The sequence below is a fragment of the Epinephelus fuscoguttatus genome, linkage group LG23 (genome assembly GCF_011397635.1).
Source record: "Epinephelus fuscoguttatus linkage group LG23, E.fuscoguttatus.final_Chr_v1".
Lineage (NCBI taxonomy): Eukaryota > Metazoa > Chordata > Actinopteri > Perciformes > Serranidae > Epinephelus > Epinephelus fuscoguttatus.
The window spans coordinates 5,288,007-5,407,553 of NC_064774.1; the positions used below are offsets into that span (position 1 = coordinate 5,288,007).

The window sequence follows — 119,547 nt, forward strand, 5'->3', positions numbered from 1 at the left end:
GCTTTTAGATATGTTGCCTTATTGGTAATTTTGTTGGAGGTGTCCTCCACGGGGACAAAATTTCAAAAATTTTTAGGAACCCATAATAAAAAAACTATATATATATATATATATATATATATATATATATGTATATATATATATATATATATATATATGTATATTGCCCCACTTGCCTGGCGTTTTTCAGACATATCAGATTCAAATTATATTCAAACATAATTTCCAGTAGCTGCCGTACATGAAGGGAGAGAGGAAACCCAGGGAGGAAATTAAGAAATGTAAATCCTGGTCTCACTCCGAAGTCTTTGAAAGCTGGTACTTGGGCAGTGACTTGTGGCATCAGAAACCAATGAAAAAAAGGCGTCCTTTAATGTCGGCATGATACACGACTGGTTCCCGTTACAGTTTAACAGCACCTGGCGGTATCAGGGGGAAACACGGTGGGACAAGGACAAAAGTTAAGGCAGCTAAAGTCCGAATGAGGCGGGCAATGGCTCCAACAACCACAGACTTTCACCCAGGGGGTAGTGTTCACTTCCTGTAAGCTTGTAAAGCCAAACCTTGTTCTTTTGTCCAAACCAAACCACGTGCTTTTGTTGTTGGAGGAAAAAACATCAATTGACCTATGGCTAAGCCCCGCCCCAAACACGATGAGCCAGTCACAGTGCGTATATTGTCACTTTGCTGGAAAGAAATATAAAGTTATCTTTAACATCTCTAGCTAACGTTAGCTAAAGTTAGCCTAACGTTAGCTCCTAGCTGCGTTGTTCATCATGTCACCTTGTTTGCTGGGAGTTCATTAGCCTATTTTGTTCTAGTTTTGTACTTTGGTGATGGTACATCATTGTTAGCTGTTGTCCAAAGGGCTCTAGTTAAGCTAACGTTAACTTCTGGAGCTTAGCTTCATTAACTTATCTGTAATGGCAGAGATAACAAAGGTTGGCAAACGTTATGCTGAATGATTCAGTGTAAATACTGTAGCACCAAACTAACGGAGAGACACTCTTGGTAAAGATGGTAAAAAGGCCGTTATCCTTTTCTCATATTCTGAGCCAAAAACCTTAACTTCAGTGGCACTTTAACTTGTTGTCTTTGATGGTGACGGCAACCAGATGCGGTTCACAAGCGTACACTGTGACCTGTAAATTTTGGCTTGTAATTTAAGCTTTTCATCGACCTTCTCAACAATAAAATGATGAATATATCCCTCCAATGCGTAGTTTAGGCCCTTTTGGTTACTTCTCAATGACATCTGATCGTTATGTCCCCAAAAATCATCAGTTGCCTCCTGTGAAATGCCGTGTACTGTGACACCTGCCATAGCGCCGGGCACTGAATGTTGATAGTTTGTCCAGGTAAATGGAGGGGGCGTGGCTTAGCCATAGGTCAGTTTGTGGGGCTGCACTAACGTAGTGCTTTTATTTTGAAAGAGACTGTATCAAACTGCACATTTCCTGTGAAAACAGAAGTGTATTTTGAAAACAGACAATGCATGTAACAGGCTGAAGTTGACACGGCGTCCCAGAACGTCAACAACCAACACACCCAGGGTACCTTGGACGTCATATGTGGACGTGGAAAGTCCATGACCAAACGTGGACATGTGACGAGGTCACAGTGAGGATGAGTTGAAACGTACGTGACGGTAAACAAAGCACTGTCACACATCGACACATGTTGGAGCTATGTTACATCGACAGCTACAGAAAATAAATCTGCCGTTACGTTACGTTACGTTACGTTACGTGCAAGCTGATCCACGGAGGATTACTGTTTTCCGGGAACCCTGGTGTTCAGGTGCTGAAACAAACATGTCTGAACAGTTCTGGATTGAACCGTGACCTCTGACCCACAGAGTCACTAATGTTGAACTAATTATTTGTAATCTTGTTTTTCACTGAAATAAAGTTTTATATTTTATTACACACTTGTCACTATTATTAAAGATAAACAAGGACATCTTTTTTTCTACACTGACTCTGATTTCTAAGTCTGACTAAAATGTGACTGAACAAAAGCTCAGAGCAAATGTTTTTAGTCACAGCTGTGACTGAACGATCGTTAGTGTCACACTGTGCACTCTGATGAATCATGTGAACAACAACAACAACAACAATAGTAATAATTAGAATCAAAAACACGGTAAACAAGCAGCTCCTTCTTCCTTTTACATAACGCCTGCCCTCAATCTCCTCCCGTTTCCATGGAGACAGCATCCCAGCAGCTGAACAGCGATGTGAGCGTGCAGGGATGTCAAATGTGGGACAGAGATATGTAGTAATGTGTGTGTGTGTGATCGGTGTCTCTGCAGCGCTGCAGGAACCCGCCACGACAGACCGTCAGTGAGACGCAGGACAGGAGAAGACATCAGTGTCTCTGCAACATGTCCCCCAGTATCATCTGCGTCTCATGCATTTGTGTCTGAGTGTGAGATGATGACATAAAACCATCAGGTGTCAGATCTGCAGCGGCATCATTATGTATGACAGCTAACAGTCCTCTGTCATTGTGCAAAATCTGACGCCATCTTTATGTAACTTCATGTAAACATGAACTCTGACAGGTGAGAGACAGAGACAGGTGACAGACAGAGACAGGTGTGTGAGACAAACTGCTGCAGCAGGAATGTGCAGGATGTTGCAGCTGATCATAAACTGAGGACAGATTTTGGGGCATACTGAACTCCGGGTGAAACACATAGTGATGGATGCGTCAGTAACGGCCGCTGAGGAGGTCTCGCGGTGTCCCTCCGTCCTCTGCTGCAGGAGCCCTCCTGGTTGTGTAAGCTCCGTGTTGCCGCAGTGAAGGAAACCCCTCTCTCCCCTCGTGTCGACGTCGCTCTGCCGCCTGTCCTTTTATGGCATGGGGATACCCGCCGTCACGGCCGGATGCAGCCCATGTTTGGGCAGCTACGAAGCGCGCGGCGGGGGGAATCCCTCGCGCCGGTGCCGACCAATAAGGCCGGGACGGGAGTTACCTAGGAGACGGAGAGTATAAAACGGGCGGTGAGCGGAGGGAGCCCAGCATCTCCAGCATCACCGAGCGGACTAACGGAACACACACACCGACAGCTCCGGATTATTAACGGGATCTTTAGCACACCGGCAGGGAATCCCCGACACCGGCAGATTGATCCACCTGACAGCCCGGTGAAGCTCTGCAGCGGGTTTCTATCTCTGCACTCACACACAGACTCAGTCACTATGCTGCTGGAGCGCGAGGACAGCTTCATGTCGGAGTTTGAGGACGCGTGCAGCGCCTGGGTGGACAGTGTGGGCTCGAGCCCCAGCGACGGGGCCGACTCTGACGTGGGATCACCTTTCTGCCAAGGTGTGTGTTCATAAACCAGCCGGAGTGTGTGTGTGTGTGTGTGTGTGTGTGTGTGTGTGTGTGTGTGTGTGTGTGTGAGATATTTATTTATTCATGTGTGACAGTGTGTTTGATGAAGACCTTCAGATCAGCTGTAAAACAATCAGCTGATGTTAAATAAACAGAGCTGGAGCTTCGTGTTGCAGCTGCAGATTCACATCATTGATTTGCAGTGTGTGTGTGTGTGTGTGTGTGTGTGTAGGCTGCTCAGCTGCCCACTGAGGAGATATTATGCAATGACAATAACACCCCCTCCTCTCCTTGTTCTCTCCTCAGTCTTCTCTCCGGGCACTGACGCCTCTGACTCAGATTTCTTCTCCGACTTCAGCGACTGCTCCTCGGACACGCTCTCTCCCTCCCTCGGCTACACCGGCAGCTTCTTCACCGAGCCGGAGGCAGCACCGGCGGCAGCGGGGCTGAGCAGCACCGCGGACGCGATCCTCAACATGATCACAGAGATCGTCGGGATCTGCACCGAGATGGAGCAGCAGGGCGACGCCGGCTCTGTGCACGAGTCCGGCGCATCATCTGCGGCGCCCTCCCCGGCCGCAGCCGCCCCCTCGCCCCCGCTCTTCGCTCCTTCTCCACCTCCATGCGTGGCGCCCATCTCCGAGCTGAGCATCCCCCCCCAGCCCCCCGCCTCGGGTTCACACCCTGTGATGGTCAAGAGCGAGTTTGTGAGCTCCAGCTGCAGCAGCGGGTGTGGACAATCTTCAGTGGCCGGGAATGATGCTCTGTTCCCGGCTAGCGCGGACTCTCTCCTCCCGCTGTCTGCGCTGGAGCAACAGGTGGATGTGGCCGAATTCATCGACTCTCTGCTGAGCTCCGAGGCCGGCCAGGGTGAGCTGAAGGCCGGCTGTGAGGTGAAGCAGGAGCCGCTGGGGCTGGAGGACTGGCTGAAAAGCCTGGCGGCTGCACCGGTTGCCGGGGGAGATTCCGGCAGCTACGTCATCAGCAGGCCGGTAGTGAAGACGGAGCTCGCGCAGAGCGGGAGCAACCTCCACTTCTCGCCCTCCCCCCTCCCCTCCACCCTGGACGCTCAGCTGCTCTCCTCGCTCCTGCAGGGCGCGTTCCCGATAGTCAACATCAGCAACGTGCACGCGCCTGGAGCTCCCAAGCTGTCACGCGGGGGCAGGAGAGCTCCCGCCAAGAACGGCCTGAAAGTGAAACCCTTCCCTTGCTCCGTGCAGGGGTGCGAGCGCCGCTTCTCGCGCTCGGACGAGCTCAACAGGCACGTGCGCATCCACACGGGACAGAAGCCCTTCCAGTGCACCATCTGCGCGCGCAGCTTCAGCCGCAGCGACCACCTGACCACGCACACGCGCACGCACACGGGGGAAAAGCCCTTCTCGTGCGACGTGTGCGGCAAGCGCTTCGCGCGCAGCGATGAGAGGAAGAGGCACGGGCGCGTGCACGTCAAGCAGCAGCTGCGCGCGCAGATGATGGCCGCCTACTCTCTGGCCCTGAACGCGCCTGGCGTGTAAAGCAGCAGCGCGAGCTCCCGATCATTTGGCCGGTGAGGCTGCTGCGGAAGCTTCAGGATTTTAACCGTCAACCGGAAACCGTCAGAGACGTTTCCATGTGACGTCACTGAAGGCGATTTTAGCTGAAGCCTGGAGGACTGAGGTGTTTAAGGTGTTCAGAGGACTCCAGGCTGCTGTCATGGCGCATGCGTGAGGTTAGAGTCCACTGCAGGAGGATGAGGATGAGGAGGAGGAGGAGAGGAAGGTGACTGTGGACACTGACCGTGGACCAGCCGTTTCCCTCCTCACCATCACGCTGCTGTTTGTTAGAAGCGTGTGGCTCGTGACCGTGGACTGAGGCGCGTGGGAGGACTTTAAAGGAGCAGTCCGTCTGTTTCCACTTCTTCTGCCTGTAACATATTTTTGATCTTCTGCATGAGGACGTGACGACGCTGAATGTTGACGTCAGAATGTGGTGGTTGTTTTTTATGTCTTTCTATATGACGTCACGTCACGAGGAGCTCTATGTTTGTATGACATCTCTATTTTTCTAAGCTGTCCGTCTACCTCTCTGTGGCGCCATGTTACAATCACACCTGTGTGCTCCGAGGCCACGTGTCATGATGATGTCACTTTTATACACGAGACGATTGTAAACTTTATTTATAATCTTCATCCTGATAATCATCATCCTCATCATCACAGCACAGGTGGAGCTGCACCGGTGCATTGTGGGATACGTGACTGTGCAGGTTAATGTTCCCTCGTTCTGCATGGAGGCTGCTGCTGCTGTCAATAAACAAACAAACAAACAAACAAACAAACAACAACAATGAGTCCTATCTGATTCCTCTGCTTCATCATGACAATACTCTTCATCACTCTGGGCATCACCTTCATCATCATCAATATAACCTTCCTCCTCAACGTCAACACCATCATCATCATCATCATCATCATCACAGTTTTCCTCTTCATCTTAACTATGAGCGTCATCTTCATCATGGAGCATCTTCATCACTACAAGTGTCTTAATTATTACCCGTACAAGCCTCATCTTCATCACTATAATCTTCATCCTCACTGTAAACGGCATCGTCGATGTCAAAGTACTGTCCGTCTGCATCATGAGCATCTTCATCTTCATCACTATAATCTTATCCTCACAGTTTTCCTCTTCATCTGAACTATGAGCGTCATCTTCATCATGGAGAGAAGTATCTTCATCATCATCATCATCTTCATCATTATCATCACTATGAATGTCTTTATTTTGACCACTACAAGCCTCCTCATCATCATCCTCATCTTCATTAATAAGACCCCATCATCATCACTATAACCTTCCTCACCATAAACAGCATCATCATCATCATCACTCTTTTCCTCTTCATCTGAAATATGAGCATCATCTTCATCATGGAGAGAAGTATCTTCATCATCATCACTATGAGTGTCTTTATTCCGACCACTACAAGCCTCCTCATCATCCTCATCTTCATCAGTAAGACCCCATCATCATCACTATAACCTTCCTCACCATAAACAGCATCATCATCAAGACTCTTTCTATCTGCATCATCACTGTGAAAATCTTCATCTTAACAGCATCATCATCATCACTATTTTCCTCTTCATCTGAACTATGAGCATCATCTTCATCATGAAGAGAAGTGTCTTCATCATCATCACTATGAGTGTCTTTATTCCGACCACTACAAGCCTCATCATCATCATCATCTTCATCAATAAGACCCCATCATCATCATCACTATAACCTTCCTCTTCAGCGTAAACACCATCATCATCATCATCAAGTACAGGACACTTTCCATCTTCATCTTCATCGCTATAATCTTACCAGCCTCATCATCATCACTATGAGCGTCTTTATTCCGACCACTACAAGCCTCATCATCATCCTCATCTTCATCAATAAGACCCCATCATCATCACTATAACCTTCCTCTTCACCATAAACATCTTCATCATCATCATCAGACTCTTTCTTTCATCATCCTCACTGTTTTCCTTTTCATCTCTACTGTGAACATCATCTTCATCTTCATAATCATCATCACTGTGAGTGTCTTTATTCCAACCACTACAAGCCTCCTCATCATCCTCATCTTCGTCGATGAGACCCCATCCTCCTCCTCATCATCGTCACAGATTTCTGTGCACTTCCGGCTCCATTCATCAACAGGCTGCTGTTGCCAGGCAACAGATGTTCCCATCAGCTCCGTCAGTTTAACAGCTAGTCCAGCTCCGTGAACTGTGAAGGTCGTGTTGCCATGGCAACAGCAGCCCCAGAGTTATTTTTCATGGCGAAGATGTACGAGCGCCCGTGAGTCATTTTCAAACATCCGCACCGATCACACTGAACATCAATAATCTATAGATTGATTATTGATTTGATCAAACAGCTGATCAGTTTGTCAGACAGGAAGTAGGGACTGAGCTGGGGACTACTTTCACCGGCGGATTAATACACATTGTGAGTGTGTGTGTGTCAGCAGGACGGTGTGTAAGATCGACTACAGTGTGTTGGTGGTGATGAAGGAACATTTCAACATCAGACACTACAGAGGAAAACGTTTGTGTCCTGCATCGTTCAGATTCTGGGCTGTGTTACGTTCACGACAATGCCTCATTTGCATATTTAAAATAACATATCAGCAAACTTGTAATCGTCTGCATGAAAGTCATCAACTGGAGAAGTTTAAAGGTGACATGTGTCAGGTAAAACCTTTACTCCTGTAGTGTCTGGACCTTCAGAACAACTTGTCAAACACAGACTTGTGGTCAGTGGCCCCTCGCCATCACATACTAATGCACACAGGCACCTTAGGTGGCGGTGTGACACGCACCAGACGGCAACAATGTTTTGACGCAACAAGTAACTACCGTATAAAGAGCAAATATTTCTCATGGTCAAACAAAATTCAGACTTTCACCTGAGAGACAGCTGTGTGTGTCCCGTGTGAAACCAAAAGTTTGTTATCTGAATAACAATGAATAACAACATGGTGTGTTAGTAACAAATTAACTTATTTAAAGCTAAACCACGATGTTTTTTTTAACCTAACCAGGTGCTTTTATTGACTAAATAGACACCTAAAAACGAGACTGTGTGCGTGTAAAGGTGCGGACACACCAAGCCCACATCAAAGAACTAGCGGCGACGAAAGCCAACTGTTGCGTCGCCTCACGTCGCCTCACGTCGCCCTGTGTCAGTTGCATTTGAACACACTACACGGACTACATCCGACGGCCAAGTAGCACGTACGTTCTGCGCCTGCGTGAGAGAGAGCGGAGTGAGAGAGTGGTACATCCTGTCAGCCGAGGGGTTTCCTATCTGTGCAGCCGAGCACCGCAGCACCTCTGTATGTGTTGTTCTGTTGCCACATGTGTCCTACTGAAATATAAAACACACAGATCATATAATTAAACTTCAGGAAAGAGCTCTGAGAATAAAACATAAAGCTGGTTGTCATGGATCTACTGATCAGCTGTTTACACAGATGTGTTTCAGTTTGCTCATATTCAGGGTCGTCCTCTGGTTGATGTACGAGACACAAAAGTTAACTTAGACCTTCAGCCTGATCCTTGTTTTTGGATTTGACTGTGAGAAGAAGAAATTTGCGTTTGTTTCTCATTCATTCTCAAATTCAGACACAAAGCCACATCATGTCGGTCCGTCTCTCAGTGTCTTACTGATCTAGTTTTACAAACTCTGAGCTCAGTGCTGCAGAGAGAGAGAGAGACAGATGACTCTGCTGCTGTGCATGAAGCCATCCACACAGTCCTCCTGTCTACAGGCTCTTAGCGCCCTCCACTGGTCACCGCTCAGCACTACAACTCCTCCACCACACAGAGCTTCGCCTCTGCTCAGAGTCCTGGTACCTGAGCGTCTCCATGTTGTGTCACTTCATACTTCTCCTCCATTCGACATCTCAGAGGGAAAACTGCACTTGTTACTGCACCACATCTTTCTGACACCTTTAGTCACTTCCTGTCCAGTGAAAACCACGTATCTTCCTTTATGTGCTGCTACAATACACTCAGCTGTAAAAGTCGTCGTCACAAAGCTGCAGACTGACTTATTAGAGCTCTGTGAGTCACGCTACAAACACATGATGATCTTATAGAATCTGATGCATCGCTACAGATTAAACTATAACAGGATATAAAGGAGTTAAACACATCTACAGTAAAATGACACTTCAGTGCAGCAAGAAGATTCATCTGAAATCATCACAAATAAAAAGGAAATCATTTTAGTGCTACATTCATATTTTTACTGAGCCCATATTTAACTGATAACACTTCATTCTTTCACTCCAGTGAAGTTCTGAATGCAGGACTTTAACTGGTACTGGAATATTTTTACACTGCCGTCTGGCTGCTTGGCTTACACCACAGAGATTTATTTTTATTGTTATTATCATCATTATTATTAAAAGAGGAAGGGATGACGATGATGATGATATATGATACCACTGGTAGTTAATGTCAGTGTAAGATAAATTATTTATCTATAGATACGTTCCATCCTGATTATTTCTAAATACGAAACATGTTCCTCACTATAACTAAAGAAAGAGACAAAGCTCAGACAGTTGAACGAAAATGTTCTCTCATGTGTACTCACCTGTCTGACTCCTGCACAGTCTGCTCCAGGTTCACCCAGCATCTCTGTCCCACTGGAACCAGTCAGTGGAGGCAGAAGTCACCTGGAGGATCCATCATGAGCATGTTAGCATGTTAGCTGCACCCAGCATGCACCTGTTTATAATAATAATGATAATAATGATAATAATAAACTTTATTTCTACAGCACCTTTCTGAACACAACTGCTTTACAATAAAACTGAACACATTTAAAACATGAGGAGAATCAAACAAACTAAAATATTATGTGATGTCATCAAAGTTAAGATAAAATAAAGAATGCCAAAACTAAAATCAAGATAATAAACAAGAGTTGAAATCAATAAAACACAGACAGCTCAGATAGAAGCTTTCAGCCTGGACTCTGGGACGAACAGACGACTCTGCCCGAGGGTCTCAAACCAACACAGCTTCATGAGGGACTAACAGGTCTGAGATGTGACCTGGAGCCTTAAAGTCATCAACAAGATTTAACATCAATCCTGAAACAGACAGAGAGCTGATGTGCAGAGGATAAAGTCAGTGTGATGCGATCATCGCTGAGCGGCTGAGCTCTGAACAGTCTGTTGAACTCAACACTGTAGGTGTGTTTGATTCGCTCACCAGGTGGTGCTTTAAATCTCTGCTTAATTAAGGAAGGTGCAAACTTTAGTCTGAAGCACACAGAGGTAAAATAACTGACTCGAACTGTGATGACGCACAATATCTGAGATTAAAAATAAACTTAAATATGAGTAAAATTAACAATTTTTTTGAAAAAAGGTGGAGAAAAATGTGTCACAGTTAGGAGAGTGACATCGCCCACACTGTGGAAACTAAACTAAACTAATACCTTAAAAAATATGTATTGAAATAATGTGCAGATTTATGTATTTGAATGTATTCACTACATTTAAGTACTGGATAATTAAACTGGTAATGCAGCTGAATCACTTCAACTTAATTATATTAAGTAAATCAGCTCTTATTTTAGTTTAAGGCAACATCATTTTTTAAAAAAATTTTTTTATTTCAGATTATTTTATCATTTTTATCAATTTATGTTCAATGAATGAATTGCAAAATAAATAAAAAATAATTACTTAATTTTATATTTTGTAATGTGTACTGAGAATAAACATAATATATAAAATACTCTTCTTATAAAAACAGAACAGCAGCATGACTTCATTTAGCTGATCCACACTGATATTGACCTCCAGTGCATCTGAACATATATTTAACACATTATTAACCAACATATTAAATCTGTAGCTTTTAAAACACAGGATTTAATCCACACAGCTGTAGTTTATAAAATCAAGAATAAAAACAGCATAACTGTACAAGTGCACAAAACACACTGTGTGATCCAGCTGTGGAAATTAACCAAATACATTTATCATGTTGATGTACAATATGAAGGTGTTTCAATTTACGCCAATTAATATTTTATAGAGAGGAAGATATTATACTATTTACTGCACTACATTTACTCTTGAACCAGTGCTGGGAGGGTACATTATTAAATGTTACAGGTTAGTTACCCTGTTAAAATGTAATGTGCAAAGTTATGTAACTTATTACATTTCTAATGACATTGTCTTCTTAATTACTGTTGTGACAGATGTTTTAAACTGAGCAGTGAAGCTGAAACAAAACGTTACTGCAACACAATCAATGTTTTATTTTACATTTAAACTGTTTCACACTGTCACTGTAATCTAATTACATATTGTTTCTCAGTAACTGATTACAATTACATTTATTTTGTAGCCTAATGTAACGAGTTAACGTTACATTTAACTAGTTACTGCTCAACGCTGATGAAAGCTTAGTAACTGTAGAGTCTGATTTTAACACAAAATATATTTATAATAAAACACCATCATCTGTTATTAAAGATGAAATAATAAAATGAGCTCCATCAGCTGCGACATGAAACTGATGAACACATCAATAATTATAATTAATATTATATATAATATTCTGCATCATTCTGGTGCTGTAAATACGATCTGATATTTGTGTTCTTCAGCTAAAGATGAAGCTCCGCCATTATCTCCACATCAGGACTGACACGTCACGCGGCTTTTACGTCACCAGCAGCCTGCCGAGGGGAGGGGGCGCGCGGGGCGGCGGTTGGAATACACACACACACACACACACACACACACGGAAACGTCTCCCGTCGCTGCTCCTGCACGAGACCGTCACAGTGTGAACAGCCAGGAGCTCGTGGACTGATCGATCCGCCGCTGCACGAGCATGGACTGAATTCCTGAGCGGGGAAAAGGGGGGAAACCATGGCAACGGATTTTAGGCTTAAACTGGCCGCGTGACGCAGCGACAGATCTCCGCTCAGTTCAGGTAAGAGTGAAGTTATTTACCTGCACAGCTGCTGACAGATGTGACGTGTTTACGGTGTTTACCGTGTTTACTGTGTTAACTGTCTCACAGGATGCTTCAGAAACTGTCAGATAATATGATATCATTTAATGTAACACAATATAATATAACATAGAATAATGTAATATAATATAAAATAATATGTAACATAACATAAAATAATGTGATATAATATAATCATTTAATGTAACACAATATAGTATAATATAATAAAATATAACATAAAATAATGTGATATAATATAAAATAATATAAAATAATGTAATGTAACATAAAATAATGTAATATAACATTAAATAATGTAAAATAATATAAAATAATGAAATATAACATAGAATCATGTAATATTATATAATATGATTGAATGTAATATAATATAATTAATGTATCTCAAGCTAAAATAAATAAATGTCTCTGCTCAAGAGACTGTTTTGTTTTTTGTTTTTTTTTTTTAGTTTGACCAAAAACATTAAATTCTCAGGAATAATCCATCTGTTACCATTCAACTCAATTTAGTGCAGTTCACATTGAACTAACTGGATTTTGATGTTTTCAGTAAATTAAATGTTTTGTTTCTCGCAGGACGCAGGAAGTGAGCGTGGAGATCTCAATCATGATAACCAAAACACCCTAACTTACATCATGGCTCACTTTACCCATTCTGACACCACAAAGGTTCAAGACTTTGGGTAAATACCTGTCGCTGCGAGTAGGAGCTAGCCACCATTGCCATCCATTAGCGATTACTGCCGGTACACCTTCCTGACCCATGGTGGTTGCTGTGGAAACACTGTGCCCACCCTAGGGTCTCTTGCAGGCCGCCCTGGTGTGTACGTGGCGTAACTTTGAGCTGCAAACCCCCTTTAGCATTGCTAACTCACTGTTAGCACCTTTAGCACCACTACCCGTGCTGATGCTGCTTAGCTAGTTAACAATGCTAACAGGGTTTGCCAATCTAAATAAAGTCGCTTGCTCACCTGGGCAACCTGGGGGTAGACAGAGGGCTACCATGTTTCTATTGAAAGCTAGCTAGCAGTGCCAAATGAGTGGTGCTGCTAGCTAGCTCCTAGCCAACCCTGAGGGCGTGCAGTGCGGCACAGCCAAGGCTAATGTTAGCTAACTAAAAGGGGCAGGAGGGTGGGAAGCAGGCGCTATGTTTTCACATGTTAACGCAGCTAGCCGTCTGTCTGTCAGCCAACCAACAAAAAATAATATAAAAGACAAAACATTACATCACGAACATTAAAATGTCACCACTTCTAAGTGTTTAGTGCTTTGAAATGTGGCACTAAAGCTAACAGAGTCAATGGAGCGCCGGACTAAAAGCAAAGGCCTTCTGGATTTCACATCATTGTACAGTGTTTTTTATTAATTCAAAATGAAGTGGTTAGTTAGCATTTAGTGGACGTTCAGCTACGGAAACGCAGTCATGATTAAAAGAAAGCGTCTGTGTGAGGCTGCACCTCCTAAATGGTTGTTTGTTGTCTTGTAAACACGAAGGATTCCTCGTTCAAAACTGACGCCAGACAAATTCAGATTTATCTTTGCGCTCGACAGATTCACAAAATAAACTGGAGGTTAAAGGAGGTAAACGTGGAGAGAGTCCACACCCAGACGCTTCTTTCTTCCTGCTCATCCAGCCATATTTAAAATTCCTCTGTATGGGGGTTGACCAGAGGACACACACACACACACACACACACACACACACACACACACACACACACAATCAGTGCATCATCAGCAAGTGTGTGTTTTCATATTTATATCCTATGTTACACACACACATGCACAATCAGTGATGTGGAAGATGCATGCTTCAGTTAGCAATTAGCCTCACAGAAACACACACACACACACACGACCTACTAATGTCACATCCAACAGGCGTGTGTGATATTCAAACATGTATCAACAGGACGACTCATCAGAGCGACAGTGACTCACATTCAGACATCTTACTGAAGCTTTGCTGTTTTTAATCTACAGATTATTTCACTCATCAAATCTTTATCTCCACAAAATCAATTATGCATCTCACACACACACACAGACACACACAGACACACACACACACACACTGACCCAGTTTTTCCTCAGGTTTATTCATTCTTGAGGATTGCGTGTGAGTGTGAGCTTTCATGTCTTCCTCCTGCACACACACACACAGTATTTCCATCAGTTCCTGTCCCTGCTGCAGTGTTTCCATTGTTCCTGTTTTTATCTTCCAGGTCTGCAGCTCCCTGGTGAAGCATGTCTTCCTCCTCCTCCTCCTCGTCTTCGTCCTCCGAGCTGCCCTACTTTTGTCCTCGCTGTGGCGACGAGTTTCGTTTCTCCTCCGTACCTGAGCTCCGGGCTCACCTGGTCAGCCAGCACACCTACGAGACCCTGCTGGTGCTGTCACAGGTAATTCACACGGGGCTGACATTATCAATTAATTTCTAATCAATGAGTTGTTGTTGTTAAAGATAAAGGTCCAGTCCCAGTTCTCCTCCTTCGCCCTACGTCTAGTTTAGGAGTGACCTCGAATGGTCCGTCAGAGCGGAGTCACAGTAACAGGGTTTGAAATCTTAACCTCGGAGTTGGGACATATCTCGTTATGACATCAGTTGCTGATCTAATCTGACCAGATTTGTGACGAATGATACGATAGAACGACAGAAACAGTTAAATACAAAATGATGAACAGTTGAAATTGAATTAGCTAGCTAAAAGTAATAATGTTTAGCTAAACATTTGAATTAGCATTAGTTCATTAGTAATGAATAAACTGTTTGAAAAAGCTAAAACTAATTGACAAATGGTTTAAATAGGATTAGTTAGGTAAAAGTAATGGGTAATGGTCGAAACCGTTAGCCTAAAGTAACTGATAAACAGTTGAAATACCTTAAGTTGGCTAAAAGTGATGAATTAACAGTTGAAACAGTTAGCTATAGTAACTGATAAACAGTTAAAGTAGCATTAGCTAAAATAATGAATACATGGTTGAAATGGCTAGCTAAGAGTAACTGTAATGAAAAAGCATTAGTTAGCTAAAGGTAATGAATTGACGGTTGATAGTTAGCTAAAAGTAACTGATAAACAGCTTAAATAGAATTAGTTAGCAAAAAGTAATAATAACAGTTAGCTGAAATTAATAAGTAGTTGAAATAGCCTTAGTTAGCTAAATGTGATGGATAATGGTTGAAACAATTAGCTTACAGTAACTGATAAACAGCTGAAATAGTATTAGTTAGCAAAAAGTAATAACAGTTAGCTGAAATTAATAAGCAGTTGAAATAGCCTTAGATAGCTAATGTGAAGGATGATTGTTGAAACAATAAGCTAAAAGTAAGTGATATAAAGCTGAAGTAGCATTCGTTAGCTAAAAGTGATAAACCGTTAAAATAATTAGCTAAAAGTAACTGATAAACAGCTGAAATAGCATTAGTTAGCTAAAAGTAACAACAATGGTTAGCTGAAAGTAACTAATAAGCAGTTGAAATAGCCTTAGTTAGCTAAAAGTAATGGACAGCTGAAGTAGCATTCGTTAGCTAAAAGCGATAAACCATTAAAGCAGTTTGCTAAAAGTAACTAATAAGCAGTTGAAATTGCATTAGTTAGCTAAAAGTAATGGGAAATGGATTAAACAATTAGCTAAAAGTGATGAATAAACGGTGAAACAGTTAGCATAAAGTAACTTCTTAATAAAAAATAGCTAAAAGTAACTGCCAAATGATTGAATTACATTTAGTTAGCTAAAAGTGATGTAAGAGATAAACAGTTGAAATAGCATTAGTTAGTGGCACTTAAAACGTAGTGGCAGGGTCAAAGGGGGAGGAGAGGTTTGATGTGTCTTATCATGTCTGACCAGCAGTCTTAAAACATACTCTGTCCTTCACTGTGAAAAGCAAAGACAAGCATCAGATCTTCTCTTTTGGCATTTCTTTCTTGAAAACAACTGAAGGATTACCAGAATAATATCTGCTGCTGTTTTAAATCAGTGTACTTAAATCTGACCACACACAGACAGGACAACATTAACTTAATCTCACATTTCAGGCTCGGGTTAGAAGCTCCAGATCCAGTGCTCTCCTTCCACTCCCTGGCCGAGCTGTATCCCAAAGACAGAGCTCTTCTCTGGGCATGCAAGCCCACAGCTTCCCCCTGCCGCTGGCCTGCCTGGATCTCGCCTCATCGGCGGCCTCCGTCCAGCTGCTCAGGGAAATGTTCAGCCCTTCAGATCGCGCTCTTCCCTCTACTACAGGACATCCAGCGGAGCCCTCCACCGCTCTGGCCCTCCCCGGCTCTCTGGAGCCTTTTCCTGGGCAGAAACTGGGCGAGGTGGGGGTCCAGCTTGGCCTGGAGTTGGGACTGTCTGTGGGGATCGGACTGGAGGAGAGACTGGGGCTGGGGCTGGATCATAAAATCGCCCGGACGTTTGCGGAGGTGGAGGAGAGGGTGAACCGCCGCATGGGTCGACTAAAGGTGGAGCTACAGAGGAGGGAGGCGGAGCTAGAGCGGGAGAGGAGGGGCAGGGATCGGCTGAGGAGTGAGAAACAGGAAGTGGAGGAGAGGGCGGCGTACCTGTCCAGACAGGTGGGTGGAGCTGTGAAATAATACCATGTTGACAGACATTAATTCTTTTAAACATGACTTAAACACAGTGTGTGAGTTTGTCTCTGAATGTTTTAGTGGCGTTTGATTTTTATCTGTCAGGTCTCTGCTGCCGTGGAGATGATGGAGCGATTAAAGAAAGATCTGGACAGAAAAGAGAAAGAGCTGAGTGAACGACAACAGTCAGTACATCCAGAGTGTCTTTTCTTTTGTCTGTCTGTCCCTCTGAATCTGCAGGATGTCATTTTTAGTTTATCTGGTCGACCTGAGAAGAAGATACTGTCAGGTGAGAAGGACAGGTGTTTACAGGTGTTCAAACAACAACAGGAACAGGAGTGATGACTCACTAACTTGGTGTGACAGTGACAGTAAGTACCGAGGGCTTTAAAACTCTTAGCATCTGATCGCCACAGTTTGCACCAAAAATTGCACCTCTTCAGAAAGTCATAAGTCAGTCAACTCACACACAGACACATTTTAGAATCAAAGAATTTTTAGACCGACAGTTTCCAAGGTTATCATCACCATTATTATGTCCATCCAGAGTAAACGTCTATAAATCTGCTTAGAAATCACATAAAATGTAACTGTTTGGCTTAAAATACCTGCACAATCGCTGCTGGAAAGCTGCGATGTGCCACTAAAAAAGACCCACAATGGCCCCAAGAAACACCGCTGGAAATGCAGCAATGTCTTCCAAAAAAAACCCCACTTTGTTTGGATGATGGCCTCTTGAAACACTGCTGGAAATTCCACTGGAACTGCAGCAACTTGTGGCTAAAAACATCCCATTTTGTTTGGACAATGGCCCCTTGGAAGTTCTGCTGGAAATGCAGCAATGTTGTCAAAAAACACAATAGCCACTGGAAACACCGCTGGAAATACAGCTACAAATACAGCAAGTTGTTACTAGAACATGCCATTTTTATTGGCAAAATGGCCACTGGAAATTCGACTGGAGATATAGTAAGTTGGTGCTAAAAAATACTATTTTTTTAGTCTCAAAACTCTGCTTGAAATGCAGCAATGTTTGATGAAGAACATTATGTTTTGGTTGTATAACTGCCCCTGAAAGTTCTGCTAGAAATACAGCAGTGTTATTGAAAAACACCTTGCTTTATTTGCACGATGGCCACTAAATTGTGCTGGAAATGCAGAATGGCTGAAAAAGAGGGGATGTGTTGCTAAAACACCCTGTTTTTGTCACATAATGGCGGCTGAAAAACACCACTGAAATAGCAGCAATTTGTCCCAAAAAAATGCAATGTTTTGGTAGCACAATGGCGGCTGTAAAAGCTGCTGGAAATGTAGTGATGTGTGACTCCAGAATTACTGTTTTGGTCACAAAACTGCTGAAAAAGAGTGGATGTGTTGCTAGAAAATGCCCCTTTTGGTTGCACAGTGGCCACTGGAAACATCACTGGAAATGCAGCAATGAGTCGTTGAAAACCTCAGCAGACCAACAGTGTTTAATTATAGTCTGTATCTTTAAACAATTACAGCTGAACAACAGCAGAAATACACAAGTAGTCTGTGGGTTTCAAATAAACCAAGTGCCAGTTTTCTACTCGGCAGTGATTGTTGTTAATGTGACGTCACAGCGATTTGGTCAGAATCCATTAACATGAGCGTTTCTCATTATAAAGTACCGATACGACAAAGTGCAGCCTCACCAACAGGATGAGTCCAGTTAAATTATACTCAGTAGAAACACAGCGGAATGTGTGTGAAAGGTTTTGTGCTCTCATTCTTTGTAGGTCAGTGAAACACCAACTTGTTACAGGGCTGATGGGAAATGTGGTCCTGAGCTTTATAATGACAGTAGATATTTTACATGATGATGAAAATACACAGATTATATTTCTGCTGTCATGTGTGTTATGTTCTGTCTGTGAGATGCATCACTCCTCTGGGTTTAATCAAACACTCTGATATATTATTTCACATATTATTTTATATATTATTTCACACATTATTTTATATATGATTTCGTATATTTTATATATTATTTTATATATTTTTTCATACTTTATTTTATATATTATTTCATATATCATAAATATGCAGCCTGAACACTCAGTGATCTTCTGTCTTCATTATGACCAGAGAAAAACAACATGATGCACAGACAGAGGACACGCCACGTTTAGTCTGCATCACTGCACACACACACGCTCTCGCTCTCGCGCGCGCGCGCGCGCGCGCACACACACACACACACACACACACACACACACACACACACACAGCTGTGGTTTGCAGTGGTGATAGATGGAGGATGACAGCAGCCCTGAGGGTGTGTGTGTGTGTGTGTTTGTGTGTGGCTTCATATATCTACATATTATTATTTTAATGAGACATTAATACACATTATCAGCTGTATCTAAAGCTCTGTGAACAAAAGGATATCACCTGATGATGTTATATAGCATGTGATGAATCCTGTTTTATACATCCGTCACGTTGAGGCTGTATTTGTGTTTCTGTATATATTTATATGTGTGAATGTGTATTGTTTGTCCTCAGGGAGATGGTGGACATCGAGTGTTTTCTGAGGGAGACAGCAGAGAAGGAGGCCGAGGCCAAATCCAGACTGCAGGTGACACCAAAGATCTTCTACTGTTGCCTCCATCCAGGGGACACTTTGGTTTCTGGGGACTTTCATTGTGAGAATGAGGAAACAGACTCTGGGATCTATTTATGAACGTGTGTGTGTGTGTGTGTGTGTGTGTGTGTGTGTGTGTGTGTGTGTGTCTGTGGTGTTTGAAGGTGTGCTAAATGTTGGGTTAGCTAACAGTTCAGTTTAACATCAGGTTTTACAAAGTGTCCTTCCTGCTGGAGAAACACCTTCGTTGCTCTCTTTATTCATTAACGTATGTTCTGTTTTTATTTCTTTGTGTCTGTGTTTAATTTAATCCCTTTGTAAAGCTCTGGGTCAGTGTTTGCTGTTTTCACACGGATCCATCGGGTCATTAAAAAGTCTTTAAAGCCATTAAATTCATTAATCTAAAAATAAGGTTTTAATTATTTTTTAAAATTGCTGAGACATGTGAAGTAGGATTTTATGAATCATGATTTTTCTGCCATTGCATTAAACTCCTATAATAATTGGTAACATCAAATTTTTCTATTTTATTTTTTAGTATTTATTATTTCTTATATTTATTATATATTAATTATTTTTATTTATTCTAATTTTGCTTACTAAAAATTGGTCTCAAGTTTCATTACGTGGGACATTTAAAAAGCCTTAAACCTAATTTACCTTAAGCTGTAAGGACCGTTTTAAACAGTAAACCTGACGTGTGTATTAATACACCCTCAGAATATGTATTTCTTACTGCTTATGTGTTTGATTTCAGGTGTTCATTGAGACGTTGTTGGAACGAGCCGACCGTGCAGAGAGACAGTTGCTGCTGTTCAGCTCGAACACACACCACAACCACTACACACACCACCACCACCACCACGACGCATACATCGACCCGTACACACTCAGCAAGGGATACACACCTGTGGCTGGGCGAGGGGGGCGCAGTCTGGATGGCAGCACTGATGACATCATCACAAACAAGATACAGGGAACCATCGGCAACCGGGTGAGAAAAACTAATTTATCTGTGACGTTAATATAACATTATAAATATAAACATTAATGAAAATAAATAGAATCTGGTCATGTTGTCATGCTTTAATCATTTTGTCTCCTGTTGACACAAACTCCCTGACGCTCCACAAAACTTTACTTTTGTTAATCTTATAAAACATGTTCAGATCATATATGTACGATTTTCTCAAGTCGCACGTCTGTCCATGTGTTTAGTCCCAACGTGACAAACTTAACAATAATGATTTGGAGAGTGTGTGACTGTCTGAGACACACGGACACAGGGGATCCTTTCAGCTCCAGAGGTCACTCTGACGCCTCTGTTCCTCAGTACAGCAGAAGAGAAACTCTACATTTGTGCGTGCAAACATGTAAAAAGTCCTGTTAGTGAGGTCGGAGTGGCGCTATTGAAAACATGAAACATCAGCTCAGCAACACTGACAACAAAACTTCTGAACATCTTCATCCAGGACAGAGTTCAACAAAACATCCGTCTGCAGTGACGTAAACATCTGCGCCTGAACGAAAGAGCAAAACGCATCCAAAAATTTATTTCAAATACATTCGTGTACGTGTGGACGAGACGTAAAACATGCAGCATCACAGGGACTTTCCCCACTCCTTCTTCTTGTCAACTCCTTCCACCTTCTCTAACGTCACCTTCTCCTCTTCCTCCTCCAGAGGAGTTACAGTGTGTCAGGCTCCTACAGACTGGGAGAGCAGCTGTACAGCCAGCATCACTACAGGTACCTGAACGCATCACAAGCATAACTTCTAATGTGGAAACAAGTCTGAACTATAACACAGTCTGACATGTTGCTTACTGTTTGACATTTTTCATCTTTCAAAAGATTTTTTCTGCATAATTTGGTAAATATATTTTTTAATGTGTTTTAACGGAAGAGTATTAAAAGGCCCTGTTTTTCGTGGTAAATTTTTCTGTTTTTGGGTGTAATTTATTTATTTTTCTGTTTTTTGGTGTATTTTTTTCAAAAAAAAAAAAAATAAATTACCATGAAAAACAGAAAAAAATTACCACAAAAAAAACCCAGAAAAAAAATACCCCGAAAAACAGGGAAAAAAATCACATGAAAAATTAACATGAAAAAAGAACAAAAAATACACCAAAAAACAGAAAAATAAATAAATTACACACAAAAAAACCCAGAAAAAAACTCCCACGAAAAACAGGGAAAATATTATTCAGAAAAACAGAAAAAATTGCACCAAAAAAAAAAAAAAAACAACTAAATTTAAACTAAATTACTCAGTTTTTTATTTGTCAAGTGAATGCAATACGCTTCCGTATGTTTTAGTTTCAAACAGCATCTCTCTGATGTATCACCTCTCTGTCTCCCAGCGGTCTGTCCAGTCGCATGCGGACTTTGTCTCTGGGTTCAGGGGGGTGGGACGGGGAGGTGGGGTTGGTCCACCTCCACCCTCAACACTACGCTGCACCCTGGACTCGACGAGAGCGAGGAGGAGGAGACAGGAGGAGGGAGAGACTGTGGTACGTAACAGGAAGTCTGATCCGTAGACCTGTTGGTGAATATTTAACCTGTTCAGACTGAAACATGTCGACTGTGATGAGATGTGGTTCATCGTCCATGTTTCCCTCAGGATGTTCTGGAACAACTTCAGTTATTAAGCCTCTGACTTTTCATCTGGCGCCATCATCACGTCAACATAACTCTTCTTCACCTCCATCTCTTCTTCTGTGTTTCCAGGCTGGAGGAGGGAGGATGTGGGAGAACGTGGAGCAAAAGAAACCGCCGCCACCACAGCACTGAAGAAGAGGAGGAGGAAGATGACGAGGAGGAGGAGGAAGAAGAGGAGGAGGGGGGGTTCTGGAGCAGCACTGAGATGAGGAGACTCGTCTTCGCCAGGACACACACACCTGGTTCAGGTAAACCGTCTCTTTCTAATGGCTGGTTGATGCAAGCACTTCCTGCAGCTACTTCACAATAAAAGCCTGGATGTTCTTCGTCCCCTGCAGACGCCCCCTCCTCCCTGCGCTCCACCCCCTCCCGTCGTCACGGTGACAGACAGCTGGAGGCAGACACCCTGAGGCTGAGGGCGGGGCTTTTCTGCGTGTTTCCATATTTAGACGTGCGCTCCTTGCTGCGCGCCGCCGAGGTCTGCTCTGATTGGCGGTTTGTTGCCCGGCACCCGGCAGTTTGGACACGCCTCCGTCTGGAGAACGCCAGAGTGTCAGCCGAGGTAGAGAAGACGTCGTCGTCATCATCATCACTTTGCTTGTGTCATCATCATCAAACTGTTGCTTGTGTCATCGTCTGTCTAAGGGTTGTTTCCTTTGTTAGCAGTTAGCTGCTGCGTTTATTAAAATCATCACTTCCATTGAAAAACTGTTACCGATGTCACATCTGCATCATCAAACTGCTGCTGATGTCATCATCTTCATCACATCTTCTTTGTTTAAAAATAAGACTGATTTTATTATTTTTTGTTGTCATCATCAACAAAACATTTTTTAATGTTAGCTGTTAGCTAGCTGCTCTATGCCGCTACATGTAGCTAGCTAGCAGCAGAGCTCTTTCAGCAGTAACAGCACCATGACCGTGGTGGCCCCTCAGGTCGCCCTGGCGAGTTAGCGGCACAATTTGAGCAGCAAAACCCCATTAGCAATTTAAACTATGTTAGCATTACTAGCCATGTTAACACTGGTAATGGTGCTAACAGAGCTAACAATACTAATGGGGTTTTGTGGCTCAATATTTAGCCTACTTACCGTCTACTTACCGGGGCCAGCTGGGGGAGACTGGAGGGCGGCCACCATGTTTTCACTGAAACATCATCGATGCTAGCTAGCACCCGCCCTGGGAGGTATACAGTACAGAACAGCGGTGGCAGCTAGCTAACCTGTGTAGTATAAATACATCATTATAGTCACATTATTGTTTGATGTGGAGAGGATCAGACTAAGTATGAGAAAATTCACTCTTCATGTGGCTTTTTTTTAACTATAAGTAGGTCTGGAATGTCCCTGAAACAGCTGCAGTCAAACAAACAGGTGGACATTGTCGGGGACTATTTTCAGCAGCGGATTAATCTACATTTGTTGTGTCTCTTTGTGTGTGGTGTGTAGTTCCTGATCACTTTGTCTCAGTGGTGTACTCAAACTCAGTCTGTGGTTCTGAACAACCTGAAGCCTCGAAGCAGACGAGCCGACGAGACACGAGAGGATTACCATAAACACACACGGTAACACACACACACACGTTTGTCTGCCTGTACTTGTGAGGACCCGACCCATTAACCTTAACCCTCAACCATAACATTCTAACCTGGACCTTATAACAAAGTCTTAACCTTAAAGAGTCTATTGAAGCAGTGAGGATTGGCCAAAATGTCCTCATAATGCTGAGTGTCCTCACTATGATGTATTAAAACTTGTAACGGTCCTCACAAAGACAGCAATACAAGCCTACACACAGCTCAGACAGATTTTTAAGCTTTTCTTATCTCTTTTAAAAAATGAAACACTTGCATGTTGCCGTGGTAACAGCATCTACTCTCAGTCCAGCTGCCGTCTGATTGGTCAGGACAGATAACAGGTCGTGTTTACATGAAAGCATGGATGGTCAGGATGCTCAGGTGTGACAGGAGAAGAGGTGTGCTCTCTCAGTGCATTGTGGGTATTGCAGTTGAGCTAGTTGTGTTTCCTGTCTCAGGGGCAGTGTGGAGGCGGGGGTGGAGGCTCTGCTGAGGTCAGCAGGGGGCAGTCTGCTCCACCTGTCTGTCTCTCAGTGTCCTCACATCCTCACTGACAGGACGCTGTGGCTCGCCAGCTGCTACAGCAGGAACCTGCAGACACTCATGTACAGGTGACTCCTTACCTGTCTGACTGTTTACCTGTCTGTCTGTTTACCTGTCTGTCTGTTGACCTGACTGTTTACCTGTCTGTCTGTTTACCTGTCTGACTGTTGACCTGACTGTTTACCTGTCTGTCTGTTGACCTGTCTGTCTGTTTACCTGTCTGTTGAGCTGTCTGTTTACCTGTCTGTCTGTCTGTTTACCTGTCTCTCTGTTGACCTGTCTGTCTGTTTACCTGTCTGACTGTTTACCTGACTGTCTGTTTACCTGTCTGACTGTTGACCTGACTGTTTACCTGTCTGTCTGTTTACCTGTCTGTTTGCCTGTCTGTCTGTTTACCTGTCTGTCTGTGGACCTGACTGTTTACCTGTCTGTCTGTTTACCTGTCTGACTGTTGACCTGACTGTTTACCTGTCTGTCTGTTTACCTGACTGTTTACCTGTCTGTCTGTTGACCTGTCTGTCTGTTTACCTGTCTCTTGAGCTGTCTGTTTACCTGTCTGTCTGTTTACCTGTCTCTCTGTTGACCTGTCTGTTGACCTGTCTGTCTGTTTACCTGTCTGACTGTTTACCTGTCTGTCTGTTTACCTGTCTGACTGTTGACCTGACTGTTTACCTGTCTGACTGTTGACCTGACTGTTTACCTGTCTGTCTGTTGACCTGACTGTTTACCTGTCTCTCTGTTGACCTGTCTGTTGACCTGTCTGTCTGTTTACCTGTCTGACTGTTTACCTGACTGTTTACCTGTCTGTCTGTTGACCTGTCTGACTGTTTACCTGACTGTTTACCTGTCTGTCTGTTTACCTGTCTGACTGTTTACCTGTCTGTTGACCTGTCTGACTGTTGACCTGACTGTTTACCTGTCTGTCTGTTGACCTGTCTGACTGTTTACCTGACTGTTTACCTGTCTGTCTGTTTACCTGTCTGACTGTTTACCTGTCTGTTGACCTGTCTGACTGTTTACCTGTCTGTCCCTGCAGGAGTTCATCAGACCCTCTTGGTCACGAGGTTCTCTGGGCCCTGGGTGCGGGCTGCAGGAACATCAGCAGCCTGCAGGTGGCTCCAGCTCACCCCTGGTCAGTGACCTCACACACGCTGCAGAGACACAGTCATGAGTGTTTTCTGAACTGACTGAATCTGCGTTAACTGCTGCGATCGTAACATCCAGGAGGGGCTGATCATCTGTCACGTCTCCTTTCAGCCAACAGCCCACTCGTTTTGGAAACCGCTGCCTGCAGACGATTGGCCGATGCTGGCCACACCTCCGCTTGCTCAGCGTGGGCGGGGCTGGCTGCGGGACTCAGGGATTGGCTGCTTTGGGTGAGTGAAAAGAAAAAAGTTGTTTTCGGACGTTTTGGTTCTTTAACGTGAACACATGATGAATTATCAGAACATGAGGGATCATTCATTAATTTATTTCCTCACATATTCTGCTCAGCTCTCTGTGTTCAGATTATATTTAATTTTGGTGAGTGACAGCGACCGGTGGTTAACATAACGTATAATAGAAACACATCTGATGAGTGTGTGTGTGTGTGTGTGTGTGTGTGTGTAGTGTGCGCCTGTGCTCACCTGCAGGTGCTGGAGCTGGAGCGTATTACCGACCTCGGCCTGCAGGCGGCGACAGAGCTGTGTAAAGCAGGACTGAAGAGCCTGGAGACTCTGATCCTCACACACACACCCGTCAGCGGTCAGGCCATCCTGCACTTCCACAGTGAGACACACTGACTGTCCTCTGAACACACACACACACACACACACACACACTTACCATCATCTTCATCCTGAGGTGTCAGTGCTTAAGGAAGCGTCCTGTGTGTCTCTGCAGGTGTGTGTGAGAACATCAGATCGATCAGCGTCCAGGTCTCTGTGTCGGATTACTTCGAGGAGCCGGACACTCAGGAAGCTCAACATCTGTTCGGAGAAATTCTCAACACACTAAGGGTGAGTTTAAGGAAAACAAAATAAATCCTGCTCTCTGATTGGCTGGTTTAAACCAGTCATATGAACACCTCGTTCATAATTTACAAGCACACATCCTGTCCTGTGCCCTCATCAAACGAGCCACCAAGTAAAATCAGTCGAGGTGAAGTCAACGGCTCCCGTCAGTCTGCAGGCTACATTTTGGGTTCTTGATGGTGTGTTCTCTGTTCTCAGGTTCTTCAGAAGCGTCCCGGCCTGTGCAACGTCTTGCAGGTTAAAGCCGAAGGATTCTGCTGACCTCATCACACACACACACACACACCTGTCCTCACCAAGATCGACGTCCAACCACACACCTGAAGGAAATAACTTTTTTACAAAGTCTTTCCCTGATCGTCCAAACTGACGCTCAGTCACTGAGGAGTTCATTAAAACATGATCTACTTCCTGTGAACGTGTCAGACAGGTTTAAGTTAAGATTTATACTCTGACACGGTGTCGTCGTCGTCGTCTTCTGCTCTGGAGTCAGGACCAGCCAAAACATTAAGCCTTTCATTTTATTATTTCACTTAAATGTGTCACGAGTCACGACTTAATTTTCTACCACTGTCAAGTCTTTTTTTGCACTGTAGAAAGAAAACCCCTTATCTTCCACTGTTAAAACCCTTAATCTCCCTGAACACAACCTTTGTTTTTACTTTATTTTTGTCAAAACCTGAACCTCAAGAGAACCTTTATGCTTTCCTAACTCAACTCACCCCCCCCCCCCCCCCCCCCCACACTCCCACCCACAGCTTTACGCCCCCTTAACTCACCCTGTTCCCCCAAAATAATCCCTTATCTCTAGCTTTACTTTACTCGGCTGCCCTTCAGCTGTTAACATGAAGGTCCAGTCAACAATATTAGCAATGAGGATGATCAATAAATCCTTATGAAACCTCGAAAGCCATAATTCTTTACTGACGTAGTAGAAAACCTTTAGTTTTACCTTAAGATTTAATTTAACCCTTATTTAGCTTCACACTGAAAATAAGCACAAGCACACGTATGCACAGATATATTTGCACATTGACTCATACACCAAAGACATCAGTCAATCCATCGACCAATCAGAGGCATCGACCAATCAGATGTGTTTGAAAACTGAACCCACCATGTGTCTTTAAACGTCTCGTTCCAACTGAAAAGGTGCTACATGTGTCGTTTACCATCAATAAAACCTTGTGTCGCCACTTCTGGAGACGTTTGTGTCATTAATGAACTTCCTGCTCACTGTTACTACGGTCAGTGAACTCACCACAGACGCTCACTGCCCTGTTGTTACAGGAGAGTCATAGTGTGTGTGTGTGTGTGTGTGTGTGTGTGTGTGTGTGTGTGTGTGTGTGAGATAAACAGTACAAAGGTGAAGTGCGAAGGTCGTCCATGTTTGTACTTCCTGTAAACAAACGACCTTTAACCCCAGCGAGGGAGAATGTGAGAGTGTGATGACGAGTGACGGCTGGTAAACAATGTGTCTGTGTTTTAAGTGGACGAGTTAAAGGGAAAGTGTGTGTCTGTGTGTGTTGTGGTCACCATGGTCTTCCTCAGACGGAGGACGCTGCTTCGCTACCTGTTCCTGTCGGCCATGTTGGCTCTGCTCCTCATCATCAGCTCCTTCTGGCTCCGTGAGTTTCCTCCGTCACTGAGTGTCGGCCATGTTGGCTCCGCCTCTCATCGGCTCGGTGGATGCTATTAAACTATTTATTCATGACACAGTGGTGGAAAGTAACTGAGTACATTTACTCAAGTACTGTAGTGAAGTACAATTCTTAGGTGATACTTTAAGCTTCACTACAGCTGACGGCGTCCGTCACTTTGCAGATTAAGATTTTATATAAAAACTATAAAAGCAACACATTGTTTAAACGAGTGGTTTCACAGTGTGAGGTGTTGAACAGCAGCAGAGTGGATCCGACTGTGTTTCATGTTTTAATTCTATTTAAGAGACGTTTATATTTCTTTTTAAGTGAAACTCAAAAAGATAAAACTCTTACTACAACTTTTAATACAAATCAAAAGGAAAGTAAACAAAAAAAAAAAGAAGACGGTGAAAACAGGTTTGTGTTCAAGAACTTAGCTTCTTTGTCTTCTCTCATTATTTACCTGGTGACCCTTTGGAGGGGCCCGACCCCTGGGTTGGGAACCACTGGACTAAACTAGCTAACTGTATAAAGTAGCTGAAACCAGCTCCACCTCCAGTCAAGTATTAATTTATTCTTTTAGTCACAGGAGCTAAACGAGTACTTTCTTTTTTCCTTTAAGCACAGTATGCTTAAAATACAAATGTGCTTTCAGTCCAGTCGGATTTTAACGTAGGACTTTGGAGTATTGTCACATCATTATTTTCTCTACTTGCAGACGTAGAGTGACGTATATTAGTTTTACTAACTCGTTACCTTCACCTCTGACCTTTGTGATCCAAGGGCTTTTTTATCCTAAATTAGCTCCTTCACTTTTCTCAGCTAGCAAGGTTAGCAGGTCAGCTAGCCTAGTTAGCCTAGCTAGCTACTATAGATGAAGAAAAGCCCCGTTAAGTTTATGAGGAGGGAGATCGGCTCTACGGAGCTTTACTACTCGCTTTAGCAAGACAATGTACGTCAGTCACCTTTTTTTTTTAGCAGAAAAAAGAACCATAGCTACCTAGCGTTAGCTAAGATCCAAAAGTCAGGTTAACACTCGTGCTACAGAGTGACTCGTATCACTAATGGTTATCTGATGAGTCCCAGTACTGAGCGAGTACGGCATGTGGACAGCTGGACAGGTGCCGGTTCACATTCTGGGCACTGCCATGTCACGGTTTGCCAGGGTCCAGGCACCGAACCTTAAACTGCTCCAAGGGCCCCGTTCATAGTTGCACCCTGCGCCACCCGCGTGTTGGGAGTGTTTGTGGGGAGGATTCATGAAAAGACGCATTTCAACTGCTAACTGCCTGAAAACTCTGAAGACTGACGAATAAGTGAAGTAATTTACATTTTAAATGTATTTAAATTTTACAGAATACGTACTTTTACTTGAATTCAGGATGTGAGTTCTTCTTCCACCACTGTTTTATACAGTATTTAATTACTGGGTGGGAAATACTCACAAGTGACCCCTAGTGGTGATCACATGGAGAGCACACTTACTCTTTTGTTTTTTAAATTAATTTTAAATACTACTTGCTCATGTTTTTTAATAATTTTAAATATTTCTGAGAATAACATCAATAACATCTTTTCTACCTTATTTTACATTTAAAAAAAATAGTAACAAAAAAAAAAACAGCCATAGCCTGATGATGATTTTGACACAGGCCCCACCCATTTGTTTATATTTTAGCCCCATGTTTTAACAAATTAATCAACCTGTGAATATTAATATAAACAGACTGACACATAATGAATATATCGAGGTGTGGGGCCCCCGACTGTGACAGGATGTGTAAACAAAATAAAGTGATGGTTATTATTGGCAGAGTCACTATCGGTCATTTGTCTCTTCAGCTCAGGGTGGAGTCGGCGAGTGTGGCAGTGCCGGGCAGCCATGTTTGAGTTTTTACCACCTCTCGGTAAGACTGACACACACACACACACACACACACACACACACATTTGTATCTCTATCCTTATGAGGACTCTCACAGATATAATAATCTTAAGATCCTCACTTCCAAGACCCTGAAAACTGTATTTCAAATACAAAAGTAAAATAATAATAAAAAGTAATATTAAATAATAATAATAATAATTAGAAAATAATATCTAATCAGTATTCCTATTTAAGTCTAAGTCTTCTTTAATAAATATGCAACAAATTCTTTGTTTTGAAAAAAATATCCTCATGTCATATTTATTAAGAATTTGATAACCAAAAACTCACAAATTTTTCCCACTCCACTCCGAGGATTAAAGATTAAAATCAAAGTACAAATATGAAAAACAACGTTTTGTCCCAGTTCTCCAGAACGAGGGATGAACCAGTTAATTCAGTCTGTGTGCTAACATCTACATCATCAAAGATAAAAAGCTGTTTTCTTTGGTTTACTTTCTTTCAGCCCGAGCCTCCATTGTTACCTGCGGAGAGGGCGGGGCCCAGTGAAGCCCCGCCCCTCATAAAGGAGTGTCCTGGCCAATCATTTCAGGCCTGGCGTCTGCTCCAGTATTTAAAGTCCAGCCTGGCGGACGCTGACGACATCCTGCTGGAGCCGTACCTGCAGAGCTGGGATCAGCTCCTCAAGTAAAGACACAAACAACCTCTCTGGTTCTTTGGTTACGCTGATTTGATGATCAGATTGACTCATGTTACTCTTGTGCTAACGTTAGCTTAGCATAGGATCAAGACTGAACAGTTCAGTTGGTCACAGTCTGACCGCTCCGTCCTCAGTCACCGATGTGACAGTTCAACTCTCTGTTTCAGCTTCATGGAGTCTCTCGGGACGATGGTCAGTTTGTTCTCTCAGAAGGTGAAGGAGAAGGTCGTACTGATACGAGAGCTGTCACTCAAACACAGCGCAGAGGCTCATGGGAAACGTGGTCCGTCGGACAGCTCTGGACTAAAAAAAGGGGTGAGTGTCGCAAAAACATAGTGGGATGATTTGAAGTCATCAGCTCATTTTCTTCATTCTCCTCTCCAGGCGTATCGCTCGGTTCGGTCCATGGTGGGGGCGGAGCTAAAGGCGGGCTTGGTGGACTTCACCTGGCGAACAGATTCAGGGTGCAGGACGCTGCTGCGGCTGCATCGATCTCTGCTGTGGTTGAAGCTCATGTTGGAGGGTTTGACTGAAGGACCGGACGCCGAAGGTCGATACAAAACACCTGGAGAGCTGGGCAGGTAATGACCTCAACACTTCGCTTACAGACTGAGGCTAAAGCTAACAGACTGACATCACAACATCACGCTAACAGTCTGAGGCCAAAGCTGGACTGACCTCATAATGGCATGCTAACAGAGTGAAGCTAAAGCTAATAGACTGGTGTCATGACATCACGCCAACAGACCGCTGCTTTTTGTCTTCTTCCGTCAGGGAAGCCTACAAGGTGGCGTTGGCCCCCCACCACCCCTGGATGTTGCGTCAGGCTGCAGAGGTCGTCTTCCTCGCCCTCCCGGACAGACAGTACTTCCTGCAGCTGGTGTGTGTGACGAACCAGGAGGAGGCTGTGCCCGTCCTGCACACCATCATCCACGCCCTGATGCTCGTACACACACAGACCCAGCGAATCCTGGCAGAACACAACATGCTGGAACTGCCCTGAACGCAGCACATCGACGCAGCATGTCAACGCAGCACGTCGACGCCATGACTGTACGCACAGATAGACAAGCTTCCAGTCAATGTGCGGAGAGCTTCAAGGACAGAAACCACCAACAGACGACAAAAACACAACGTAAAACAGTCCAAGGTTGTGCCGACAGTGGTGGAGGAAATATTCAGGTCCGTCAACAACGCGCTCTGTTACAAGCTGACCTTTGACCTTTTGGATGTAAAATGTCATCACTTCATTATTTCATCCTGTCAGACACTTGTGTCAAGTTTTGTCATAATTAGTGTTTGAATTCTTCAGGTATGGTCCAAAACATGTTTTGTTAGGTCACACTGACCTTTGACCATCAAATTATATTTAGTTCATTCTTGACTTCAACCAACGTTTGTGCCAAATTTGAAGACATACCCTCAAGCTGTCCTTGAGATACTGCATTCACAAGAATGAGAAAGATACAAGGTCAAAGTGACGTTTGATCACCAAAATCTAAACAGTTCGTTGACTCAAAGTGAACGTTTGTGCCAAATTTGAAGACAGACCCTCAAGCTGTTCCTGAGATACTGCGTTCACAAGAATGAGAAAGAGACAAGGTCAAAGTGACGTTTGATCACCAAAATCTAAACAGTTCGTTGATTCAAAGTGAACGTTTGTGCCAAATTTGAAGACAGACCCTCAAGCTGTTCCTGAGATACTGCGTTCACAAGAATGAGAAAGATACAAGGTCAAAGTGACGTTTGATCACCAAAATCTAAACAGTTCGTTGACTCAAAGTGAACGTTTGTGCCAAATTTGAAGACAGACCCTCAAGCTGTTTCTGAGATACTGCGTTCAAAAGAATGAGAAAGAGACAAGGTCAAAGTGGCGTTTGATCACCAAAATCTAAACAGTTCGTTGACTCAAAGTGAACGTTTGTGCCAAATTTGAAGACAGACCCTCAGGCTGTTTCTGAGATACTGCGTTCAAAAGAATGAGAAAGATACAAGGTCAAAGTGACGTTTGATCACCAAAATCTAAACAGTTCTTGACTCAAAGTGAACGTCACAAGAATGCGATAGATGGACGGATGGCCTGAAAACAAAATGGCTCCAGCCACGTAAATTACTGGCGCAGAGGCATGAAACTGTGGTTAAAGACTGATTGTTAAAGTTTTTTATATGACGTCATCAGATGATTGTGACTGATGCATTCACGCACAGTAGGATTTTACTGTGGTAGTTCGTTGAGGTGGAGCTTATTATAAACTATTTACTAATGACTGTTTTCATTATGGATTAATCTGCTGATCATTTTTTCAATTACGATTGGCTGTTTGATGAGACACGTTTGTCACAATGAGACAGAGCCCAAAGTGACACCTTCACCATGTTTGTTTAACCTCAACATTATTAATAATACATTACAACTGTTATGATAATTACCAATAATTACAAATAAAGATTATTAATACATTACAATTATTAACATTGATACTAATATTAGAATTGTTAATATTATTTAAAGGAAAAATTTATTAAAAATGGAACCATGAATATCGAAAACAGTTTTGTAAGAACTTGTATATGTTTTGTGTACAAACTTCATTTGTAAAATAAAGCTGTCAGATAATTTTAGTGAAGCATAAAGCAACATGAAAAGACTTACTGACAGACTTTATAAATGTCGGACGTGTTTTACACAGATGGAAGTTTATTTTGGTCACACATACAGTTTGTAGCAGCAAACCTTTTTTATTTTTTACAGTGAAGTGCAGGATGTAAGAGCTTCATTTGGCTGCAGAAGTAAAAAGTTAAACCAAGACATACGCGGTTAATAGCTGAATAATACCTCGAGAAAAACATGCACTTTAAGGCACCATATGCTGCATTCAGGACCACATGGAATTCAGATTTTTTTTCTGATGTCACATTCAAAATGTACCCAAGTGCTGATTAAGTACATTTAAAATACTCAGGTTGAGGAAGCTTCCTGTTTCCCAGTTGCCCTGAATGCAACATTAAACTGTCTTTATTTAACAGTGAACAAGAAAAAAAAACATTGAATATAATTTGCACTGACGACAGGAAGTGATGTAAAAATGTCAGAAATGTGACTGTACAGTTTCAGATTGACTTTAAATGAAATGTGATGAAGTTTAATAACGATTTCTGTTTGTGGCAGTGAACGTTACACGAGCTGTGAGCAGGAAGTTTAACATGACGTACGACACAACTGATCCACACACAAACGTGTGTCATTACTGGTTTAACTAAAAGTGTGAACGCTGACGGATCAGAAACATTTGAGGAAAGTGCTGATTCAACAGAACTCAGCCTTTCTTTCTTTTTATAATCGCAGAAACAGACGATTCGTCTGATGACGATATTTTATATTCAGCTTAAAACAGGAAAAAGAGCCGGAGAGACGACGGCCGACTAAAACTAATTATTATCAAAAATTTGTTAATTTTCTGTAAATCGATTGTTTCAGCACTTTTTTGTTTTTTATTTGTATCAGAAATTATTTCTCTTTTAACACTTGTGCTTTCACAATAACTGAATTTCAGAGATACAAAGACAAACAATCAATAATCAATCATTCAGATTGTTGTTATTGAATGTTGATCAACTAATTAGCAATTAGCTGGTCCAGCAATTATTGTTTTCTTTAAAAATAAAGAGGGCTGGGCATCATTGACGATATCTGATACAAGTATTGATACGATTCCTAATGATCAGTATAGATAGCGTGCCTGAATTTTAATGTTACCAACAACAAGTAATCAATTATTACGACTGTTTATAATGAAGATAAATTACTTTATACTGATTGAATGATTTGTTTTCTCTTTAAAAATATTTAAAATAATAATAAAAAAATACAATAAAAAGTTTGTATGCATGAGTATCATCTGACATGTTTTGACACTGATATGTGATATGATCCTAATTTTCAGCACAGATACCAAGATACATAATCAATTTTTTTTTTAAGTTGACTAATTGGTTCATTGTTTAAACTTTTTTTGTTTTTATCTTTCTATCTATTTTGTTTTAAATACTTGTGCCAGTAACATACTGATAATGACACCAAAAACTAATAATCAATTATTTAGTCTATTTTCAATCTTTTTTTTTATTATTGATGAAGTAATTAATTAACTGTTTGAGCAACTTCTTTCTTTCTTCCTTTTTTAAATTAAAAAGAAATCGGGGCTGGTTATCATTTATCAGGTACAGTACGTGAATTTCAGTTCTGGCACCACAAAAAAATTACTGATTTTTAAAACTGCTCTTGAACCTGACTGATTGTTTTAACAGCTCTTTTTTGTCTCTTCACAGTAACTCTATCACACGTTCTTCACTACAGGTACCGACATGATTTCTAAATTCAGTGTAAAAATCAATTAAACGATCTGTCAGTTAATCAATTAACTGTTTAAGCACTTTTTTGTTGTTTCTTTTTCTATTAAAACGTTTCTCAGACATTTTGTGGTGCCAACAACAGGACGATACATTTTTCTCTGCTTTACCTTCTTTTACTTTTTCATTTTTGTTTTTAATTTCCATTTAACAAAAGAAGACAGAGTTTTGAAATGTGAAACATTACATAAAAATGTAAAAATTGGAAAATACTTTTGCATTGCCGATTGGTTGAGTTTAAAGTTGCTCAGACATGATGTCAGTGTTTGCCCTTTAAATCGACCTCCGTCCCACCTGTGATCGAACGCGTCTCTCAGGATGACGATGCGTTCAGGAACGGGTTCTCTTCGCCCTGGTGGCTCTTCATGTGCGTCTTCAGACAGTGGCTCTGAGTGAAGGCTTTGTCGCAGATGCTGCACTGGTACGGTCTCTCCCCGTTGTGCGTCCTCATGTGGACCGTCAGGTGTTCTTGGCGAGAGCACGCCTTCCCGCAGACCGTGCAGACGAACAGTTTGATGCCCAGGTGGCTCCTCACGTGGTTGTTCAGGTGACTCTTGCGTTTAAAAAAGCGGCCGCACTCTGAGCAGCCGTACGGCGCCTCGCCGGTGTGCACACGCATGTGCGCCTTGAGCTCGCCGTTGGATATGAAGCCTTTGCTGCAGATGATGCAGATGAACGGCCGCTCGCTGCTGTGCGTCTTCATGTGAGCCGTTAGGCTGCAGTTTGAGATGAAGGTCTTGCAGCAGATGTGGCAGAGGTACGGCCGCTCTCTCTCCGTGTGCGTCTTCTCGTGCGACTTTAACGTACCAGGAAGTTTGAAGCTCTTCCCGCTGCGCCGCAGCTGTAACGCCTCTCTCCTGAGTGCGTGGCCTTGTGACGGGTCAGAGATCGCAGGTCGTAGAAAGACTTGCTGCAGAGGTTACAGTGGTACTTGTCTCGCCCCGTGTGCACCTTGATGTGAGCTCGCAGCTGCGCCTTCAGACCAAACGCCTTCGGGCAGATGTGACACTTGTGCGGTTTATCCTCCACGTGCACCCAGCGGTGGATACTCAGGCCAGACATGTGAGGGAAGCTTTTGTTGCACACGTCACATTTGAACGGTCTGTTTCCTGTGTGCAGCGTGGTGTGGCACTTGAGGCCGGTGATGGTGAAGAAAGACTTCCTACAGTACGAGCACTCGTGAGTTTTCTGATATTTTTTCAGATGTCCCTTTAACTCCTCCGTGGACTCAAAGCGCTCTCCGCACACGCCGCAGATGCTCTGCGCCTCATCCAGGTGGCTCCAGGCGTGTTTGATCAAGCTGCCCAGTATCCTGTACCAAACGCCACACACCTTACAGGGGATTTTATCACTGCCGATCAACCTCCCCTCCACACCTGACGCTCTGGCTCCTCGCTTCCTCCTCATCTTCGGCGTCCCCAGCTCAGGGTCCGGTTTCCAGTCGTCATCTTTGTCTAACGCCTCATCTCCATCTTTGTCGTCGTCACTGGACTCCACCTGACTCTCAGCAGCGTCTCCATCATCAGATTCCTTTGTTCTCACCTTCTGTTGTTGTGACGCTGAGCTGCTGGACAGGACGTCCGCTCCGTTACCCTCCACGTGTTGAACGGGGCTGACGGGAGCAAAAACAATCAGTTACTTTGTGGAAAAGTTTGTCGACGTGAACAACACCAGGAAATATTTGTAACGTCAGAGTCGGCTATCGAACAGGAAGTACTGCGTTAGGGATGTCACTAATGTCGGGTTCAGACTACACGATATCAGCCTGATTACAGCCTAAAGTAGACGACAAACGACGCCACGTCTGGGACGCCACACGACGTCCCGACAGAAAGTCTGGCATGTTTGATTTTCTTTTAGTCGTTCCCGTCACAGCCGTCACTTTGACCAATAGGAACACAGAGTGATCTGCTGCCGTGGAAACTGTACGACAACAACAGCCCAGCCTTTTAGATATTTCTTGTTGGGAAAACAAATTTCATTTCTACGTTACCTTGCACTGAGGTCGGCTCCGTCACTTCTGATCAGCACAGCGGTGGAGGATGGAGAATCACTGGTGACCTCATCGTTTCTCTGCACAAGGCGAAGCTCCTCCTCCTCCTCTTCCTCCTCTCCTGTCTGTTGATGTTTTAAGGAAACAAAAAAAGGCTTTAAATAAAAAAAATCTATCAATGAAACCTGCGACACGTGAGGAATCGAGCCTCACAGAGCATCATGGAGCTGTAAGAGCAGAGTCGTCAGCGTAGAGTTAAACTGCAGTTCGTACCTTCAGTCGGATGTAGAGGAGCGTCTTGTCGGCGCAGCTGGACTTGGTGTTCCTGAAGATCTCCTCTGGCGTCATCGTCTTCACTTTCACACGATGGAGTCTCCGGCTGCGATCCGACTTGAAGACGTCAAACTGTTTGTCGTCTCCCTCCAGCTGAGGGATGACAGACCTCAGCAGGTCCAGGAAGTCCGCCTCCTGCAGGCCCCGAGGACACCGGACCTCCTGCACCGAGGACTTCATCAGCACTGGAGCAGAGGAAGAACAGGTCACTGGGAGCTCTGGGTCAACTGGCAGGAAACACGCTGAGCTTTGTAGTTACCTTTGTTTGAGAGCAAGTCTGACTGGGAGTCCTCCAGCATGCAGACTCTGAGCAGGTGGTGAGTCGGTTCTTCGCCAATGCGAGGTCTGCCACGCTTCCTCTTCTCAGACTGAACTCTGGGAGACGATAACCTGAAAAACCAGTGTGATCATTCCTGCAGCCTGCGAATGGTATTTCTAAGAACACCTGAACTCTGAGCAGACATGACGTCTTGTCTTTAGTTACCTGGTGTGTGTGTCGGTTTCATCAGCAGACGTCGTGGCGGAGACGGACGGAGGATCTTCTGTTCTCTGCAGAGGATGAAGGTTGTCACTGCTGCTCTGAGGATCCTCTGCTGTCTGCAACAAGTTGTTCCCAAACACTCTCAGAACACACTCTCACAAACAACAACCAAAAAACTGATGAAGTACAGAGGATCCTGGACCTTCCTCAGAGTGCCGGTAATAAATTCAAAGTACCTTCAGTCGGATGTAGAGGGCGGAGTTTCCAGACCCGGTTAGCCTGATGCTCCGACAGATCTCCTCAGGTGTCAGCGTCTTCGCTCTCAGAGGCTGAAGTCTCTTACTCCTGTCGGTCGTGAAGACTTCGAAAGGTTTCTGATCGGTGAGCTGAGGGAAGGTGGACCTCAGCAGGTCCAGGAAGTCCGCCTCCTGCAGGCCCCGAGGACACCGGACCTGCTGCACTGGGTACTTCCTGAACACTGAGACACACACAAGTCCTTTTTAAACAGGAGTTGTGCAAATTTGCAGGAAAGCCCAATCAGTGTTTTTTCAGCATTGGCAGTATAAAAACAAAATCGGGGAGTGCAGCAAAATGCCGCCTACCTACTTTTGTTTATACAGAATGTGCCTTTTTCGGGGCAATGGGGGGCGTGAGCAAGTAACAAAATGTGTAGCTCAGCGTGTGACGTAAACAGTGACGTGGGAGGGAAGCCGCGGCTGGTCAGTCCTTCGGCGATTCTCTCGTAAGTCGGCCCATCCTTCACCGTCCCCGTCATCTGACGGTTAATGGCCTCTTCGTTTGCGAGGACAAGGAGGGCGCGCAATTCCTTGTCTCACCGGTTGCTCATCTTTACAGTGTCTGTCAGGTTTGTGTCTCCCTCTTGCTACTAGCTGCTCGCTAATTCCTGCTATCAGCTGTTTCCTGTTTATCCACCGCCAGTGGCTCGCACGTGCGGCGTCATCAACAGCTCCTCCCGTTGCGGAAGGCCGTCTTGGTCTGTTTAAACTAAAATGGTTCCTCCAATATGTCTACCCTACGAGGTGGAAAATTGGGCACCTTGGATCAACTCACCAATCCGGCTCTGTGTGTCTAAACGCTCGCAGCTTACCGGCAAAACGGTCCAACATTCGCCAAAAATCTGGCAGTGTGAAAGGGGCTAAAGACTACCTTCGTGACAATGGTCATGTTGACGGTTTGTTTGTCTTCGGCCAGACGATGGAGAAACTTCTGTATGGTTTTCAGACAGATTCTTAAAACTTGGTTGCACAGGCCAACGAAGAACCCGTTCAACTTTGGAGTGGATTTAAATCATGGGCCGTCAAATCCGAGACATGACATTTGACCTTGATGGAGTTCTGCACTCTCTGAACCTGTTTCCACCAAATTCACTCTGGTTCTTCAACCAGGTTCGTTCAGGACTCTTGGAACCTTGGTGCCATCTCCTGAACCAGACCAAGTTTTGATCAGAGCCATTACAACCAAGGATGTGTCATCAACGGAGGGCGTTTCACAGCCGGAGTAAACTGAAGCAGCAACATCGTGGATCTCATTGATTCGCCTACGTTCAACTTTATGTTCTGTTCCTACAGGTATTTGTTTTGTTTCTATCTAAATACAAGGCTGGATCAGCTGTTAATGACATCACTGCATGCTCTTTGTTTCTGATGGTTTCTCACTTAAAGTCTCTGTCATCTTCTCCATCCTCTCTTCAACCTGGATAATATGAGACGCCCACTGTTGACACGTTTCCTGCTTTTTTGGTTCCAGCTAAAGAAAAAGCTTTTCAGGTTCTGAACCAGTTTATTTTTGGTCAAAATGCTCCGAATGGTTCAAGATCAGGTTTGTGAACTGAACCAGAATCTATGCCATGTCGGTGGGAAACAGGTGTCTAACACCGTGTCCTTACTGGATTGGACACGAGCGAGCATCAGCGACACGGCGTGATGCGGCGCACCGGCGTGAGCTGAACTTCTGTCGGAGGCCCAGTTTCTATTTTTAATCCGTTGCTCACGTTTAAAGCGCTGGACGGGAACAGCTGATTCATTAAGTCACAATGATACCTGCTTATTTCACTACAATATCCTGAAGAAGTTGTCATGTGGCCGGAGATCGACAGGAAGACGAACGTTACTGATCTGTAAGTGACCTGCGACAGTGTTGCTGAGTATAAATCATAAGGTACGTCATAAGTACGTACGCACCATCTTCACAGCTGCCAGGAAGTGGTTTGTTTACATGACATGACGGAGTTCAGAGTGGACAGAGAGCATCTGATGTAACACGAGGTGGCGTGACACGTCTGACACTCACATGCAGTCAGGAGACACGGTGCGCGTGCCTGTCTAGTCACCACTGTGATAACTGTGGAACGTACCCGTATTCGAGAGCACGTCAGTCTGAGAGTCCTCCAGGATGCAGATCCTGAGGTCCAGATGGCTCTGTGTGTCGCTGAGCCGAGGTCTGCCGGGCTTCCTCCTGTCAGACCGAGCTCTGGGGGAAATGACCCTGCAGCACAGACAGCAGGTTCAAAACAAAACAAAAGGCAGCTCAACTCACCAACAACAATCATCCTTGGCCACAGAGCTAGGCTAACTAGCATGCTAAGCTAACACTGTGTTCCCAAACTAGCATGCTAAGCTAACTAGCCCGGATCAGGTCAGATTTGTAACCTTGATGTTATTTGATAATCCGGGTCCTTCAGATCTTCTCGTCTCTGTCTGGAGCTCGCTGCTGACAGCTGCTGCTCTTCATCAACTCCATCGTCACCATCACCATCCTCTTCCTCACCGAACCACAGGAGGCCCAGGCTCCCCGTGTCCTCCACACCTGCACAGGTGATTTCTGTCATTCATCTTCACCTCAACTCCTCTGACGTTCAACTCTCTCCCTCTTAATAATCAGTCTGATTTAATAACAAGTTAAAAAGATGAAGAGCGACCTGAGTGCTGCGTGTGCTGCTCCTCCTCCTCCTCGCTCAAAACAACCACCTCATGGTCCTCGCCATCTGGGTTCAGAGCTTCATGTTCACAATCAAAAGGAAAAGAAGTCAGAGACATTATTTTATTAAAAATGAAGGTTTGATCAAGTACGGAAACACACGGAGGTCAAACATAGTCAATTATATATAAAGTGGTTAATAATGACCAAAACTGACAAATGAAAATAATGAGAAAAGTAAACGTAATCCTTGTTTTTTATTACATATTTATAAAGCTGATACTATTTTGAAGTATTTTAATTTATGAATATAAAGTTGAGTTCATCAGGACTCTGCTCTGTGCTCCTCCTCGTACCCGGCCACAGTATGAAATGTTGTGCTTTTGAAAGATTGGGCCTAAAGGGATCATGTATAAAGCAAAAAGTATTGGACCTAGAATGGAGCCTTGGGGCACTCCACATGTAATGGGAGCAGAGGAGGAAAACCGGTTCCCAGTGCTGACACAGAGGGATCTATCTGATAGATACGAGTCAAACCACTGGAGGGCGCTACTTTGGATGCCGACTTGATGCTTGAGACAGTGTCGGAGAATGGAGTGATCACCTGTGTGGAAGGCGGAGCTGAGTCCAAGTAGGATTAGTATTGCTGATTTACCAGAATCGAGAGCCAGGAGGAGATCGTCAGTGACTTTGAGTAATGCTGATTCAGTACTGTGACGTGCTCTAAAACCTGACTGAAATCTGTAGATCAGAATGGGCCCTTATGAGAGACTGGCACCTTTAAATTATTCCTGGTTTTAAAGAAGAACTTCTATTGAATTAAAAACCGCGTCAGTTGCTTTACACGCTCATCTGCATCAAGTTTATTTAGATTTTATTTTGGTAAAATAGTCAGTAGCAATCGAATATACATTCTCTGAATGAGTGAGTGTCTGATTAAAGTTTGGTTGAATTAGTGACGCTGAGAGTCGCTTATCTGAATGAGCAGACTGAGTCGGGCCCGTGAACAAAATGTGACGCAACATTTTAATCACCAAATAAATTGAAACTATTTTTATGCCGAATTGTAAATGACATTATGAGCTATGTGTGAGCGTTGTGTTTCATGTCCTCTGGTGTCCGCAGTTTTGTCAGCGAGCAGAGAAATGTTAAATCAGCTATTTCTCAAACGGAGTTCCGCACTCCTCATCCTGAGCAGCACCGAGCGTGAGTGGAGGAAACAGTTTGACCTTTCACCCCGAGCTCCTCCACTCTCTGACCTTTCCTCTCCAGTTTGACCCGGGGCTGCAGCAGGAGCTCCAGCTGCCTCTTCTGACGCTCGATCTCCCGTCTGAAGCCCGACGCCTCCTCCTCGTACCCGGCCACGGTCCTCTCCACCACCGCTAAGATCTCCTGCGCGGCCGTGCTCAGCTTCTCGGTGACGATTCCTCGGAGGATTTCCGCCTTCGACATGTTGCCGAGTCGGTCCAGAGTGTCGGAGCCGCCGCTGCTCCTCTTCATCCAGTAAAACATCTTCACTGTGTCTCTGCAGCTTTGATTTCACGCACAACAACTTTGCACGTTTGCGCGCCGCGGACGGTTTTTCTTCCGGGTTGCGGTGCAGCTCGAAATAATGTCCGGCGAAAAACCCTCAGAGATATCAGAAATACTTTACATATATATATATAATATCATTTCATTCTCAACACACCTGTTAAATGTCCAGCTGTTATTAACTCTACCATGTAGGGTCAGGCACTATATTTAATATATTGATATCATGATATGAGACCAAATATCTTTATAGATTTTAGATATTGTAACATAAGAAGCGTTGACTTCTTCTGGTTTTCCATGTTTAGTTTCATAAACATAATTTGTTAAATGCTTATCCAGATGCATAACTGTCTAAATGTCTATCTGAATTATGACTGACACACTGACATATAACTGAAGACATAAGTTTGTGATGTTCTTCATAGTCAGAGATGATGGGCAGTATTTCTATTACTTGTATTTAAAATACGTATTTCAATTACATTTGAGTATTTTGTAATTTGTATTTGATAAGGCCGATAAAAGCAAATGTAATTTGTAACAAAATACTTCTGAGTGGAGTAATTTGTATTTAAAATACTCAAAATACTTTCTTCACTAATCAAAAAACAAAATTAATAGGCTATACATTCTTATCATATTGGATGTGACAATATTTTTTATTTATTTTTAAAAATATATATTTTTATTGGTCTGCCTCACGCACCTCCCTCGCTACGTGATGGAGGTGGCCTGGCCGACTGCCCCAAACCCAGGCCCGCGGGAGAAGGGGGCCCGGGAGCCACCGGCCCTCCCTCTTCCCTCTAAAATAGTAAATAGTAAATAGTTTCCATCGTAGACTTGTATGGCTTTTTAAATTGTTGTATTTAAGGTGTAAAAAATAAAGAGAGAGAAGACGATACCGCGATATCATACCATCACCGCCCCCCCCCCCCCCCCCCCACCGCCTACACCAACTTGTGAGAAAACAAGCGCAAATTTGTAACAGCTGCGACCACATTTGCTACTATCACGCCATTAATGGATGAATCATGGTTGTTCTTTCTGGTATAGTTACTCATGGTCTCTAGTTGCAGTATGCAAATTTTGAGCATTTTTGGTCAAGGACTTTTTGAGTTATTCACAAAAAGCTTTGTGGACTGACCGAACCATCCGACCGACTGAGTGACCTTTTGAGCTGCGGGTCGCTGCTAAAATGTATTTTGTATTTTGATTCAAAATACATTTTATATCAAAATACAAAATACATTTTGATGTATTTTGATACAAAACACATCAAAATGTATTTTGATGCGTTTCTGATGTTAGTTGAAGTGTTTTGAACAGTTGTGTATTAGTTGTGTATTAGCTCATTAGCCACCGATGTGTTGTTAGCAAAATACATTTTGATGTATTTTGATGTATTTTGCATCAAAATACATGAAAATGTATTTTGTATTTTGATTCAAAATACATTTTATATCAATATATAAAATACATTTTCATGTATTACATAAAAATGTATTTTGATACAAAACACATCAAAATATATTTCGATGCAGAATACATATTCATGTATTTTGTATTTTGATTCAAAATACATCTTATATCAACATACACAATACATTTTGATGTATTTTGATACAAAATACATCAAAATGTATTTTGATGTATTTTGCATCAAAATACATGAAAATGTATTTTGTATTTTGATTCAAAATACACTTTATATCAATATATCAATATTTTGTATCAAAATACATCAAAATGTATTTTATATATTGATATAAAATGTATTTTGTATATTGATATAAAATGTATTTTGAATCAAAATACAAAATACATTTTGATGTATTTTCTATCTATCAATATATAAAATACATTTTCATGTATTTTGTATCAAAATACATCAAAATATATCAAAATGTATTTTGTATTTTGATTCAAAATACATTTTATATCAATATACAAATTACAATTTAATGTATTTTGTATCAAAACACATCAAAATATATTTTGATGCAAAACACATTTTGATGTATTTTGATTTATTTTGATTCAAAATACATCAAAATGTATTTTGATAATCGATGCAAAATACATTTTGATGTAATCTGATGTATTCTGATACAAAACACATCAAAATACATTTTGATGTGTTTTGATGTATTTGATGTTTTGCTACAAAATACATCAAATTGTATTTTGTATATTGATATAAAATGTATTTTGAATCAAAATATATATTTTGATACAAAATACATCAAAATTTATTTTGTATTTTGATTCAAAATACATTTTATATCAATATACAAAATACAATTTGATGTATTTTGTATCAGAATACAAAAAATGTATTTTGATAGAAAATACATCAAAATGTATTTTGCATTTTGATTCAAAATACATTTTATATCAATATACAAAATACATTTTGATTCCTGCAGTCAGCATGTTAACAACATGTTCCATCTGTGTCACTGTGTCATGTGATCTAATGCCACATTTTAATGTGACCGTACTGACACACACCTGTGTAGTAATGATGCTGTTTAATCAAAATGTCTATTGAGTGCATAAGAGAAGAGAATATAGTCACAGTGTTTAATGTTCTTTGGTTAAGTTTTTGTTAAAAAAAAATGAAGCAGCATTCTGAGCGCCTTTTCATGGTCATATTGGCGCAAAATCAAAAGTGTATTGTGTAGGCAATCTCTAAAATTTGTTTCAGTTTCAAAAATCCCGTCGACTACATACACGCTGTTCAGTACATGAAGCCATTGTTGCTCAGACAGGCCTGGAATGTGACAACACAGCTTCCAGAGAGGAGATGGGAGTATGAACTCATTGGTGATTGTTGAGGTGACCGTGAGTGGAAAAAGCTTTTTCACACTGGTCACAGCCGTATGGTTTCTCCCTGTGTGACGGCATTGGTGTACCTTCAGCTTGCCCAGTGAAACAAAAGTTTTCCCACAGTGATCGCACCAGTATGGTTTCTCTCCCATGTGAACCTGTCTGCGGAGTTCTAGACTACTCCAACCTGCGAAGGCTTTGTCACAGTGATCACAGCTGCATGGTTTCTCTCTTGTGTGAACACGTCGGTGGTAAACTAAACCACAATTCTGAGCAAAGGTTTTCCCACACTGATCACAGCTGTATGGTCTCTCTCCTGCGTGAGTGCGCTGGTGGCTTTTTAAAACAGATGGTTGCGTGAAAGCGGCACTGCACTGGTCACAGCTGTACGGTTTCTCTCTTGTGTGAACTCTCTGATGAGTCTTTAAAGATCCAGAGGCTGTGAAGGATTTGTCACAGAGCTGACAGCTATAACATTTAAGTCCCCCTCTTTCTCTCTGTTTCTATAGCAACAAACAGATATAAAGAGACAATTAGTGAGGCGTCACAGTGGAGCATGTTACCTTCCTCAAATGCTTCATGTCCCTGAAAGCTGTACGACCTGAGCTGAAAGGTTCTGTGAGTCAATGAAACAAAATAAATTATTTAAGTATTGAAATTGTGTCAATAAAAACTGACTTTTATTTACAAAATAAAAAGACTAAACATTTTGATGTAAAAATATCTTTTAATGTAGAAACACAATAGGTGTGAGGTGTGAACATTTTCATGAGCGGGCTGATAACTGTTCTCACTCTTTCGGTTTCAGTTGGTATGTATTTCAGAAGCAGCGCTGTGATCAGCTCAGCTCATGGGTTTCTTTTCCCACAGTAAAAGTTGTGGATGGTACCAACAGAAGCGTTCCTTAGCGTCCCCATGTTTGGTCCCCCCTCTGTTGGGGTACCTAGCACACAGATCTGGTACTAAAAGGTGGAGCTAGAAACCCTGCAGTCTGATTGGTCAGTAGAGGACGCTCACTCTGGTTTTATGTAACCTCTGTTCATACATCAGTAAACTACAACTATGAAACGAAAGAGAAAACAGGGCTCCAGACTGCCACCAAATTTGCGGGCGTTTTTTTTCCCATGTTGTAAAATGTAGTGAGTCCACCAGTGTAGGCTAATGTGTGTGAGAGGAGGAGCTGTATGTAGTGTGACACATTTATTGTCATCACGTAAGGTCTGTGAGGGCAGAGAATGATTTACTTGACTTATTTACGTGACTTTAAATGAAATGTGATGAAGTTTAATAACGATTTCTGTTTGTGGCAGTGAACGTTACGCGAGCTGTGAGCAGGAAGTTTAACATGACGTACGATACAACTGATCCACACACAAACATGTGTCATTATTGGTTTGACTAAAAGTGTGAACATTGTCGGATCAGAAACATCTGAGGAAACTTGGATGACATAGTGTGGTTGGAGGAACCAAGATGGCTGCTTGAAACAGGAGCTCTTCACCACCTCAGTGACTTCAGTGACAAATTTAAGGTTTTACCTCCAATTTTCTACTAATTTTGATCTAAACTGTGAGTAAAGGCCTAAGGAAAGAGTTCTGGTGCAAAAGAGAAAAAGAAAAAGCCAGGATGTCAAGGAGAAATCAGCGATCCAAACCAGACCTTGAGGACCAAGCATGTGGTGGAGTCGATGACTGTCTTGAGAGTGAAGGCCCTTCTCTAGCTGAGATTATGAGTGAATTGAAATCTCAGCGTTCCAAGATAATAAATCAGCTTGATGGCATTGATAGTCGGCTGGAAGATGTGACCACTCAAGTATTAGAATATTAGAATATATAGAATATTATTATTATTATTATTATTATACATTCAAATAAAAAAAAGAGTTCAGTGCTCTTAAATCTTCCAGTAATGTCTTTATAAAATAAACAAATATTTAAGCTGAAGCATAAATAAAACAACAACTACTGTACACAGTAGGATTCGCTGCATGTGCGCTGCAGGGTCTTCCGGCAACACAGAGCTGCCCGTGGATGCCTGTCTGTAAATCATGCCAGGGAAAAATAAATCCACAAACCCACACGCGTATCGGCCGATGCCGATACAAGTAAAAAAACTCAAATATCGGCCCGATATATCAGCCGGCCGATGTATCGGTCTATCCTTACATCTTACATCTTCCTCTATATCTACATTTGCAGATAAGTTTTATTATGTAGCTGTATCACCACTGGCAGACTCTAAAAGTAAAGGTTCTTTAAAAGTGCTTAGAAGGAAATTTTCTCTTAATATTTTGGGCTCAGTGGGGACTATGGATGGCAGGGTATCTATCCTCAAAACAGATATCTGGAAATAAGATAGCTTTTGTCTCCACCATCTATTTTTGATCATCTTTTTTCCCTAATCTAGTGACAATATTGCTCAAACTAACTAAATATAAATTTATCATGGGTGCAGATATGAATGCAGCTGTGAACTCATCTATAGATCGTTCTTCCACGCGAGAAGTGGGTTCACAAAAACAAGCTTAACAAACTTCCCTTGCATTAAGAAAATTTATATCTGATTTGGGTCTGACAGACATATATCGTGCTCTTAATCCAACCATTAAAGAATACACTTTTTTTTTTTTTTTTTTTTTTACAAATAGGCACAAGACATATTCTAGGATAGACTAATTTTGGTCTCTAAGTCTTTATATTTCAATTTCTCTAAGACACAAATTTGGCCTGTCACAATCTCAGATCATTCTGTTGTCTTCAGCCATTGTCTTATTGATAATAATATAAAAAGGACGAAGCGCTGGCGGTTTAATAGTACCTTGCTCAGCAATTCTGAATTTTGTAATGAATTTCGTTCCAAATTTGAGGCGTTTCTAAAAATAAACAGTGGGTCAGTAGATGACCCTCGTATCCTTTGGGATGTGATCAAAGGATTTATTAAAATAATTTCCACCTCATTTTCCTCCTACCTTAAAAAATCTAAACTGGCAAAGATAACTCAACTGGAGGATAAACTGGCTCTTTTAGAGCAAAAGCAACAACAATTTTCAGACTCTTTTGCTCAGGAGCTCAAATTAATAAAAACAGAACTTTGTGCTTTATTAAGGCACAGGGCTGAGTTCATGATGCACAGAACATGGCGCAATTATTACTTTAATGGTTCGAGACCAAGCCACCTTCTAGCGCTCAAATTGCACAATGATGAGCAACTTACAGATATAGCGTCTATCAGATCTAGTAAAGATGAAATATTGACAGACCCTCATCAAATAAATAATGAATTCAGCTTGTTTTACAAGAACTTGTATTCCTTTCACCTTTCTTTCAACAAAATAACTAAAAAATTCCTTAGTAATATTTCTTTACTTCATCTTTCTGACAATTTTGCAGCAGATTTAGGTTCACAATTAACTCTTGACGAAATAGAAAATGCTCTTAAATGCATGAAGAAAGGTAAATCTCCTGGATGGGACAGTATCCCACCAGAATTTTATTTAACATTTTGGGACACACTCGGTCCTTATTTATTATCCATGTTTCAGGTAGCCGCAGGATGAAAGCTGAAGTGTTTGGGGCACCATTATCTGCTCAGATTCAACCAAATGCTTCAAAACTCATTGGACGATACTTCACAGTGCAGTTGGACATTGACCTGAAGCAGACTGCAAAAGTAACCAAAGACATTTTTAAGGCAAAGAAGTGGAATGTTCTGCAATGGCCAAGTCATATCATCTGACCTGAATCCAACTGAGCATGCGTTTCTCTTGCTGAAGGCAAAACTGAGGGCAAAACACCCAAAACACAAGCAGGAAGTGCAGACGGCTGCAGTAAAGGGCTGGCAGAGCATCACCAGGGAAGAAACCCAGCATCTGGTGATGCCTATGTGTCCAACACTTCAGGCAGTCATTGACTGTAAAGGATTTGCAACCAAGTATTAAAACTGACTGTTTAATTGATGATCATGTTAGTTTGTCCAAATACTTATGAGCCCTTAAAGTTGGGGGACTGTGTGAAGAAATGGTTGTCATTCCTACATGGTTCATACTACACTTTTGAAAACAGCCTTAAATGAAAGCTGAGAGTCTGCACTTTAAGCAGGTATTCATTGTTTCATTTAAAACCCACTGTGGTGGTGTACAGAGCCAAAATGATGACAACTGTATCATTGTCCAAATAATTATGGACCTGACTGTATGGGACTAGGTTCTAGTTTCATTAATATGGTCAAAACACTATATGCCAATCCCTCTGCCATGGTTTCCACAGGTCATCTTTGTTCTTCTCAGTTTCCTATACAGCGTTCTACTTGGCAGGGTTGCCCTCTCTCTCCTAAATTATTAATTGTTTCATTAGAACCTCTGATTCAAGCTATTCGTCAGTCTGTGGAAATACATCCAATTTCATTTAACGGTACTCACCACAAGGTGTCAGCCTTCGCTGATGACCTTTTCCTATGTATATATAAATAGAACTTCAGAATCTATACCACATATTTTAACTCTTTTTAATAATTTTGGAAGTTTTTCTGGTTACAAGATAAACTGGTCTAAGTCTGCACTGACAGTCCCTTGTGTTCCTTTAACATACCAATTAAGAAAAGCTTTACATGTCTAGGTATTGAAATTCATCCAAATCTTCACTCTATTGTACATTCCAATTTTACAAATGTCGTCAAGAAAATTGAGGCAGACTTGCTGAGGTGGTCTAATATGCCATTTTCATTTCAAGCATGTGTCTCCATTATAAATATGGATATTTTACCTCGTAATATTTTTCCTCAATGATTCCTTTGCCTCCTCCACCAAAGTATTGGGAACATTTTAATTCTATCATATCAAAATTCATAAACAGCCGAGAGTAAAATTGTCTACTCTGCAACATGACAGAACTGCTGGTGGATTATCTCTCCCCAGTCTGAGACTATATGTTCTGGCATATACCTTGAGATCTTTATCTGTTTGGTTTGATCCACATGCACAGATGCCCTGGCGATCTATTGAAGAACATTTAGTCCATCCCTATAGACTCCAGGATGTAGTTTATTCTGTTATTACTCTCAAGAAAACTAAATTAAAGTTCGGTCCCATAATTACCCATTTGATAATCAGTTGGCGAGCAGCAATTAAAATAATAAAAGCAACTCAAAAATGGCATCCAAATTCTCCCATCTTCCATAATCATTCATTATTATCTGACTCTCGCCCTTTTACCTTTCTGAAGTGGTCAGACAAAGGAATTCATGTTCTCAAAGATGTCTGTGGTGATGAAGGCCTTCGTGCATTTCAAGACTTACAAAAACAATACAACTTACCTGGCCATTCTTTTTTCTTTTATCTGAGACTGAGATCTGCAATGAAAGCTTATGGAGTACCCTTGAATAGAAAACTGGATGCGTTGTCTTTTCACACCATTATAGTCAAGCAATACACTGCCGGCGGTTTAGCCTCCTCTTCACATAAATTTCTTCTTGAGTCCTCATATAAGCCTCTTGCGCTCCAGAATAGTTGGCAAAAAGACTTAATTTCATCTGAAATATCCTGGAACCACATTTTTACCCACATAAAACTGGCTTCTAAAAACCCTCATCATCAGCTCATCCATTTTAATTTTCTACACTGAATTTATTTAACACCAAAAAAAACCCAACATGTAATGAATAAAATTACCTCTCCATTTTGTACCTTCTGTTCACCAAATCACATTGGATCGTTTTATCACATGTTTTGGCAATGCAGATTAGTAATATCATTTTGGGAAAAAATTAATACTTCTTTGTCTGACACTATTGAAAAGACAATTCCTTGTTCTCCCAGTGTGCTCCTACTCAATGATGTTTCCATGTTAAATCTGTCAGCTACAGAACAACGTGTATACTTGGCAGGCCTAACAGCAGCCAAAAAAATGCTCGCATTGCATCGGAAGCCTCCGCATGACTTGTCTACATGTCACTAGTCTAACATGTTCACGGAAATTTTATATATGGAACTTTCAGTGGCAAGATGCATGGTGCAGGTAAGAACACTTACCTCATGGTCACAGGCCACTGAAAAACTGAAAGGACAAATGTGTTGTTACCTGAATTGACTGTGTTTTGTATTGTTGGATTTTTAATTAACTTTCATTTTATTTTGTTTTTTTTTTTTTGTTATTGGGGTAGGGTTTGCTGCAGGAGGGGCGGGAGGACGGGTGAATTGAGGAGGGGCCGACGCCCAGGTGGGGGGTTCTAATGTCCAGGTCTATGATCTGGGAGGAATCACTCAACAGTTTGGAAGCTTGTTTGGTTCTTTTGGTTTTTGCTTTTTGTTTTTATTCTATGTCTAGACTTCAGATATTTACTAATTGACTGTGGAGACAACATCTGGACACTCTGGATGTGGGCGTGGTTCCCCTTTAAGGGGATGTTTGTTTGTATTGTAATGTTTGTTATTTTGTTATATGAAATGGTGGAAAAACCAAATAAAAACAGTTGATAACAAAAAAAGAGAAACATTTGAGGAAACTGCTGATTCCACAGAATTCAACTTTTCTTTCTTTTTATAATCACAGAAACAGACAATTCGTCCGATGATGATATTTTATATTCAGCTTAAAACAGGAAAAACTTTTTTTTTTTTTGTTGTTTTTTTTTAAACTTGAGACGCTGGAGCCGGAGAGACGACGACTGACTAAAACTAATGATCAAAAATTTGTTAATTTTCTGTAAATCAATTGTTTCACCATTTTTTGTTTTTTATTTGTATCAGAAATTATTTATCATTTTTAACACTTGTGCTTTTCAATAACTGAATTTCAGCCATACAAAAACAATCAATAATCAGTCATTCTGATTGTTGTTATTGAATGTTGATCAAGTAATTAGCAATTAGCTAATTAGCTGGTTCAGCAATTTTTGTTTTCTTGAAACATAAACAGGGCTGGGTATCATTGACAATATCTGATAATACAAGTATTGATATGATTCCTAATTATCAGTATAGATAGCAAAATATGTAACCAATTGGATTTTTTTGTCAGATTGATTGACGAATCAGTTTATTGTTTAATTCTTTTTTTGTTTTTTTCTTTTTCTATCAGAAAGTGGGGCTTGGTAAATACTAGAGGTGACACCGTGCCTGAATTTTAATGTGACCAAAAACAAATAATTAATTATTACTTTATATTGATCAACTAATCAATGAAGTGTTCCAGCATTTTTTTCTGTTTAAAAATATTTAAAATAATAATAATAATAATAATAATAATAATAATAATAAAATAAAAGACATGTTTTGACACTGATATGTGATATGATCCTAATTTTCAGCACAGATACCAAAATACATAATCAATATTTTATTTTTTTTTTAAGTCGACTAATTGGTTAATCATTTGAACTTCATTGTTTTTATCTTTCTATCAAAACTTAGGATGTTTTAAATACTTGTGCCAGTAACATACTGATAATGATACTGATAAAAAATTACTGATTTTTAAAACTGCTCTTGAACCTGACTGATTGTTTTAACAGCTCTTTTTTGTCTCTTCACGGTAACTCTATCACACGTTCTTCACTCCAGGTACCGACATGATTTCTAAATTCAGTGTAAAAATCAATTAAACGATCTGTCAGTTAATCAATTAACTGTTTAAGCACTTTTTTGTTGTTTCTTTTTCTATTAAAACGTTTCTCAGACATTTTGTGGTGCCAACAACAGGACGATACATTTTTCTCTGCTTTACCTTCTTTTACTTTTTCATTTTTGTTTTTAATTTCCATTTAACAAAAGAAGACAGAGTTTTGAAATGTGAAACATTACATAAAAATGTAAAAATTGGAAAATACTTTTGCATTGCCAATTGGTTGAGTTTAAAGTTGCTCAGACATGATGTCAGTGTTTGCCCTTTAAATCGACCTCCGTCCCACCTGTGATCAAACGTGTCTCTCAGGATGACGATGCGTTCAGGAACGGGTTCTCTTCGCCCTGGTGGCTCTTCATGTGCGTCTTCAGACAGTGGCTCTGAGTGAAGGCTTTGTCGCAGACGCTGCACTGGTACGGTCTCTCCCCGTTGTGTGTCCTCATGTGGACCGTCAGGTGTTCTTGGCGAGAGCACGCCTTCCCGCAGACCGTGCAGACGAACAGTTTGATGCCCAGGTGGCTCCTCACGTGGTTGTTCAGGTGACTCTTGTGTTTAAAAAAGCGGCCGCACTCCGAGCAGCCGTACGGCGCCTCGCCCGTGTGCATGAGCATGTGCCCCTTTAGCCGGCCGTTGGATATGAAGCCTTTGCTGCAGATGATGCAGATGAATGGCCGCTCGCTGCTGTGCGTCTTCATGTGAGCCGTTAGGCTGCAGTTTGAGATGAAGGTCTTGCAGCAGATGTGGCAGAGGTACGGCCGCTCTCTCTCCGTGTGCGTCTTCTCGTGCGACTTTAACGTACCAGGAAGTTTGAAGCTCTTCCCGCACACGCCGCAGCTGTAACGCCTCTCTCCTGAGTGCGTGGCCTTGTGACGGGTCAGAGATCGCAGGTCGTAGAAAGACTTGCTGCAGAGGTTACAGTGGTACTTGTCTCGCCCCGTGTGCACCTTGATGTGAGCTCGCAGCTGCGCCTTCAGACCAAACGCCTTCGGGCAGATGTGACACTTGTGCGGTTTATCCTCCACATGCACCCAGCGGTGGATACTCAGGCTGGACATGCGAGGGAAGCTTTTGTTGCACACGTCACATTTGAACGGTCTGTTTCCTGTGTGCAGCGTGGTGTGGCACTTGAGGCCGGTGATGGTGGAGAAAGACTTCCTACAGTACGAGCACTCGTGAGTTTTCTGATATTTTTTCAGATGTCCCTTTAACTCCTCCGTGGACTCAAAGCGCTCTCCGCACACGCCGCAGATGCTCTGCGCCTCATCCAGGTGGCTCCAGGCGTGTTTGATCAAGCTGCCCAGTATCCTGTACCAAACGCCACACACCTTACAGGGGATTTTATCACTGCCGATCAACCTCCCCTCCACACCTGACGCTCTGGCTCCTCGCTTCCTCCTCATCTTCGGCGTCCCCAGCTCAGGGTCCGGTTTCCAGTCGTCATCTTTGTCTAACGCCTCATCTCCATCTTTGTCGTCGTCGCTGGACTCCACCTGACTCTCAGCAGCGTCTCCATCATCAGCTTCCTTTGTTCCCACCTTCTGTTGTTGTGACGCTGAGCTGCTGGACAGGACGTCCGCTCCGTTACCCTCCACGTGTTGAACGGGGCTGATGGGAGCAAAAACAATCAGTTACTTTGTGGAAAAGTCTGTCGACGTGAACAACACCAGGAAATACTTGTAACTTGAGACTCAGCTATCGAACAGGAAGTACTGCGTTAGGGATGTCAGTAATGTCGGGTTCAGACTACACGATATCAGCCTGATTACAGCCTAAAGTAGACGACAAACGACGCCACGTCTGGGACGCCACACGACGTCCCGACAGAAAGTCTGGCATGTTTGATTTTCTTTTAGTCGTTCCCGTCACAGCCGTCACTTTGACCAATAGGAACACAGAGTGATCTGCTGCCGTGAAAACTGTACGACAACAACAGCCCAGCCTTTTAGATATTTCTTGTTGGGAAAACAAATTTCATTTCTACGTTACCTTGCACTGAGGTCGGCTCCGTCACTTCTGATCAGCACAGCGGCAGAGGATGGAGAATCACTGGTGACCTCATCGTTTCTCTGCACAAGGCGAAGCTCCTCCTCCTCCTCTTCCTCCTCTCCGGTCTGTTGATGTTTTAAGGAAACAAAAAAAGGCTTTAAATAAAAAAAATCTATCAATGAAACCTGCGACACGTGAGGAATCGAGCCTCACAGAGCATCACGGAGCTGTAAGAGCAGAGTCGTCAGCGTAGAGTTAAACTGCAGTTTGTACCTTCAGTCGGATGTAGAGGAGCGTCTTGTCGGCGCAGCTGGACTTGGTGTTCCTGAAGATCTCCTCTGGCGTCATCGTCTTCACTTTCACACGATGGAGTCTCCTGCTGCTGTCCGACTTGAAGACGTCAAACTGTTTGTCGTCTCCCTCCAGCTGAGGGATGGCAGACCTCAGCAGGTCCAGGAAGTCCGCCTCCTGCAGGCCCCGAGGACACCGGACCTCCTGCACCGAGGACTTCATCAGCACTGGAGTAGAGGAAGAACAGGTCACTGGGAGCTCTGGGTCAACTGGCAGGAAACACGCTGAGCTTTATAGTTACCTTTGTTTGAGAGCAAGTCTGACTGGGAGTCCTCCAGCATGCAGACTCTGAGCAGGTGGTGAGTCGGTTCTTCGCCAATGCGAGGTCTGCCACGTTTTCTCCTCTCAGACTGAACTCTGGGAGACGATAACCTGAAAAACCAGTGTGATCATTCCTGCAGCCTGCCAATGGTATTTCTAAGAACACCTGAACTCTGAGCTGACATGACGTCTTGTCGTTAGTTACCTGGTGCGTGTGTCAGTTTCATCAGCAGACGTCGTGGCAGAGACGGACGGAGGATCATCTGTTCTCTGCAGAGGATGAAGGTTGTCACTGCTGCTCTGAGGATCCTCTCCTGTCTGCAACAAGTTGTTCCCAAACACTCTCAGAACACACTCTCACAAACAACAACCAAAAAAAGAGTCCATCAAAAACTTCTTTCACAAAATGTCTGACAGCAGAAACTGTGTCTGCGTCAACCTGCCTCACCTTCATCTGACTATACTCTGAAAACATGACTTCACTGATGTTTAGCTTGAAGATCTACAGGTCAAAGATTATTTCTCAATTTAAGTAAAACACTTCTCAGCTGATTAATGTTCCCACACGGCCCCTCGAACATCCACAGAGGATCCTGGACCTTCTTCAAAGTGCCCGTAATAAATTCAAAGTACCTTCAGGCGGATGTAGAGGGCGGAGTTTGCAGTTCTTCGAGACCCCATCAGCCTGATACTCCAACAGATCTCCTCAGGCGTCAGCGTCTTCGCTCTCAGAGGCTGAAGTCTCCGACTCCTGTCGGACGTGAAGACGTCGAAAGGTTTCTGATCGGCGAGCTGAGGGAAGGTGGACCTCAGCAGGTCCAGGAAGTCCGCCTCCTGCAGGCCCCGAGGACACCGGACCTGCTGCACCGGGTACTTCCTGAACACTGAGACACACAAAGACTCCTCAGCTCAGTTTGAACTTTATTACCTACGTGACAACAGTCATGGTCAGTGGTTACTGACACCACAGCTGCTGGGTAAATGGTTTGTTTACATAACGTGACGGAGTTCATATCTAACGGATCCAGAGTGGACAGAGAGCATCTGATGTAACACGAGGTGGCGTGACACGTCTGGTGCTCACATGCAGTCAGGACACGGTGCGAGTGCCTGTCTAGTCACTAGAGCTGGGTAAGGGTTACTTTAAAAGTAATCAAAGTACTTTACTGCGTTACTTTTTTAAAAAGTAACCAGTTACTTTACTGCGTTACTCCCTGAGTGAAGTAACTCAAGCACTTTTAAAGTACTTTTGAGTATTCTACATTTCCTATTGGCCAATGGACCACAGGGCGCTAAGCCTACATTTTTTTGTCTCCAAAATTAAAGTTATGGACCACTTGCCCTTCGCTGAGATCCAGTTCTCCCATCACAGCCGTCACTTTGACTAGTAGAAACACACAAGGATCTGCTGCCGTAGACAACTGTATGACAACAACACCCCAGCGTTTTTAATATTTCCTCTAGGGATGTTACCACACAGAGTAAAAGGGGGAAATGATGGTGTGAAACAGCAGAGGCACTTTGTCAACCCGCTGAGTTAACGTTACTGTCATTAGCATCAAGCTAGCAAACAATGTTACGTCTTCATAATGGAGACTGACATAAAGTAATGACATTAACAAATAGCGGCGGGGCTTTTACTCACCACAACTGCAGAGGCTCCCAGCTTCATTTGAAACAGACTACATTATAGACGGTCCGTTATTTATTAATCCTTCTGTGTGTTTATAGATTTACTTTTTATCCGCTCCGTTGTCTTTGTAAAGTTAACATATCGCACCATCATTTCAAACTCAACACTTGTTTCAAATTAAAAGCCCCTTATAACCTCGGCTGAGAGAATCCCTCCATTTTCTAAATAGGCTTTTATTCTGAAATATTTGTCAGAACTTCCTGTGGAAGATACAGTAGCTTGATGGTTTACTTATGGCACTTCAAATGTAGCTCCTGCTATCTGCTGACGCTTTTAGGTGACTACAACAACATGTCGGCTGGCACATGAACACACACAGTGACTCAAATAATAGTAAAATAAAAATAGGACAAGAATAACCCGATGACATCACACACGCCGTGAAAGATGACCGGGGATAATTGGTGAGTACCAGCGTGTAGCGTGTACCAGGCATAATGCAAGTCCTGAGTCTGAAATATGTCTGTCAGCAAGTCCTCCTCCACCTATTTAGACTCCACCGTAGACAACGGCAGCATTTCTCCGACCACGTAGCGAGCCACAAGCTCCGTGGCTTCTTTCAGACTGATAGGTTTAACGTTATCTCCGTTATTAGAACCAAACGACAGCCGTTGCTGTTTCGGAGCTGAAGGACCAGCGTTCTGAAACGCTCACGCTCGTTCTGTGCTTACTGTGGAACATACCCGTATTCGAGAGGACGTCAGTCTGAGAGTCCTCCAGGATGCAGATCCTGAGGTCCAGATGGCTCTGTATGTCACTGAGCCGAGGTCTGCCGGGCTTCCTCTTCTCAGACTGAGGAGGAATAACCTGGAAAAACCTGAAAAACCAGTATGATCATTCCTGCAGCCTGCCAATGGTATTTCTAAGAACACCCGAACTCTGAGCAGACATGACGTCTTGTCGTTAGTTACCTGGTGCGTGTGTCGGTTTCATCAGCAGACGTCGTGGCGGAGACGGACGGAGGATCATCTGTTCTCTGCAGAGGATGAAGGTTGTCACTGCTGCTCTGAGGATCCTCTCCTGTCTGCAACAAGTTGTTCCCAAACACTCTCAGAACACACTCTCACAAACAACAACCAAAAAAAGGTCCATCAAAAACTTCTTTCACAAAATGTTTGACAGCAGAAACATCCAAGTACCTTCAGGCGGATGTAGAGGGCAGAGTTTCCAGACCCGGTTAGCCTGATGCTCCGACAGATCTCCTCAGGCGTCAGCGTCTTCGCTCTCAGAGGCTGAAGTCTCTTACTCCAGTCGGACGTGAAGACATCGAAAGGTTTCTGATCGGCGAGCTGAGGGAAGGTGGACCTCAGCAGGTCCAGGAAGTCCGCCTCCTGCAGGCCCCGAGGACACCGGAACTGCTGCACCGGGTACTTCCTGAACACTGAGACACACAAAGACTCCTCAGCTCAGTTTGAACTTTATTACCTACGTGACAACAGTCATGGTCAGTGGTTACTGACACCACAGCTGCTGGGTAAATGGTTTGTTTACATGACATGACGGAGTTCAGAGTGGACAGAGAGCATCTGATGTAATACGAGGTGGCGTGACACGTCTGACACTCACATGCAGTCAGGAGACACGGTGCGAGTGCCTGTCTAGTCACCACTGTGCCTACTGTGGAACGTACCCGTATTCGAGAGCACGTCAGTCTGAGAGTCCTCCAGGATGCAGATCCTGAGGTCCAGATGGCTCTGTGTGTCGCTGAGCCGAGGTCTGCCGGGCTTCCTCCTGTCAGACCGAGCTCTGGGGGAAATGACCCTGCAGCACAGACAGCAGGTTCAAAACAAAACAAAAGGCAGCTCAACTCACCAACAACAATCATCCTTGGCCACAGAGCTAGGCTAACTAGCATGCTAAGCTAACACTGTGTTCCCAAACTAGCATGCTAAGCTAACTAGCCCGGATCAGGTCAGATTTGTAACCTTGATGTTATTTGATAATCCGGGTCCTTCAGATCTTCTCGTCTCTGTCTGGAGCTCGCTGCTGACAGCTGCTGCTCTTCATCAACTCCATCGTCACCATCACCATCCTCTTCCTCACCGAACCACAGGAGGCCCAGGCTCCCCGTGTCCTCCACAGCTGCACAGGTGATTTCTGTCAGCCAACACTATCATCCTCCTGACGTTCAACTCTCTCCACGACTTTGTCGACCTCATTAATAATCAGTTTAATAACAAAATTAAAAAGATGAAGAGTGACCTGAGCGCTGCGTGTGCTGCTCCTCCTCCTCTTTCTCCTCCCTCAAAACAACCACCTCATGGTCCTCGCCATCTGGGTTCAGATCTTCATGTTCACAATCAAAAGGAAAAGAAGTCAGAGACATTATTTTATTTAATATGTGACCTTAAAATGAAGGTTTGAACAAGTACGGAAACACACAGAGGTCAAACATAGTCAATTATATATAAAGTGGTTAATAATGACCAAAACTGACAAATGAAAATAATGAGAAAAGTAAACGTAATCCTTGTTTTTTATTACATATTTATAAAGCTGATATTATTTTGAAGTATTTTAATTTATGAATATAAAGTTGAGCTAAAATGAGGAGCAAATTAATAAGATATTGTTTGTTCTTGGAGAAGTTTGGATTTATGATTATTAACAAATGAGTGAAATGATTTTGCCAAAATGTTTAAGAGGACAGTCACGTGACGTCATATCAGGACTGTGTCTGTAAATAACACAATTTACTGGATAATATCTGAGTTTCATTTTGAAAGCAGCACATATTTGTGATGAGGAGTAAACACAGTGTTGCAGGTTTCATCATCAGGACTCTGCTCTGTGCTCCTCCTCGTACCCGGCCACAGTATGAAATGTTGTGCTTTTGAAAGATTGGGCCTAAAGGGATCATGTATAAAGCAAAAAGTATTGGACCTAGAATGGAGCCTTGGGGCACTCCACATGTAATGGGAGCAGAGGAGGAAAACCGCTTCCCAGTGCTGACACAGAGGGATCTATCTGATAGATACGAGTCAAACCACTGGAGGGCGCTACTTTGGATGCCGACTTGATGCTTGAGACGGTGTCGGAGAATGGAGTGATCACCTGTGTGGAAGGCGGAGCTGAGTCCAAGTAGGATTAGTATTGCTGATTTACCAGAATCGAGAGCCAGGAGGAGATCGTCAGTGACTTTGAGTAATGCTGATTCAGTTCTGTGACGTGCTCTAAAACCTGACTGAAATCTGTAGATCAGAATGGGCCCTTATGAGAGACTGGCACCTTTAAATTATTCCTGGTTTTAAAGAACTCCTATTGAATTAAAAACCGCGTCAGTTGCTTTACACGCTCATCTGCATCAAGTTTATTTAGATTTTATTTTGGTAAAATAGTCAGTAGCAATCGAATATACATTCTCTGAATGAGCGAGTGTCTGATTAAAGTTTGGTTGAATTAGTGACGCTGAGAGTCGCTTATCTGAATGAGCAGACTGAGCTCCTCCACTCTCTGACCTCTCCTCTCCAGTTTGACCCGGGGCTGCAGCAGGAGCTCCAGCTGCCTCTTCTGACGCTCGATCTCCCGTCTGAAGCCCGACGCCTCCTCCTCGTACCCGGCCACGGTCCTCTCCACCACCGCTAAGATCTCCTGCGCGGCCGTGCTCAGCTTCTCGGTGACGATTCCTCGGAGGATTTCCGCCTTCGACATGTTGCCGAGTCGGTCCAGAGTGTCGGAGCCGCCGCTGCTCCTCTTCATCCAGTAAAACATCTTCACTGTGTCTCTGCAGCTTTGATTTCACGCACAACAACTTTGCACGTTTGCGCGCCGCGGACGGTTTTTCTTCCGGGTTGCGGTGCAGCTCGAAATCATGTCCGACGAAAAACCCTCAGCGATATCAGAAATACTTTACATATATATATATATAATATCATTTCATTCTCAACACACCTGTTAAATGTCCAGCTGTTATTAACTCTACCATGTAGGGTCAGGCACTATATTCAATAGATTGATATCATGATATGAGACCAAATATCTTTATAGATTTTAGATATTGTAACATAAGAAGTGTTGACTTCTTCTGGTTTTCCATGTTTAGTTTCATAAACATAATTTGTTAAATGCTTATCCAGATTCATATCTGTCTATCTGAATTATGACTGACACACTGACATATAACCGAAGACATAAGTTTGTGATGTTCTTCATAGTCAGAGATGATGGGCAGTATTTCTATTACTTGTATTTAAAATACGTATTTCAATTACATTTGAGTATTTTGTAATTTGTATTTGATAAGGCCGATAAAAAGCAAATGTAATTTGTAACAAAATACTTCTGAGTGGAGTAATGTTGTATTTAAAATGACACAACAATAACAATATTTTTTACTTATTTTAAAAAAAAAGTTTTTTTGTTTTTTTTTTATCAGTCTGCCTCATGCACCTCCCTCGCTACGTGATGGAGGTGGCCTGGCTGACCGTCCCAAACCCAGGCCCACGGGAGAAGGGGGCCCGGGAGCCGCCGGCCCTCCCTCTTCCCTCTAACGTTTATAAATACTATATGACGTTTTATACACAATAATAGATGGATTAGCAACCCTTTTACTTCTGACAATAAATAGTTTCCGTCCTTGACTTGTATGGCTTTTTAAATTGTTTTATTTAAGCTGTAAAAAGAAAAAAGAGAGAAGGTGATAACGTGATATCCTACCGTTTGAGTCATTCACAAAAAGATGTGAATTGGTTAGTATAGCGCCACCTATGGATGAATCATAGGCATTCTTTCTGGTATAGTTACTCATGGTCTCTAGTTGCAGTATGCAAATTTTGAGCATTTTTGGTCAAGGACTTTTTGAGTTATTCACGAAAAGCCTTGTGGGCCAACCGACCAACTGACCGACAGAGTGACCTTTTGAGCTGCGGGTCGCTGCTAAAATGTATTGTGTATTTTGATGCTAAATACATTTTATATCAATATACAAAATACAATTTGATGTATTTTGTATCAAAATATATTTTGATAGAAAATACATCAAAATGTATTTTGCATTTTGATTCAAAATACATTTTATATCAATATACAAAATACATTTTGATTCTTGCAGTCAGCATGTTAACAACATGCTCCATCTGTGTCACTGTGTCATGTGATCTAACGCCACATTTTAATGTGACCATACCGACACACACCTGTGTAGTAATGATGCTGTTTAATCAAAATGTCTATTGAGTGCATAAGAGAAGAGAATATAGTCACAGTGTTTAATGTTCTTTGGTTAAGTTTTTGTTTAAAAAAATGAAGCAGCATTCTGAGAGCCTTCTCATGGTCATATTGGCGCAAAATCAAAAGTGTATTGTGTAGGCAATCTCTAAAATTTGTTTCAGTTTCAAAAATCCCGTCGACTACATACACGCTGTTCAGCACATGAAGCCATTGTTGGTCAGACAGGCCTGGAATGTGACAACACAGCTTCCAGAGGGAGGAGGCGGGAGGAACAGCTCAGCTCTGAAAAATGTTCATGATGATGCGTGGTAACGGTGTTGGTGGGCTATGAGGCCACATCTTCCAGAAAATGTTTTCCCACACTGTTCACACAGGTATGGTTTCTCTCCAGTATGAACTCATCGGTGATTGTTGAGGTGACCGTGAGTGGAGAAAGCTTTTTCACACTGGTCACAGCCATATGGTTTCTCTCCTGTGTGATGGCGTTGGTGTACCTTCAGCTTGCCCAGTGAAACAAAAGTTTTCCCACAGTGATCACACCAGTATGGTTTCTCTCCCATGTGAACACATCTGTGGAGTTCTAGACTACTCCAACCTGCGAAGGTTTTCCCACACTGATCACAGCTGCATGGTTTCTCTCGTGTGTGAGTGCGCTGGTGGCTTTTTAAAGCAGATGGTTGCGTGAAAGCGGCACTGCACTGGTCACAGCTGTATGGTTTCTTTCCGGTGTGAACCCTCTGATGAGTCTTTAAAGATCCAGACGCTGTGAAGGATTTGTCACAGAGCTGACAGCTATAACATTTAAGTCCCCCTCTTTCTCTCTGTTTCTATAGCAAAGACAGACAGTTAGTGATGCGTCACAGTGGAGCATGTGCTTCATGTCCCTAACAGCTGTACGGCCTGAGCTGAAAGGTTCTGAGAGTCAATGAAACAAAATAAATTATTGAAGTATTGAAATTATGTCATTAAAGAACTGACTTTTATTTACAAAATAAAAACACTAAACATTTTGATGCAAAAATATTTTTTTTTATGTCTTAAATCTCCCTGAGTTATTTGAGGTGTGAACATTTTCATGAGCGGGCTGATAATTGTTTTCATTCTTTCGGTTTCAGTTGGTGTGTTTTTCGGGAGCAGCGCTGTGATCAGCTCAGTTCAGTTCACATAGTTTCTGTCTCCACAGTGAAAGTTGTGGATGGTACCAACAGAAGCGTTCCTTAGCGTCCCCATGTTTGGTCCCCCCCTGTTGGGGTACCTAGCACACAGATCTGGTACTAAAAGGTGGAGCTGTGAACACTGCAGTCTCTTTACTCCTCTGCTGCTTTTGTTGTACTATGAACAGAACTGTGTGACCATGTGATCCATGTGACTGTAGCTGTGCATGGATGTTCAATGCAGACAGTATGTCCGGGCCTGGCTAGTTTAATCAGTGATGGATTAATGAAAGAGTGAAACACATGAGAAAGAGAGGAGAGAAGCACCTCAGCATCTTGACCTCTGACCCAGAGACAGAGCTCACAAGAGAATCTTTGATGTTTGAAAGTTAAAAGTTAAAAACAAAATCCTGGAGTTTAAAATAAAAAAAAAAATCAGTTTCTCACTCTTGTCGGGCAAACGCTTTATTTTTGGTCAAATTTGAAATGAGACACAGAATAAAGTGATTTTGATGAAATATCACTCTTTTAAGTTTCATTTTTTCTGACAGAAGAATGTGTTGTTCATGGTGTGTTCAAGGACTGTGGGAAATTTGAAAATCCAATAATTCTGTTTTTAGAGTTTCTGCCTGTAATAAATAGTGTCTTTTTGGCGATGTTTTTGAAGCAAATGTGTCGTCATATTTGTTCTTTAAAAATTGTGAAAAAAATTTTGAAGGAAAAAAAAGCAATTTTTTTTTCACTTTTCAACTTTCAAAAAACTTTGCAAAACAAATCTCCAAATCTCCCAAAAAAATTTAAAGAAAGGGGAGCAAGGTGGCTGAATAGGTAGAGCAGGCGTCCCATACACAAAGGCAGTTTCCTTGTCTCAGTAGCCGTGGGCTCAGTTCCAGCCTTCCACTGCAAAAAACATTGCTGAAATAAAATGGTTAACCTATAAAACAAAATTATATTTCTACATGAATGAACCAACGGTTAAGTTAATCACACATTCACTCCGCTCGGCGCTCTGCTGTGCGTCTCCACAGACAGAGTGTCCAGAGTGCGCTGCTCTGGATAACCCAACGCTACATTCAGACAGTGTCTAACATTAACATTTAAAACATTCAGCAGCATCATATCTGCCCAGAAACAAAGTCTCTGATATGCTGCCTCTTCTCTCCATCTCTCCCCAGTCCTCCTGACCCTTCTCCACTCTGACCTTTGACCTCCTCTGCTCTGCCTCCATCCTCAGGTTCTGGTGTCAGAGGGCAGTGAGCCTGTGGATGTGCCGGCACAGCTGTCAGAAATGTTTGAATCACAGCAAGTAGAAATCAGCAGGGAAATTATATAAAGCTGTGACTCTTGGCACATTCCTCTTATTTTCTATCAAATGTAAAATATCTGAATTTTAATATTTTGTTTTTTATTAAACTGCAGTGGAATAAAAACACACTCCAAGGGTTTGTTTAATGAATGAGCTGAATCTGCAGTTGCCCTTGTCTTTATGGAGCTTTACAGTGGGGTTAATTAAGTTCAGTCACCACAGAGGCTGCAGATCAGAAAACACTGCTATGAATCATTTTTGTGACGTCATCTGTGTCTTTAAGGTGCTGACACACACCCTGTTGTGTTGTTTTGGTTGGAGGCCTTGTGTGCATTAATGTTAACAAGAGACATGTCTGATGGTGTATAGATAAATAAATTTGCATGTTCCATGTTAGCATGTAAACTTAAAATATAAAGGACCTATAATACAACCCTGAGGAACCCCACAAGTACTCACCAGTCCCTCTAGTTTTTTTTTGTGGGCTTTTTGGGGGGTTGTTGCGGCCTGAAATACAACACGTTGTTGAAGATCAAACCAGTGTTATATAACCAGTTTGGCTCGTCACCCCTTACTAAAAAAGTCGGGGACCCTCGTCAGTGGCCAGGAGGTGAACGGGCACCTCTCCAGCTACCAGTCCACTCTCCAAATTGGGTCCAGACTGCTCAAGTCAAGATGGGCTGAGCTACATTAAACCCCAAGTACAAGTTCAAGCACATGTTGAGAACACTTACGTACTCGTACTTACTTTTACTCGTATTGAAGTTTTGTCGTAGAATGGAATCCGTACTCAGGAAAAAGATCTGAGTTCTTCCTTTTGATGTATTGTTCAGTTTTTGTTTCAAGAGGTGTTGATTGAACTTTACGATCATTCTGGAGGAAGTTTCTGTTATTAAGCCTCGTCTCATTGATCTGAATCTGGCGGACAAAATAATAGAAACACACGCCATCAGTTTTAGCGACACAATAAACTGGAAACTGTGTGTATGAAGAGAATAAGAGCGACAGCAGTGGAGGAACCTGAGGCAAACAATGACTGACAGTGTGTGTGTGTGTGTGTGGGTGGGTGTGTGTGTGCGTGCGTGGTGTGTGTGTGTGTGTGTGTGTGTGTGTGTGTGTGTGTGTGTGTGTGTGTGTGCATGCGTGTGGTGTGTGTGTTTGTGGCTTACAGTAGGCGGGGCGCTGGGTTGGGGGGTTCATATACATCACAGACATGATTTAAGCCACCAGTCTGTAGAGTTTAGTGAAAGTGATCTTCTACTTGTTTCCTGTTGAACTTTAAATTCTTCTTCTTATTAGTGAATCACTGAATCTAGTCTTTACTGACTGAAGTCAACAGATGGAGCAGACGCTCAGCAGAGGGGTAAGTGTTCATTATCATTAGTAGTAGTGAGAATATAGTGAGTAAGAAAGCTGTCGCAGAAAAACTGATGTGAACAGACGCAGCCACAGTTCAGGACTGGATCGATATAATCGACGACGTGTTTAACTTTTATTTTACAATTGGAACAAGACAAGTTTAAACATCACTGGACGTCTTGGACTAAATCTGCAGTTACATGTGACTTCAACTGGTCATGAATGATGGAATTAAAACACCACTCCTTGTACACAGGAGCACCTGAACGCAGCTCGACCCCACCTCTCATTTTCTCTCATATCTTTGCTTACATGATGCGACGAGTCACATGAATATGTGTCGAGGTACAAGAAATAATTGGATTTAAAAAGTGGTCCTTACTATTACTGCTTTGTTTTTATTTTCAAATTCATATATTTTATTTTATTTGAATTAATTTGTTTATGTCTGCCAACCTTATGTTTTTACCAACAATAGTTTTCCTCTGGAGGTTTATTCTCATTTATTATACCACTAATATCATTTCTGAATAAACATACAACAAATGTTTCAACTTTATTTGATGAAAGACGCAAAAAAAACCCCAGAAAACTTTGTAATTATGATGCACCTTAAGACTTGCTCCAACTTTGTTCTAAATATAATAAAGACAAAAGAAATAAGAATACTGCCTTTTGTTTAAAAACACTGCAAAAAATATTATTTGGTTCCAGTTACATTATGATCATAACATCTCATCTATATGGTTTAACTGTAAGTGTATTATTGTCTCTCGTGGCGTTTGTCTCAAATCTAAAATCTTTGTAACTAAGAAAAGTGTTAAAGTAGTTTGAGTTAATATTAATATTTATATTTAAATTAATATTCTTAATATTCTGATTATGTTATTACAAAATGCCGCCTTTCTTTTTTTCTACCAAACTTGTTTTATTGGTGTTTTTCTCCACTATGAACAAAAACTTCTCAAAATGTTTTAACATGTTTTTGTTTAAAGTAAAACTGACATATGACCATAATAATGTCGCCTCTCTGCATTTTAAACACTCTCATGTGTTCTACTGATGAACCTCAACACCATGTTTTTAATATTAATTATTAATTCATTAATTAGTGAATTATATTTAATGTGTCTAGATTTGAATTTATACACAAATTTGAGTTTGTACACATTTTACTCATCAAGTATTGTGCAGCCTGTGAATGTTATAAACATTATTAATAAATCAGTTAATAAAATAATTAACATAATTAATATATATCATTAGTATATATCATTACTATGTAATATATATGAGTATTTGTTTTTTTTTTAATTTTGTTACTTTTTTCAATTCTCTCCTTTAGAGCTGATTTTAATTTGTCTTATTTTATTTTATTTTACTCTGTAAAGCTCGTCAGTTCAAGCTGCAGCAGTTTGGGTGTGAGATATACTTAAAAAAAAAAAAAGAAAAGAAACTATATGGTTATTAATGTCAGAAGTGCGACTTCCTGTCCTCTGCACCAGAACTCCGTTAATTAATTCAGTCATTGATTTATTATTTAGTAATGTTAAATTCATTAATGACTGATTGATCTTCTGCGACAGTGACAGAAATTAAGTCGAATTATTGATCTGGTTTCAGGAGATCGGACTGAATCAGAACGCTGCAGGTCCAACATGTGGTGGGTAACACAACTGAATACACATCCTTAACTTCTGACACACACACACACACACACACACACACACACACACACACATAGTTACATATCTCTTGGTCGGGTTTCAGGTAAACTTCAGGTGTCTGACTGGTGTCCACCTCCACAGCAGTACCTGAATCTGACCAGCGGGGGGCGAAACATCACGTCACACACTCAGACTGCTGCTGCTGTGAGTTGATGTGTGTGTGTGTGTGTGTTTGGTCAAATGATCCCTTCAAGCCAATACGTTCCCCTTCTGACACAATCAGTGTTAAAACCCAGAGAGTCTGAGGGGAGCACGACCTGCATGCTATGTGTGTGTGTGTGTGTGTGTGTGTGTGAGTGTGTGTGTGTGTAATTTTGCCCTCTTGTCAGTGTGTTCACCATCCATCACTGTAGGAGTGAAAGAAGCTGAGAGCACAAACAGATGCTACGAGTTGCTGTCACTTCCTGTTCACATCAAGTATTTTTACTACAACTCCCATCAGTCACTGCGTCTGTTCCTAATACTATGAAGACATGTTACAACAATGTGTTTATTCTCTCATGTCATTAAATGTGTCCTGTTGGACTGTCTCTGTCCTCGTCGTCTGTCTGCAGTCGTCCGTCCATCCTCTCGTCCCTCTCCTCCTCTACAGCGACAGACACTTCCCTCCTTCCTCCCCGTACAGCCAGCCAATCAGCACATCTGCTGCCCCACAGGCCGACGCCCGCTCCAGGACATATCCCTGTTACCATGGCAACGGTGTCACCAGGTGAGGTTGTGTTGAGTTTTCAGGTAAATCTGAGTGTTTCAGAAATATCTAATAATATTAAATGTACGTCTGACACTGTGCAGGGAGAGTCAGTCCTGACACCGCAAACTGTATCTGACTCGGTACCTCTGCGTGTCTCTGGTCCTCAGCGGCAGCGCTGCAGTATTTGACTCGGTACCTCTGCGTGTCTCTGGTCCTCAGCGGCAGCGCTGCAGTATCTGACTCGATACCTCTGCGTGTCTCTGGTCCTCAGCAGCAGACAGGTGGTGAAGAAGCCTCTGAACGCCTTCATGCTCTACATGAAGGAGACGAGACACAAAGTTCTGCAGGAGGGACGAGAGAGAGAAAGCGCCGCCATCAACCGCATCCTGGGACGCAGGGTGAGCTCCGCCCAGCTAATATCTCAGCTTCTGCTACGACTACTTCAGGACTAGAAGTTTTAATGTCTGAGCTTCTCTGATTTAATTCTGACCGTTCCTTTTTAAATTAAAAAAGTAAAATATTGATGATGGGTGTTTGTGAAGGACAGAAGGAGAAACTGCATGAGAGCGTAACTAATCTCCAGCCTGTGTGTTTCAGTGGAACGCTCTGTCTCGCTCTGAACAGTCCAAATATTACGAGCTGGCCCAGAAGGAGAGACTGCTCCACATGCAGCTTTACCCTGGATGGTCCGCCAGAGACAACTACGTACGCAGTGTACTGTATACCCATCACGTATACTGTGTGTGTGCTTCAGAAAGCTTCAGTCTCTTCTTCTTCTTCTCTCCAGGGTAAAAGAAAGAGGAAGAGGAGCCAGCAGCCAACAGGAAGCTGCCTCAGGTCAGGTTAAAGGTCAAGAAAATAAACCTGTTTTTGTCTGTAAACTCTGTGATGCACGCTCTGCTCAGCCAAAGACAAACACGGGAATACTACCACTGCTACTGTCACTGACAACTACCAATACTGTAACAAGTGCAACCACTTTGTCTTCTACAACCACCACTTCACTGTAACAATCAGTACTGCCTCTGCCACTGAGTACAAGTAGCAGAAAAGGAAAATACTCAAGTTACATTAAATACAAGTACCTCATCATCACTGCTGATCAAAGTGCAGCTGTGTCGTCTGAGCCGAGAATAAAACGTTTCTCTTTTTCCTGCAGCTGGACTCTGAGCGCTGGATGAGAACCCTAAAGACACAACATGTGACTTACTGCTGTCATGTGATGTGAAATTTAGTGAAGATGCTGCTAAACAAGTTGATCCAGACTGTGTCGTTGCTTATTTGGGTTGCTCTGAAATTATGAGTAATTACGAGCAACACTGGCAACTTTTTTTTGGTTTTGTTCATATTGTATGTCGGTGCTGTGTCGGGCCAGTGTGTAGTTTGTCTGTTTGTACATAGTTGTTAGTAGTAAGCTGAAAAAAAACAACCCTTACGTTTCGTGTTGAATAAATTAATTCTGTATTAAATTATTGTTCTTTAAGGGTTTGATTCATTTTTAACAGGACGTGTATGTGACGTGAGAGACTTTGTGTTTGTTGCCTAAAAAAGAAGAGACTTCCGACACGACATCATGACTGAAAAGAAATCTTTTATTATCAAAGCAACCGTCTGATTGTGACATTTTCTTCAAGTCAACTTTTTAATGAACTTTTAATAAACATGGAACATCAGGAAACACTCATCAGTAACTTTTATGGAACTTTATGGAACATTGATCTTCATTAATCCGACTTTAATTCAGCAGCAGTTTCAGGGAGTTTTGGTGGAAGATGTTTCACAGATTCATTTCACACACAAAAATAAAATAAAGAAAGACGTAAAATTAAGACCACGGTTAAAAAAATGTGTCGCATATTTTGACTTGAAAACATCAATAACTGAGCACAGAAAGAAATTTACAATACTCATTAAATATAACCATGACCTCACACTGATGAGGACCCAACTGGAGTTAGCGTTTTCAATGTTAACTTGAGCTACTAGACGTTAGCTAGCAACCGTCTGGCTAATGTTGCCTTTATGTGGAACTCATGAGTTCGTGGTTACGAGCGAAGTGGGAAGTCATATACACAAATAACTTGAGAATACTGCAGCTGGGCATCAGCAGCATGGATGCCACCAAGGCTAACAATTTAGCGAGCGGGTAACGTAATGCAGCAAACGTAAAGTCGTAATGACGGAGGCAAACGATGAGGCCACTAGAAATACCAGCGTGTCCTCAGACAAGTTATAAAATTACAAAGAACTCTATACAACTAAACTCACAAAACGTTAACTTAATATCCTCCGAAAAATTGAACTTCTGTGGCCTCCACCGTCTGAAAATGTCAGCAAACTTGGAGCTTTAAGAAAACTTCCGCTAAGGAGGTCGTCAGTACCGCAGTGAGGAGCGGACTCGTTAACACTGTAAACACGACCCCATCTGAAGGCAGCATATCTCACAAACTGCGCTCTTAGAATTTTTAATATCAATACCTATAAAACATTTTGTCGGGACATTTACCTTTCATGGATGCAAACTTTTTTTTCGTGGTTAGCATGTGGCTATCTGCACCCAGTTTAGTCAGTGATCACTCTCAAGGCTAGAGTTTGCTCTGATAAGTTGTTAGCAATTTAGCTTGTGTCCTAAACCTTTGGCTAGCTTACAAGCCGAACAGTCAGAAAGTTAATATTTACACATGCGGTCTCATTTTTCTTTGTTACGAGATCGTACATTTAACTTTTACGGAATGTCATATCTTAAAAAGTTTTTTTGGTTGTAATGCAACAAAAGCGTTGCTAACTGAAGCCGATTCAATGACACAAACCTTCACTTCCAAAACATCGAAGACCCAACTAACGTTAGTCTTTAGAAGGTTAAGTAGCGATTAGTTTAGCTTTGGTCAAACATTTTAGCAAAATGCAAAGTTTAGCCAAATTAGCCTTTAAAAAAAATTCTTCTTTTTTTGGCACTGGCATTGAAATCCAGATTGTTTCTGTAGTAGTATCTTTTTTTGTTTTGTTTTTTTTGCGGTATCTAGACCTAATCCGAAGACAAGAAAACGAAGATATAACTACTAATTTCCTGTTTTCCTCTCACTCTAATGAGTGCTAGCTAGTAGAAGCTAGCCAGCAAAGCACACAGTGGCTAACTACTAAGCTCACTCTGAAAATAAAAAATAAAAAAAATCTGTGTTGGGAGGTGGTACAGTTACCTTTCATTAAGTTACCCTTAAAAATGTTAAGTCACTAGCAATTAATCTAATGTTCCCACTCTCTAGCTAGCTTATGAACCAGACAGACAGAAATATTTTCACTATTTCAACATGTAGTCTAATTTTTCTTTTGCTAGGAGATCTAACAGTTGTGGTTTGTGGATATTTTGGATGTTTTTAGTTCAGTTCCATTACTGTAAAAACAACTGTTTATGATAATGCGCTAAAGTGTGGCTAACTGCAACCAATTCAGTGACGCAAGCATTCACTTCCAAAATAATTTAGCCCGAACTGATGTTAGTCTTAAAAAGATTAGTTAATGAGCAGTTTAGCTTTGGTCAAACATTTTAGCTAATTTATTAACCACAAATAAATAATTGACTGCCACAGAAATAAGTCATAAAACCCGGAAATGAGTTAGCATGTTAGCATGTTAGCACTCACTGTTCCCTCGTCTCAAAGTCGGTGTGTTTTTGGTTACATGTCTGAAATAAGGTCTGTGGTTGCTAACAAGTGGCTCAATGAGACTACAGAATGTCATCACAACAATTGGCTTCTTGTGTCAAATAAAAAACGTAAAAGTATCTTTTCTTTTTTGGTACTGGCACTGAAATTCAGGGTTGGTCTTCATATTAGTATCAGACATTTTTGGGTGAGAAAACAATGAGATAACTCTTCATTTTCTGCTGTTTTGCTGCCCAAACTTCTTCATGTTAGCACGCTGAGCTTCTCAGGTGATTCTGCAGGACTCGCTGAAACAGTCAAAAAAGTAAACCAGAGTTTTATCACCATGTTTTATTCTGTTTCTGCAAAACTGGAAGTTCTCCTGGGAGATATTCTACTGTGAATCAGGATGATTCGGCTCTAATCTGCCTCCTAGTGGAAATATTTCTTAACACAGGCAGGTGTGTGAATGATAACACTGGTGTCACAGCTGCTTGTCCACATAGACACACTCCCAGACAGCTTCTAGGTTGGTAGTTTAGTTATACTGGCACGTTTGGAAACTTTTATGGCACCTAGAACCTTAAATTAGATCAAACAGTGTCGTGAATGGATCAAAAATAATGTGCTTCAGACACAAAGAAGCACGGCGAGGAAACGTCCAATGAAAGCCAGAATAAAACTGTATCATAAAGTGTTTTTACTGGAACGCTCAAACACTTTAACGCGCTGCAAACATCGACATCATGTCAGTGAAAACGCCGAAGCCTTGCCTCGTAACCTGCTGCGAACAACTCAAGAAACACCAGCAAACAGAAAAATCAAGTAGCAGAGAAATCTGATGTTTCCAAAGATCTGATGGAGGACGGCGAGTAAGAAGCATCCGAAACTAATTGTCAAACGTCTTGTGACTTTAAGTCGACAGTACGTCTTCATACCTCCTCTGTATGTTCACACACCTGTGTCTGAACTCGTCGGTTTAGTTTCTGGAGGAGGATGAACTGCATCGTTACAGATTTGGGGATTAAACTTGCCGATAATAAATACCAGGCGCTGACGACAATGTAAACGTGATGTCCTCCTGTCAGTGTCTTCCTCCGTACGCAGGAGAGAGCAGGAAATACTGCCTCTAATAAATAAACCCATGTTAAACATCCTCTCATCCAGGAGTCAGGATAGATACTGTTTCAGCTCAGGTTGATTGTCTTCCCTCCCCCGACCTCTGTCCTCCGTCCTCCCCCACCTGTCCTCACTCGTCCCTGCCGCCCTCCACCATCCTGTACCGCTGTCTGCAGGAGGACGGCAGCGCCACCGGCCACGCGAACACGATGGGAACTGTCGTCTGAACATTCTTCTCCAGGAAGTTAAAGACGGGGTTCCACCACGTCCTCGACAGGTAGTTGTTCGGAGCCTGACGCAGCGCCTGAACAGAAACACACATTTATAAAACTGCTGTAAGTTTAAACAGAGAAGTTAAATACTGAGTGTGAGTGTGTGTGTGTGTGTGTGTGTGTGTGTGAGCGAGTGTGTGCACCTACATGTGTGTTGGCCATGGTGTGGTACCACCAGAAGATCCTGGTGGTGGCGAAGTATCCGATCACCACGTCGATGCTGTAGTGCTCGTGAGCGATGAGGATGCAGATGACTCCTGAGGCGCTGAGCAACCAGCAGAACCAGTGATACCACCACATCCACCGAGGGGAGTCTGGACACACAGAACACACACATTAACGTAGCCCCTGTAGTGTTTAAGCTTATTTCTACCATCTCTTTTAAATCCTATTTTATTTTGCTTTGTGTGTCCTCTGTGTCTAACACCTGTTGTACAGCATGCTTGTTGGTGAAAGGTGGCGTATAGTTGAAAAAAAGATGTGACGAGAATGAAGATAAAATTTTACGAGAAAAAGTCACATTACAAATGACAAGATATATATTTACACACACTATATATATGTGTGCATATATGTGTGTGTGTGTGTTATTCTAACATTATTGACAGGATCTCAGAATTTTTTTTATTTGTCAGATTTTCAATTGTCAAAACAGATTCAGAGAAAAAAAACTGAGAAGTTGAACTTTACAATAAATATTTTTAATTGTTTTCCTGTTTTGTGAGTTTGAAATGTCTTAATAATTAATCATCAATGTGGTATTCATCAATCAAACGCTGTAACTGAACCAATAATTCCAGTTATCAAAAACAAATCAGCAGCAGTGGGCGACAAACTGAAACAGACGGAGATGAGAAGTGTGTGTACTCACACTCTTTGATGAAGAGGTAGGACAGTGTGCACATGACGGTGTGACCGCTGTACAGGAAGTCACCACACATCAGGTGAGATCCGGTCAGAGACAAACCTGAGTGCCACAAACAAACAAACAAACAAACAGACAAAGACAGTGAGCTGGACGTTCAGTTAAAACCAAAAAAAAAAAACAACAAACGTTTTTCTGTATTTCCCACCAACATGTCTTAGTTTTAAGAAAGTTAACTAGCAGAGGAGGTCGCTGTGGTGTGACTTCATTTTAAAACATTTTATCTTGAAATCTTGAAATGAAATATTTCTACTTTAAACAATAGTCCTTTTTAGATAGGAACTGTGCAAATTTGCAGGAAAGCCCAATCAGTGTTTTTTCAGCATTGGCAGTATAAAAACAAAATGGCAGCAAAATGCCGCCTACCTACTTTTGTTTATACAGAATGCGCCTTTTTCGGGGCAATGGGGGGCGTGAGCAAGTAACAAAACGTGTAGCTCAGCGTGTGACGTAAACAGTGACGTGGGAGGGAAGCCGCGGCTGGTCAGTCCTTCGGTGATTCTCTCGTAAGTAGGCCCGTCCTTCACCGTCCCCGTCATCTGACGGTTAATGGCCTCTTCGTTTGCGAGGACAAGGAGGGCGCGCAATTCCTTGTCTCCCCAGTTGCTCATCTTTACAGTGTCTGTCAGGTTTGTGTTTCCCTCTTGCTACTAGCTGCTCGCTAATTCCTGCTATCAGCTGTTTCCTGTTTATCCACCGCCAGTGGCTCACACATGTGGCATCATCAACAGCTCCTCCCACAAGTCATCAACAGCTCCTCCCACAAGTCATCAACAGCTCCTCCCACAAGTCATCAACAGCTCCTCCCACAAGTCATCAACAGCTCCTCCCACAAGTCATCAACAGCCCCTCCCACAAGTCATCAACAGCTCCTCCTGTTGCAGAAGGCCGCCTCGGTCTGTTTAAACTAAAAGGGTTCCACCAATATGTCTACCCTACGAGGAGGAAAATTGGGCACCTTGGATCAACTCACCAATCCAGCTCTGTGTGTCTAAACGCTCGCAGCTTGCCGGCAAAACGGCCCAACATTCACTGAAGATCTGGCAGTGTGAAAGGGGCTGTAGATTTAGTTGTTTCCTGACAGAAGCACTCACGACACATGATGCGTTCAAGGACTGTTGACATGTGGTTATCCAACAATAATTTCTGTTTTTATAGTTGCTAGTTGTGAGAAGTGGCTTTTTTTTTTAACAACATGCTGTTCAAACCTGTCCGCAGTTTCCGGGGTTCAAAAGGTTTTTAAAACAGATACAAAATACAAAAAAATGCTAATAAACAAAAAAACAAGTGCTTAAAAGATATGATGTGCCTACATGAGGTTTCTATCTGTCGCAGTGACAAAAATATAATCTGATCATCAAATATAATCCATTCAGATACATTTAAGTTTGTGATTTAAAAGGAGGCTTAACCATCAAATAACATTAATGTCAATGGAGTCAAAAAACAAAGTAGCAGCTACTGAGATCTGTTAGCTTTTGCTAGGCTATGTACTTTTATGCTAAGCTAGCTACATTTAGCAGATGTTTAGCTGTTTTTTTTCCTTTCCCCCATCATGAGTTGATTGAATAAGAGAAACAAACTGTCATCAGAGTGGATTATTTTTAATTTATTAACACTAAACTGAACTTTAGCGTTAGCTTCAGGTTAGCCACAGCTATCTCAAAAGCTAGGTGTCACTTGATCTCACTTTATCCATTCGCTTAGCAGCCAAACTTCACACACTGTGTTTCTGGCTATTAATGAATATTTTTATTTACAGACAACAAATAATAGAACATTATATTTCCAACATTAAGGTCTATATTTTGTTTTTAAATGCTGCGTGAAGAAATACTAAGTCTTTTTTTTCTCGTCAAATTTAAATACACTGAGTCTAAAATATAATTTCACACACACCATATGTACATTTTTATTTTTCGGACATAGATGTGTTTAGCCGCAGTGTCCTCACTGATCCTGACAGCCAATCAGAGAGCTGCTGCTTTAATGCTATAAAACATTGTGTGTTACCTCCTCCTGAGATCAGCCTCAAAATCCTCCAGATTTTCCCCGTGGAGTCGTTGTACAGCTGCACAGAGACGACCACACATTTACTGGTGATGTAATACAACAGGTAAACGTGCAGTGACTGTGAGGACACAGTGTGTATCGTACCTTCGGAGCGCAGACCATGTGTTTTCCAGGCACTGGCAGGGTGGTGATGTACATGGTGACGCAGCGATACATGTAGAGCGTCCCGATGAGGAAGAAACAGCGGCGGCCCACGATGGCTCTGCACAGACACAGCACTTACTTCAGTTAGAATTTTAGTCATTGGTGCATTAATGTGTTCATCAGTTTCATGCTGCAGCAGGTGGAGCTCATTTTAACGACTTCATAAACTGCAGGACAGATTCATCTACAGTAACATTTGTTAATTTTGATTATGCTTTCTGTAAATATTCTGAATCTGTAAAGCAACTAACGTTTGTAATAAATGAGATGCAGTGAACATGTTGGCTTCATATGGAAACACAAGCAGTTGCTACAGTTGATCTACACTTTGCTGGAGAAGCGTTGATAAATCCAACAGGCTGAGCAGCACAAACAGACCTCGGGAGTTGTTGTGATGGTCGACTTTCTCGCACATGCCTCGTGACTGGAACCGTAATGAGCATGTGCGAAAAGTTTTCAGAGGGACTGCATATTGAAAGTTTACATGACAACGGAGACGGTGCTGTTTCCAAAAAAACTGCAACCCGTTTGGAACCGGTTTTAAAACGCTGCTTTTTTTCAGGCCCCAAAACGCTGCTGTCGAGTAAACGCTCAGCCAGAACACAACTTAAATTTACCACTTTCGGTTGAACTCATTGTATAAACGAGCCCTTAGAACAACAAAAACATGGGAACATTGTCGAGGTTGGAAAATACCTGAGTTTCCCTTTAAGGATTTGCTTTTCTTATCATTAAATCCCTAAATTTCTCTTTTGATACGATACTAAATATAATATTTGGGGGCTGGTTGGACAAAGAAAGTTCTTTAAAAGGCATCGTCTTGGCCTTTACTGTTTGCTGACCTCCGACAGACTTCACAATAACTTCTGATTGATAGAAATAAAATCAATAATAGATTAATTGTAGTTGCAGCCCAACAATAACCCACGAACGTCACTTCATGATTCCAACCCCTGGACCTGAAACCTCTTTCTAAACAGACCTCGGCTTTCTGTCGTCCCTAAACCACCCTGTACTGCGAGTTCTTCTTCTGGTACTACAAACACAGCAGCTGCAGATCGTACTTGTGTTTGAGGAAGATCCACTGGACGAGCCAGAGTCCGACCAGGATCAGTCCGTTGACCTCGGTGACGGTGAAGGCCCAGGGAACTCGGTCCACGTAGTCGAAGAACTTGTCGGGCAGCGGCGGGCTCACCGACTTGTCCGGCACCCGCTCGTGGACAATGGTGATGACGACGGTGGTGAAGACGAGGTTGAACAGGGCGTAGAGGAACGCCACACCTGTCTTCCACCACTCCTTGGGGAGGCGGTTGGCACGCTCCTCGGGCACGGTGATCTTGACATAGTCGCAGTGTCGCCTCAGTCCGCTGCTCAGGGAGTGGATCAGCTGGTTCTGTTTCAACAGGCTGCTCAGTTTGCTGCACTCCTGCTTCTTCTTGCCGTCGTGGGCGTCGGTGGCGTTTGGTGCTAAGGAGGCGTGGCGTGGCGGGTTACCGTTGGCAACCCTCGGAGGTGTGTTAGGATCCGTTGTGGTCACGTTAACTTCCACATGGGGGCAGATGTCGTCATCGCCCTGGATCAGTTCTGACGCTGCCATCAGTCGGTTGGCTGGATCCTCTGGCCAATAAGGAGGAGTTTCTCTGATTCACCAACCAATTACAGGCTTTGTAATGAGTCAGCTGACCAATAAAAATGAGCTGAACTAGACGACCAAAGCTTCAGTGTCTCTGGAGGTTTGAATTTCATAAATACTCCTTCATGAGGTGTCGACTGCTCTGACTCAGCGATCAATAACAGGAATCAGTTTTCCAGCAGCAGAGTCTCGTTGGTCAGGCGGTGATCATAAGTCCAGGATCACTGATTGGCAGATCAATGACCTGATCAATATGAGGAGGTACACTGGTGAGGTCACACAGAAGGGAGGTGATTGGTCGATCACGGGGATTCAGCACAAACCTGAAAAAACAACAGATAAAACTTTTACTTCTCAGCAAACAAGTCACAATATATTTAGACTGTTTTCTTGTTGTTGACTTTTAATTTTCTTGTTTTTGACTTTTTATTTTTGACATTTTATTTTCTTGTTTTTGACTTTTTGTTTTCTTGTTTTTGACTTTGTTTCTGACTTTTAATTTTCTTGTTTATGACTTTTGTTTTTGACTTTTTGTTTCTGACTTTTTTATTTTTAACTTTTTATTTTTGACTTTTTGTTTTCTTGTTTTTGACATTTTTGTTTTTGACTTTTTATTTTCTTGTTTTTGATATTTTTGTTTTTGACTTTTTATTTTCTTGTTTTTGACTTTTTTTTTTTTTAACTTTTCTTCTTTCTTTCTTCTTGATCCAACCTGACTCAGTCACTCTGTAACCTGGTTCTGTAAATTGCTGCATTTTCAGCAGCAGCAGTTTTGTTTTCATCGTATTCATCTGTCACTAAATTTAACAAATTCACAATGAAGTTCTGAACTGAGCGACGGCTGCGACCCAGACTGCTGAAGTCTGCTGCTGCAGCTGTGTGCAGGAATTTCCTTTATCTCTGCAGCTGATCGAGTTCAGGCAGGTTAGTGACCTGCTTCTCACACACACACACACACACACACACACACACACACACACACACACACACAAAACTTGACTGTTTGACTGTAAGTAACCTGAGGGAGGCACTCCCTATAAAACAGACACACCCACCAACACACACACACACACACACACACACATCCTGTTAATGTGACAGCGGCTGACACACACGTGACTTCTGAGCAGAAACAAGTCAGACAGCATCGACGCTGTCATCAAACAGGAAGCCGAATGTGTTCTCACCATCAGCTGATCTGACAATATGTGACTGATCTGAATTGAATTTCCCCTCAGAGGGATTAATAAAGTATATAAAATAAAATAAATAAATAATTTACCCTTAAAAACAAAAAGCTGAATTCAGAGGCAACAAAAAGTTTGGTAGTGACAGAATATCTGTTCAGTGACGAGGAGATTTTCTAAACTCAGGTAAACCTGTTAAAAACAGGTGATTGGCTCTTTTTCCTCTGCAACAGACCAGAGCAGAGGACGTGTCTCTGCAGCTGAATATACTGTGCTGTGTCACAATCAAGGTCACAGACCCGTTCCTTAGCGTCCCCATGTTTGGTCCCCCCTCTGTTGGGGTACCTAGCACACAGATCTGGTACTAAAAGGTGGAGCTAGAAACCCTGCAGTCTGATTGGTCAGTAGAGGACGCTCACTCTGGTTTTATGTAACCTCTGTTCATACATCAGTAAACTACAACTATAAAATGAAAGAGAAAAAAATAACTTCATTCACTGGGCCGACTGCCGGCAACTTTTAAGGTGGAACGTTAACTTGTAATGTTACTCAATGCATGAGTTGATGACGTGAATCCATCAGCACACCTTAAATTTCACTGTGACAACTTTGACCATCACTTTAGTTTTTATATGACACACACTTTTAGTAATGACTTTAAAAATATAGATTCATTTGGAGCGGATTATGTGAAGGTCATATATTCTAATCCTCACTTCCTGTGGGCTACAGCAACACTAAACCCCTGAGCTTGCCTGAGAAGGACTAAATGCACAAAGCTGCTATTTTGAAATATCCCATGGAGAGAGACTCTCACTGCAGCCTGTTCTATTTTGTTGTGAAAATGTGGGCGTGCAGCCTCGTTCTGTGGACGATAAACCAGGTGCAGACTTCCATCTGTGTCACCGCTGATGAGACAGGAGCAATGAGGCTAAAAACAGAGTTCAAATGAGGTTTTTCCAAACAACTTTTTATGTCGGGGCTTCAGGACACTTGGATCACTGCGGACGAGCAGTATGGAGATATTTTGTGGTTTCAATGATGTGTTTTTGGACGTTTGAATCTGGGGCGCCGTCAGCCTCCATTAGGTGGAGTTGTGTTGCTACCTCCTCTCCCCTTGGATCTCCGCAAGTGATGTGAGGACTCTAAAACTTCACCTGAGCCTCCCTCGGCATATGGGTGAGTAGATAATGGCTGAATATTCAGTCTTTAACTTGAGGTGTTTGTGAAACCGTCCCTTGGTCTCTTACTGAGACTCAAACGGTGGAGTAAAACCTTCCTGACGGCATCGATGATGCGTTCAGTGTGTAAACAGAGTTAAACTGTGAGTCAGTGTGAGTCTCTCCCTCCTGTGAAATACCTCCTCCGCCTGCTGCCTCCCAACAACATTTCACACACTGTCCACATGTGTGTGTGTTAAACCTCCTGCACAAACACACACACACATTTTAAAATCACTTTCTGTTCATCACGGAAACAACCTGCAGCTTCAAACTCGGGCAGGATGATTCTGACGAATGAGAACAATCTGTGTTATAATTAAACTCCATCACTCACATAATGCAAACGCATTTTAAAGACGGACATCTTTCTGCTCTGATTCAGTTTGCAGCTGCGGCGATTAATCCATTAGTCGTCATTAGGGGTGCATGATATTGGATTTTTGCTGATATCTGACATGCTGATATATAACAACTTACTTGGCCGATAACCGACATCGATATACATCAACTTTTCCCACCTAATTTTAGTGATCATCAAGTCTCTTCTGTAGAGAACAAAAATCATGTTGGCCGATTCTGAGAGCTCATGACGTTTAGGCCCGAAAATCTTTTTATTTTCATTACAGCAGCAGCAGGTGACATTTTATTGACGTCAGAACTTGGACTCACTGATCCATTGATTATCAGAGTCGCAGCTGACAACTAATCAATTAATGTCTGCAGCTTCGTCACAGTGTCAGAGCTGCATTTCTCTGTCGACCGTCCTCTGCCTGCCTCTGATGTCACATCCTGTTTACCACCAAACACAATAACTGAGACATTAAGTGTAACGAGGTTAAGACCATGTGGATCACATTTCCCCCAAATCAGAGCTGATTCACCAGCACAGGACAGACGGGACAGAGAGTTACAGAGCTGCAGCCAACAGACTCTTCCTTCTGTCTGACCGAGAGTTAAAGTAAAATAACCGTCTTCATCCTCCGAATATTCATTTAGTCTTTATTTTAGATTCAGTATCACAGAGCTCAGGCTGACGTCTTCAGATAGTTTGACTTGTTTCATCATCATCATCCCCAAACTCAGAGATATTTAATCTAAAACTGTCATCTGTGTTGTTTTGTTGTTGATCACTAAACATGATGTGCTGTTCTTATTCTAACTTCTGACTTCTAAAATGATTTAAAAGAGAAGTGGCCAACATTCGGTCCTTTTGCCTGATAAATAATAAATCTATAATCCCAGTATCAATCAGTCATCAATAGCTGCTGATTGACTCGACTGATTGTGTCAGCAATTAACAAAACAAAAGTACTGAAAATAAACTTCTTTAACATTAAATAAAAACAGAAAAGGACAGAACTCCTCATGGACCAACAAAGAACGACTTTGATTAATTTGATTAGTATGGGAGGAGCATAAAGGTGCTGACACACCAAACCGACATCAAAGAACTAGCGGCGATAAAAGCCAACTGTTGCGTCGTCTACGTCACCTCACGTCGCCCTGTGTCAGTTGCATTTGAACACACTACACGGACTACATCCGACGGCCAAGTAGCACGTACGTTCTGCGCCTGCGTGAGAGAGAGCGGAGTGAGAGAGTGGTACATCCTGTCAGCCGAGGGGTTTCCTATCTGTGCAGCCGAGCACCGCAGCACCTCCACGGACTATTACATCCAGACGGTCCCGGTGTTTCCTCCGCAGGCTCCACTTCACTCAGCTGCCCGATAAACCCGCTGCTTCTTCCCACTTTAACCTGAATAACAAACCAGGGCTCGGTGCTCCAGTTGGATCCAAACGGAGAGCCGGGGCTAGCTCAGAGACTAGCGGAGGCTAACTGGCTGTGCTTCCCTCTGGTCATGCTGCGGCTAACGCTCCGCTAGCCGCTCCCAGCTAGCTCCAGTTTGTTATTCAGGTTAAAGTGTGAAGAAGCAGCGGGTCTGTGGGGCAGCTGAGTGAAGTGGAGCCTGAGGAGGAAGCACCGGTTAGCCCCGGTTTCACTACAGGCAGATTCACTCGCTACAGGGGCGAGGAAATAAAACCTGAACAGCCAATCAGAGTGATCTCTCTCACCGACAAGCTCCGCCGCCGATTCAACATGCTCAATCGCCTGAAAAGCCGCCGACGCCAAAGTGCTGACGGTGCGGGACACACCGCAAAAACTAGGGCGACAGACGCTCACCGACGGCCGACCGTCGGCTTGGAGTGTCAGGGCCTTCAGTGAGCTGCTGTTGGCCTCTCTCCTCTCCTGCACAATGTTTTTAACCTGTTAAATCCGTACTGTAATTTATTTTATACACCTGCATGTGCAAGTGAATAAAGTAATATAAAGTATGTGAATATATAAATATCTGCTTTATGCTCCCATGTTTAACACTGATTCATAAAACATTTAAAAAGTGTATTATGCTCCGATGTTTGACACTAATGTGTTTTTAAAAATTTTAAAAAGCGTATTTTTCTTGTTGCTCTTTATATCCGTATTTATATTTATATTTACAGTTACCACATACTTTTACTAGAGTTTTTAGTGAATTATTTATCTTTAAAGTGCTCAACAAGTATTAGATAAACTTAGTTTCTGCAGGTTCAGACATGTTTACTAATTCAGTTAAACCTAAAATATGGTAACAATCAATACTTACCAGTATAGATTAGACAAGTGTATAAAGACATTAAAATGAGCTCCATCTTCACCAGCTGTAATATCAGAGTGATGAACACAGTGATAATCATAACACAATATTATTTATTATTCTGTATAATAACTTTTTACTTTCATTATTTTTAGTAACTTTAGTTCTAACACTACTGATCTGTGCTTTTACCTGACAGCAGGACTGTATGATGTAACAGATTACTTCTGCACTGTGGTACTGTTACTGTTACTCCTGTACTTTTACTCAGAAGCTGCAGTAAATGTTTCTGCGCCATTTTCCATCTAATAAATCGATTAATCGACACACGCCTACTCAGAGTTGACTTCACAGCTTCAATGACCGCTCGTTAGTTTCAGGTCTCGTCCTTCATTTTGTCACGAGCAGCTCGACACGAACAGGAACTGAGCACACACACACACACACCTGTGTGACGGTGTCTCTGTCTGACCTCACACAGGTGTAAACTGACCGACGGTCGGTCCGTTCTGTGGATAAAAACAAACTCACCTCTTTAGACTGAAGAGTTTCACGTCTCCGGGTCACAGCTGGTCACTTTATCGTCTCCACAAAACTTCTCCTCCTCCTTCTCCTCCTTCACCTCGCGCGTCCTCCTCATTTACTGTGAGCGCGCCCGTCACCGCGGCCTCTTCCGGGGACGCGCCCTGCTGACTCACCTCCGGAGCTGACGGAAATGACTCACCTGAGCTCGGTGACACTCGGTAGTTTCCGTGTGATGGAGGAGAAAAGAGTTCTGGTTTCATCAGAGAAAAACAGAAAGAGTTGTAAATGGAAGATGATTGTAATTAAGATCACTAAAAATACAAATGTCCAAGTTATATTGTTTAATTTATTGAGATATTTTAATCTAATTTAATTTAATTTAACATAATTTTACTTATTCAATTTTATAAATCAAATAAAATTGAACTTTTGACTTTTAAGATAAAATTTCAAAATGAAGTTTAAAAGTTTAAAAAAGTAAAAAAAAAAACAAAGAAAAGAAAGTTTTTTACTTAAATACAAGTAAATATTCTGCATTCAAATTCCAACTTAAAAGTAGGAAAGTAAAAAAAAAAAAAAAAGTCTATTATTAATACAACAGAGACACGGAGCCAGTAGAATCAGTCGTTAGCTTGACTGACACTGAGGGGACGTAGAGACAGTCAGAATGAGACAGTTAAAGGAAGTGAAGGGACGTCTGAGGACGACATGTCCGCTCTGTTTGAGGGCAGGTCTGCACAGCAAATGTAAGTGTGAGCCCAGGGGAGGAGCTAGCTACGTTAGCTAGCTTGATGGGTGAAGCTTTTTTGAGTGACTTTTAAAAAGAGTACAAAATAACATTTCAGTTTACGACACTTTCATTTGTGTCTTCAAGAACGTTAATATTTTGATGACGGTGGTAACTTGAGGTTCATTAGAATATTTACTTGTAGACTGATGTATAAACGAGGGTTTACTGGTGACAGGCGAACATGAGAGAAACAATATATTCAGAAAGTAATGCAGATGTTTTTGGCGGTGACTCAAACATTTCTTGGCGGATGCAAGTTCACTGAGGGAGTTTGGGACGTGATTATAAATGCTCCCTGGGTTTGTTATTTCTTCGCTCAGTGACTGACAAAAAAAAGAAGCAAAACCAAACACGTACATAACAACTTTAGATTCAGACACCACAGCTGACAGATGAGTTTCACTGTACGTGAATATCTGCTCACAAATCTTTGTGTTTTTATTCCACTCGCTTATAAAAAATAAAAACATCTGTGTCACATGTTAGTTCCCACTGTCAGGTCCTGATGCAGAACATCAGAGCATGTTTGGAGAGAAGAGAACCCCCTGATGATGATGATGATGATGATGATGGAGAGGAAGTAAACTGCAGAGGAAGTCTGGTCTGATGGTGGTTGTAGTTCTGGGCTTTGTCCACCAGAGGGAGCTGTTCATGTACCGGCAAACACTTTGAACACCTCAAACACACTGCTGTACTGACTCTACACACACACACACACACACACACACACTCATGTACACACTCTCTGCATCCTGGCGGCTTGTCTTACACTGAGAAGGTTTGATCCCTCCTGACCTCAGCTGCTCAGACACACCTATAGATTTATTGATCCATTGATTGTAAAACTGAGTTTTAATGAGGTCAGGAAGAAAAACAATACAGGAACACTGAATCCACACTGTGCTGTCAAACATTACAGACACATCCAATGATATCTTTTTACTTGTTAAAGTAGACAGACAGACAGACAGACAGACAGACGACAGGATGTGTAAGAGAAGAAGAAGCCGGTAACAACATGGAGAAATCTACATCCAGAGCTGTGACTTTTTGGACGGACCAAATGTACAGAGCTGTAAAGTTGTCCACCATGGTAGCAGTTAGCTGCTAGCTAACCGTAGCTAACTTGTTTGTCCATTGTTTGGTCTGTGACGTAATAGGTCAACAGGAAAAAGGTCCAATACTAACAAGCTGAAAGGGGCATATCTCCACCTATCGTAGAGGAGTCGCACATACTTGGCTCAATAAATGGATTCCCCTCCCGTGCTTGTATACTGGGACAAGGACAGTAGGCCAGTTAGATGTCCTCGTCCAGCTGGGACTGTAGCCTGTTACCATGGAAACGTTTAACTAAATATTCTGAAAATTAATTTTTTTTGCACTTTATTTGAAGTTGGATATTTTACTAAAAACTCAAATTTTCCGAACTATAAATAATAAAATTAAAAAGAATAAAGAATAAATGAATAATATACAGAAAGTACTGATTTAAGTAAAGGAGCTGAATATTTCCTGCAACACTGCACAATACAAAGTGAAAAAGGCTAAAAATAAAGAATAAAAAATAAAAAGAATAAAAAATAAATAAATAAAAGTACTTCAAAATAAAGAATGAATACAAATAAAATAATACATAAAAATATAATAATGTTCTAACTCATGTAAAGGATCTGAATATTTCTTCCAAAAGAAGAAAATAAAACATAAAAGAGTTAAAAAGATTAAATAAAAAATAGAATAAAAGTACTTAGAAAGGTACTTGAAAATACAAAGTAACATGAAGAAAATAATAAATAAAGGAATAAATAAAAAATATGTAAACAATCTGAATATTTCTTCCACCACAGTACAGTACAAAGTAAACAACAACAACAAAAAAAAAAAAAAAAAAAATCCATCAAATAAACATAAAACACAATCTTCACCCAGTCAAAGCAAATTAAAATGGAGACGTTTTTCAGATGTCTCATTACGGTGGAGTCTTGTTCTGTGATTTTAAAATGGGAGGTGTTTGACCTTTGACCTCCACCCAGCTGTAGATGGAAACAGACAGCTGACAGATAGTGTGTCTCAGCTGAAGACAAACTCTTTCTGTGTCTCACCGTCCGACCGACAACATCGTGCAACATGGACAACACTGACAACCTGTTTCATCCCAGGTACGACCTACAAACCTGTGTGTGTGTGTGTGTGTGTGTGTGTGTGTGTGTAATATGAAGATTGAAACTCCTCACAGAGGGCGTTTAAAGGTTGACTCAAAGTCTGCAAAGTGGTCATGAAATCATTCCTCTCTTGTTTTCAGAAGCTGTTTTAATCAGATTTAACAGATTAAAGGTTTTATTTTCTCCTTAAATAATGTTTTGTTGTTGTTGTTGTTGTTGTTGTTGTTTACCTTTGATTCATTTTCCTGTCTGTCATTTCATTTGGTGTAAATATGAAACATGAAAGTTGTCCTGATGTAACTTCATCCAAGTTCTGTATCTAAGTACAAATTTAAGGTATGATAAGTATTTTGATTTTATGCTACGTGACACTTCAACAACATGTGAGGTAAATATTGTACTTTTACTTCACTGTATTTATCTGACGGCTTTAGTTACTCTCCACGTGAATATTTCACACACTGTTTTATAAATTAAAAGTGATAGGTTTAAAATATTACTTTCATACAGCTGAAACAGTAAATATAGTTGTTGAACACATTCAGATGCTGCATGGACTGAAAAAACAATATAATTACAACTCTAAATATATAGAGAATAAAATACTTTATATATAAACGTAACACTTTGAATGGAGCCATTTTGTAGAGTCAATACTTTAATTTTAAATACTTTAAACACAATTTTCTGCTGATACTGTTTCAGTGCAGGACTTTCACCTCTAACAGAGTATTTCTTTATTGTAGTGTCGCTGCAGTCTGAGAGCTTCTCCCACCTCTGTTGTAGTATGTCTGGAGCAGCTCGTGTTATTTATAGCAGGAGGCCTGGCTGCAGCTGTTTCTGCATTTCAGTGGTTCAGCAGCTGCTGCCTGTTTGTGTGTGTGTGTGAGCGTTTGTTTTACTGGCGCTGTGGGGACCCCAGTTTCATTCGGGGACAACAGGTGGGGTCCCCACAAGGTCATGTATTATAATTTAGGGGTAAGACTGTTGGTTGAGTTGAGGGTAAAGCTGGAGCTCTCAAACTTAAGATAATGTAATCCCAAACACCGGCCTACTCAGTGAAAGTCACCCTGACCCTACTCTGACTTCTGCCCCCTCCACTTTTGTTGTTGTCCTTAATACAACAAACAACAAAATACAGAAACAACAACAGGAAAAGAAAAATAAATAAACATAACAGAGAACACAATGCAGCGCAACAGAGGATGAAGTTAATTCAAGGTGTCAGGCTCAAATCAATCGTACACCAACAAAAACAGGTCTTCAGCAGTGTCTTGAAGTTTTCTGTTGTCGGAGCAGTTTTTATGTGAAGAAGCTGCAACAATCCACGCGTGTCACCTGGACGTGTCTCACACCTGGTGTGAGGTCAGCACATTGTGTGTTCACATGACTGAGGAATTAAATAGAATAAAAAAGATGTAATATATGAACAGAAATCAGTTTAAATTGACCCCAACAAGATTAATTTTTCATGAGTTACTGGATAAAAAACTTTTAATTTTTAAATTTTCCTTCAGTAATAAACTTGTCTTGATGTGTGTGCGTGTATGTGTGTGTGTGTCGGTGACAGCTGAGTGTTTGTGTATGTAAATGTTAACCAGACTCACAGCAGACAGGTGCGTCAGTCGCTTTCTGTTTATCATTATGCAAATAGGCTGGTCTCAGTGAGCCTGTGTGTGTGTGTGTGTGTGTGTGTGTGTGTGTACACAGGGCTTTGATGGTATTAATGCGGACGTTCCTTCATCACAGATAACATCTATCAGAACTTGAATGACGGCTCTTTCTATGCTTTCATGTTCACTCTGTTTTCTCTGGTCCTGTTGTGCTGGAGTTTGTGGAGCTCTGGTGAGCAGTGGTGAAAAAGTAAAAGTGGTAATACAGCAAAGTGAAATCCTTCACTACAAGTCAAAATTGTTGAATTAGGAAATACTTAAGTAAAAGTTTGGAAGCAGGAGGGAAGCCGCGGCTGGTCAGTCCTTCGGTGATTCTCTCATAAGTCGGCCCGTTCTTCACCGTCCCCGTCATCTGACGGTTAATGGCCTCTTCGTTTGCGAGGACAAGGAGGGCGCACAATTCCTTGTCTCCCCAGTTGCTCATCTTTACAGTGTCTGTCAGGTTTGTGTTTCCCTCTTGCTACTAGCTGCTCGCTAATTCCTGCTATCAGCTGTTTCCTGTTTATCCACCGCCAGTGGCTCGCACGTGCAGCATCATCAACAGTCCCTCCCGTTCTGTTTAAACTAAAAGGGTTCGCTCGCAAAACGGCCCAACATTCGCGGAAAATCTGGCAGTGTAAAAGGGGCTAATGTCTGAACGGCATTTAGTTTGTCGAAGTGGAGTTAGTTTTAACTACCTGACAAAGTAGCATAAAAACTTTGTTTTTTAATGCAAGATTATTTACACCTGTGTTTATTTTAAATCAACTTGAAAATGTTCTAAAACTAAAAAGTCTCTGTAGCTTAAAGCAGGAAAGTCACGGCACAGGAGCTGTTTTTTAAGAAAATTCTTAAAGATTTATGTAAAAACACAGGCTGCAATATTCCAAATACACAAACACTTTTATAAGAAGCTAAAACTTAAAGCACAATATTTCTTGCTTAAATGAATCACAGTAGAGGGATAAGGTAGTAGAAAACAGGAATCTTCAAGTATTTGTACTTCCGAACAGGATTTTAATAAACGTACTTTCCACCTCTTCACCTTTGTTTTCTCTTTCAAATAAGTCGGTCTAACCTGTTGAAGCCAAGCAGCAACTTCTGAGGCTGAAACATGAAGCCAATGCTGAAGTGCCAAAAACTGCAGTTCCTCTAATGACCACTAGAGGCTGGCTCCAAGAGTGAGTCAGTCCCCACAGACTCCCATGTTAACATGTAGAAATAATCATGTTTACAGCCTGGTCTCTGAAGCTAGCTTTTTATATAACTCACCTGTTTATATTTTATGAAGTAACAAATAATAAGGGGCGTGGCCTCTTTGAGTGACAGCTGGGTGCCGTTGCTGGGCAACTAGTTATAATGTGACCATGATGAAACCCCAGATTCACAGAGCGTAGACGTAACTGTTGCTATTTCAGTGTGTTTTCAGATAATAAAAGTAAACTGTGAAGTTTTAGTCTAAAAAAAGTCATATATTTATCTTATCTGACATTTTTCCCGATTTTGTCTCAAATATCTGCCTGTTGTTTGCTACCAAAAATTATCATTATCATTATCATAGTAAACTATAGCTATAAATGCACAATGATTTAAACATTAATTCATACCTATGTCTATAAAGCTTTTAGATAATGGTCGATAAATCCAGAATCGGCACTAGGTCATGATGATTTGATGATCTGTGTTTTTGGACAGGTATTTTTAGTGCTTGTTGTTATTTATTTATCTTTGTTTTTTGTTACATTTAGGGTATAATGTTCAAATGCTTGACCTTGGTGCTAACTAAGCTGGCAGTAAACAAAGAAGCAGTCCCAAATGCTTGTTAGGAGGCTGGTTGGGTCACGAAAAACCGGACTTCCCCTGGAGTCATGTGTTTGGATCTCAACAAACGTTGAGTGAACTTTGAGTCATTTTAACATTCGTCCTCACCGTGTTTCTTCCCTAAACCTAACCACAGTAAATTAACGTTGATTATGTAACGTTACATTAAGAACGTAATGTCATTCATGGGGCGTTAATTCGTAGGATATCATATGAACCATTCAATGAGAATACATTGCATCCAAATATGAATACTTCTGGCTCCAAAAAAACAAGATGGCGACGGCCAAAATGCCAAACCCAAGGCTTCAAAACAGGAGCCAACAAACCAATGGGTGACATCAGGGTGATGAGTTTGGCATTCTGGCCATCACCATCTTGTTTTTTGACTACATCCATTATTTATACAGTGTAAGGTTGAAACAGCACCTGACGGGGAAAAAGAATAATCCTTAAATTCAAATGGACGAGTGCTTTCCAAAATAAGTACTGAAATGATGAAGACAAACAGCAGCTCTGTTTTTGGCAGCCGTTCACTGAGGGATGTCTGCAGGCTGACAGGTGTGAACTCTACTCGACTCGTCAAACAGGAAGTGCTTTGAGGCGGATGGAGACAACAGGAGTCGCTTCTGTTTTGATACAGAAATGAAATGACAAACAAACTTCCCTTTATCAATTAATTCTGACATTTCACACTCTGAGTGTGTCGAGCCCTCTGGCACTGACAACACTGACATCCTCAAGATACCATCTGTAGAAATGTTTGACCGTTGTGATCATGACATCACTGCCCGTCTCATTTCCCTACTGTCAGTCATGTCAGAGCCACGCCCACTGCAGTGACACTGAAAACACAGCCGATCATAAAGTCAATTTAACCCTTTCATTTACATTATTTTGTTACATCTGTTTGAGGGTTGTGAAGAATCAAATGACAAACTTAGACTTGGACTTGGTCAAACTGACTTGAGACATGATTTAAACTTGTTCTAACCGACTGCAGACTTGACTTGAACTCATCTCAGCTTACTTGAAATTTGACCTGAACTTACCTGAGTCCACTTGAGGCTGGACCTATAACAACTGACTTGAGACTTGACCTGAACATGTCTCACTTTAGACTTGACCATGCCTTTTTGCAACAGACTTGATTTTAACTTGCATCTGGTCAGACTTGAAGTTACCCCAATCCACTTGAGACTGGACGTATACTTGTTGCAACTGACTTGAGACTTGATTTGAATTTATCTCAATCGATTTGAGACTTGATTTGAATTTGGCTCAGCTGAGACCTGACTGGAACTTGTTTCAAAGACTTGAGACTCGCCCTGACCTTAGCTCAATCAACATAAGGCCGGACATTTTAGTGCAACTTCCTTGAGCCTTGATTTCATTTGGTCTTGCTCTAATTTAGACTTGACTTGAACTTGTTCCAACTGACTTGAGACTTGACCTGAACATGTCTCAGTTTAGATTTGACTAGACCTTTCTGCAACAGACTCGAGACTTGATTTGAACTTGCATCTATTCAGACTTGACTTGAATTTGTCTCCATGTACTTGACATTTTACCTGAACTTGTCCCAGTCCACTTGAGACGAGACTTTGACTCGACTCTAATGACTTGCAACATGATTTAAATGGCCATGTCTGTCCATCAACCTTAGATTTGAACTTGTGTCAGCTGAGACCTGAGTTAATACTTGACTTGGCTTTGCCTTAGTTGACTGGAGACCTGACTGGAGCTTATTTCAACTGACTTGAGACTCAACCTGAACATGTCTCAGTTTAGATCTGACTAGACCTTTTTGTAGCTGACTTGAGACTTGATTTGAACTTGCATCTATTCAGACTTGACTTGAATTTGTCTCCATGTACTTGACATTTTACCTGAACTTGTCCCAGTCCACTTGAGACGAGACTTTGACTCGACTAATGACTTGTGATATGATTTAAATTTCTGTCCATCAACCTAAGACTTAATCTGAACTTGTCTCAGCTGAGACCAGACTTGATACTTGACTTGGCCTTGTCTCAGTTGACTGGAGACCTGACTGGAACTTATTTCAACTGACTTGCGACTCGACATGAACGTAACTCAGTCAGCTTGAGGCTGGCTTCAACTGGCTTGCAGCTTGATTTCATTCAGTCTCAATCAAACTTAGACCTGATTTGGACTTGTTCCAACTGACTTGAGACTTGACATGAACATGTTTCAGTTTAGATTTGACTAGACCTGTCTGCAACAGACTTGAGACTTGAATTTAACCTGCATCTGGTCAGACTTGACTTGAACTTGTATTAGCTTACTTGAAACTTGAACTAAACTTACCCAAGTCCACTTGAGACTAGACTTTGACTTGTTCCAACTGACTTGGGACTTGCCTCAGTTTAGACTTGACTCTACCTTTTTACAGCTGACTTGAGAGTTGATTTGAACTTGATTTGAACTTTTCTCAGCTGAGACCTGAATGTGGCTTGTGACTCGCCATGAGACGTGATCGTGTCTCAGTTGACCGGAGACACATCACATGTGACTTTTGTTCCATCAGGTCTTCATGAAGGTGAAACACAGCTTCGAGAGTTTGGGAGTAAATTTAGAGAATTTCTTTTTCCTTCACACATTTGGAGCTTCTGTGAGAAAACTGACTTTTGTCTCTTTGTCTCTTGTCTCCTGTCGCTGCTGTCGCCTCTGTCTGTCTGTCTGTCTCACCCTCTGTCTGTCTCTCAGCCTGGCAGCAGCTCTCATGAAGCTCGATCCAGAAGACGGCGAGCAGATCATGGAGTATTTTAAAACTCATGCGCTGCTGACGAGAGAAAAAGCACGTAAGAACTTCCTCTGATAAATGTTCTGCATGATCCATTAGCTGATGTCATGTTCATGGTGACTCCAACAACTCATCTCCTGTGAATGTGAGATCAGTGATCAATCAACACGTTAACATTTTCTCTGGTTCCTGCTTTGATTTCAAATCTCACGTGTCTGTAGAAGAGTCACATGATGTGCAGCAGGTTCATGTTCATGGAGCTGATGGAGGAGCTGACACATGATGTGCAGCAGGTTCATGTTCATGGAGCTGATGGAGGAGCTGACACATGATGTGCAGCAGGTTCATGTTCATGGTGGTGAGACGCCCCCTTGTGGATGAGATGAACTGTGTGTGTGTGTGTTTCAGTGCTGCAGGCATCAGTCAGAGATCAGAAGAAGCTGCTGGTCGAAAACGGTAAACTGAAGAAAGACATCGAGCAGCTGAGAGCTCAGCTGCAGGAGAAACAGAGGAGACGCACCGGTAAACACACACACACACACACACACACACACACACACACAGACACACACATGCATGAAACATGCACACACATACACACACGACCTCCAGTGACATACTGCATTTCCAAACCCTGAACCTGATACTTATCTTAATCCTAAAACCAAGTCTTAACCCTTAAACAGCCCTCTGAGACACGAGAGCAAAACTAAATATGTTCTACAGCTGCTCTACATTTTTAAAAAATGTCCCAAATGTCCCCACTGTCCAGATAATGTCCCCACTGTCCAGATAATGTTCTCACTGTCCAGATAATGTCCCCACTGTCCAGATAATGTTCTCACTGTCCAGATAATGTCCCCACTGTCCAGATAGTGTCCCCACTGTTCAGATAATGTCCCCACTGGCCAGATAATGTCCCCACTGTCCAGATAGTGTCCCCACTGTTCAGATAATGTCCCCACTGTCCAGATAATGTTCTCACTGTCCAGATAATGTCCCCACTGTCCAGATAGTGTCCCCACTATCCAGATAATGTCCCCACTGTCCAGATAATGTCCCCCAAAGTCTTCAAAGAGCTGTAAAAATGTTTTGTAAAATAAGCAACATTTCTTTAAACATAAAGTTAAAAACAACATGAACATTTTTCCAAAACATTTTACTTTCCATCAAATGTCCCCACTTTTCAAAATGTCCCCACTTTCCACAATGTCCTCAGTGTCCTTGGTTTTCAATAAATGTCTTGAAGTTCCAAAATATCCTACTTTCCATAGGTCTCCACTATTCAAAATGTCCTCACTTTGTGTGAAAGTTCTCGCTTTCAGGAAAAGTATTCACTTTGTAAAAATGTCCTCACTTTTCAATTAATGCCCTCAAGTTCCAAAATATTCTTTCTTTCTAGAAAATGTCCCCACTTTTCAAAAATGTCCCCACTTTCCATAATGTCCTCAGTTTTCAATTAATGTCTTGAAGTTCCAAAATATCCTTACTTTCCAAATGTCCCCACTATTCAAAATGTCCTCACTTTGTTAAAATATCCTCACTTTTTAAAATGTCCTCACTTTGTGAAAATGTCCCCACTTTTTAAAATGTCCTCACTTTGTAAAAATGTCCCCACTTTTTAAAAATGTCCTCACTTTTTAAAATGTCCTCACTTTGTAAAAATGACCCTAATTTTTAAAATGTCCTCACTTTGTAAAAATGTCCCCACTTTTTAAAATGTCCTCACTTTGTGAAAATGTCCTCAGTTTTCAATTAATGCGTTGAAGTTCCAAAATATCTTACTGTCCAAATGTCCCCACTATTCAAAATGTCCTCACTTTGTGTGAAAGTTCTCGGTTTCAGTAAATGAATCAATCATTTTGTAAAAACATCCAATTTTTAAAAAATGCCCTCACTTTTAATTTAAGTCAAAAATGTCTCCACTTTGTTAAAATATCTTCACTTTTCAATAAATGCCTTTAAGTTCCAAAAATATTCTCTCTTTCCATGTAGTAATGTCCTCACTTTGTAAAAATGTCCCCACTTTTCAATTAATGCCCTCAAGTTCCAAAATATCCTTACTTTTTAGAGAATGTCCCCACTTTTTAAAATGTCCTGACATTGTTAAAATATCCCCATTTTTCAATAAATGTCTTCAAGTTCCAATATTCTTACTTTCCATGTAATGTTCTCACTTTTTCTGTTAGTCCTCACTTTCTGTAAATGTATTAATTCTGTGAAAATATCCCCACTTACTAAAATGTCCTCACATTGTTTAAATGTTCCATCTTATCAAAATATCCTCATTTTCTAAAATGTTTCAGTAAATGCCTATAAGTTATAAAATGTCCTTACTCTCCATAGATTGTCCTCACTTTTCTAAAATGTCCTCACTCTCAAAGACGTCCTGACTGTCCCAGATTACAGTCTCTTTTTAAAAGGCCCCGACTCTCCAGTCCTCACAAAGACAGAGACAGGGACATGCAGACACACACACGGACAACTGTGGATGATTTTCTTTCCCTCTGAGCTGCTTCAGTGTCGACTGTGGTCAGATTTAAATAACTCCAGAGTGGATTATTTTTAACTTAATAAGAACTTTATTAAGTCAAACCCTTCTGGAGATTTGTCTCAAAGATAACAAACAGCCGGGACATGAAATTAAATTCCTGCATTTATTTACCGACAATATGACATCACTTAAAAAACAATCACATCTCTTTTTCTGTCTTTCAGCCAAGGCTTTATTCTCGCCGGCCCCGCCTCCTCCGACTGTTAACCCCGCCCCCACAACACCTGTCGATCAACCTCCATCCCCTGCTGGAGCAACAGCTGCTGTTCCTTCAAATGCCCCTCCCCCCTCCTCACATGACCACAGAGACAGACACAGCAGGAGGAGGAGAGGAGACAGGAATTGTGAGTTCAGGAAGGAGGAAAGGAAGCAGGGTGGAAGTGGGAAAGGAAAGGAAGGAAGGAACTGATGAGGAAATATAGAAAGTGAAAGAAAAGATGGAAGAAGGCGTATTAAAAGACTGACTTTATGTTTTTCTGCCTCTCAGCTCGTCCGTCCTCTGACTCCTTCTCGTTGGAGGTGAGGCCTCGTGTCGATGTGTCGAGACTGGACCTGCGGGTTGGACGGATCCTCAGCGTCCGCCAGCACCCGCTGACAGACGCCATGTCCGTCCAGGAAGTGGACGTGGGAGAGAACGCACCCCGCACGGTCGTCAGCAAACTGGGAGTGAAAACGAACCAAGAGGAGGTAACTAATGACCTCTGTAAGCATTACAACTTATCTGACTGTTATTCATAATAAATTCTGACTTTGTTCATGAAATATTTTGAATTAATTCTCAAAATGTTAAAACTGTCCTCTCAAAATATAATGACGTTATTCTCACAATCAAAACATTTGACGACAGCTTTATTCTCGAAGCTTTTATGAACTTAAATCTTCAAATACTGTGATTTTATTCTCTTTATATTAAGATTTTATTCTCAAAATGATAAAACTGTCCTCTCAAAATATAATGACATTATTCTCACAATCAAAACATTTGACGACAACTTTAATCTCGAAGCTTTTATGGACTTAAATCTTCAAATACTGTGATTTTATTCTCTTTATATTAAGATTTTATTCTCAAAATGATACTTTATTCTTGAAATACTGTATTAGAACATTTCCTCTAAATACATTATTCCAGGAATTAAATAAAATAAAATATTAATTTATTAATTTATTATTTATGACACAACTTTAGTCTCAAAATATTATGACTTTAACTTCATTACATAAAATCATTATTTTCTAAATATTACAACTTTTTTTTAATAATATAAATCAATTTCTGAATTTTTTTTTTGCTAAATGTTTTGAAAAGTTAAAACTTTATTTTGATTACTACCTTATTCTTAGAATTTTAATTTTTTCTCTAACCTTTTAATTCTTGCTTTTCTTCATTATAATAATTTCTGTCACTTTGTTCTGTTTAGTTTGGTCCCTTTTCTTTCTTTAATCTCTGTCTCTTTAATCTAAAATGTGTCGTTATTAAACATCATATTCATAAAAGCTAATTTCCCTCTGTGTCCGTCTGCAGCTTCAGGGCAGTCTAGCTGTGTTGCTATGCAACGTCAAGGCCTGTAAGCTGAGGGGCGTGGTCTCCCAGGCCCGCCTCCTCTGTTGCTCTACCTCTGATGACCACACTGAGCTGCTGACTCCGCCCACTGGCTCCACCCCCGGAGACAGAGTCACCTTCCTCAACTACCCCGGTAACCATGGCTGCAACGATGAAATTAAATAACGTACTGATGAACTTGCTGTGACTCTGTCTGTGTGTGTTCAGGTGACCCGGACAGAGAGCTGCAGTCCAAACAGAGGGTGTGGGAGCTTCTCCAGCCCGACCTGCAGGTCGACTCTAAGGGCGTGGCCAACTATAAGGGCTGCGGGTTCGAGGTGAAGGGGAAGGGGCTCTGCAGAGCGCCCTCCTTCACCAACTGCGCCATCAGATAGACGCCACGAGGTGTGACATCATCGAGGACAAGACATGCTGCAGATGTGATGGTCACCAGAGAGGCTTTTATTGTGAAAAACCGGCTCAGCTGTGGTAAAGCAACAACAAAAATCAGCTGCTGACGATCACTCACCAGCTGGTGTGGTTAGCTTATGAAAGAGAAATTCATTTTCCTTTAATCACTGTTTATTGATTAAAAATCTGAAACCACAGTCATCTGTTTCCTCAAGTGATCTGTTTACACGTGACCCGAGGAAAGGAAGGAAGTTGATTAGACAGAAGATATTAAGCTGTGGTGACGTATTGTTTGTCACAGTTCAGTGTTCGATAACATTAGTTAGTATTTTATGTAACAAAAAAAAAGCCTTTTAGGTCCAGATGTGGGGATTAAACACTGTGATATGCAGTTAAAAATGTCAGGTGTGGTGTCACAAAAGTGTGTCCTTGAGTGTTCTTGTTGACAAAGAACCTGAGGAAATGAAGGCCGATGCTAAAGGTCCAAAAACAAACAAACAAGTGTGTCAGGTTGGGACTAAAACAGTTGTTTAAAAGCATTTTATGTGGGAAAAAACGCCTTTTAAGTATAAATCTGGGGGATTACAACTAAAGCCCTATTCAGACAGGATTAGTTTAACGTGGAGACGTGAGGTGAGGTAATTATTACCAGGAATTTTAGTCCCGTCCCAACCTGTCATGTCTGTAATCATTAACGTTGCTCAATGTTACAGATACGGGCCAAACGGAGCAGTACCACCAGGAACCATGGGGGCAGTGTCGCTGTCACTACCTGATACGTAGCTCTAGTGAGACACGAAGAAGAAATAACAATTTCTCTCATCGGCAGTACTAGAGAAAAGAATTCTCCGTCCTCCAGTCGCGATGTGTTTAACGGCCTCACTGACCACCGCCTCCTACAATGCTGCCTCTGTTTTTGTCTTTTATGCAAGAGGTACATTATCAATATCTCCTCCACAGTCGCCATGTTTGTTTTTGAGTTTGTTGTTGTTGTAAACTTTTGACGCTGGGCTGCCCCCTGGTGGATATATTGATTAACATCCATGCCAACGTAAAGGATGCATGGAAGTATGTGGGCAGTGACCGTAACATCGTTTGAAACGGACGTATACTTTATCGTATATAAAGGCAGCATAAATGAGCCTTTACGGATAATGTCAGGAAAAATTACGGTGACTTTTACCTTCTGTAAAACGGTCCGGGGAAAATACCTCGGCTATATTAATCCCGTGCGAACGCGATCCTCTGTAAAAATATATGTAAATATTTCGTCCTGTTTACAACCATTTTTCCACGTTTTTTTGATGATGGAGGCGCTTGAAGAAGCATCCGGTGTTGTCAGCAGTCGTGATAGTGGACATTCTTCTAATGATCGCATAGACCAATCAAAAAGGTGGAGAAGAGAGCACATTTCAGAGCCACGAGACTTCTGGTTGTGTTAGGTCGGCCTAATGTAAATCCATATTGCTGATCGTTGTGTGCACACAATCCTGATCATGGGTAATGTTTCATGTTGGGTTAATCATTCATTATTATTATCCTCCAGCTGATGCTCACAGGAAGCCACGTAGCACGCACGTGCCATTTCTTGTCCCGTGTGAATCAGACATTTATATTACAGACGTCCTGTGGTAAACTGACATTAGTCCACATTATGTAAAACTAACCCCGTCTGAACAGTACTCAATCGAGGACATGCAGCCATGTGTTGATGACAACACCAAAGCTTAGTGGCTGTAATGCTGCTGGAAAATGCCACGATGTGTTGGTAAACAGGTTCTGTGGCTTTTACACAAAGTCAGCTCAGATACTACGTCACGTTAGAAACATGGATATGACACATATGAAACAGTCAAATGAAACATATTCATGGTTTGCAGAAACATACAACAGACATTTTCTTCAGGCAGCTGGGCCGCTGACTCTTTTTCACCATTACGTGGGAGGGGCCAGAGAATTTGGCTGAACTGAACTATCAAATTGGAGCCGCCACATACGTACGATACCTCTGAACAGAGAAAGCTTTCGTTCTGTTGGAGGATCGTACGTCAGCGTGGAGCCATTAGTGCGCTGTTTAAAGGTCAGAGTGAGACTCCGTCTGCACCGTCAGAGCTCTGTGATGGTTCCTGGCTGAGAGGCGGAGCAGTCGCTCTCTCAGCGGTCGTCCTCTGACTGACGGCCAATCACAGCTGTTGTCCAAGAACAAGACTCCTCCTCCCACCTCTTCAGCCAGAGCTCTCAGCCAATCACTGGTCTGTGTCAGGTAGACTGACGGGTGAAGCCCCGCCTCCTTCAGGTGGTCAGCGTGTGTGAGGACGAGTAAAGCGTGACGACGCCATTCAGGACCGAAGAGAGTCTGAAAACACAGAACACACGAAATCACCCAAAACATCCTGTACGTCACTGTGTGTGTGTGTGTGTGTGTGTGTGTGTGTGTGTGTGTGTGTGTGTGTGCGCGTGCGCGTGCGTGTGTACCTCCACGTGCTCCGTCAGGTGTGTGTTGTCATGCAGCAGATCAGCTCTCACAACAAGCACAAGTACGTGCACGCCCTCAGGGCACAGCTCATGCACGTGATGTGACTGGATCACATGAGGGGGCGTGTCTATCACTCTCAACACGAGGTCAGACTCCGCCCCCCGCCTTCGGAAGTACTTTGGGAAATTGCGGCTGAGCAGTTTGTGCTCCGTCGTCATGGAAATGCCAGAGATGCAGGTACCTGTTTTAAATTCCTCTCCACCTGCCCGACAACACAAAGACAATAAAAGTAAAAATATTTCTACGATGTGATTTGGGCCAATCTGTAGATTCTACTGACCAATCAGAGCGTTCCCCACAGAGCTCCGCCCACTCTGCCTGTCGCCTAGCAACAGCACGCTCAGGGCCAGCACGTCCCGCTCGTTGTCACTGAGGTGACGGCTCCAGCTGCTGAGGATTCTGGAGATGCTGTTGCCATGACGACTACGTTCGGTGCCGAGATCCATCTCGTACAGACGAGCTGAGGCGAACGATCAACATTTGTTTACAACACTGAGTTTGACATTAAATATTTTTTGTTGTTGAATTATTTTATTCATAAAAACTTTCATAACTTTTCCTGATAAACAGCGTGTACAGTAAACACCACATTTTGTTTCTTCGTTTTAATCTACACATTTTATTTTTATATATGCAATACAACATTTAAAAAAATGTCTTGCACAAGTTAAGTTGGTTAAATAATAAAAATCCCTCAGAAAACAAAGCGTCACTTTACTGTGAGTGTTTGTGTTTCAGTTGTGATAGAAAATATTGATGGTTTATTCAGGCACTTTTTGTTGATGCTGTGTCACTGATGAGAACAGAAAATAAAATTCACGTGTCAAAATGTTAAAACAACGACTTAAACAACATTTTGATCAGCTGATAATAAAACTATTTAACAGTCACTGTGACTTCCTGTTTTAGTGTTATCAGAAGGGTGGTGTGCAGACGAAGCAGTGACTCACTTTGGACTGAAGCTGAAACAGAAGTCCACCTGACTTCAGATGTCACGATCAAACCGATCGATGGTGAACCTGCTGATAAACACTTCAAGAATCAACTTGATGTTTAAGAAGAGGAGATTGAAACACTGCGATCAGATGCATTTACAAAAGAGAGTCTTACCTGCTTCACAGGAGAGGACCTGAACTGATCGATACTGGAGGGTGTGTGTGTGTGTGTGTGTGTAGTTGCTGGTTAAATAATAACCAGTCCGATCCATCTGTCTCTCACTCTACAGTTTTATGAGGTTGTAAAACAGACAAACATCCTGTAAATTAGGATTTAAAGGGACACTTTATAAAAGAAGTGTAGCATGTGTGTGTTCTCATAATGAGGCTATGAGAGATAGTCATATTAACTTACAGTTACAGGTAACATGATATATTAACTCATATTTATAATAGTAATAATTACTAGTCCATACCCATTGAGTACAGCATACCATACCATGACTTAGTCATACCAAACATTAGAAAACAACACCAACATTGGTCCACAGGGGGAGCCACAGCGATCGGTCGCATTTTAGCCATTTTGAAGCATTTTTCTGTTGTTATAGCGCCACCCAGTTGCCAATTAGAGTTAAATTTCTCCAGTCACCTTGAGGCGTCCTGTTCTACATATCTACCAAGTTTAGTAAAAATCCATATGGCGGTTAGGCCTAGATAAGAAATGAGCTCTCTAGCGCCCCCATTTTGTTTGATGGGCTCAATAATGGAGGGGTCCCCTCAGATTATGTGTGCTCATATGCCTACAAAGTTGCGTGGTGATGGGTGAAACCCTTGAGATGTTCTACACCTTTATGTGATGAGCCACGCCCTCCGCAATATTCATTGCCTTATAGAAGCTCAGTTTTAGGAAGTTTTCCAACTTTTGCCAAGAGGGAACTTTAGATATTGGTCCCTAGATTATGTTCACCCAGTTTCATGCAGATCGCTCAAACTTCCTAGGAAGAGATCCATTTGAAGTGTTTTTCAAAAAATTCAAAATGGTGGAAAATCTATATAAGCGGAAGTTATGGGTTCTTGAGGCAAATGTGTTCCTCATGAGGAGAGGCATCTCTGTGCAAAGTTTCATGTCTCTACAACATACGGGGCATGAGATATGCCCATTCAAAGTTTGACATTTCAATGGGTTGCTATAGCGCCCCCCTTTGGCCAATTGATGTAATATTGCTTCATTGGCATCCTCCCATGACCCTCTACCACTGTGCCAAATTTCACATGGATTGACCAAGTCAGTGAGGAGAAAAACATGGAACACACACACACAGAGTGTTGGTCATTATATAGTCAGATGGGATACCATGCTGTGATTATAAGGTGTTATTTTATAATTCTGAAATATTCTAAAAGTCATAATAATGATCAAAACACTTGTCATCATCGATTTCTTCCTCTAAATGAGCCTCTTTAACTGTTAGTGTTCACGTGTCACAGTGAAACCTGACAAACAGGTGGTGGTGCGACCTCGTGGTCGACCCTCATGTGACGCTGCTCCGTCACTGCTCCCTGTGTGAAATAAAGTCAGAGTGAAAACTGTTGGTGCCTCGGGCGTCTGCAGAGAGGAACATCATCATCTGCTCACAGTTTATCCTGACGGACACCAGAGATAAGATAATGTGAGGCTGCTGCTCTTATTATTAACAGACACACACACACACACACACACACACTTTCATCATGTGGACATCTTCTCTGACATGTCGGGACGTGATGACCTCTGATTTTAACACACATCAGGACCTGTTGACATCATACGTTCTCCATTTAACCAAAAGGCAGGATTAAAATACTCGACGGCAGAGATGATCCACAACCAGCTCCTCCGAGTGCATCGATGGCTGAGAGCAGAAAGCTGTTTCACTTTGTCGTGTTAATCACATTATCATCAGGACGACGGGGAAACTGTGTGTGTGAAACTAAACTGTGACATCAAGGAAACACAGACGGGAAAGTGACGATAGTGCAGTGACCTATACTCAACGAGGAAGCTGGGGAACACGGCTGGAGGAGTGACATAAGCATGTAAAAGACTCTGTGTGTGTGTGTGTGTGTGTGTGTGTGTGTGTGTGTGTGTGTGTGTGTTTGTTATCTTTATAACAACCATATCCAAACTGAGGACAGTGATGCCCAACAGCAACCAGCCACAAAAGAGGAATCATGCTCACACACAATCTCTCCTCCGTCTCCAAACTGATTCTGGGAAACAATAAAAAAGTACAAAATTTGGTCATATGTACCAGAACATGAAAAGTTTCTGCAAAACTGTCTTTGCAACGACCGAAATTCAACATCATCAGACAAACTGTTGGCATTTTACGTTTCTGTGAACCACAGATACGTTTCATTTACATGTTATTATGTGTCTTTATGTTTTAACAGCACTGTGGTTAACATGAGGTTAGGTGTAGGCATGAATCCATCTGGCTATGGTCAGGAAAAGATCATGTTTTGGCTTAAAATACCCAGGTTGGGGCGCACAATCCCTGCTGAAAACACAGTGACGTATGTAAAAAAATAATGAGTTTTCCTGCCACCAACCAGTCACTGTTTTTCGTTGCAAAAACACCGACAAGTTGCAAAAACACTCCCATGTTTGTGGGCTAAAAGTCCTCTGGAAAACAGCTACAGGTCAATCAAAAACACCAATCTTTAGTGGCTAAAAAGCCACAGAGAAAACTGCTACATGTTGCAAAAAAGCCTCATTTGGAGGCTGAAAAGTGCTGTAAAAACAGTCATAATTAAGGGCTTAAAAGTTACAAGTTGCAAAAAAACACCCTCGTCTTAGGACCAAAAGCAGCTGGAAACACAGCCATGGGTTGCTAATAAACAAGCATGTTTGGGAGCTGAAAAACCGCTGGAAAATAGCCACAGGTCTCTAAGAAATACCAAAAATTAGGGGAACTGCCCACTGATTCGACAGCCCATTGTTCTGACCATATTAAACTCATTGTTCCGAAGTCCATCCAAAATCATCATGATGCCCTGTGGTTAAGGTCTGGTTAGGTTTAGGCACAAAAACCACTTGGTTAGGGTCAGGAAAAGATCATGGTGTGGGTTAAAATGAAAAAGAAAGTGACAAACACATAAGCTGTGAGCCTGCTCCGCCTCAAGCCGGTCGCGGCGCACCATACGCCCGCCGCGAGCTGTTCAGCACCGCGGACAGTCGGACTAATGGGATGTCGAACCAATGGGCTGTCGAACCAATGACATGGACCCAAAATTAGAGGCTGAAAATCTGCTGGAAAAACAGCCACATTTAAGGGCTTAAAAGCCACTAGAAAAACAACAGCAGGTTGCTAAAAAACATCCATGTTTAGTGGCTAAAAAGTTAGTAGAAAAACAGCCATAGGTCTCTAAAAAATACTCACATTTCAGGGCTAAAAAGCCTCAAGAAAATCATCATCAGCTTGCCAAAAAACATCCACATTTTGCAGCCTGGTTTAGCTAAAAAACAACCATGTTTGGGAGCTGAACATTTGCTGGAAAAATGGCAACAGGAAGTTTAGAACACACCCTCGTTGGGGCCTAAAAAGCAGCTGGAAACACAGCCATGGGTCTCTAGAACACATCCATCTTAAGAGGCTAAAAGTTACTTGAAACACAGCCACAGGTCTCCAAAAATACCCACATTTAGGGGCTAAAAAGCCACAAGAAAAACAGCATCAGCTTGCTAAAAAACACCCTCATCTTAGGACCAAAAAGCAGCTGGAAACACAGCCATGGGTTGCTAAAAAACAACCATGATTGGGAGCTGAAAAACAGCCACAGGTCTCTGAAAATACCAAAATTTAAAGGCTGAAAATCTGCTGGAAAAACAGCCACATTTAAGTTCTTAAAAGCCACTAGGAAAACAACAGCAGGTCGTCAAAAACATCCACATTTCGGGACCAAAAAGCAGCTGTAAACACAGCCATGGGTTGCTAAAAAACAACCACGTGTGGAAGCTGAAAATCTGTAAAGTTTCGTAGGTTAGTTTTAGGAAAAGAAACGTGGTTGTGCGTTGTCTCGTTAGGTACTTAATGTCACATTCAGGGGTTATGTGTTGTGCAAAGTTCTTGTCTATACATTAATAAACATCATTTAGAACTTTATGCTAGCTTCAGCTAGCTGTTTATTCCTCTGCTCCCACTGGATAACTCCCACGTAACTTCAACACTTCCTGTTACAACATTTTACTTTATATGTGGCCTCCTGATGACATACTGCCACCTACTGGTGACACCTTTGTTAGCACTTATCATTACATGTTGGAAAGTTATGTAGGTTAGGTTTAGGTAAAGAAACATGGAGACAATGAAATAATTCAAAGTTCACTTACGCTGTGTCTCAAATCGCGTACTTCTGTACTCACACTTAATATTTTGAGTGCATGAGTGCGTTCACACTGAGAAGTATGGAAAAATGCAGTGCACTATGAGTACCCTGATGGTGCACTCAAAACGGTCAAGAAGTTGAGTGTGGAACTATGGACACTTCTCGCCCTCAATGGTCGCCATCTTGGCTACGTAGCAGAAGGGGAGGGACCACTATTCAAACGGGAAATGGCGGCTGAGGACTGTGCAACTGTGAAGGTCGCTGCATTGTACAAATACACGTTTTTTGCGCTAAGCACCACTATACTGTTGTCGGATATAAGCCAGCAGTGTGTTAGCAGTCTGTAATGATTTGGAACCGCGAATGCTAATGTTAGTTTGCTAACTCGCTAATTTGCGGTCATCATGTCTGGTGAGTGCACAACGGCTGTGTTTGGTTTAAAACAACACTACCCTGTCGAAATCTGCACACTGCGTTAATGAGTACATAGTGCACACAGTATACTACATGAGTGTGTGCTAACGGAAGTATGTGGTTTGACACACCATCGGTTTCAAACATGAACACTGGTCTTCTGGGGGAAAGTGTTTGTTTGACCCAAACATGCCAACCTGCCTCCTGACATGGACTTCCTCTCTGTATTCTGCTTCCTTCCTTTCTCCCATCACTGCATTGGTCACGTGATCGCAGCCTTCCCAATAACATGGGTTATATAAGTCTGGTGCAATACTTTCTGTAGGTACAAACAATGTGAACAGTCTGGCTGGTTAGCCAACATGCTAATGTTTCAAATCAGAAAATGTTTATTGGTCATTGGTTTGTTGTTAAATCACAGATATGATCCTTAAATATGTAAAAATGAAGACCAGGCACAAAGTGTGTGAGGCCTCAGTTTAATAGAAAGTCAGTTTTAGGAGTTTTAAGAGCAACTAAACATCTAACGTTACCCAACTAATTCAGACAGACGAAGACACTGAATCAGATAAGATGTTATAGTTGAAAGTGAGACCTCAGTGTAAGACAATCTGACGACCCATGGACACACTGTGTTTCATTCAGCCGCCTGGGTTTCATTACAGGATGAAGAAATCACCTGTCATCCCTGTGACAGATATTTAAATAGGCAAAGAGTTTAAATATCTGAGGCTGAGCTTTTACTCTGTGGTCATAAATAACTTTTATCTGCACAGATGGAATCATTTCCCTGTGTCCTTACAGGCCCACGGGCATGTCTTTTCCTCTTTGCTAATCTTATCACCACCCACCAGCACCGGGGAAAACAGCCAGCGCCTGGGTTTCAGATGCACGGGCTCCAACCAGATGTAGGACCTCAGATATTCAATGTTTCATCAGTGTTATGCCCAGTCTCGGGGTGTCTGGGACACAACATAAAAGGCCCCCATCTTCCCCAAGTCCCAAGTAGCCACAATGACAAAGACGTATGGAACGATCAATAGTGCTAATTTATTTACAATATTTAAATAACAGAATTAACTGAAATAGTAACTTCAGGGTGGACTAAGGCCAAAATAACAAACAAAAACAATCCTGCCCAGGGAGTAAGTAAATAACCTAACCAAACAATAAAAAAACAAATGACAAAAAGCTTACCTCCCTAACTAAATAAACAGGAGAAAAAGGGTAAGTAAGAAAACTGGCGGTCCATCCCTACGATTTAACAGTCTTTAACACAATAATGATTTACTGCAACAACAATATGTGTGGCCGGTTGGGAGAGGAGGAAGGTGACGCCTGCCTGCTAGCTCGCAGCGACTGCCATCTTTGTCCTTTAAAAACCTTAACGCCCTTGGCGGCAGCCAATCAGGAACGAGCACCGATCAAATTTGCCAATCCTCGCCGGGCTATGGCACACACCTATTTGCATACAGAAAACACAGAGAACACATGCAGCAAAACACACACAAACAAAATAAATTACGACAACAGTCGTAACATCAGCAACTGACACGACGTGGCCTCACAGAAACATGTCTGCACACCTGAACATGATAGCTGAACATGTGATCTCAAACCCAACTGCATTTATAACCTATAGGGTGCCGTTTGTAAAGTGGCATGTTGTCAAACAATCATGTTGTAACTAAGACAACCGCTGGAAAAAAATATTTTTTTCCTGAGTTAATGAGTCATTACAGACACCGCTAACAGGGCTAACAGCTAATGGTTAGCCCAGCTAATCTACGATAACCATGTTATTATTTACAAAACGTGCACACAGAAATAGTAATATTTGTTCAGTCATAGTGTTTATAGACTTTACAAACACCAGATTAGTCTAAGCGATGATGTAGTGACGTGAAAAATGTGAGATATGCATATATATATATGTAGCTGAACTCTGCTGGTTTTCTACCCCGAAGTGTTTGCCAACAACAAGGTGATTCCCTCTGAAGGGACACTAACAGCTCAAAGTACACGTCAAATAAAATTTCTCCAAACACGTTTCTTGTTATTTTAGGTAGTTATTATCACGCTAATGTATGTTCAAGTGTCCATTTCCCCCGATAAGATGGTTTTAATTCGTTATTTGATTCTATAAACAGTCTGACCATCTCGAGCTTTTATTTTGGTACTTCCGGTGACCGGCAGTGTGAATTTGCATATTCGCTAAATATTTAGTTTCACCCAGAACATTTAGATTTAACATTTAGATTTAGATTTAGATTTAATAATTAGATTTAACATTTAGGTGCCACATTTAATATTTAGATTTAACTATTCAATATATTTCTAAGTTAACAAATATTGCTGTAAATGTGGTAAAAGGTGACGTTAAAAAATTCACAACACTTTTTAAACACTGTTTGAAGCTAAATGTGGCAAAATGTTGATGTTATTTTCATGTGAACCCCTTTACAAACGGCACCCCATAATAACCACCTTCACTCTTCAGTGCTTCATGAAATGTTATATTTGTCCCAAAGACCAGACACACAAACATGTTGAAGATGACAAATCAGTTTATTCATAAAACACAGGTTAGTGATGGATCAACAGATTGCCTCAGATTCTTACTTAAAGTGGTGGAAATACAATCCAGTTATAAACAGTTACTCCAACGTCCATCCAAAATATACAGGAACAACTTATAGAAAAATAACTCTTATCACAACAACAACAACAACAACAACAGTGCAATCGAACAGGACGTCAGGACGAACCTCGGGCCATAAAGTTTGGGCAGGGACAGTTTTAACATCTGAGTTTAGGGATGTGAATGAGTTTCTACTGACGTCTAGTTTTCTCTTTTCCAAACAGGCGTTAGCTTGACAGAAGCAGAGAAGGTAACGTTACATTTGTGGTTCAGTTGTGTTTCGGGGGAACGTTATAAGTCTACAGAGTAGGCCTGGGCGATACAGAGAAAATCAAATGTTATTTTTGACCAAATGATTGAGGCGATGCTGTTGGGCTGATGATCGGTGCGTTCACAAAATGCTTAGATGATGAGATTTTTGATAAATAATCATCAGTACGGTGGATATAATGACTGAGTGAGTAAAGGCAGACGATGATAGAAACAGTCTGGTAAGTTACATCACTGTAAAGTAATGCAGCCTTTAAAACCAGAAAGAAACAATACTTAAAATATTACCACGTCCAAAATGTAAATATCATGATATGGATTTAATGCCCAGCCCAGCTACAAAGCTCTTCATTTCATCTAAATGGGTCCTTGAAGTAAAAACCTCACAGTTTAGCTAACGTGACTTTGGCTAATCTAAGATAAGCCCCGTGGAGGCTAAAACCAGTTAATGCACCGGTCAGAGATGTTTTTACGTATGTTTTGTCTTTCCTGGTCACAAAACCAGACAGAGAATTTAAAGTAAAGTTCAGTTTTGTTAAATCAAGATAAATTCCGGTGTTAAGCTAACGCAAGACTTTGAGTGTGCCTCAAATCTCATACTTCCGTTAGCAAACTTCAGCATAGTACACTATGCACACTACGTTCTTTTTACACGGTGTACTAATGTCAACAGTGTCGTGTTGTAACTGCCTCTTCTGCTTATTTTAAAACTCAAAATATTAAACGTTTAGTACTGAAGTATATAATCTGTGACACACTGTTTGTCTGACATTAGCTTCGGTAGGCTTAGCTAGCTAAGCTTAACAAAGACTTTCTTTTAGCTAATGAAAGGTTTGCTGTTAAGTTAGCCGCCAATGCTAAGTCTGACATTAGCTTAGCTAGGCTAACGTAAACTTAGCTAGCTAAGTTTAACAAAGACTTTGTTTTAGCTAATGAAAGATTTGCTGTTAAGTTAGTCTGACATTAGCTTTTTCAGAGTGGCATCAAAATAGTATGTAAATAATAAAATTAATTAGAACTGAAAACATGTTTGTATTGTGTGATGGTGTTTAGCTAGTTTTGCTGAACTGTCTTCTTTTATGGCAGCTAAAATCTTCGTAACTGGGTCGAAATAAATCTACGTATTTTGTGCAATTTAGGAGTTTTGGTCAGAATGTAGTTTAATAACCAAAACTATGAAACTGAAATAGAGTGATCCAGGGATGATGTTTTTCTGTAGGCCCATGTGGAAGTTAGCGCCCCCTGATTCTGTCGTCAGAAAGCCAGTGGGATTTTTTGTCTCTCTTAAGACTCATAGAAGCTTCTAAATTCACAGCGGGATATTTACCGACGTATTTTATGTCGTAGAGCAAAACCAGAAAGTCTCTTCAGCTTGTGTTAACCACAGACTTATTTCAGACAACGCACCAAAACCTGCTGACTTTGAGACGAGGGAACAGGAAGTGCTAACATGCTAACATGCTCACTCATTTCTGGGTCTGAAGACTCATTCCTTGAGTGCTCTGTTAGTGATACCAGCTGGCCCTATTGTCCCAGTTAGCACCATATTTCCTTGTTTGAGAGTTAAGATCTATTTTAGACAGTTTCTAGTGGAACAGATATCTGTGGGTCCCCGCAGCCGTTGCAGCAGATATGTATCAGGCTCTCAGTATTAATGTGTTTCCTGTCGGTGTAAATGGGGTCAAACCGGATTTCAAAGTGGTTTCTGCTCGTCTAGACAGCCAGGAGGAAACCAGACCTGAACCACAAAGAGTTTCACATCCCGCTGAGTTTGTGTGTGAATGCAGCCTGACAGGAAGTTCATTAGCATTGAGATACTGGGACCGTGTGGGGGAGGAGGGGGGGTTTCACAGGTGTAAACAGGTATGGTTATTCACCCCTCCCTCCGGTCGTCGCTGTCTCACTCTCTTCTCTGTTCTGCCTCTCGTTCCCTCTGGAGTCGGTCATTGGCAAAGAGAAGGAGGTCGTTCCTTCCTTTCCTCTGTCAAGCCTCTTCTTCCTCTCCACCCTTCGTTCTTTTAAATCCGTCCATCCTTCAGTTTTTCTGACACACGTGGAGTCTCGTCTTTGCCACCGACGGCGACGACTTCGCTGCTGACGAAGACAGCAGTGACGTCTGAGGGGAGGAGTGGCGAGACGAGGACGCCGCGAACTTTGACTTTGACGCCGCCGCCAGCAGAGATGAGGAAGACGATGATGGCGGTGAGGAAGTCTGGGCGCCGGGCTCTCGTAGCGTTCTGCAGCTAAGTCCTCCTCCGCAGGGGCAGCGCTGGAACAGCTCCAGGCCGTGGTTGCCCTTACGGCGGTGTCGCGTGCAAACCTGTCCCTCCCGCAACACGGGCTTGCAGATGCGAGTCCAGAAGTGACGGGCGCAGCACAAAGCGTCCGAACAGTCTGAGGAGCGAAGACAGGGATCCCCGACCTGACCTGGAGCGAGACGACAGACGATACGTGAAGGACAGAGGTTAGAGGAGCATCACTGCTGAGTCATTGTGCAGTCTGACAGCTGACAGCCTGAAACATGTTCAAGACAACATTAAGAGGATCAATGGTGAATAAACGACCTCACCTTTACCGGAGGACCCTCTGACGTCCATCTTGCCTCTCTTCCTCCATCCTTTCTTTTTAGACAGCGGACTCATCCCTCCATCTGAGTCTGGGATCCTCTGAGACACAAAGCTGTCCTCGTCAGGGACACAGAGATCTGAAGGAGACACAGAGGAATGAATGAACATCTGAATATGGGAACTACCAGAACTATGAGACATTAAATTAAAATAAGATTGAGATTATGAGATAGTAAATTCAGAGCAGTGAGATGCTGTGTTCTTAGAAAATAAAAAATAATTAAAAATTTGAGATATTACGTCACTTTTACAACATACAGTAAATCATAAGAATGACTTTTTAAAATTAAAATTCTGAAAAATTAAATCAAAGTTTTGAGTTTTTAAGTGATGCTGAATCATAATTTCGACACAATAGAATCAAAATTTTGACTTTGATTTCCTCTCTTGGTTTTAAATTAATAAATACAAACTTGTGCCTTATCATTTTGACTCGTATGACTATTTTTCATATATTTTTAAATCAGTTTATCGGTCATCTAAACTATCGTGTTTTTTAGTTATTAATAACACAGTAACTTTTCTGGTTTTTGTGGAGTAGATCTACAGAAATTTCGACTTTATGACATCACGTCATAATTTTGACGTGAAAGTTGAAATGTTGATTTACATTTAGTAAATAAAATGTTTGCTTTATAATTCTGACTTTCATTATTCGTTAACATTTCATCTATTGTCTGAATTTATTTCTGACGTCACAATAAAAACAAACGCGTTATTACGATGGACCACACACAGGCTAAACTCACTGTTGCTGCAGCGGTTGCCCGGGCAACACATCCCGTCCCTATGGCAACGCCTCTTCCTCCTGCGGCAGGTCTGACAGCGGGAGTGGGCGGGGCCTTTGGTGGGGGCGTGGCAGTAGCTCCCCTCGCTGCACTCCAGGTCGCTCATGCACTGATAGAGCTGCACACACACACACACACACACGTTAATAACGCTGCTGCTGTGAAACACACTCACACACCGCTCACAACAAACACACACACACACACTCACCGTCAGGTCCAAACTCGGCTCCCACGCGCTCCTGTTCACCGGCAGCACGTGCCCCTCCCTCAGGATCACCGTTCTGATGGAGTTGAGTCTGACACGCGCCTCCCCGCCGCGGGAACACGCCACCAGCACGAGCGCGAGACACACCATCAGCACCATTTGACGGCTCATGATGACGAGCTGCTGCTGGAACAAATAAATAAATAAATAAATAAACTCCTGAAATACTGGATGAATAAAAATTTAAAAAATAGAAAAAAACAACAACACACAAATATACTCCCCAGATACCCAGAAAAATTAAATGAAATAACATAAAATAAAATAAAAAATAAACTCCTGAAATACTGGGAAAATAATAATAATAAAAAAAACCTCCTGAAATACTAAATAAATAGAAAAATAAAAATAAAATATACTCCTCAAATACTGGAAAAATAAAACAAAACAAAATAAAATGATGTAAAATAAAATAAAATAAAAATAAACGTCTTAAAATACTGCAAAAATAAATACATACATAGGCCTAAATAAACTCCTGAAATACTGGGGGGGAAAAAGACAAAATAAAATAAAATAAAATAATGTAAAATAAAATAAAAATAAATTTCTCCAGTACTGGAAAAATAAATGCATACATAAATAAACTCCTGAAATACTGAAGAAAACGAAATGTTGTATATAAAAGAGTTTCTAAACTTAAACTTACACTCCTGCACTGTTTGATAAAATAAAAACATAAGATAAAAATTGCTGTAACTTAATTTCACTTTGAAACACGTGTTTACTGTAGATGACAGTAACTCACTGCATCACTGTAAGGCTCCACATTATTTTACTGAAGCTGAATTCAGAGTTAATGTTCTAGAAGTTTGTGGGGAAATGAAAACAACCTTCATGAGCAGGATCTGTGAGTTTAAACAAAGTACAAAGTCAGAACAGCTCGACATGTCTCACCTGCTCCTCTCTCAGTGAAGCTCCTGTCCTCTGAAACTCGTTATAAAGTGATGGGGATGACGTCACCTCAGGTTGCTGCTGCTGTTAAATCCAGTTTCTCTCGCTGTGTCCAAACTTCACACGCAGACAGTGTGTGTGTGTGTGTGTCCGCAGCAGCTGAGACAGGTGAGATGTCTCCGGACCTTCATCCACTTTATAGGCTGCCTCCACTGCCACGCGCGCACCCGGTTCCGCCCCCACCCCGGCCACGCGCCCCCCGCCCCTCCCGCGCTCACATCGATACCCGCGCGCCCCCTCACCTGCAGCCATCGATACAGAGACAGAGACAGAGACTGTGAGCTGCAGAGTCTGAAACACAGGTCCCTTTAAACAACATAACTTCTCTACAGTTTGTCGTTTAATTAATGAGACACAAACACATTTTGATGCACAAACACTGACGTCACTGTAGGAGACATTTTAATGACCAAACACAGGCAGTCTGAGAGATGAGGGTCAAATACATTGTATGAAGTTTTCTGCAGAAACACATGAAGGGTTCAAACAGACATCTGTAAATCAGGAAATAAGAGATCAGAGTGTGTGTGCAGTCACATACTTACATACATATTTATTTTGAGGAATGTCTCTCATCTGTTTTTAACTCTTCATGTATTTACCTGAGATGATGCAGACACAATGTTTGCAGATATTTTACTTGAATAAAAATCCTGCATTTGAATGAAAGCACAGATTCATGAGCAGCACATTGTGAGCCTGTTGAAGATAGTTTCTGTGTCTCTGCACCTCTTTATGGTCTTACTCAGTGTCCTCCTGGTCGGTGTTCATGTCTTTGATGTTTTACAGATGAAGGCCGGGGCCCCTGACACTTTGGCCCCTGGGCCCGTTGAGTAATCTGTCCCTGGTAGTTGGACATCATGGTCTTGGCACTTTAACTTGAGTCTGAATATTTCCTCCTCCACTGACTGTTGGATGGTCATTAATTTTGTTCAGACATTCAGTGTGACTTAAACTCCTCATTTAACCCGATGAAGAGTTACTCTGTTGAAAATGTAATTAGTAACTTAACTGTTTTGATTACTTCATGAAAGTAATGTAACTTATTACATTTGAAAAATGTAAAAACCTTAAATAAAACCAGTAAGTGTAAAGTTCTCTACAGCAGTGATCACTGTCACACTCTAATGACAAACACACAATGTTTTATTCTACATATAAACTCTGATCTCTTTGTAATTTTGATTAGTGACAGTGATGACATATTTCCTCCCAGTAACTAAGAGATTACAGTTACTTTTATTTGTCATTTAATTACATGTACCAGTGACTCCTCAGCAGCCTCCGTCTGACCATGAACATGTTGTATCCTCTGTATGTCCCAGGGTCAGACGCTGCATGATTCATCTCTCTCATGTTCTGAAACCTGAATAAACTCCATCTGCAGAACTCTGATAGAAACCAGGAGGAAACACGCCGCGACACGTGACCAGGAACAATACAGTCAGAAAACACCCAGGGATGATGGTGCCTTCCACCTACATGTCAAAGGTCAGAGTCTGGATCCTGGGGCAGATGTGAGCTGATGAAGTCATGAATCCAGAGTCTGCAGCTCAGCTTCACGTCTCAGTGGAGGATGAATGCACCAATCAGGAGACAGCAGACAGAAAATAAAGCGGAGGAGGACGACGACAGGTAGCTGCAGGTGATGATGTGTAAACTGATCTGTGAATGGACCGACTGTCTGCAGTGTGTTCTTCTTCCTACACATTATACACACAAAGGAAACACATCAGTCAGCACTGGGACGAAATACTCCATTACTCAGCACAGTGTGAACTCACCTGTACTCGAGTATTATACTGATATATATATGTTCATACTGTGCTGCATCTCAGAGGGAAGTCTTTCTGCTATTTACTGTTTATGTGACTTTACAGCATTTACACACACACACACACACACACACACACAGATGGTGAGCTCATAAAATACTGTTAATACACAGTGTTACACATGAAAGTCTATTAAGTAATTAAAATCAGCTGCACTCTGACAAACACCTGCTGTAAATACATCTGTGACAATAATCCAGAATTAAAGAATATTATATACTTTCGATGCTTTAAACTTAAGTATATAACCCGACAGAAAACTGGCCTGATTTCTTTAAAAAACTCAAAAAACAAGAACCGACCCGAGATGTTAGGCAAAAGAGAAAATTCAAAACAAAATAGAAAGTTAAAAGCTTAAAAGTTATAATAATTTTAAAATGTAATATATTATATTTAAAAATATAGATTTCCCCTCGGTTCTTTCCCCCTATTTTTTTTTTTTTTTTTTTTTAGATTTTTCTTAATATGTTGGGTTTGGGTTTTTTTGCAGTTTGTGGGGCATTTCTTGTTACATTGCTCATTGTCTTCTCCCCCCATGTTTGTGAAAGACATCTCACCAGTCAGCTCAGAGTTTAAAGGGTTAAACACTTGCAAATGACGTCTGAAAGCAGCACATAAAAAGTGATGTTGCTCCAGGTTTCAGAGGCATAAGAAAGACACATAATGACCTCAGAGACAGAAAATAACCAGATAGACATGATGACCCCAAAGACACATACAACGACTACAAGGAGACAAAACAACCAAAAACGACATAAAATGACCTCAAAGAAAAAAAAAACAATGTCAAAGAGACAAAAAATGACAAAAAGACAAAAGGACCTCAAAGAGACAAAAAACAACCTCAAAGAGACAAAAAATGACCAAAAGACACATGACTTCAACGAGACACAAAATGTTAACAAAAGAAAACAAACCACAACACTTTGTAATGCAACAACAAAGAGACATGACACCACAAAGTCTGTCTGACTTTCTCCTCTCTATGAGGGGTGGTGGGGCCTCCTGCATATCTGTGCCCGGGGCCCCACTGACTCGTAGTCAGCCCATGGTCGGTACTCCACTGCTGGTAGGAGTCCTTCATTTGAAAACTTAGTGACGTAAAACTACACAAGTGTCATCGTCAAAGTGTGCTGACAGTGTTTACAGTTCATGCACAGTTAGAGACCAGTGGTCCCCAACCTGAGGGTCCGGCCCCTGCAAAGGGTCACCAGATAAATCTGTGGGGTCGTCAGATGGTTAACGAGTCAGCTCCAAATATGGTCACTTCTGGCTCCAAAAGAACAAGATGGTGACGGCTGAAGTGCTGAAGTCAAGAGACCAGCGGGTGACGTCACCGTGGCTACGTCTGTTATTTCATATAGTTTATTTAATATTTTGTAAATTGGACATTTTAATTCTGTAGATTTGAACGATTTAAATGAAACCATGAATTCATCCGTTGATTCAATCTGTGATAAAGTGTTTCTCAGTGTTTTTTATTGTGTCGATAAAATCAGAGCTGCAGTCATTGATGACTGATAACACACACACACACTTACACACACACACACACTCACACACACACACACTCACACACACACACTCACACAGACTGCATTATGTCATCAGTATCATATTTAAGTTTCCTTTCATGCCTTCTTCACCTGCAGCTGTGTGACATCAGTTTATCTGAAGAGAAACCAAACACTCGCTCTGTGTTCTTCATCACTGTGAGGAACACACACAGAGGACACTGTGTACCTGAATACTTTATACAGACCATAAAACATGGAGACAGAGACAAAGAGAGACGTGGAACCAAGGACAAAAAAGTCAAAGTCTGATTTTACTGCTGATATTTTATGAATAAAGTAACTCAAGTGCTGCACATCCATATAATCTAGAGGTACTGGTACATGAGTATTTTCTGACACTTGTACTCCATTACATTTCAGAGGGAAATACTGTACTTTTAATTCCACCATCTATCTATCTATAGATAGAATATGTCAGAGCACCTGGAGGAAACCCACGCTGACACAGGGAGAATATGTCAGAGCACCTGGAGGAAACCCACGCTGACACACGGAGAACATGTGGGAGCACCTGGAGGAAACCCACGCTGACACAGGGAGAACATGTCAGAGCACCTGGAGGAAACCCACGCAGACACACGGAGAACATGTGGGAGCACCTGGAGGAAACCCACGCTGACACAGGGAGAACATGTGGGAGCACCTGGAGGAAACCCACGCTGACACAGGGAGAACATGTGGGAGCACCTGGAGGAAACCCACGCTGACACAGGGAGAACATGTGGGAGCACCTGGAGGAAACCCACGCTGACACAGGGAGAACATGTGGGAGCACCTGGAGGAAACCCATCTATCTATCTATAGATAGAATATGTCAGAGCACCTGGAGGAAACCCACGCTGACACAGGGAGAACATGTCAGAGCACCTGGAGGAAACCCACGCTGACACAGGGAGAACATGTCGGAGCACCTGGAGGAAACCCACGCTGACACAGGGAGAACATGTCAGAGCACCTGGAGGAAACCCATGCTGACACAGGGAGAACATGTCAGAGCACCTGGAGGAAACCCACGCTGACACAGGGAGAACATGTCAGAGCACCTGGAGGAAACCCATGCTGACACAGGGAGAACATGTCAGAGCACCTGGAGGAAACCCACGCTGACACAGGGAGAACATGTCAGAGCACCTGGAGGAAACCCACGCTGACACAGGGAGAACATGTCAGAGCACCTGGAGGAAACCCATGCTGACACAGGGAGAACATGTCAGAGCACCTGGAGGAAACCCATGCTGACACAGGGAGAACATGTCAGAGCACCTGGAGGAAACCCACACTGACACAGGGAGAACAAGTCAGAGCACCTGGAGGAAACCCATGCTGACACAGGGAGAACATGTCAGAGCACCTGGAGGAAACCCACGCTGACACAGGGAGAACATGTCAGAGCACCTGGAGGAAACCCACGCTGACACAGGGAGAACAAGTCAGAGCACCTGGAGGAAACCCACGCTGACACAGGGAGAACATGTCAGAGCACCTGGAGGAAACCCACGCTGACACAGGGAGAACATGTCAGAACACCTGGAGGAAACCCACGCTGACACAGGGAGAACAAGTCAGAGCACCTGGAGGAAACCCACGCTGACACAGGGAGAACATGTCGGAGCACCTGGAGGAAACCCACGCTGACACAGGGAGAACAAGTCAGAGCACCTGGAGGAAACCCACGCTGACACAGGGAGAACATGTCAGAGCACCTGGAGGAAACCCACGCTGACACAGGGAGAACATGTCAGAACACCTGGAGGAAACCCACGCTGACAGATTCAGATTTTTGATACAAAATATAATCAGTAAAAGTGATGATGTAATATTATAGATGAATCTACCCGGCAGTTTATGAAGTCATGAAATCAAAGTTTGAATGTAGGACTTTTACTGTGACAGAGTGTTTCTACACAAACTCAGAGTACAACAGTAAAACATTTCTGACCTGGAGAGGAAAGTTACTCTAATACAGCACACAGACACACACACACACACACACACACACACACACACAGGATGAGTGGTTTTATTGAGCGCAGTATCGAGGCTGCTGGCTGTTTCATTTGTTTCATTCATCACACTGACATGATAATGCACACAGGCCAGTGTGTGTGTGTGTGTGTGTGTGTGTGTGTGTGTGTGTGTGAGAGAGACAACAAACAGAAACAGATGGTGATGATTGAATCGGAGGCTGAGTTTCTGTCTCAGACGTACACACACACACAAACATAGCAACATAACACAAATCGGTAAATTGGAGGAAATCCAAGTTTAAAATCAGATTGTGATGATGATGATGATGATGATGATGATGAAGAAAATGTCTTTCCGTCAGAACAAGATGAAACAAAGTGTTGTCAGTGTGTGGACTGCTGTCGTGTCGTCTTCAGCTGAACACAAAGAAAACTGTTTGATTTCATAACTGACATAACGGACTTACAGGACGACACCGCCATCCTGTGGTCACATGTGAAACTGCAGTTAACTTCCCACCTCAGGCTGAACAGCTGATGCTGTGTTGACAGTGTTAGATATGAACACGAGTGTCACTTTAACAGAGGAAGATGAGAAGAAGAAGAAGTATTAAAGTCTTTAAAGTCACACAGTCTGAACTCAGCATGAACACAGGATCAGAGACTCTCTCCCCTGCTGTCAGAGGAACAAGTGAGGAATATTTCAGATTGTCTGAACATGCTGACGACGTGTCCTTAGTTGGTCTGTGACATCAAACAGACCCATGAGGTGAAGCTGTCCCACACTGAGGCCTTCAAACACGCTGTCACATCAGCCAGTCAGAAGCAAATGTGGCCAACACTGAAGAATCTATTACTCACAATGAAACAGGATCTGAACACAGAGCCAGTTTCACTTGAAGGTCGACGTGTTGAAACTGTGGGAAACTTGAAACACCTGGGCACAGCTCTGGACTCACACGTGAGCTCTTCTGGAAATGCTGAGTATATTTTCAAGATTTTAGAATTGGTGTGAGAAACTATGGTTGGGAGTGTTTTAACTTTTCACCCTCCTGCCTGGTTCAGTCATCCTAACTGTGCATCTAAGAATAAACTCTCTGGGTTCGACTATAAATAGGTGGCGAGCCACAGAAGCCCCCGACACAACCCAGACACACCGACTCCAAACAGACACAAATATAAATCAAAGATACATAAAATGAGAGGCAAACCAGCACATGGTGTCCTGCTCCTGTGGAGGAGAGGTGACGGGCCCTTTGATCAGGGATGGGCAGTATTTCTATTACTTGTATTTAATATACCTATTTGAGTATTTTGTAATTTGCATTTGAT

General features: G+C 42.0%; 9 protein-coding genes and 1 long non-coding RNA gene across 14 annotated transcripts; 4 read left to right on the forward strand and 6 right to left on the reverse strand.

Annotated features, from left to right (window-relative positions):
• The first annotated feature begins 3,041 nt into the window (after positions 1 to 3,041).
• On the forward strand, positions 3,042 to 7,020 carry LOC125883761 (early growth response protein 4-like). Its single transcript, XM_049568300.1, has 2 exons — positions 3,042 to 3,333; positions 3,649 to 7,020. Exons 1-2 carry the CDS (start codon positions 3,207 to 3,209, stop codon positions 4,854 to 4,856), a joined length of 1,335 nt encoding a protein of 444 aa, XP_049424257.1. The 5' UTR covers positions 3,042 to 3,206; the 3' UTR covers positions 4,857 to 7,020.
• Positions 7,021 to 11,597: 4,577 nt separating this feature from the next.
• On the forward strand, positions 11,598 to 27,082 carry LOC125883743 (F-box only protein 41-like). Its single transcript, XM_049568254.1, has 17 exons — positions 11,598 to 11,858; positions 14,129 to 14,303; positions 15,939 to 16,475; positions 16,596 to 16,675; positions 19,020 to 19,092; positions 19,856 to 20,092; positions 20,782 to 20,846; positions 21,461 to 21,610; positions 21,828 to 22,006; positions 22,097 to 22,320; positions 23,207 to 23,322; positions 23,793 to 23,945; positions 24,914 to 25,009; positions 25,135 to 25,253; positions 25,489 to 25,647; positions 25,762 to 25,877; positions 26,091 to 27,082. The coding sequence occupies exons 2-17, from the start codon at positions 14,151 to 14,153 to the stop codon at positions 26,151 to 26,153; spliced, it is 2,520 nt and encodes an 839-aa protein (XP_049424211.1). The 5' UTR covers positions 11,598 to 11,858; positions 14,129 to 14,150; the 3' UTR covers positions 26,154 to 27,082.
• Positions 27,083 to 27,338: 256 nt separating this feature from the next.
• On the forward strand, positions 27,339 to 32,467 carry LOC125883779 (ceramide-1-phosphate transfer protein-like). The gene is made up of 6 exons (XM_049568347.1): positions 27,339 to 27,520; positions 29,378 to 29,442; positions 29,929 to 30,110; positions 30,291 to 30,438; positions 30,508 to 30,704; positions 30,898 to 32,467. Exons 1-6 carry the CDS (start codon positions 27,430 to 27,432, stop codon positions 31,124 to 31,126), a joined length of 912 nt encoding a protein of 303 aa, XP_049424304.1. The 5' UTR covers positions 27,339 to 27,429; the 3' UTR covers positions 31,127 to 32,467.
• Positions 32,468 to 32,785: 318 nt separating this feature from the next.
• LOC125883734 (zinc finger protein 37-like) lies at positions 32,786 to 60,328 on the reverse strand. Of its 4 annotated transcripts, XM_049568227.1 has the most exons (14): positions 60,008 to 60,328; positions 58,752 to 58,835; positions 58,475 to 58,631; positions 58,180 to 58,310; positions 57,689 to 57,930; positions 57,461 to 57,573; positions 57,233 to 57,366; positions 55,490 to 55,740; positions 55,062 to 55,174; positions 54,837 to 54,967; positions 54,518 to 54,762; positions 54,245 to 54,369; positions 52,534 to 53,863; positions 32,786 to 34,816 (listed from the first exon to the last, which is right to left on the reverse strand). In XM_049568227.1, the coding sequence occupies exons 1-13, from the start codon at positions 60,258 to 60,260 to the stop codon at positions 52,564 to 52,566; spliced, it is 3,279 nt and encodes a 1,092-aa protein (XP_049424184.1). In that variant the 5' UTR covers positions 60,261 to 60,328; the 3' UTR covers positions 32,786 to 34,816; positions 52,534 to 52,563. The 4 variants fall into 4 exon arrangements, with proteins under 4 accessions (XP_049424184.1, XP_049424188.1, XP_049424186.1 ...); XM_049568231.1 differs by lacking the exons at positions 55,490 to 55,740; positions 57,233 to 57,366; positions 57,461 to 57,573; XM_049568229.1 differs by lacking the exons at positions 57,233 to 57,366; positions 57,461 to 57,573; positions 57,689 to 57,930 and having other exon boundaries at positions 32,787 to 34,816.
• On the reverse strand, positions 35,330 to 41,868 carry LOC125883746 (uncharacterized). The gene is made up of 10 exons (XM_049568270.1): positions 41,537 to 41,868; positions 40,279 to 40,356; positions 40,010 to 40,166; positions 39,715 to 39,845; positions 37,577 to 37,818; positions 37,344 to 37,456; positions 37,119 to 37,249; positions 36,800 to 37,044; positions 36,527 to 36,651; positions 35,330 to 36,145 (listed from the first exon to the last, which is right to left on the reverse strand). The coding sequence occupies exons 1-10, from the start codon at positions 41,787 to 41,789 to the stop codon at positions 35,332 to 35,334; spliced, it is 2,289 nt and encodes a 762-aa protein (XP_049424227.1). The 5' UTR covers positions 41,790 to 41,868; the 3' UTR covers positions 35,330 to 35,331.
• Positions 60,329 to 69,525: 9,197 nt separating the features above from the next.
• Positions 69,526 to 83,482, reverse strand: LOC125883766 (phosphatidylcholine:ceramide cholinephosphotransferase 2-like). The gene is made up of 7 exons (XM_049568312.1): positions 83,339 to 83,482; positions 77,194 to 78,085; positions 76,070 to 76,187; positions 75,926 to 75,983; positions 73,859 to 73,954; positions 73,135 to 73,301; positions 69,526 to 73,019 (listed from the first exon to the last, which is right to left on the reverse strand). The coding sequence occupies exons 2-7, from the start codon at positions 77,724 to 77,726 to the stop codon at positions 72,846 to 72,848; spliced, it is 1,146 nt and encodes a 381-aa protein (XP_049424269.1). The 5' UTR covers positions 77,727 to 78,085; positions 83,339 to 83,482; the 3' UTR covers positions 69,526 to 72,845.
• Positions 83,483 to 86,148: 2,666 nt separating this feature from the next.
• On the forward strand, positions 86,149 to 97,229 carry LOC125884360 (aminoacyl tRNA synthase complex-interacting multifunctional protein 1-like). Its single transcript, XM_049569257.1, has 7 exons — positions 86,149 to 86,281; positions 92,488 to 92,582; positions 92,933 to 93,046; positions 95,243 to 95,422; positions 95,566 to 95,765; positions 96,604 to 96,775; positions 96,850 to 97,229. The coding sequence occupies exons 1-7, from the start codon at positions 86,250 to 86,252 to the stop codon at positions 97,014 to 97,016; spliced, it is 960 nt and encodes a 319-aa protein (XP_049425214.1). The 5' UTR covers positions 86,149 to 86,249; the 3' UTR covers positions 97,017 to 97,229.
• A 139-nt stretch (positions 97,230 to 97,368) lies between these two features.
• LOC125884361 (GTPase IMAP family member GIMD1-like) lies at positions 97,369 to 100,724 on the reverse strand. The gene is made up of 5 exons (XM_049569258.1): positions 100,679 to 100,724; positions 100,519 to 100,590; positions 99,849 to 100,028; positions 99,508 to 99,770; positions 97,369 to 99,388 (listed from the first exon to the last, which is right to left on the reverse strand). Exons 3-5 carry the CDS (start codon positions 100,012 to 100,014, stop codon positions 99,107 to 99,109), a joined length of 711 nt encoding a protein of 236 aa, XP_049425215.1. The 5' UTR covers positions 100,015 to 100,028; positions 100,519 to 100,590; positions 100,679 to 100,724; the 3' UTR covers positions 97,369 to 99,106.
• Positions 100,725 to 107,837: 7,113 nt separating this feature from the next.
• Positions 107,838 to 112,915, reverse strand: LOC125883719 (dickkopf-related protein 2-like). Of its 2 annotated transcripts, none has more exons than XM_049568201.1 (5): positions 112,780 to 112,915; positions 111,826 to 112,005; positions 111,576 to 111,732; positions 110,769 to 110,903; positions 107,838 to 110,626 (listed from the first exon to the last, which is right to left on the reverse strand). In XM_049568201.1, exons 2-5 carry the CDS (start codon positions 111,991 to 111,993, stop codon positions 110,235 to 110,237), a joined length of 852 nt encoding a protein of 283 aa, XP_049424158.1. In that variant the 5' UTR covers positions 111,994 to 112,005; positions 112,780 to 112,915; the 3' UTR covers positions 107,838 to 110,234. The 2 variants fall into 2 exon arrangements, with proteins under 2 accessions (XP_049424158.1, XP_049424157.1); XM_049568200.1 differs by having other exon boundaries at positions 111,826 to 112,008.
• A 4,154-nt stretch (positions 112,916 to 117,069) lies between these two features.
• Positions 117,070 to 117,662, reverse strand: LOC125883829 (uncharacterized). The gene is made up of 3 exons (XR_007448600.1): positions 117,556 to 117,662; positions 117,160 to 117,511; positions 117,070 to 117,115 (listed from the first exon to the last, which is right to left on the reverse strand). It is a non-coding gene; the product is annotated as an uncharacterized LOC125883829 (long non-coding RNA).
• Positions 117,663 to 119,547: the final 1,885 nt, after the last annotated feature.

Excerpts from the sequence above, each read along its gene's own strand:
- LOC125883746 (XM_049568270.1), bottom strand. The coding sequence starts at position 41,789 with ATGTTTTACTGGATGAAGAGGAGCAGCGGCGGCTCCGACACTCTGGAC. Across the intron at positions 40,167-40,278 it reads GCAGCACACGCAGCACTCAG|GTGTGGAGGACACGGGGAGC; the intron begins GTCGCTCTTCAT and ends TCACCTGTGCAG. Across the intron at positions 39,846-40,009 it reads GATTATCAAATAACATCAAG|GGTCATTTCCCCCAGAGCTC; the intron begins GTTACAAATCTG and ends TCTGTGCTGCAG.
- LOC125884360 (XM_049569257.1), top strand. The coding sequence starts at position 86,250 with ATGGACAACACTGACAACCTGTTTCATCCCAG. Across the intron at positions 86,282-92,487 it reads GACAACCTGTTTCATCCCAG|CCTGGCAGCAGCTCTCATGA; the intron begins GTACGACCTACA and ends TCTGTCTCTCAG. Across the intron at positions 93,047-95,242 it reads GAAACAGAGGAGACGCACCG|CCAAGGCTTTATTCTCGCCG; the intron begins GTAAACACACAC and ends TCTGTCTTTCAG.
- LOC125883734 (XM_049568227.1), bottom strand. The coding sequence starts at position 60,260 with ATGTTTTACTGGATGAAGAGGAGCAGCGGCGGCTCCGACACTCTGGAC. Across the intron at positions 58,836-60,007 it reads GGTCAAACTGGAGAGGAGAG|ATCTGAACCCAGATGGCGAG; the intron begins GTCAGAGAGTGG and ends GTGAACATGAAG. Across the intron at positions 54,763-54,836 it reads AGACTTGCTCTCAAACAAAG|TGCTGATGAAGTCCTCGGTG; the intron begins GTAACTATAAAG and ends CCTCTACTCCAG.
- LOC125884361 (XM_049569258.1), bottom strand. The coding sequence starts at position 100,014 with ATGGATCTCGGCACCGAACGTAGTCGTCATGGCAACAGCATCTCCAGA. Across the intron at positions 99,771-99,848 it reads TGTGGGGAACGCTCTGATTG|GTGGAGAGGAATTTAAAACA; the intron begins GTCAGTAGAATC and ends GTTGTCGGGCAG. Across the intron at positions 99,389-99,507 it reads ACCTGACGGAGCACGTGGAG|ACTCTCTTCGGTCCTGAATG; the intron begins GTACACACGCAC and ends CTGTGTTTTCAG.
- LOC125883761 (XM_049568300.1), top strand. The coding sequence starts at position 3,207 with ATGCTGCTGGAGCGCGAGGACAGCTTCATGTCGGAGTTTGAGGACGCG. Across the intron at positions 3,334-3,648 it reads GGGATCACCTTTCTGCCAAG|TCTTCTCTCCGGGCACTGAC; the intron begins GTGTGTGTTCAT and ends TTCTCTCCTCAG.
- LOC125883743 (XM_049568254.1), top strand. The coding sequence starts at position 14,151 with ATGTCTTCCTCCTCCTCCTCCTCGTCTTCGTCCTCCGAGCTGCCCTAC. Across the intron at positions 20,093-20,781 it reads AGGGAACCATCGGCAACCGG|AGGAGTTACAGTGTGTCAGG; the intron begins GTGAGAAAAACT and ends TTCCTCCTCCAG. Across the intron at positions 25,254-25,488 it reads TCAGGGATTGGCTGCTTTGG|TGTGCGCCTGTGCTCACCTG; the intron begins GTGAGTGAAAAG and ends GTGTGTGTGTAG.
- LOC125883766 (XM_049568312.1), bottom strand. The coding sequence starts at position 77,726 with ATGGCAGCGTCAGAACTGATCCAGGGCGATGACGACATCTGCCCCCAT. Across the intron at positions 73,955-75,925 it reads GAGGCTGATCTCAGGAGGAG|GTTTGTCTCTGACCGGATCT; the intron begins GTAACACACAAT and ends TGTGGCACTCAG. Across the intron at positions 73,020-73,134 it reads ACACCATGGCCAACACACAT|GCGCTGCGTCAGGCTCCGAA; the intron begins GTAGGTGCACAC and ends GTTTCTGTTCAG.
- LOC125883719 (XM_049568201.1), bottom strand. The coding sequence starts at position 111,993 with ATGAGCCGTCAAATGGTGCTGATGGTGTGTCTCGCGCTCGTGCTGGTG. Across the intron at positions 111,733-111,825 it reads AGCCGAGTTTGGACCTGACG|CTCTATCAGTGCATGAGCGA; the intron begins GTGAGTGTGTGT and ends GTGTGTGTGCAG. Across the intron at positions 110,904-111,575 it reads GGGCAACCGCTGCAGCAACA|ATCTCTGTGTCCCTGACGAG; the intron begins GTGAGTTTAGCC and ends TGTCTCCTTCAG.
- LOC125883779 (XM_049568347.1), top strand. The coding sequence starts at position 27,430 with ATGGTCTTCCTCAGACGGAGGACGCTGCTTCGCTACCTGTTCCTGTCG. Across the intron at positions 29,443-29,928 it reads TGAGTTTTTACCACCTCTCG|CCCGAGCCTCCATTGTTACC; the intron begins GTAAGACTGACA and ends ACTTTCTTTCAG. Across the intron at positions 30,439-30,507 it reads GCTCTGGACTAAAAAAAGGG|GCGTATCGCTCGGTTCGGTC; the intron begins GTGAGTGTCGCA and ends TCTCCTCTCCAG.